Here is a 144,179-nt window from a genome sequence, read left to right as displayed (position 1 = left end):
GGAGTTCTAGCAGTTTCACAATTCTGGCATTCATTGTTTTGTCAACGAATGAACAGGGTAGCTAGACTGTACAGCGAGTTTCAATTTATAGTGAAAGCGCGGACGTGAAGGAAAACATCCCCCTAAAAACATAAAATTGATCTTACCTAGATCATGACCAAAAAAAAACAACACGCGGACCTAAAAGAAACACTCACTCACTTTTTTATGCTACCCATTCCTATTCTAAAAAATTTTTTCATTAATCACTTCAATAGACTATTCACATACGCAAAGCAATCCAATCCAACCCTCAAATCTACTCTCCCCACACCTCAAACAGCTAAAAAACACATCATTTTAATCTACTATCCACACCAACGTACGTGAGCACTTACAAACACACAATCTTATACACAAATACATACCTTCACATTTTTAAAAAAACATTTAGTGTTTATATTCACACTACTCTACCTACACACACATTGGCAAATGGATGGTTATTTCTTTTCTAGAGTATTGGGGTAGCCCTGAAAAGGGCTTTTTTTTTTTTTTTTTTGTTTGCTATGGCAATCGTTTTTAGTTTCTAAGAATGCGATGTCCTCTGAGGATAGACTTTCTGGCGATAGGTCTGCTTCTTCGGAAAGAGAAGAAGAACTCTTTGGTGTCGGTACGGCAATTGACAAAGCCTCTGTCAGGTTCAGGTTGCTGCTGCTGCTGCTGTTGTTGTTGTTGTTGTTGTTGTTGCTGCTGTTGTTGCTGTTGCTGCTGTCTCTGAAGTCTGTACTTCTCTGTCCATTCTTCTTTCTCCCTGTTCACTTCTTCTCTGAAGAGCTCTTCTATCAGGTCTTCAGTAACTTTTAACATTCTCACATTCTCTATCTCTTCTGGCTTCGGTATCAGACTGTGTCTCACCCTATGCAAATTCACGTAGGCTTCGTTTAGCTTAGCTAGTTTGGAGCACATCTTCGTAGGAGGATGAGTCAACAATGGATGGTTAGACTGGAAACAACCCCGGTTCTTAAAGTAAAAGCGCGGACGTGAAGGAAAACATCCCTCCACGGTTCTCCAGTCGCAACGTTCAATGAGTGTCATGAGAGGGATAGTAAGAAATTAAAGAGCATCAATCAAACATTCTTATAGCCAAACAAAAGACAAAGGCATTTTGTTTTCAAAACACAACATTTTTTATTCAAAAAATCACTTAACACTAACCAACAACAACTCTAACACTTTTTTAACAATAATCCAACATTATAACATAAAACATTTTTTCTTCAAAAAATGACAAACATTTTTTCTCAATTTACAGTCTGCTATAAACAGGGCTGACAACGTTGTGAATGAAATTGTGATTTCCACTGTTGGAAGTCATTAGGCCATTGATGGACTCTACGTTTCCTAGCTTGAGACAAAAGATAAGCATAATGGTCACAAAACCATCGATCTACTTTCACATCGTTTCTAGAAGAAGAACGAGGATCAAAATGAGTCACTAAATGTTCTAAGGAATAGCCCAGGCTGCGATGATGCAGAAAATACACACAATATTGTCCACACACCAAGGAATCTGTGCCTTGTAATTTCACATTATTGAATCGGGTGGTCTGAGCATTTCTTCTCATAAAGTCGATGATATCGTCTTCCAAAGGGGGCAATCCGTACGAATCGAAATATTCCACACATCCTTCTTGAGGAAAGTAAACGGCTACCCAGTGGGTTCCTGGGAGATGACTGTCGTCCGTGTTGATGACATAAGCTTGATGGTCTTGAGGTTTGCGATGAGGGAGTTCATCTTTAGCACAGACGACAGGATTCCAAGAAGCCGTATATGAACTGTGGTTCAAAAGGTAATAAAGTTCCCAGGTATCCATTGTTTTGTGTGTGTTTTTTTCTTCTTCTTCACAGGTAATAATAAGTCATCAATTCGATCCTGACATTTTGCTTGAAAATGTCTGACAAATAACCGTTTCTTCGTTTCGTCTCCTCACTCTGATTCAGGAGAGCTTCGATACGATGGATCTCTTGAGTGGTTAATGGTGGACAAGAATGTTCACGCAAGTCTTTATACCCCTGGTGCCACACGTCTTCGTCCGAGATGAGACTCCAAGCTTCGTCCAGATACTCGTCCAATTTTTCTTCTTGACTCAACATCGGGCATTTATCGTGTTGAATTTGACTGGGATGATCTTTTTGACATCCATAACACTCTTTCTTGATCAATTCCGTCATTTTTTCGACCAAGTGTTTGGCAAAACAGGAGAATAAATGGGCTTCTTGTTCTGGCCATCTCGACTTCATCATGATATCTTCTTCGTCTTTGTCTTGGGATTCTCCTTCCACAGTTTCCTCACATTCCATCTTCAAAGCTTCTCCACTAGGCAAAGAGGGATAACAGTCTTCCATGGTTTCTAGTAATCTAGAATGACTTCTCTCAAACTGTTGATTTCTATGGTATTATCAAATTCTGCATACAGGATAACGTTCACCGTTACATCAGGGACTCGGTCTTTAAACTGAATTTCCACTCGAATCTGGCCGGATTTTATAGGATGGAAATGTCCCTCGTCGCTGCCTTGGTCTGGAGTGAAATCGAAAGCCCACAAAGCGTAGCCTCCTGCGTAATCTTCGTACGTAATGCCGTGACTGGTGTTGGTTCCTAACTGTCCCGTGGCTTCGTACAGGGACAAGTACGATCTCAAGTAATTCATCTTCTCGTCACTAAAGTCAGGTTCAAAAGGTCGGGTACACAAGGTCTTGCCATCACGACTGACTTCGATCTTGGACACGCCAAAGTGTCGAAAGTAGAAAGGATTTTTAGTGAAGTGTCCGTTGAAGGCTTCATTCTCGACCATACCAAGGATCAAACGTTTGGGTAGTTGTCCTTGAAACATATGATCTTCGATCATGGATCGTTGTCCCCTAGGAATGGTGAAGGTTTTCACTTCTACGCGTCGGATCGGATACTTGGCGGTCGTTCTGCTCAATGTTTGACTGATGTCGTTTCCCACTTTAGGTAACACTTTCACACGGCGTACGTAGAGTCTGGCTTCTTGGATTTTGGTTTTGTAATTATCGTCACTATCAGCTATTAAATGGAAAGCGGTACTGCTCCGATTCAGTCTCAGGCGGACATCCACCCCGTTCAGCAAATACTTTTCTTGCAACCAGATGTCCAAATGCAAACTATCCATCAGTTCTAAACTCTTTCCATTTTTGATTCTGTCTCTTCGTTCTACAAATCCCGCATTGTGTTCTTTGGTTGGATCAGTTTTGAATGTTTCAAATTCGCCTGCATCGTCAGCTTCCCATACCACACAGGCATTGAGGTGAGTGTTCTTGGCGTCTATTCCGTACGTCAAGAGATTTTCCAGGTACGCTCGGTAAGGGTAAGTATCCATGCTGCTACTGACCAGTTTGTTATTCAAATACAAATCCACTCCGCTAAACAAGGAATGCATGAAATTGTTGACGGGAGCTACTGGCTCAGTGTCTATAGCATTTCCATCCTTATCTTGAACTTTGACTTTCAAGCACAAGTAACTGCTATTCAGATCGATGTAATCTTCGGGCTGTCCTTTGATTTCAAACTCGATGGGAGCGGAATCGGTCAGTGAGGAGACGGGATGAAATTCCACCCATTGGGATTCTTGCATCGTCATCATCGTGGGGGGCATGGCAAACAGATCCAGTTCCGACTTGGAACAAGCGCAAGACTCTCTTTGCATCATTTTTTTGTCTCTTTCTCAATAATCGAAAACGTCTAAGTCTCGGACGGTTCTTCTTTTCTTGATCTTTCTCGCTTGAAGTCTGGTGAAAGGGTGTTTTCTTCGTCGTCTCTTTCTGCCTTGTCCTTGCTGAATGCCTGACTCGGTAGCGTGCAGGGCATTTATATTTGTTTCGCGTCGGCCCAAAAGGTCTTTGCCCGTTTGTAACAAGACATTTTTGCCTGCCCTCATGAAGGCTTCTTTAGGGTTTTGTTTGTCGACGATGACATTTTGGAGAAATTCTTTGCCTTGCGTCAGTGCCGCATCTTTCAAGGCGTGCAATCCGCGTGTCACCATCGGTTTCAACACCGGAGCCACCGAACGAAAGGCCGATTTCAGCATATCTCCTAAACCGTGTCCTCGCTGTCGAGCAACCCCTCGGTACACTGGATACATGACTTACGAATCGTGAGAGAACCGTTTTCGAAAATGGAGTTTCACCGTGACTTTTCCTTTGGTGAATGGAATATTTTGTCCCAAATCTCCTTTTATAGTAATGTTGACCGTGTCCAAATACGACTTGCTGACAGGCAAATAGTGAGGATGGACAAATTCGCGGTGAACGTGGTAAGTGTTTCCACCTTCCTCGTCAGCGTTCGTGGCAGAATCCACTTTGAAAGGAATGACACGCAGTAACGGTACGGAGGTGTGTCCCACCACGTTGTACTCCACCACATCGGAATACACGAACATCAAATTCAGTCCTTGATTCAGTTCTACTGGGGTACGAAATAACTTGCCAAAAGACTCGTTGTCATAAACGATGGGTATTTCGTTTTTGCTGATTATGGTCATTCTCATGTTCATGTCTCCGCCCAACATGTCAAACAATTCTGGACAAAATAAGAAAGACATGATTTTACCCCAATCAGGAAATTTTATCAGGAAGCGACGAGCTGTTTTGTGGTATTCCAGGGTGACGACACCTTTTTTGGCATCCTCCAAAGCTTTCAGAAACACGCCATTAAACCTGGTGGCTATGGTGTTGACCAAATGTTGACCACTAAAATAATAGCCTGGGGGAATGAACAAGTGATAGGTAGTGTACTTTTGATTTTGTAAACGGGTTTTCTTATTTGCCATGGGTATCCAAGTACTGTTGCACTCGCTCGTCATAAACTTCCACATCAAATTTATTTTGATTGGGAAGGACATTGAGGACTTGGGTCAGGTAAATCATTTCTACTAAAGCCACTTCCCAATGGGCTTCGTGATCTAATGGGATGGCCTGAGGTAATTTGGCCGTGTAACAGCACAACGTGTTGTTGGGAAACACCTCCATGGAACTGTCACTGGGTAAGGTTAAGTAAAATTGGTTTTGGTGACTCATAATTCCAGAGTTCTGTGGCTCTCCGAGGGGTTACTAGACGTCAGAGGCGTGTCTCCGCCCAAAATGGGGTTGAGGTTGTTGTTGGAGTGGTGACTGACACTGGCACTGGACACAAGGTTCCCGTTCGAGGAGAATTTCAGGGAGGGATTGGGAAGCAGGTAACCGATGCAACTGCTCAATAAAATGGTCCACAATTGTTTGTCTCCTTGTTGCAAACTCAAATTGGCAATGGCTGCCCCGATGACACAATACACCACGAAGATTTGGCAGAAAAAGACGATTTGCGTTTTAGGCACACGTTCTCCACACCACATCAACAAGGGTTGTTTTTGTAAATCTTGCACAGAAGAACTGGGTGAAGGAGGAGTGGTCGACGTAGCTGCGTCTGTGTGAAAGGGCATGATGGTCACTTCTTTTTATTGTCGATGACTTGCGAAGCGTCGATCCAAGAATCAAAACTGGGTGGATATCCTTTCCAACGTACTTTGACTTCTTTGACACGTCGTTTGACCACTTTACGGGTTCTGCGTTCGAGAATGCTTTCGATGTCGTACACGTCGTCTTCTTTTTTCGTGACACGTTGTAACTCGGGCAAATAAAACGTTCCTTTGAGCACTTCTTCGTTCATGTCTTCCAATTTATAGACGGCAGGATGACGGCCATGCACTCGTCCAGTGACGCGAAACAATTCGGTCGTCCAGTTAGGTAAGTAACCTTTGTCGAAAGTGCGTTTGGTTTTGCCAATGCGCACCCAATCTCCTACGGCCAACTCTCCACTTTTCGTGAGGACAGTCCTCGTTGGGGACGTACCAAACAGGCGCTCAAACACCAGCACTTCGTTGTTGGGAGTCACTTCTTGCGGGGCACGTCCGATGCTTCGATGGTAAGATTGGTTGTACGCTTGCACCAGGTGCGGTAAGATGTCGATGTACTTCAGAGTGTGGTGATGCGTAAAATATTTCCACATGCGTTCTTTCAATGTGCGTTGAAAACGTTCCACAATGCTGGCTTTGGTTTCAGGATTCTCGGTGTTAAAAAAATGAATGTCACGTTTCTTTAATTCTTTTTGGAAAGCTTGGTTCAGAAATTCGGTGCCTTTCTCCGTTTGCCATCGAAGAGGGTGACGACCGCTTTGTTTCAACACCCGTTGCAGGGCTCGCACTAACTCGCTGCTCGATTTGGAAGTCAAGGGCACGACCCAAGCAAATTTGGAAAAGACGTCGATGACACAAAACAAATATTTGTAGCCACGATTGTAGCTGGCCAAATGAGAGACATCGGCTAAATCGGCTTGCCATTTATGATCGATGCCTTCCACTCTGGTGCGACTTCTGGCAAACTTGCGTCGAATGGGGTTGTGTAAAGTGTAGGTAGCTTGTTCTTGTTACCATCGTTGTACTTGAGGTAAACGGAGACTTTTCAGTCGCGTTTTGGCAGCACGATACAAATTTTGAACTCCTGCGTAACCTGCAGGATGGGAGGGATCGTAGTAAATGCTGGCTAAGACTTTTTCCATTTTTTGTGTGTGTTAATAAGTCACCCACTCTTCGGTGATGCTACTTTGGGTGGGTCGAAAGGGTGGTTTGGAAACGGATTTACGTGTCCGCTGGGCTACGGGAGTAGAAGTCGAAGGTAGTGGTGGAGGTGGCAATGGAATGGCTTTGGTCTTCTTTTCTTTTTTCACTTCTGGTTTCCCTTCTTTCTTTTTCACTTCTGTCGAAGGAGGAGTGGACATCATCTTTTTAACCCAAGCTTTCATTTCTTCTCGTTGGGGTGTGGGGGACGGGGTGAACAAGGATGCTGCAATCTTACTCGAAATGGGAGCTGCTGACGCTGTTTGAAACACTTCTCGCATCTCTTCTTCCTCAGGTCTTCGTGGGGTAGCATCTCTGGTGACCCCTGGGGATGGTAGTAGTGGTGGTGGTGGTGGTGGTAGTGATGATGGTGCTGGACTTTTCATCAAGGTCTTAAAATCTTTCAAAGTGGGTAGAGCTGTTTCGTCTAAAGCTTTCTGGTGAAAGAGTTGCAGTCGTTGCAAGAGTTGACCGTACTTTTGCGATTTTTCTGTTTCGGACAAATCTTGGCGATCCATCAAGGACTGCAATTCGTGTTGTAACTGGGACATCTCGCTCAAATTGGGATTGGGAGGTAAATGCGGGGTGCGTTGTTCTTGCCACCGATGGTATTCCATCCATCGTTTGTAAGGCACTAAAGCTAGTTTTCGTCCTTCCATGCGGTTGACAGCGGTCGATTCTGAGATCTTGGGACTTCCGAGGGCGTTTTAATCTTGCTCCCACCAGTCCTCCCAACATGGTTTCCAAGACTCTTTTCAGTATGGGGCCTAACAAGAGGGGTAAAATGCCTCCACGTTGGACCAACATCTTCTTTTTTTGACGAATGGGAATTTTCTTTTGAACCATTTGGCGACGAACGTGACGATGTTTGCTTAAGCATTGTTTCTGGTGTTTGGACAAAGGGATCGTGCCTTTCAAGACGTTCAAACAACATTCGCACACGGTATCGATGACCTCTTTGGAGGCCGAATGAATGAGTTTTTTTCGTAGAGGTGGAGAAGCTTTGGACAGGACAGATAACATGTCCCCATGTTTGACTAAACGTGGTGGTAGTCCTTTCCTTTTCTTTCCTTGGGGTTTTCTGGAGGGTGACATCTTTGAGTCTTCAGGAGCACCAAAAAACACTGATGCCCTACTTGGTCACACGCCTTTTTTATACTGGAACGCGTCGCCACTGATTGTCTTTACGTCGTATTAGTTTGAGGATAGGCATGACACGTCGTGCAGGGGTACGTAACGGACTTAATCGAGCCAGTTCTTGCTTGGACAAATCCAGTAAACTTTGTAACATGCCCAATCTTTCTTGGACTTTTTGGGAGAAGGTACTTTGTGAGCAGCAGCCACTGCCGCTAAATGGGAGGGTCCTGCCACTGGGGAAGTTCTTTTTGGGGTCATCAACGGAGAAGTTCTTGGTGTGATCAACGTCTCCAAGTACTCTTCAGTTCTTGGTGTCATCAACGGAGAAGTGGATGAACGTGAGGATGCCGGAGACGTAGTCACCGCCGTGGCAGGTTGTGGTTTGCGAGTGTAAAGTTGCGTCCTGGCCGAAGTGCCTCTCTTGCGACTAGTTTTCTTCTGTGGACTTTTCTTTTTCTGGGGACTTTTTCTCTGTTTCTTTTTCTGGGGGCTTCTTTTCTTTTTCCGGGGTGGTGTCTGATAAGAGGAGGGTCCCGCCACTGGAGAAGTTCTTCTTCTTGGGGACCTGGTGTTTTTCTTTTTCTTCTTGGGGCTTCGTTGGACTTTTTTCTTGGGGAGAAGTTTGGGGGCATTAGGATCGCATCTTAAGAGAGAGCGAATGATGACCCCTCCTAGAGTACCGCTCCCTCCAGGTTTCAAAATGATTTGTTTTTTGGTTTGAGTGTCGATGCGGGGATCGGCCAGTTGGACCAAAGCGACTTTGTTTCGATCGAAAAAGCGTTTGGTTTGATGAGGAATCTGAATGATTCCTTGGAGTATTTGACGTGCCGTCACCGTGAACCATCGTAAGACTTCTTCGAGACTAACTTCTAAGACACGAGCTCGTATTTGTGGATTTTTTTCTCGACTGATGCCATACAAGGCACGAATCAATTTGACTGGAAGATGCGACTGAAGGGACGTCATGTTGACGTTGTGTGAGACAGACGAAAAAGGGTCTGAGGTTTTTATAGATTTTATTATGTGGAGTGAAATTAAGTCGAGGACGGAGACGTGTACAGGACAGGCCCTCCGTCTTGGCACCAGTGGTGAAACAAGTGGGTACGAAATCGCAAATCCTCGGGGGTCGTAGGTTTCAAATCGACGAGTAAATAGGCGTGTGGTGTTTGAGTGGCATCGTCGTACGCCTGAGTCAGCCAAGGCGTTCCTAACTGTTTGGCTAAGACTTGCACTTGCGATTTATCTCGAGGGCTTTTAAACAAGACCACGTAATGCGCATTGAGACTGATGGCGCGATGGGCTCTACTTTGTTGAAACAAATTTTGGGTGATGCAAACGACACTGGCATTACGGTGATGCCCTTTGCGCGTGAACCACAGTTTAATTTCTTCTTCGTCTTCTCCTAACATGTCGTCGAAAATGACCAAATGGGTTTGACGGGAGTCAGAGACGATGCCGTTGTCTTCTTTAGGAATGCCTTCCACAAACACGATGGAATCGCCTTGACTTTCTCGCAAGAGGCTAAACGCCGATTGCCACTCTTTGTAACACCACACGATTCGTTGAGGGGGTCGATCGATCAAATGATGTTTATGTTCGATCAAACGTTTGACGAATTCGGTTTTGCCTGAACCGCTAGGTCCAGCAATGAGCATGTTAAAAGGATGGCGAGGATACAAAGCCTCCCAACTGGCACGATCTAAGTGTTCGTCGATGACTTTGACAGTAGAGGAAGAGGGAGCAGAGACAGCAGAGGTAGCCATAGTGTGAGAAATGTCACTTGTGACACGAAAACAAACAAGACAAGAGTTTATATACTTTTTTAAGAACACGTTTATTGAATGTTTCAAACATGAATACGAAAGACAAAAATACATAAAAGCCAAAGGCTTAAGTACAAGGATAAAAGGCACATGATAACCATTAACGTGGAATAAACACAAGTGTCTGTATAACATGTTTTTGGTAATGTTCTAACCAGTTCTATAGTAGGGGGTAAGGTCACACAAGTGTCCTCCTGAAAGGGTCTTTCAGGCCTGTCCACGACAGTCCCGTCCTGGGTGACGGGTTCTTCTGGCACCGTCACTAACACGGGTTGAAAAGTAACTTTTTTCCTTGAACAACTCTCGTGCATACTGGGCCACTTCTTGGGTCCAAGCCTCAAAATCCCATTCTTTCCATGCACGGACATCTGTCCAATGGGGATGTAAGTCACAAGCTACACACACATCGTCATACACGTCTTGGGTAGCTAAAAGTTGACGAATCTTTTTTTCCCGTAGACGTCGAGAAGTATCCAGATGAAAACGCAAGGCTTTGAGCAAAAGGAGTTTTTCGTGACCATTTAAGGCCATTGAGGTGGTAAGTACTGATCGTAAAGAGTCCACAAAGAATCGGCTGGTAAACGAAATCCCAGAAAACAAGTCACTAAGACACACACCACTTGTCGACCCAAATTGAATGGATACAGTTCTTGTAATAATCGATGGTAATGATCCACGGTTTGAATATAGTCATTGAGTTCCTTCCACGGAATCTGTTCAATAATATATGACATAATCCGTGGCATGGCAACTTGATTTTATAGTCTCTTTGTTTCGGAAGCAATAAAGGTAATTTCTAACTAGACATGTTCGTTCTCCAGTAGGGAATTTAAGTGTTACATACTGTAACTGAAACGTCAGAGTTTGTCTAGTTGTTTCGTCTTTCTCTAAGCAGATTCCATGTAACAAATGTTGGTAATCCTTTAACTCGTCTTCCTCAATACGTTGCAGTAAGTGAATCTCGAAGTAACCAAAATTACAAACGTCTAGTTCATCATCATTCACAAACTGAAAGTGTTAAACAAGGTCCGACCACTGAAAAAATTTCTGACGAATCAGTCCTCTTATACCATTCAGGTACCAGTGGCTAAAGCTCTGGTGACGTAACGGATGCAATTGTTCTTTACGTTTGACTTGTATTTTGACCAGCTCTCGGTAAATCCTTTCTCTCAACTCCACAGGCAAGCCCAAAATGTTCTCTTGTAAAGTATCCATAAGTATATACACTGTTTTTGGAATCCTTGGGTGGTGGCCAATAGCCTCGTTTACCTTTGTGCCTGATGTAATATCCACTCATAATCAGTCTTCTTATACTTTGAAACAGAGCATAATTTAAAAACGGTTGAATAATTTTGCGTTTGCGTTTCACTTGTATTTTGATCAGTTCTCGGTAAATGCGTTCTCTCAACTCCACAGGTAAGGCACGAATGTTCTCTAGCAAAGTATCCATGAATAGGTCATACTAAATCCTCTTTGGTCTGACACAAGAAATGTACTGTTTGCACAGACATAGTTTTAATTCATTGTCGAATCTAAATCGTTTAGTTACTAATTTACACGTTACAATTCGTTCAGAAGTTTCCTCTTTCACCAAGTTGACATTGCGTACAAGATGTTGGTAATTCGTTAACTCTTCCTCTGGAATTCGATGCAGTACGTTTACAATGTAGTAGATAGAATCGTCAATACCAAACCATTCCTTTTTAAAACCAGGGGGTCGTTGATCAATGTCTGTCCAATGGAACACTTTCAGCTTAATCAGTCCTTGTATAGCATTCAGGTACCAGTGGTTCAAACACCGGTGACGTAACGGATGCAATTGTTCTTTACGTTTCACTTGTATTTTGACCAGCTCTCGGTAAATGCGTTCTCTCAACTCCACAGGCAAAGCACGAATGTTCTCTAGCAAAGTATCCATGAACAGATTATGGTAAGTTACTTCAATGTCTCGGTCCCACTAAGGGTAAGTAATGACAATTCGGTGACCATCGAGCATGTTCTACGTAGGCCGAATCTTGCGGTTCCCAGTGGTGAAGTAACACACCGCAACTGAAGCACTTGACTTTATCTCCCTCGCCCAAGTAGAAAAATCCGGCTCTGGCTAATTCTTCGGGGGTCGGTCCTCCCAGGTACTTAGGCCATTTTCCTTTGAATTATTGAAGACGATTTTCAAAGTCGCAGTATTCTGACAAACGCACAGGAAACGAATATTCGTCTTTCACAGGTTCGTTTCGATGAGGGTTGAGTGACATGGGCAGGAGTTTGCTCAGGGCTGGATGACATCCGTAGGGGGGGTAGACGTGAAGGTGAACATCCCCCTTTAAAACGAAACCCAGTAAAATGTCCAAGAGGACGAGCGGCATCACTTTCGCATCCCTCATGTTTGACACGCACAGCATCACTTTCCATGATAGGGGTCGTGAGAACAAAGTTCCCATGATGCTTTACGGCATCGCTAAGGTCACAGCGTACAGCATCGTACCCATCGCAAGGCTCACAATCGCATTCCACTTCCGAAGCCTCACACTTGAATTGTGCCTTTCTAAACAACTTGTTTTGTGTTTCTATGAAAGTATTCATCTTGTTCGCTCGGTCTTGGTAGTCACAATGAACTATCGATCTTGACCATAGCCTCTTTTTATACTAGTCGCAATGCAGTCTCCAGCTTGTACATCTTTCCTTTTTTATGTTTTTTATGTCTTGCTCTGGAAGGTACCGTCTCTAAGGTACCGTCAACATTGTACCGTAGTGTGATGGGTGGAAAGGCCATAGAAAGGTAAGGGCAGTGCGGAGACCATCGAGTATGTTCCAGAATAGCTGAATCTTTATAGATACATAGATCCATTCGTAACTTCAGTCCGCAAGCGAAACACTGTACCTCGTATCCCAATCCTGACTCAGGTCCCAAGTAGACAAATCCTGTTCTAGCAAAAACATGCGAAGAAGGTAATCCTTCCCTATCCGTAGGCCATTTCTGAAACGTGTCCAATCGACGGGCACAATCACAATAGTCAGGTAAGAAGACTGGAAAATGGTAGGGTTTGAACTTAGAGTTCTCATCGGGTTTCTCACTCGATTCTTGCTGTGGCGAAGTCATCCTTCTAGCGGGTGACTATCCTCTTACAGCCAATGTTTTATACCAACGTGTCCATACGGTAAGGTGAAATGATTGGGAAGTCGCACTCGCTTCTGGTACACGATTTGATAGACTTTTTCCAAGGGCCGACTGACGATGTGGTGAGTGGGTAAACGTACAATCTTGTTCGGTTGATAGGTGGTCACTTTAAAGTTTCCATCCTCTCCCGATTGCAAGGCTTCTTTCAATACCCCAAAGTTGACCACTCGACTGGTACGATAATTCAGAGTCAGTCCTTTCACTTTGCACGTCGTGTGCACTTCTCCTTGTTTGTCCCGGTATTCGTAGCCGTAATTTTTGGGACCGCCACTGACGAAACTTAGAATCTTGTCGTCGGGACGCTCGTCTGTCCAGGCTCCTAAACGGTATCCTTCGATGTCAGGGTGCTGTTGACTCGGGTGATGGATGTAAATGCAACTGTCCGTGTCAAAGTACAGGACGCGTTCGCCTAACAGTTCTAAAGCTTCGTACAATTTTAAGCGAGCATGGGCTGTCACGTAAGCCGCAATGATGACATTTCCAAAAGGGTCGTCTTGTACAAAGTCCAGATCTTCTTCGTAATTGACCAAGATCAAATCCTCTCGAACGACGTCCACGTGTTTCATGTATTTGGTTTTGTCGTGAATCATCTGGAAGTAGAGGGAAGGTTCTGTCAAATATTCCGTCTTGGGTAAACAGGGTCGTTGTGCCATTTTACCCCACAAGCAATTTAACATCACTTTGGCAACGATCGCCTGCCTTCGTTTTTCTCGATGTGGTCTAAAGAGATGCCTTCTTGTTCATAGTATTTCTCTTTGAATTGTATTTGGCCTTCGGGAGTGTGACACCAGGACGGATAGCCGCTGGCTTCTTGCTTCAGTTTCAAAAAGGCATCCACGTAGTCGGCGAAAATGCCTTTCTGACTGGGGTCACCCTTGTGGTATTGTTGTGTCTTGGGAAAGTGACAAATTTCGTACACTTCTAACAGTTGGTATCCCATGTCCAGAGCTATGAACAATTCTACGCTGACCCATGTTCCCGTCAAGGCCCGTTCTTCCTGGGTGTGATGGCAAGGCTGATCTTGGTTGCACGTTTCGGCACAAGTACGGCACAAGGGAAACATCAGTTTGCCTTGACAATGGTGAGGTAAGACGGGATGGTATAGGTTCGTGGGAGGCAAAACTTTACACTTGATCAAGCCTTCGTATTGTCGAATGTTTTTCAGGTCGATGTGTTCCGTTAACAATTGTGGGTGCCCTACAGGAAAGCGACAATATTTGCACACGTAGGGATACAGCGAACACACGTCCAAGTATTTGATTTCTTCACCTTTCTCTTCGTCGGATTGGTACAGAAAACAGGTGGCATTGGTCCTTCCTCCGTACAAACTATCCCTCGGGTTCAGCGGGTCCATGAACTGGTAACTTTCCACGATGCGTTTAAACTCGGGATCGGTTTTCATACGGTGATCGTATTCGTGTTCCCACATTTCCACCACTTGGTATCCTTGCTGTTCTAATTTTAGGCGTCGCTGACAAGTGTCCTGGTACAAGTCTTCCATGGTTCGTTGGAAAAACTGATTTTCAGTGCTACGATCAGGGTAACAGACGGGACATCCGTGAAATAAGCAACCATTAAACTCGTACACGATCTTGGGGTTTTCTAAGTCCCAGCCATCGACCGAATACGTTCCGATGGTCTTTTCACCCCCTCCGTTGCGGGCATGCTGAATCCACTTGTCTTCCTTGTCGCACAAGTAATGTAACCAACGTAGGGCTTTGACCGAGTATTGACGTTTGAAAAAGTGGGTCGTTTGAGGGCTGATGACAGCCACGGTGTTTTCAGGCATGAATCGTTGCCGGTACACTAAGGAACACGCTTTGGCAATGGTGCAAGCTTCTTTCAAAGGATCGACCCCTCCGTGTTCCATGAACAGCTCTCGAAATTTTCCACAGCAACGTCGTAAAATGTCCACGTCGGAACGACAATACTTTAGCATTTCTTCCTGAAAGTCGAAAGGGTCCGAGGCGTGAGCCTGGTACCAAGCGTAGAAAGCTTCTCGTTGTTCGGTACGCATGTTGTCGGGGTCGTAATAGTGAGCCTCAGGTAAATGGAGTAGAACGGCATGTTGATTGGCTTCCGTATTGAAAAAGTGTGGAAAGTACCCTTTAGCCATTTCTGTCATTCCAAACGTTTTAGGCATTCGACTCAAAGGCATGGCCAAATAGCTCATCGAATCTTTAAACTGTACTTGTCCCACTTGCATGAAAATGATTTTGGCTCCGTTCAAAGTCACTTTAGGACGCTCGGTGCCGTGTTCCGTATAGTATCTGAGAAGAAACTGTCCATCGTATCCGGAGAAATTGTGAGCCATCACCGTGGCATGACGATGACAATCTCCGTAACGTTCGATGTCCTCTTGGCTCCACGTCTTGTCGATGGGGTCTAAGACCCATTGGGCAAAATCGGCTAACGTGTTCGGTCCCCGAAAGATTTTTTGACGCCCTCCGGGAATCTTGCTGCAGTGAGGGCAATGACTGAAAATAGGTTCTTGAATGCACTTTTCGCACGCTCGATGAGCCACGCAGAAATTAGGAATGTGAATGCCGGTCTCTTGCATGCATTCGAAATCAAAAAAGATGAAATTGCCTTTCTTCTTGTGACCGTCCTCTGCTCTGGTGGGGGTTGGTATTTTTGCACGTAGCATTGGTGTTCCAAGTCCACGATGTGGTGACAAATGTGACATTTTTTCTTTCCTCGACATACGTGTGCCTTGGCAGCATTGGTACATATGCCTTGTCCACACGTAGGGCATAATCTCAGGAGTTGACAAGCACATTTCTTCTGTGAACCTTGCGTCTTCAGATGTTGTTGGTAGCAGGTAGGGCTGACAAACGTGCGCAGACAAGTTGAACAAGGCACTGGTCCTTCACTCAGACAGGGTGAAGAGGCCAAACATCCTGAGCATTTCCATCCACAATGCTTGTGTTGCTCTCGATTTTTATAACCATAGTCACATTTCTCACAGTAATAACCGTATCTCAGGAATGCAGTGATACTGGTATTGGTATCGAAATGGTCATCATGATAATAGACATGAATGTATTTTCCGTCCTTAAAATCTTGGCCTCGAAACAACAGAGGTCCGCGCATTTCTTGAGGGTGCACTTTCAAGGTGTATCGTGGAGCTAGGGCATCTTGCAATTTTTGCATCTCAGGAATGCCACAGGGTGTGTCTTTGGACAGTCCGGCTTGTTGTAACAGGAGTTCTGCTTCATTTCGTTGTTTGGCTCGATCGGATCGTTGAATAATTTTCCAGGTTCTTTTCCATTCTACCGTGTCGTTCTTGTTGGCATAGGTTCGTCCCACCACGATGGCACGGGCTAAACACATCTGGTCTTGAGGGTTGTTAATTCGGACGAGACTTGTTTTGGTGTTGCGAAGGTCGTCCACCAATAACATCTTTTTGCTTCCAGTCCCTTGAGGAGGAGAAACGTGGGTCATGTCCAATGTGGCTTTTCCATCGGTGATGTCAAACTGGTCATTAGATTGTTGCACGTGTTGAATCTTGTCCATGACTTTGGAAGGGGTCAATTCTGCAGGGGTGCTAAACTCGATCCAAACAGGGGATTTCAAACCGTCGTGTTGTATGGAAAGTCTCAAGCGATCGTCTTCTTTGGGTTGACATTGTCGCTTGAGTGCGGTGAGCAAAGAATCCCACACCCCAGTGATGAACACTTCTTCTTTCTCTAACGGTAATTCAGCCATGAAATCTTTAAACTTCACTGTGTATTTGTAAGCCGTGGTTCTAAATTTTCTAGAGGAGCGCTTTTCCGTCTCTCGAATGGAATAGTATTTTTCAGGGTTGAATAAGGGTGGTGAACTTGGTTTAGAGGGTTCGGATTCTGGTTCACTCATGTCCTCTTCAAAATCACTGGCATGAATTTGTGCCAAGATTTCAGCCCTGGTACGAGGCGATAGATCACGTTTCTGCCTCTTACTTTCTTCTTCTTTCTTCTCAAATGAATAGGATCGTTTCATCTTGAGTGCAAAACGTCAAATGACTCAAGTTTAATCACCATAGACTAATTTATAGTCATGGCAGACCAGCGTATATAAAAGGGTATGTGTCTTGTCCTTTCACTATTCATTTCACTCTCAAGCTGAGCACAACGATGGAAGAGACTAGCCAAATCGAACGTTTCGTCAGAGCTTTGCGAGGAGTCATTAGAAAATTCTCTTCAGACCAGCCCACGGACTACTCTCCTTCCTTTCGAGATAAAAGTCAAGATACTTGCTATATCTGTCAGAAGAAAGGGCATTGGTCTTCAGAGTGTCCAGACCGTCAAAAAAGAAAAAAAACAGGGACTAAAAAAGACAAAAGTAAAGATACCTGTTATTATTGTCAAGAAAAAGGACATTGGTCTCCAGATTGCCCAAAAAAGAAACAAGAGGAGTCAGAAGAAAAGAGGAATTCTTCAGAAGAAGAGAGGGATTCTTCAGAGGAAGAGAGGGATTCTTTAGAGGAAGAAAGCAGACAGGTGAAGAAAAAGAAACAGGAGAAGAAAAGAAGAAGGGAACAAAGCGAGGAGGAAGAAGAAGAAAAGAGTGTGACGGTGAAGAAATTCAAAAACAGAGAGACTAAACAAGGAGAAAGAAGAAGTCAATGAACTTTTTATTAAAGTGTTGTGTTGTGAATTGTGAATTGGATTGTAACAATGGATAAAAGAATAAATTAATTATATAAGGTAAGTGTCTTTGAGTTTTGATTTTAAAATAAGAACGTACACTCACGCACTCATACAAAGACACGTACTAAAGGGGGTAAAATGGGTTGTTTTTTTTTTTGTTTTTTTTGAGTTATTGGCAAATTGAAAGGCTATCTCTTTTCGAGAGACGTGGGTGGCCCTGAAAAGGGCCTTTTTATTTTGGTGCAGGGGTGAGTTCAAGCAATCAACTTTAACTGCCTTAAGCCTTTGCCACGGCCAAGGCTTACTTCTGGACTGCGTAATGTTGATGATGATTGGGTTGAAATCACTAAGGGTGGTACGGTAGGCTTAGTCACAGGGTTAACGTGTTTAGCTCGGGAAGGTCGTATTCTCTTCGGTCGTAATAAAGAAGTCTGATACATTTGTTTCAGACTTCTTAACTCCGCTAAAATGTCCAACAGTACCGTGACCGTTTGATTTTCACCCTCTTGTTTCTTTGCTGCTACTTCTTCTTGCTGTTGTTGCTGTTGTTTTTTTCTTACCTCTTCTTCTTGCTGCTGCTGTAGGAGAAAAGCTTGTTCCGCTTCCTTTTGTCGTTGTATAAATTTCTCCAATTCTTCTTTCTGTCTCTGTCTAAAATTCTCCACTTGCGGTAATGAAGAAAGTAACGAAGGTTCCGGAACAAATTCTTGCGAGGTAAGAAAATCCACAAAATCCCAATTCACCTCTTCTGAAAGTAAGTCCGGGTTCCCTTGGGCAGTCTCCCCTGCTGGTGCACCCCAATGGATCGTTTTCTGAGTTTCCGTCATGTTGAATCACTGTCGCATAGATTGACTGCACACAAGCGCTAGCGAATCTATATAGACACGTGACGTCACAGACTGCTCTCTTCGGATTGGATGCGGGCTGACTGAATTTTGTAACGCGTGTTCGGATTGGTGAATGAACTCAATCCGTTTCAATCCTTCCTCTACCTATAAATAAGCGCAGTTCACTGCATTGATTCACCTGTTCTCGTCGCTTCAAGATGTGGACCACAGTCGAATCATCCACTCTTGTGTCTTCCATGAATTTAGGACGTACATGCTCATGTATGTCCGGTCCAAGTGGACCGTTGTCGACAAGTCAGACACCAGTCTGTGGATACGAAGAGTGTACGTAGAAAGACAAGGTTGCCTCAAGAGGACACTAATTTATGGCCCTCGAGTAAGACGCAGCTTGAGGACAAGAAGATGCCACAAATGCCCTTTATGTTAATGGATACATTAACATAAACCCAAAGGCCCTTTTCAGGGCCACCCATATTTCTCGAAAGGAGAATGACTTTCCATTGCCTACCCCCTTTTTTTTTAAAAAAATTTTAAAAAAAAATAAAAAATCCCATATTCTATTTCCCTTGACGCTAGACAGTCCCACGATTTATTCCCATGTTAATTTCCCCTTGTCGCTCAACAGTCCCACAATTTTTTCTCCATGTTAATTTCCCTTGTCGTCAGAGTGTCCCACGATTTTTCTCCATGTTAATTTTCCATTGTCGCCAGAGTGTCCCAGGGGTCTCTGTAATGCTAATTCCCATTGTCTCTAGGGTATCCCTATTCACTACTTGCGCACACAAAGGGCGGTAATGTATGACCTGTTTCAACTCTATTTCTCTGGCCGTTGATGCGACAACAAATGTTATACTTAAATACTGAATGTACCCGTTAATTTCTTAGTTTATTTCAAGATGAATTTAAAAGGAGATGTTAATGTTGGAATGTTCAACAATTTTCTTAGAATGCTTGTATAATATGTTATCACATCACATCAAGTTAAATGAAAACATTGTTATGGAATACAACGCTTTTGTTACAGACTGAATCGATCGGAGCTATAAATGCAACACTGACAAAATTAGAAACAGGAGCTCCTACAATACAATTAAAGCTGTATAATTCACAGTAAACTCGTATTAAATCTGTATAATTTACAGTAAACTCGTATTAAATCTTTATAATTTACAGTAAACTCGTATTAAATCTGTATAATTTACAGTAAACTCGTAAACTCGTATTAAATCTTTATAATTTACAGTAAACTCGTATTAAATCTGTATAATTTCCAGTATACTCTTATTAAATATGTATAATTTACAGTATACTCGAATTAACTCTGTAAAGTTTCCAGTAAACTTGTATTAACTCTGTATAATTTACAGTATACTGGTATTAAATCTGTATAGTTTTCCATATACTCGTATTAAATCTGTATAATTTACAGAAAACTCGTATTAAATCTGTATAATTTAGAGTATACTCGTATTAAATCTGTATAATTGACAGTAAACTCGTACTAAATCTGTATAATTTACAGTATACTCGAATTAAATTTGTATAATTTACAGTAAACACGTATTAAATCTGTATAATTTACAGAAAACTCGTATTAAATATGTATAATTTACAGTATACTCGTATTAAATCTGTATAATTTAAAGTAAACTCATATTAAATTTGTATAATTTACAGTATACTCGTATTAAATCTGTATAGTTTTCCACATACTCGTATTAAATCTGTATAATTTACAGAAAACTCGTATTAAATCTGTATTATTTACAGTATACTCGTATTAAATCTGTATAATTTACAGTCAACTCTAGGTAAATTTGTAAAATTTACAGTAAACTCGTATTAAATATGTATAATTTACAGAAAACTCGTATTAAATATGTATAATTTACAGTATACTCGTATTAAATATGTATAATTTACAATAAACTCGTATTAAATCTGTATAATTTACAGTATACTCGTATTAAATCTGCATAATTTACATTATATGGAAATAAGGATATGATATACCTTCAGATACGAACAGTTTTCTGCGTCTGTATAAATGCGTTTTCCTGAGTGTTTCAGATTTAGCAGCACATCGGCATAAGCAGCTGAAGTGTTCGATAGAAACCTAGACGGCGGATCCTCCGCACAACAGATTAGTGGACTAGAAACCATTTGCATATAATACAATACAACACAACACAACACAACACAATGCAGTTAAATACAGTTGCTATTTGGGAGCCCAAATCTTCTGCGATGTTGGTCTTTCGAGCCCAATCATTGTTGTATCGAAGGGTTTCTTGGCTTGTTAGACAGGACTGCGTATATTTTCCCGTTCCTGCTTGATTGATACTGCTCGGACACGTATCTTGTTCAAGAGTATTTCCTTTATTATTCTAGAATGAGCATGGCCTATCGATTTCTAGCAAGGGATTCCAGGTTATTAGAGGGTAGACAACGCCGAAGATCGACGACCTATGTTTTTGTCCTCCTCCTTTAAATATTTTAAGAGTAACTCTACAATATCTTCTAGACCTTTTCTTGACTCAGACTGTGTATGCCACAATGTGGACGTCTTTGAGATCTTTCGGTCTTTCGACACATCTTCCAACGGCCACACCGGCTGCTCTACCCCATTATTAGGGCTCTTTCGCCCAGCCAAATCCAAGCAATATGAACAGATGTTTTAGCTGTTGGTTCTTTTGTAATTGATCGTGGTCATTCCAGCAATATACCATTGTAGTCATGTGGAAGTATATCTGCTCATAGATAGGGCACCACCGGGATCCAAAAACTCCGACATCGACCATACCATGGTTCGCTCCCACTTGATATTGCCTTCCACACTCGCTTTCATTATTCGTATGGGTATCCTAGACACACCGCCTTGTATTTGTATCTGCGTACCAGGTTTTGTATATTGTACCATATGGGCAGTCGGTTAACACCATGCAACAGTCCAACGCGTTGGCAAGGTTTTTTCCACTGTCGCCATGGTGGCTGTACAACCGAGATTTTTCTCGGTGGGCGAGACTAATACATTTTCGCAATTGTTTGTGTGGTACGCAAATCGAATTCGACACCATGCCTTTTTGCATAAAAGTCAACTGTACGCGTGAAACCTCTGGCCTGTACGTCCTGGAGCAGGAAAGTTTCTCGTAGGTACAAGTTTGGACAGTCTACAAGTCCTGCGAAGTGGCATCCACAAATACTCGAATCTACCCGGCCTCGAAGATGGTCACGCTTTCTTTGTCGACATTGCACCGTACGTTGTAGCTTTCTTCAGTCTGCTGTAGATACGAAAGGGGGTGACCGCAAATGCTGTTTGTATTGCCTACAATTGAATCTTTAGCGTCGTATACGGGGGATTCTTCCACTTCTATCCGGAACCCTTGGGACAGATGTTTTGTACGATTACCAGAAGTATATAGGGGCGCTTTACGGACAATGGGAATTAGCATTAAAAACACCCCTGGGTCACTTTACGGACAATGGAAATTTAACATGGCAAAAAATCGTGGGTCACTTTACGGACAAGGGGAATTTAACATGGGAATAAATCGTGGGTCACTCTACGGACAAGGGAAATTTAACATGGCAATAAATCGTGGGTCACTCTACTGACAAGGGAAATTTAACATGGCAATAAATCGTGGGTCACTCTACGGACAAGGGGAATTTAACATGGGATTTTTTTTTTAAATTTAAAAATTTTTTTTTAAAAAGGGGTAGGCAATGGAAAGGCTATCTCTTTTCGAGAAATATGGCTGGCCCTGAAAAGGGCCTTTGGGTTTTCTTCTTCTTCTAATTTCTTCTTTTTCTCCACCAAGTTCTTATTTTATCTCCTACACTCTTCTTCCCTTTCTTTTTTTCTTCTCCTCCTCTTCTTTCTTCCTCTTCTCATTTTCTTCTTCTTTTTCAATTTTTTCGTTCCATTTTGTGACGATCGTGGATAAATACCTATGTATCTATAATCAGCTGAAATTCCTATGAAATCCCACTATCTATTTATAGCTCCAACTTGTGGGTTTTTCCTTTGGAAAATCCCACTATCTTTTTATAGCCTCAGCTTGAGTGACGTTCCTGTTTATGAATTCTAGTATATATGTATAGCTACAAAATGTGGAAATCCCCAAGTCGATATTTATAGTCTCGAAATTTCCAGCGTCAGTGACGTCACTGTACTGAACACTAGGGATAAATATCAACAGTGTTGCAAGTGGCTGACCTGAATACGCGCTACTGTAGGTAGGTAGGTAGAGTGTATCTGATAGGGATAAAGTGAGTTTTATACGGACAAACAGAGACCAATACACACACCCACACAACGTACGCGCGCAGACACACACACACACACACACACACACACACACGCACACACACACATACACACATACACATACAGAGGGAAGAGGAAAAAACAAACCCCAAATATACTATCAACACAGAAGGGAGATGATACAAACCCCAAATAAACTATCCACACAAACGTACGCGAACGCATACAAACCCCAAATATACTATCAACACAGAAGGGATATAATACAAACCCCAAATAAACTATCCACACAAACGTACGCGAACGCATACAAACTCCAAATATACTATCAACACAGAGTGAAGAAGTAAAAGTTTTTTGAAAGCACCTAAGCCCTCACCTGCAATGACCAACTCTGCCAAACGCCTACACCCCACTCACCCCCACTCCCAACACTACAAAACCCATTTAACCCGTTATTTTATGGCATCAGTGTGTGATTTAGGAAACATCAAGACACAAAATAATGGAGGAATAGACTGACTATTGTTTACCGACTTGCATGCCTAAAGAGCGTGCGTGAAGGAAAACATCCTTCCATTTCAATTCTAACTAAAACATGATCCAGAGGGATAGAGATAGGTGAAAGGGCACAATTTCATAAAGTGTGAGTAGAAAACAAAACACGCCATCCTTATTATACAATGTCAAGACCAAGAGACACTTACGTGTTCTTTCTGGTCTATTCTCTTTTAGAAGGTAGTATGAAATTTCACATCAGGGCCAACGCATCGGCTCACATTGTCAATTTTTCCATTTCCATGTCTTTACTGGCACAAGTTCTTCATCATCTTCAATTTCTTCTTCTTCTGAATCCCTCTTCTCTGTTTCGTCTTGTTTTTGTTTATTCTCTTTTCTCGTAGGGCACTCTGAATTCCAGTGTCCTTTCTCCTGACAACGATATTAGGTATCTTGACTTTTGTCTCTCTTTCTTAGACGAAGCAGGTATTCTGGAGACAAATACCCATTTACCTTTGCAGATATAGCAAACTTCATTAGCACTTACACACTTTCGTATGACTCTTATCAAATCAACGACCAAAAGAGTAAGTTTTGTTGCCACTTTCGCATGTGAATTATGTTTTCGTATGACTTTTAGCAAATATTTGACCAGCAGGTCGATCTGTGCTGACTCTTCCATCTTTGATCGTTTGAGAGCGAAATGAATACTCTGACGCTAAGACACTCTCCTTATATACAGAGACCTGCTGCGTATGAAACCTAGTCAAATGTAATTTTGCAATAAGATGAAACGATTTCATTGAGGAAGTAAAAGGCAATGATGTACCGTATCGCCTCACACAAAACCTGAAGTGTTAGTTCAAATCCGTGTCAGCGATTTCGAAGACGATATAACTGGGCTTTAATCAATGCTCTCCATATTCTGCCACAAAACCACGAGTCCTGATTCACGCCAAAAGAAATTTCGTTCGGTCCATAAAAAATAGTATCACATCCGAGAAACGCAAAAACGAACTTCCAGAAAACTGAGAACGACGGCTTACACCTACAACGTGAAATGTATGAGTTCAAGTAGTGCGTAAAACTTAGTCAAATTAAATTTTTATAGTCAAGACGAAACGATCTCTTTTCGAAGAAGAAAGCAGACAATAGCGATCCGTGTCACACAACACTTTTCAAAATGTATATGATCAGAGGTTTGTTCTAGCGATCTGCACGGTTAAATTAAATGTTGATGTATTTTGCAATAAGACGGACAATGGTCGCCCATGGAACCATTGTTCGTGCATTAGTTTAAATTTTTAAAATATTTTTTTTTATATAAATCGCCTATAGGATAGACCCAGTAAAGCATGGCCATTCTCGTCACTGTGTGAATAGCTGCTCAAGTCAATTCGAAGTGAACGCGGTAAGAAAATAAGTATAGCCAATGAAATGGCTTACAACGGGTGATGCATTGTTTTGTTCTAGGACTGTGTGGCATAATAATCCCTATGTTCTTGCGTTGTTACCATTACAGTGCAGACAGACTGAAATGTGAACTTACAAGCCCTCTTTGTGTGTGTGTGTGTGTTGTACCATTTCTTCTTACCACATCAAAAGACTGAGCGTCACTGTATTGGTTCGCGTTTTCAAGCTGACCATTTTTTTAAAATCTCACTTAAACATTTTAACATAAACACTCACACTCACATCGGTAGAGTCAGAACAGACGTGTTACAGTACTGAGGGGCATGTTATCTTTTTTTTTCAAACTAATAAATTTGGGGTTTGTATGAAGTAAAGAACCGAAAGTACAGTGAAACTCAAGGATGATGACCCAATCTGTCTGTCTATTGATGCGTGTATTTACTTAAGAAGAAATATGACCTCTAAAACACAAAGAGATACGGCAAGCATGATTAGAATGAACATAACGATGTTTTCCTTCACGTCCGTGTAATTTAGAGTTTCAATCCTCTTTGAAAACAAACTTGGTCTCCTTTTGTAGGGCTTGAAATAATAAAAAACCTGAAAAAATCTTAAGCACTTTGCTATAGATAATTTCATCAACAGACTAAACAACATAAATGCCGTTACAACACTAGAAAGCCTTAAATCTTCTATCAAAAAGAAATGTATCAAAAAATTAAAGATTAACGATAACTAACCAATGAAACCGAATTTAACAAAGGCAGTGACATGTGAAGAAATGTCTCTCACTTTGGAAAGGTAGGCGAATGTACTCTGTCATGCACCATCAACTTGAAAAAAAATTATAAACAGAGAGAAACCTGAATTCAAAATTCAGTTGTTTTTTTTCTTCAAAATTGTTTCGTTTCTTTTTTCTTTTTTTGGAACAAATCTAAGCACTAATGTAGAGTGGAAAAGGGAAAATGCACATACAAGCTTTGATATTTCTGAAAAAATGAGGGGATATTCCTAACGTTCATAACCACCTATGGACTTGGACTTGTCTGTGACTTATCCACAAAACAAGATGTACATATTTCTGGTCAAGCTGCAAGTGTGTGCGTGTTTTTGAAAATGGTAAAAATGGGATATACAATTTTCTCGTGATACTTATAAAGTGAAGAGTCTGTGCAAGTGTCAAAAGCCAAAGTCATATAAGTTTTGTATTTTGTACGGCTTGTAAAGATTTCCACTTTAGAAAATGTGAAGTATCACAAGTTATTATCACAAACAGAAGTGGAACATAGGGGCTTGCAAGAAAGAAAATAACCCAGACAGTTGGTGTCATCAAGAGTGCTAGAGACGGTACCCGAACTTGCTTGCTTGCTTACTTGAATTAAAGTGATTTTCGCCCTAATGGAGCATATATCACTGGTTTAATAACGCACCGCGTGATTTTTAATTACTCCTAGGGAAGGAAAGAGAGCCTCATCTCCCAGGCTTTTATGTACTCACAGACTACTTTTAAATTTAGCCACTCAGGTGTAGGACTAACTAGTCCTTAACAACCTGACTGAAAGGCTTTAAACATGAGTGGGAATAGTCTCACCACACACTCATATTTCTGTCCGAGCGTGGTAAAGGAGGAAAAAGGTGCTCAAAAAGACAGCCATGGGTGTTAAGTACTCAACAAAACGCTAGCCCGTACTTATTTCAAATCAAGTCCCGTTTTTGCTAATGGACAGTAAAAAGTACCAATAATGTGTTAACCACTTGTGCAATTAGTTCAAATCTAACGAGTCTGTTAAATTTCCTACTTCCTAACATATCTATCTAATATTAGTACTTAGTGTACATAAAAATAGCCATACTGATCTTATTTAAATTATTATGTCTAAGAGACATATACCAGTTTGGTCACTGTTAGGTTTAAAAAGTTAAATTTGTTGCGGTGTTCCAATGGGTCAAGTTTGTTTCGAGAATAGTTTAGTCAAGGAGGGATACCAAGCCAAATATGGTTCCCTATTTAATAAAAAGCAATCTTTTGGAGCCCTAAAAAAGTTTGTTTTTTCTATTAGAAGGTAACACGTCTCTCTTTTGCTTTCACGTTCTTTCCTGCACTCCTAGTCTCATGATTCTTGATATCAGGAAATGCGTAGCCATGATGGGCGGCAATGTAAGCAGCGGCTTCTACCAGTTGACTGAGGGGGTATCCAGTGTAGGTTTGTCTGTAGAATTGGGGAAGAACTCTGACCCTAATCCCCATTGAGAAGGTCTTGGTTTAAAGGTGTCTAGAGATTTGTAGGCAACGTATTGTATGGCTCTAATAAACTGCCCTGATTTGTTGACGTCATACAATGCTTGATCTAGTCCCATTTCGGTGTACTTCTCAACGAGGGTCAGCGTCCCCCTCTTCCTCCTCAACCGCCTCAATTTCCTCTTCTGGTTCTGATACTAATTCTTTAGTTGAGGTAGATAGTTTTAAATCCGCTGCTATGGCGTCTGTCGCTGTTATTGTTGTTGTGGTTGTTCTTTCAGCTGAGATTGCCTGTAGTATCGGAGTGAGAAAAGAACGTTGTTGTTGTTGTAGGGTTTAACGCCATTTTTCAGCACGCGATAGGCTATACATGGCGGCCAGCATTAATGGTGGAGGAAGAACCCGGGAAAAACCCGGAAAGAACCACCGACCCACGAGAAGCTACTGGCAAGTTTTCTCACATACCCACATTAGCCGAATCCGAGACTCGAACCCACGCAGACAAAGGTGAGATGACAGTGATCCGTAACGGAGAGCGCTTTAGACCACTCGGCCACTCTGGGCCCCAGAAAAGAACGTAGTGCCTCCGATAATTACATTTTCGTTTGCCATACCGTTTGTCTAACATAATTGGCCCTTTGTTTTGCCACCACTCTTTCCGGGTCAGGTTGTTTGTTAGGTATAGTCGGCTGTTGACTAGATGTTATTTGTGTTCTCGAGGTGGGTGGAGTGCTAACTGGCTAGGTCTGCATTTCTTGCTCCCGCTACTGTTGCGTATATTTCTTCCCTCCACACCGAGTTCTGGGCCTAATTCTTTTAATTTCGTTGTACCCGAACTTACATTATCCATATTATCACCAACAAAAAAAACAAAAACGCACAAACCTAAAAGAAACACTCACTCACTTTTTTACAGAACATTACTATTTTTAAAATTTTGATAAGCGACGGAAACGAAGGACTTAGGGTCGTACTTTCTAACCAAGATAAAGAAATCATGTGCTGATAGACTCACTTCTGTATTTTTTCTTCTAACTGACTAACATATCATAGGCAATGGAATGTTATTTCTTTTCGAGAGTATGGGGTAGCCCTGAAATTTTTTTTTTGGAACTTGAAGCTATGGCGATCGCTTAGGTTATAAGATGGCGGCCTCCTCTGATGAGAGGCTTTCTCATAGGATAAGGTCTGCTTCTTCGGAAAAGAGAAGAAGAACTCTTTGGTGTCGATACAAATGTTGACAAAGCCTCTGTTAGGTTCATGCTGCTGCTGTTGCTGCTCTCTCTGCTGTTTATGAAGTCTGTACTTCTCCATCCATTCTTCTTTCTCCTTCTTGAATTCCTCCTTGAAGAGCTCTTCTTTCAGGTCTTCAGTGACTTTTAGCATTCTCACATTTTCTATCTCTTCTGGCTTCGGTATCAGACTGTGTCTGACCCTATGTAAATTCACGTAGGCTTCGTTTAGCTTAGCTAGTTTGGAGCACATCTTCGTAGGAGGATGAGTTAACAATGGATGGGCAGACTGGAAACTTCCCCGGTTCTTAAAGTCAAAGCGCGGACGTGAAGGAAAACATTACTACACGGTTTTCTAGACGGAACGTTCAAATAGTGTTATGGGAGGGATAGAGAGAAGTCAAAGAGCATGAATCAAGATTCCTATAGCCAAATAAACCACAAAGGCATTTTTTCTTCAAAACACAACATTTTTTATTCATACTAACAAACAACTCTAACATTTTTTTAACAATAATCCAACACTATAACATCAAACATTTTTTTCAAATACCAAACATTTTTTTTCAATTCACACTCTACTTTAAACAGGGCTGACAACGTTGTGAATGAAATTGTGATTTCCACTGTCGGAAGTCATTAGGCCATTGATGGACACTACGTTTTCTAGTTAGAGACAAAAGATAAGCATACTGGTCACAAAACCATCGATGTACTTTCACATCGTTTCTAGAAGAATGACGAGCATCAAAATGAGTCACTAAATGTTCTAAAGAATAGCCCAGGCTGCAATCATGCAGAAAAAACACACACAGTACTGTTCACACACCAAGGAATATGTGCCTTGTTATTTCACATTATTGAATCGTGTGGTCTATGCATTTCTTCTCATAAAGTCAATGATATCGTCTTCCAAAGGGGGCAGTCCATAGGAATCAAAGTATTCCACACATCCTTCTTGAGGAAAGTAGACGGCTACCCAGTGGGTTCCTGGGAGATGACTGTCGTCCGTGTTGATCACATAAGCTTGATGGTTTTGAGGTGTGCAATGAGGGAGTTCATCTTTAGCACAGACGACAGGATTCCAAGAAGCAGTGTACAAACTGTGGTTCAAAAGGTAATAAAGTTCTCAGGTATCCATTTTTTGTTTTTTTTCTCTTCTTCTCAGGTAATGATAAGTGGTCAATTCGATCCTGACTTTTTGTTTGAAAATGTCTGACGAATAAACGGTTATTCGTTCTGTTTCCTCACTCTGATTCAGGAGAGCTTCGATGCGATGGATCTCTTGTGTGGTTAATGGTGGACAAGAATGTTCACGCAAGTCTTTATACCACTGGTGCAACACGTCTTTGTTCGAGATGAGACTCCAAGCTTCGTCCAGATACTCGTCCAATTTTTCTTCTTGACTTAACATCAGGCATTTATCGTGTTGAATTTGACTGGGATGATCGTTTTGACATCCATAACAATTTTTCTTGATCAATTCCTTAATTTTTTTCTGTCAAGACTATAGCATAACAGGAAACTAAATGTGGTTCTTGTTCTGGCCATCTAGACTTCATCATGATGACTTCTTCGTCTTTGTCTTGGGATTCTCCTTCCTCAGGGATCTTCACATTCCATGTCCAAAGAATCCCTACTATACAAACATTGATAAAAATCCTCCATGACTTCTAATAGTCTAGAATGACTTCTCTCAAACTGTTGGTTTATATCGTATTGTCCAATTCAGCATACAGGATGACGTTCACCGTATTATCTGCGCGTAGATTTTCTGCAAACTGAAATTCCACACGCATCTGGCCGGATTTTATAGGGTGGAAATGTCCCTCCTCGCTGTCTTGACTTACAATTCGTTAGAGAACCGTTTTCGAAAATGGAGTTTCACTGTAACTTTCCCTTTGGAGAATGGAATATTTTGTCCCAGATCTCCTTTTATAGCAATGTTGACAGTGTCTAAATACGACTTACTGACGGGCAAATAGTGAGGATGTACAAATTCACGGTGTACGTGATAGGTGTTTGCACCTTCCTGGTCATTGTTTGTGGTACTATCCACTTTGAAAGGAATGACACGCAGTAATGGAACAGAGGTGTGTCCCACCACGTTGTACTCCACCACATCGGAATACACAAAGATCAAATTAAGTCCTTGGTTCAGTTCTACCGGGTTTCCAAAAGCTCTGTAAAAATCCATATTACTTTTGATCTTGGGGCTCATATTGTTTGCGACCATTTCTGCATGTCCGCCCAAAATTTCAAACAAACTACCATTGAACCTGAGGGACAATGTGTCCGTATCTTGAAATTTGATCACGAGACGATGAGCCACTTTATTGTACTCAATCTTCACACTTTTTTTGGCTCTGTTCAGTGCTTTGCCAAAGGCTAAGTTGAACCTGTCCGCAATAGTGTCCACCAAATGTTCACCACTAAAATAATAACCTGAAGGAATTTTCAAGGTGTAGATAATGAAGGCTGGATTGCTGGCTGGTCTTGTGTCCCCTAAAAACCCTATTTTGTTGATTTCTTCCTCCAATTGGGCATTCAGGATTTCCACCTCGAAAGTGTCTTGCTTTTCGGTGATGTTTTTGATTTGTGTTGGGTGAATGATTTCCACTAAAGCCACTTCCCAATGGGCTTCGTGATCTAACTGGATGGTCTGAGGTAATTTGGCCGTGTAACAGCACAACGTGTTGTTGGGAAACACCTCCATGGAACTGTCACTGGGTAAGGTTAAGTAAAATTGGTTCTTATTGCTCATAATTCTAGAGTTCTGTGGCTGTCCGAGGGGATATTACTGGATGTCAGAGGCGTGTCTCCGCCCAAAATGGGGTTCTGGTTGTGGTTGTTGGAGTGGTGACTGGCACTGGCACTGGACACAAGGTTCCCGTGGTTCCCGTTCGAGGAGAATTTCAGGGAGGGATTGGGAAGCAGGTAACCGATGCAACTGCTCAATAAAATGGTCCACAATTGTTTGTCTCCTTGTTGCAAACTCAAATTGGCAATGGCTGCACCGATGACACAATACACCACGAAGGTTTGGCAGAAAAAGACGATTTGCGTTTTAAGCACACGTTTTCCATACCACACCCACAAGGGTTGTGTTTGTAAATCTTGCAGAGAAGAATTGGGTGAAGGAGTGATCGCAGTAGCTGAATCTGTGTGAAAGGGCATGATGGTCACTTCTTTTTATAGTGCGAAGCGTCGATGCAAGAATGAAAACTGGGTGGATATCCTTTCCAACGTACTTTGACTTCTTTGACACGTCGTTTGCCCACTTTACGGTTTCTGCGTTTGACAATGCCTTTGATGTCGTACACGTCGTCTTTTTTGGTGACACGACTTGATTTGAAATAAGTACGGGCTAGCGTTTTGCTGAGTACTTAACACCCATGGCTGTCTTTTTGAGCACCTTTTTCCTCCTTTACCACGCTCGGACAGAAATATGAGTGTGTGGTGAGACTATTCCCACTCATGTTTAAAGCCTTTCAGTCAGGTTGTTAAGGACTAGTTAGTCCTACACCTGAGTGGCTAAATTTAAAAGTAGTCTGTGAGTACATAAAAGCCTGGGAGATGAGGCTCTCTTTCCTTCCCTAGGAGTAATTAAAAATCACGCGGTGCGTTATTAAACCAGTGATATATGCTCCATTAGGGCGAAAATCACTTTAATTCAAGTAAGCAAGCAAGCAAGTTCGGGTACCGTCTCTAGCACTCTTGATGACACCAACTGTCTGGGTTATTTTCTTTCTTGCAAGCCCCTATGTTCCACTTCTGTTTGTGATAATAACTTGTGATACTTCACATTTTCTAAAGTGGAAATCTTTACAAGCCGTACAAAATACAAAACTTATATGACTTTGGCTTTTGACACTTGCACAGACTCTTCACTTTATAAGTATCACGAGAAAATTGTATATCCCATTTTTACCATTTTCAAAAACACGCACACACTTGCAGCTTGACCAGAAATATGTACATCTTGTTTTGTGGATAAGTCACAGACAAGTCCAAGTCCATAGGTGGTTATGAACGTTAGGAATATCCCCTCATTTTTTCAGAAATATCAAAGCTTGTATGTGCATTTTCCCTTTTCCACTCTACATTAGTGCTTAGATTTGTTCCAAAAAAAGAAAAAAGAAACGAAACAATTTTGAAGAAAAAAAACAACTGAATTTTGAATTCAGGTTTCTCTCTGTTTATAATTTTTTTTCAAGTTGATGGTGCATGACAGAGTACATTCGCCTACCTTTCCAAAGTGAGAGACATTTCTTCACATGTCACTGCCTTTGTTAAATTCGGTTTCATTGGTTAGTTATCGTTAATCTTTAATTTTTTGATACATTTCTTTTTGATAGAAGATTTAAGGCTTTCTAGTGTTGTAACGGCATTTATGTTGTTTAGTCTGTTGATGAAATTATCTATAGCAAAGTGCTTAAGATTTTTTCAGGTTTTTTATTATTTCAAGCCCTACAAAAGGAGACCAAGTTTGTTTTCAAAGAGGATTGAAACTCTAAATTACACGGACGTGAAGGAAAACATCGTTATGTTCATTCTAATCATGCTTGCCGTATCTCTTTGTGTTTTAGAGGTCATATTTCTTCTTAAGTATATACACGCATCAATAGACAGACAGATTGGGTCATCATCCTTGAGTTTCACTGTACTTTCGGTTCTTTACTTCATACAAACCCCAAATTTATTAGTTTGAAAAAAAAAGATAACATGCCCCTCAGTACTGTAACACGTCTGTTCTGACTCTACCGATGTGAGTGTGAGTGTTTATGTTAAAATGTTTAAGTGAGATTTTAAAAAAATGGTCAGCTTGAAAACGCGAACCAATACAGTGACGCTCAGTCTTTTGATGTGGTAAGAAGAAATGGTACAACACACACACACACACAAAGAGGGCTTGTAAGTTCACATTTCAGTCTGTCTGCACTGTAATGGTAACAACGCAAGAACATAGGGATTATTATGCCACACAGTCCTAGAACAAAACAATGCATCACCCGTTGTAAGCCATTTCATTGGCTATACTTATTTTCTTACCGCGTTCACTTCGAATTGACTTGAGCAGCTATTCACACAGTGACGAGAATGGCCATGCTTTACTGGGTCTATCCTATAGGCGATTTATATAAAAAAAAATATTTTAAAAATTTAAACTAATGCACGAACAATGGTTCCATGGGCGACCATTGTCCGTCTTATTGCAAAATACATCAACATTTAATTTAACCGTGCAGATCGCTAGAACAAACCTCTGATCATATACATTTTGAAAAGTGTTGTGTGACACGGATCGCTATTGTCTGCTTTCTTCTTCGAAAAGAGATCGTTTCGTCTTGACTATAAAAATTTAATTTGACTAAGTTTTACGCACTACTTGAACTCATACATTTCACGTTGTAGGTGTAAGCCGTCGTTCTCAGTTTTCTGGAAGTTCGTTTTTGCGTTTCTCGGATGTGATACTATTTTTTATGGACCGAACGAAATTTCTTTTGGCGTGAATCAGGACTCGTGGTTTTGTGGCAGAAATGGAGAGCATTGATTAAAGCCCAGTTATGTCGTCTTCGAAATCGCTGACACGGATTTGAACTAACACTTCAGGTTTTGTGTGAGGCGATACGGTACATCATTGCCTTTTACTTCCTCAATGAAATCGTTTCATCTTATTGCAAAATTACATTTGACTAGGTTTCATACGCAGCAGGTCTCTGTATATAAGGAGAGTGTCTTAGCGTCAGAGTATTCATTTCGCTCTCAAACGATCAAAGATGGAAGAGTCAGCACAGATCGACCTGCTGGTCAAATATTTGCTAAAAGTCATACGAAAACATAATTCACATGCGAAAGTGGCAACAAAACTTACTCTTTTGGTCGTTGATTTGATAAGAGTCATACGAAAGTGTGTAAGTGCTAATGAAGTTTGCTATATCTGCAAAGGTAAATGGGTATTTGTCTCCAGAATACCTGCTTCGTCTAAGAAAGAGAGACAAAAGTCAAGATACCTAATATCGTTGTCAGGAGAAAGGACACTGGAATTCAGAGTGCCCTACGAGAAAAGAGAATAAACAAAAACAAGACGAAACAGAGAAGAGGGATTCAGAAGAAGAAGAAATTGAAGATGATGAAGAACTTGTGCCAGTAAAGACATGGAAATGGAAAAATTGACAATGTGAGCCGATGCGTTGGCCCTGATGTGAAATTTCATACTACCTTCTAAAAGAGAATAGACCAGAAAGAACACGTAAGTGTCTCTTGGTCTTGACATTGTATAATAAGGATGGCGTGTTTTGTTTTCTACTCACACTTTATGAAATTGTGCCCTTTCACCTATCTCTATCCCTCTGGATCATGTTTTAGTTAGAATTGAAATGGAAGGATGTTTTCCTTCACGCACGCTCTTTAGGCATGCAAGTCGGTAAACAATAGTCAGTCTATTCCTCCATTATTTTGTGTCTTGATGTTTCCTAAATCACACACTGATGCCATAAAATAACGGGTTAAATGGGTTTTGTAGTGTTGGGAGTGGGGGTGAGTGGGGTGTAGGCGTTTGGCAGAGTTGGTCATTGCAGGTGAGGGCTTAGGTGCTTTCAAAAAACTTTTACTTCTTCACTCTGTGTTGATAGTATATTTGGAGTTTGTATGCGTTCGCGTACGTTTGTGTGGATAGTTTATTTGGGGTTTGTATTATATCCCTTCTGTGTTGATAGTATATTTGGGGTTTGTATGCGTTCGCGTACGTTTGTGTGGATAGTTTATTTGGGGTTTGTATCATCTCCCTTCTGTGTTGATAGTATATTTGGGGTTTGTTTTTTCCTCTTCCCTCTGTATGTGTATGTGTGTATGTGTGTGTGTGCGTGTGTGTGTGTGTGTGTGTGTGTGTGTGTCTGCGCGCGTACGTTGTGTGGGTGTGTGTATTGGTCTCTGTTTGTCCGTATAAAACTCACTTTATCCCTATCAGATACACTCTACCTACCTACCTACAGTAGCGCGTATTCAGGTCAGCCACTTGCAACACTGTTGATATTTATCCCTAGTGTTCAGTACAGTGACGTCACTGACGCTGGAAATTTCGAGACTATAAATATCGACTTGGGGATTTCCACATTTTGTAGCTATACATATATACTAGAATTCATAAACAGGAACGTCACTCAAGCTGAGGCTATAAAAAGATAGTGGGATTTTCCAAAGGAAAAACCCACAAGTTGGAGCTATAAATAGATAGTGGGATTTCATAGGAATTTCAGCTGATTATAGATACATAGGTATTTATCCACGATCGTCACAAAATGGAACGAAAAAATTGAAAAAGAAGAAGAAAATGAGAAGAGGAAGAAAGAAGAGGAGGAGAAGAAAAAAAGAAAGGGAAGAAGAGTGTAGGAGATAAAATAAGAACTTGGTGGAGAAAAAGAAGAAATTAGAAGAAGAAGAAAACCCAAAGGCCCTTTTCAGGGCCAGCCATATTTTTCGAAAAGAGATAGCCTTTCCATTGCCTACCCCTTTTTAAAAAAAATTTTTTAAATTTAAAAAAAAAATCCCATGTTAAATTCCCCTTGTCCGTAGAGTGACCCACGATTTATTGCCATGTTAAATTTCCCTTGTCCGTAGAGTGACCCACGATTTATTGCCATGTTAAATTTCCCTTGTCCGTAGAGTGACCCACGATTTATTCCCATGTTAAATTCCCCTTGTCCGTAAAGTGACCCACGATTTTTTGCCATGTTAAATTTCCATTGTCCGTAAAGTGACCCAGGGGTGTTTTTAATGCTAATTCCCATTGTCCGTAAAGCGCCCCTATATACTACTATTACCCGTTTCAGCTTCGATCTGTATTTTTATCGATCTTACTATCTCTGAGGTGCTACCGAAATCAGCTGTGTGCAAATTGCTGATGTTTGCTTGGGCGTAGAAATTTACGGCGATTGTTTTCTGCACGACTCCCAGTGTCAATAATTGCTTTTGCAGATCCGATATCCCCATTCATACAGAGCATACTACCCTTGGTGCACCCGATGTCCAAGTATGTATACTTTGCCCACAAATGTTGGAAGCTTGGAGAACAAATGAATGTTCGTCGGGGTCTCGTGCCCTTACACATAGTCGGCGGTATCAGTGTCTGGTAATAGAATGCTCTCGCACACGTGTTCTTTGAGTTTGTGTATTGCTACTGCATTTCTTGTACGGAGACCTGGAATATGGAAAGTGGCATACACCACCTGTTGTGTTTGAATCTGTGTTGTGTTTTGTACGGTTGACTTGTATATTAGAGCTACTTTGTTGTCCATTTTCTATATAGTGACTACATAATTACTTCAGTTGTTTGCCATATAGTATAGCGAAGTTGGTGCTGATGTATTTTGTCTTGGGTTTTCAATGCTTCGAAACATATTTGTTGCGATGCAAACATCCTGCTTACTTGTTACACGGGGCATTGTTGGATAGTGTATGAACACTAGTTTGTCGAAAAAACGCTTCAGTTGGTGCGAGAAAAGTGTGGCATCTCCAAGTTAGGGTAACTTCAGCATTTTTTAGCTCTTATAATCTAGACCAGTAAAAAAAAAAAAAAGATATAAAACTGTTATTATAATATTACTTCCTCTTTAAACACAAATTCTCATATAAAATGTTTGACAAAACTATAAACGTATGAGAGTTGCGTACTGGACCGGCCATATGCCACGTTTACTGATGCAGGTTTTATCAGAAATTGTCCCGAAAGGCTGGTGTGGAGGCGAATCCCGCAATCTTTTGTGGTATATGTGCCACCGGTACTAAAGCATCTTCGTTTTGAATTAGGCATTTCCATTTCCGGTTTAGAAAAACGAGGCAGTATGAAGCTACTTCGATAGCTAGCGGGAAATATTCAAATATTTTCCCTTCATTCTCCATGCATGTGGCATTTTCACAGTGCTTGATCCATGAAAAAGTATGCACTTACATTTATGATTTATTTGCAGTTAGTCGTTGCGCAGAATTTTTAAATTTGCATGAATTGCGTGCCTTAGTGCGGTCAATACTCAGTCACATATGTGCATAGTCAATCGATGGGCAAGCTTTTAGAAGCAAGCTAGATTTTATATAATGTCTGCCCATTCAACTGAAATTAAGCTTTAATGAAATTCATTTGGAAAGAATGTTTTATGCATAAATGTATTGACAGTTTCAGTTGAATCGAAGACTTGTTTCCTCAGTGCTTAAGCCAAGGGGGATAACTACGAGCATCTCAAACTGGCATGTTTACCAATTATCATGATGCACCAACTGTCGTGATATTCCGCGCATATGCAATGGTTGTACTGTTGTGGTAAGGGATAAATGTTTACAGCTGTTACACAAAAAGATCTCCTAAACTCGTTGTGTACATTTTAATTAACACTGATTAGCTCCTGGGACCTGCTACACATTGCACCCCTAGCTACGATGTCCTAGCCTCAACCACAACAAATCAGCTGATCCCATATCATGTAATGGAGCACAAAAAAATCGACACTAAAGTCAGAAAAACAAATAGTGTAGAAATCTACTACATAAGTATAACCATGCTGTGAAAGAAGTTTGGCTAATTTTGAATTTATTAAGCCCTAACACGATAGAATAAATTAACATGGTTACACTGACTTCACTGTGTCCACCATGACAGAGAACATGAAACTCTTGACGTGACCCCTTTTCTATGTAAGGCTTGCCAAACCATATTTGGATATTCTACGCTATGTTAACAATCAAGTGGCAAATAATGGCTTCTTGGTGGAATTTCAAAGTTGCCGATATACTGGATTTACTTTTAATTCGACTCAAACCATGCCATGTTTTTACTACAATTTGTTTATGTTTCCAATTAAGACCTCAATGTCCTTATATGGCATACAAATGAGGCTGACAACAAAAGTAAACATTTTTGAACGAAAATGTAGGATATATAAGGTAAACAAGATATTACAACTATTTCTACAATGATTTGCGATACTTCCTGTATTAAATAAGAGGGCTACTCAATTTATTGCATTATATGCAAGGAATATGTTCAAAATTGTTGATATTAGGCTAAAAGAGCACCTGGTGTGAATCACACATGGCTTGCTCCATTGACAAGTATATGCTCATGTTAGTATCCTGTCCATGAGGTAGGAGATGGGGTACTAATATTACTACTAATTTAACTAGACGTACAATTAGATTTTTCCCTTTTTATTTTCTTTCCTGACATTACTGGTAGCAGAGACCAGATGTGCTGGGCCAGATTTCATAATGAAGCTTTTACCCTTCAATCAGTTCAGACTATCAGATGCAAGTAAAAAAATTAATTTTGACTGACTATTGTATGCAGATGGTATGTAAAATATCTTGTTTTGACCTATGGCATTAAATGCTTCAGAACACTATCTTTTTTAGTATTAATCCATGTCAGAACAGAACACCTTTTTATCCATAATTTACTGACCTGAAATTATAAATTGCTGATGCATGTATGGAAAGCAACATCCAAGGCAAGAGGAACACCTGGAAACTTTCTAGTAAGGAATGTATCACGAGGAACTCAGACCTGTTTACCCGTCCATATTTGTACAGAATAAAGCCCATCGGTATGGTCATATGCTCATTGATCTGAAAATATGATTTGAGGTTGCATTTATTTATTAATTTTTTTAAATTATTTTTAAGCGGTTTTTATTTCGTTTTGTTTCATTGTATCGTCTTATCAGTCCACGTCCGCAGTCTTTGCCACATCACTGATTTTAACAGTCTCAACATCTGGTTGTTTAAACGAAGCAAATGCTGCTGACAAGAAAGTTTCAGCATGAAACTGATGATGAAAATGGAAAGTCTAAACATAGCAGCATTTTCTACCAGTTTAAGGCCAAGCCCTAAACCGTCGTGTAAAGGAGAATATCTTGTACTCTGCACTGTTTGCAACTTACCCTTTTACGGCATGTGGAATTGGAAAATCATGCAAAATTTGAATCATTAGTGAAGGGAAATGTTTTGTCAATGATGATGGGAAAGGAAGTCAGTGATCAGCACATATTTCAAAAGCAAATAACACGTGCTGAGGCGATTCTATGTGAGTTGATTGTAAATATGAATTTGTCATTGAGCACAACTGACAAGTTAACAGAAGCAATGAAAAATATTTTCCCAGATTCCAAAATTGTACAAGGTATTTAGAAACAATCCAGTCTAGTAAAGTTGACAAAGCTGATACTAGATTTTATAAAATAAATAAGATTGCCTTCACCTATCTAGATGAAGTTATTATTTTCTGTGAGGATGGGTGGTAACAATGTCTATCATAATGTTTTGTATCAAGTCTTCCTTAACCATGTAAAATGTGAGATTTGGCTTTATTTTAAATGTTATGGATATGTGTGAAGCTGTGAAGCAGATTTTCTAGAGGAAGTAACAGGTAAATAACGGAAAGAATTTGGGTGCGTGGAGGTATTTTATGGTTTTTTATCACTATAATATAAACATGATGTTTAAGTCAGTGGTCAGTTTCTGCAGAGTTTGCCTAGAAACACAGAATTGCCTAAATATCAGCGTCTTTACAAACTAGGAGTTATTTACAGAATATTGTATCGTCAGTATGTCGTGCAATTCTACATATTGGTAATTATAGTGCATTGATAGTGTCTTCTATTTGTGTCCTGTTTCACAGGTGATGTGTGCTGTGTTAAGATGTTTGAAACACTGAATGAAAATACTGACTGCCTTCTAAAAATACTGGCAGACATTACTTAAAATACTGACAAGAAAATTTATGGGTAAACCGGTCTGGGAACTGACTGATGTTTGCAAAGGAACTGCAGCTAAATCATGTTACTTCTGTTGCTTTGGTGTGACGCTGCCTTCCATGTATGTGTCAGTAATTTAAAAAATATGTTTATTACTTACTTGTGAGTATCTGATAGTCAGAACTGATTGGAAGGCGAGAGCTTCATTATAAAATATGGCCGGGCACATTTGGGCTCTGCTGCCTGTAATGTCAGTAAAAACAAGCAGAGATCTACTTGTTGGTCTACTTGCACCCCTATATACAGCCTATTAAATACAAGAATATTGCTACAGTTTGCATGAACATTACTCATTTCTTTCAAAAATTTAACCTAGCCTCCAACATCTCCTTTGACAGAAGTGATCTTATACCTTGCAATGGAGCACATAACACTTTTGTACAAGTCAGTACAAAAAAACTAACTGAAACTCAGATACCTAAGATACAGAATTATTTTGACAACATAGGTACAAGTGTTAATTTAATAAATCCTGTTCCAAGTGAAAAGTTTGGCTAACGTTAATCTTATACTATGAATTTGGAACCCAAAATGCATCTTAGTCTTTACTAATTTCAACCATTTACCTGTTTAATCAGTCAGTTTTTGAGAATGGGTCATAGTCATTGCATTGCCCTGTTCTGCTAAGCTGTCACTTAGGGAAGTATTTGAAGTTGACTGAACAAGGTGCAATATCTGACTCCTTCAAGCACAAACTATTTCATTTGCCAAAAAACAAGTAGTGCATGAGGATGGACAAGTAGGTGGACTATCTGTTAGCAGGCTTTATAAAGGAAGCAAAATAAGGCAGTCTTGAAAATAGAAAGTTTAATCCAAGTTCATTTCCTGGTCATATAGAGAACTCTTTACATAATATATATTGTATGGTTCATAATTTATCATTTAAAACAAGTAACTAATATTTGGCTTACATCATTATTACATCTGCTGTGGGAATAAACAGTAATTAATGAGGCTGCTTATGATGCTAGCCAGTTTTACACTTGATTTTTATTCATGGCCTTTTATTGTACATTCATTTTCCAGTAACTTTATGGAAGCTTATGGTCTGTATTTTGAGCAGAGATCCTGGAAACATGTATTTGGTCGCACATATTTGATCAGGGATGCAGAAAATCACCCATGCAGGGGTCCCCCATACACACTTTTTTATTGCAAACAGGAAACTTTAGTGGCACAATAAATTATGTTCTGATCATTATGAAAAATGAAAGACTACTTTTATTTAAGTTTGTTGCTGACTTCCTTGCTTTGATGTGTTATTGAAGGGGCCACTAGGGGTTGATTGTTGGATTGTACCTTCTTACAAGGTGTCCACTTTATTTTGGTTATCATTATCTAGAGGGTGATTGCCCTCTTTGTTGTTGCGCAAAGTGAGTAAATATTGATAGGAATAAATAGAGATCACTTCAACTTCACTGTGGCTGTTCTTCTTGGTCCTTTCGCTGTTTTCTTCTCTAACCTATCTATTGTCTTGCCTCTTTCGGCCTTCAAACTTTGTGTGGGTAGGTGGATACATAAGTACGTAGATACTTGGATAAGTAGGTTCGTGGATATGCCAGTGGAGCTATTTCCTCTTGTGCTTTTCAAGCCATGCTTGCTTCTACCGCCAGAATTGTGTCCGTAGACTTTCCAGAATCTGGTCCCTCGGATAAATGTTTTACGAAAGAATTTCTTCTAAATTCAAGCTTGGAGTCTCCTAAAATTTTTCATCTTGCTGGAAAATGTAGATTGACTAAATTTTGCGATGCAACATATTAAAACCAAGACATTTTATGTGGGAAATATGCCCATTATTTAGCTTAACCAATCAGGATTAAATATATATACCGCCTTTTATAACTAGGCGCCAAAATTACTGTCAGCCTTACATCTAGATTTCCAAATAACTGATTCTGGACAATCTCAACTCTGACATTTTTTCAAAGTTAACCTTTTCCTTCCAGTCTGTCTGACTGTTAAATAAAGAAGGCTTAATTAAGAATCACTTCCTCTCACGACACAGACATTAAAAATCATTACAGTATAGCGATTTAACATGCATCTGTCCCCATAAATCTAATTAATTGTTCTCTTGCCCAAATTAATGTGCTCTTTATAGATTGACAGAAATTTGCACCCTTAGCCTTACAGAGGCAGATTTTATTTATTTGCTTAGTATATATTTGTGCTTCTAATATAATCAGTTTCCTTTAAAGTTGCAGGAAAACTACTTAACTGGTGCATTTTTTTTTTTAAATTGCCGTCTTGTTGACTGTAGTCATTTTTATTCGTTAAACTGAGACATCAATATATAGCTGTTGCAGGTTCAGGCATTCTTTTCTTTAAGTATATATTAAAAGCTATTGTGAAATCTGCTCCCACCTTGCCAGTTTACTGCTGATAAGACATGAAGATGTTCTGGACTTGTTCCCCGTGTGCATTTCGAGTATTTTATTATTTAATAGCTACTTTGACGCAAATTTTCCCTGTTGTTTTGTATCTTCTCTACTGGGATCAGATTTGGAGGCCAACCTTCAGTGTCATAAAGTGAAATGTTCTACATTTGATTATGATTGGTGGTTATTGTTTTAGACCAGGGTAAACAGTAACTGCCAGTCATAACCAATTGTAGCTTATTCACTGCACGAGACACTGGAAGTGAAAGTATCTAAACTTGAACAAATTAGACATGAAGCAGCAGTGAAATGTGTCACAAAAATGTTTACTAAATGATATATAAAGTAATGAAATCATGAATAGGAACAAATTCGGAGTGCCTTCTTTTGCATTGATATTAGTTATCAGTGACTGAACATGCCAGAGGGAGAAAAAAATTATAACAGAATTGGTAATGGCGCAGATCTATAACCACAAGAGTTACCTGGCATTAATTTGTAGAAGGGGAATTGGCATTGTCAATAGTTTTCCTATTTTCACTGATAGGAATGAGTCCCTGTCATCATGGCAAATGTTTTGCATTGGAAGATGTTTATTGGGATGGATTAGGTTATTATTCATCTTGCACAGAACCTTCGTCTTCAAGAAAAAACGTAATTCCATCCAAATTTAAGGGAAGACCTAAAATTGGTAAAAGGCATTTTTAAAGCATTCATGCAATGCAGAACAAGGACGTGGTGACGAAGATGAGGCGTACAAATGGAACACCCTATAAAGGTTGAATTAGACTTACTGATGAATACTTTGTTTTGAATGTATTTTTTTGTCTCGTCAAGGATAAGTCTGTGTTTGTCTAATCTGGAAATGTGACCAGTATTTTGACATCAGTGAAAAAGTGCCACCCTACCAATGACAATCCTTTGAAAGCACCACCCTGCCAGTGACAAACCTTTGAAAGGTGACATGGCCTTCAAGTTGGTATGTGTATCAGTAATAATCTATCGTAGGTTAAATATCATGATTTGTATCAACATACAGGAGTATTGTTTCACCGCAAGTAATTATATTATTCTGCCATCTAGGTATAGTTTGCTCATAACCTACCTGGATGGATTCCACAAGATTGCAGACTTTTGAAACCAAGGGTCCAGAGCTATTATTTAAGGGGCCTATAGTGATCTCTGTATAAATATTTCATTCTTTGTACCCAAAGTAAGCCAAAATCGATACAAAGTGGTCTTCTGAAGTATGCATGCAAATTTTCATGTAAATCTTAAGATGTTTCTGTTTGTACCATAGTGATTTTTATATAATTATTTTTTTTCAGATGACGGGAAACACAGGCTGAAACAGAACTGTTAGAATCAGTTTGTAACCACAACAGTATACATTTTTAAATAAAGATTAAAGAGAGATAAAGGGAACATGTCAAAAACTGACAAGCAACCACAGAATGATAAAGCAGAAGATAGGTTTGTATTTACAAGTCATGGTCACTTCTAAAGGAAATCTCTTCACCATTTTCTTTAATTGAATCTGTCATAAAAGCATTATTTTAATGGCTGTGTATTGTAGATTTTTAAAAAATGTATAATAACTTTTCTGATAGTCTGAAGTGTGAGTCATTGTCTTTATTGTAATTCATTGATTATCAGTGTCTTTTCCACATGTACAAACTCTCATTTACAATCTTTTTTTAATTGCTCTGGCCATTCATTACATTTCTCTAAATTAGAATGTTGGCTGCATTTTCCACCTTTGTTCCACCCAGACCAAATAATATGTACCGATTGTCAAGTTCCTAGGGCAAGATATTACACAGGAGCCACTGTTATTGTACATTTAAAAAAAATTCTTTTGAAAAGCATTAGGTGCCTATATTGTTATAGAGCACATAGTATTTCATTGATTGATGCTGCCCAACCATGCGAATGTGCATAACATTCAAAATTTATAGTTTGCAATTATCTGTGCATGTCAGCTAGAACAGTGAAACTTGAACACCTGCCAAAAAAAAATGTGATGCACAAACAATTTCAAGAGTGTGAGTGTGAAAGCCATGCATATGATAAACTCAAGGTGATAATTACTTCATACATTCCTGTACAAGAATATGTATGTGTAAAATTTCTGCTGTTTTCATGGATAATAACATAAAAATTATATCTATTAATGTTAGAGGCCTGCAAGGTTCAGTCTTAAAACGAAGGGATATTTTCCACTGGGTAAAACAAAAGAATGTATCTATAATATGCTTGCAAGAAACTCATAGTACAAAGAAAGATGAAATATATTGGGCAGCTGAATGGGGATACAAATGTATATTTAGCCACTGCTCTAGTAAGAGTGCTGGGGTTGCAATATTTTTTAGAAATACTTTTGAATTTATAATTCATAGAGAAAGATGTGACAGTCAAGGGAGATTTATTATTTTAGATATTACAATTAATGGCAACAGAATAACCCTCGTGAATTTGTATGGTTATAATGATGATAATCCTAGCTTTTTTAGAAAGTTAAAGGAGGAGACTTTATTTTTTGAGAACTCATCAATTATAATGTGCAGAGACTGGAATACTGTTCAAGACTTAGATTTGGATACTTATAATATTTTACATGACAAACACCAACAGTCTAGGGCAGCGATTCAAGACCTGAAAAATGAATTGGAATTAATTGATCCCTGGCGAAACTCCAACCAAGACTTAAAGATGTATACCTGGAGGCAAAAATCTCCCTTGAAACAAAGTAGACCAGATTACTTTCTTGTATCGGATGACATTCATATGAATACAGCTGATGCATGTATCTTACCAGGGTACAAGACTGATCATTCAGCTATTGTTTTGAGTGTGGCGTTTTCAACGTTTCCAAGGGGAAAAGGATATTGGAAATTTAATACCCAACTGTTGAGGAACATTGAGTATACTGATTTGGTCAAAAAGTGTATAACTGACACTGTAAATGAATATTATGTAGGGGGAAATAAAGATGACTCTCTCCATGTTTCTCTTTCCTGTAACGACCAAATGTTCTTTGAAATTTTGAAAATGAAAATAAGATCTGAAACTATATGTTATTCTATTAGGAAATCAAAAGAGAAACGGGAAAAATTAAAGAAAATTGAGCAGGAAATAATAGAAATTCAGGGGGGACTGTCGAATAACATAAATGAGGAAATTCTGGAAAATTTAGAGAGAAAAAAAGCAGAATTAGAGGAATCTAGGAAAAAATACATAGAAGGTGTTATATTAAGATCTAAAGCTAGATGGTATGAATTTGGGGAAAAAAGCACAAAGTACTTTTTAAATCTTGAAAAAAGAAACTATGTTAATAAGACAATAAAGGAAATTATTTTAGATGATGGGACAAATATATCTGACCAAATAGATATTTTAGAAGCACAAAAACAGTTTTATATGGAATTGTTCAAAAGTAGAATTGCTCAGCTTGATGACGAGGCTACTCAAGAAACTCGAAATAGATTTTTTAATCACAATATTAAACTTAGTCGAGAGGAAAGAGAATCATGCGAGGGTCTGCTTACAATTAATGAATTCGGTATGTCTCTAAAACGGATGGAAAATGGAAAAAGTCCTGGCTCGGATGGATTCACTGTAGAGTTCTATAAATTCTTTTGGAAGTCTCTGGGGGGATTTATATGTAGATCAATAAATTACGGATATACTGTAGGAAAACTTTCAGATTTTCAGACTCAAGGAGTCATCACATGTCTACCAAAGGAGGAAAAAGACAGAAGATATTTTAAAAACTGGAGACCTATATCACTTTTAAATACTGATTATAAGATTGCTTCGGGAGCAATTGCAGCTAGGATTAAAAAGGTTCTTCCATCAATAATCAGCGATACTCAGAAAGGATATATGAAGGGTAGATTCATTGGAGAAAACACCAGACTATTATATGATATCATGGACCAACTTGAGAATGAAAACAGATATGGTTTATTATTGTTAATAGATTTCGAAAAAGCCTTTGACTCAATTAACTGGATCTTTGTGGAAGAAGCTCTACAATCTTTTAATTTTGGTGATTCCGTTTGTAAGTGGTTTAAACTGTTTTGTAATGACTCTAATAGTTGTGTTATAAATAATGGACATATGTCATCTTTTTTTAGACTTGAAAGAGGATGTCGTCAAGGAGATCCCCTTGCACCTTATTTGTTTATCATTGGGGTTGAGATTTTAGCTATAACTTTAAAGCAAAACGTGGATGTACGGGGAGTAATCTTTGATGCCAGTGAATATAAATTGGGTCAGTATGCCGATGACGCTTTTATTCTTCTTGATGGATCTAGTTTTTCTCTTGAAGCAACTATGAATATCTTGCAAGGTTTCTCTCTATTATCGGGACTTAAATGTAACATAACAAAAACAAAAGCTATTTGGATTGGAAACAGGAAATTTTCTAATGAAAGAATATGTCCTGAAATGGGCCTAATTTGGTCCTCTTCGAACTTTACACTCCTTGCCATAGAATTTTCTCCAGATTTACAACAGATGGTGGAAATTAATTATATGAAGAAACTAACAAAGGCAAAACGAATACTGGCAAGCTGGAGTCAAAGACATCTGTCAATAGTTGGTAAAGTAATTGTTGTAAAGACTCTTGTTCTGCCCATATTCATACATCTTTTTTCAGCACTTCCTAACCCATCAGCAAAAGTTGAAGCAGAACTAAATCGCACGTTATTTAAATTTGTATGGGGTGGAAAAGTAGAGAGAATAAAACGTGATATACTAGTTTCCCCAGAAAACGAGGGAGGACTAAATATGATACACATATTTTCATTCATTAGGTATATTAAGATAAGATGGGTTAAAAGATTGCTGGAAAAGGAAGATGGAACGTGGCAGAACTTAGTCAATACAACTATACTCAGAAATAAAAAGGATATTTGGAATTTAGGGAGAAGGAAATTAGAAGAATTTAGTAAGTTCATTAAAAACAGTTTTTGGAGAGATGTAATTTTGGCAGTATCTAAATGGAAAGAAGAACCGCAAAGTCCTAACGAGTATCTATCCATGAGTATTTTAAATTTTGTCCCCCCAAAAATGATTTATCAATACAAATCCTGGACAGAAGCTGGTTTTGAAATTCTGAACGATCTAGTAGATGATCACGGTAATTTAATACCTTTTGAGATAATAAAACAAAAAACTGGAAGCAATGATTTCTTGAAATACTTCTCCTTAATATCCAGAATTCCTAAAGCATGGAAAGATGCCATAAAAAACCACCTAGTACATAATAATTTTGATAAGCAGGAGGATAAAATAACGAACTTGCAAAAACAAGATTCACTCAAGTTTGTTTACAAAGATCTTTTACAGGAAACTAAAAGGCAACACACTGCGAAGCAAGAAGCTTGGATGCAAGTATTTAATAAAAATATAAGTAGTGAGGAGTGGTCTGATATATATAGCCGGGCAAAATGATGTACCAAGGATACCAAGTTGATCTCTTTTAACTTTAAATTAATCCATAGAATAATCGCTACTAATGATTTTCTTAAAAGAATTAACATATTTGATGACAACAAATGTACTTTCTGTAAGAGTGAAGCTGAAAGTATTGAGCATCTCTTTTATGACTGCAGTATTACTTCACAGTTTTGGTACCGTTTTATTGAAGATTTTGCACCTTTTTGCCCAAATATTGTACATCTGTCCAAAAAAGAAACATTTTTAGGAAGTGAACAACTGGACAGTTTGGGTAATTTTCTGCTTATTTTAGCAAAATATTATATTTATACTTGCAGATTCAATATGAAAAATCCTTCTATTTTTGCCTTTAAGCAAACAGTTGCAATGCATAAGAACATTGAAAAATACAATGCTAAGGTAAATAAAAAAGAGGACCAATTTCTTCAAAAATGGACCTCAACAATGAACATTTAACTTGTCTCTGACTTGATGGTAAACAGGAACAACATATTGTAATATCACAAAGGCCATGTCACCTAGATTGTGTGCCATATGCATGTGTATATGTGTGTGTGTGTGTGTGTGTGTGTTTTCTTTTTTACTTTCTCCGTAGATTATATTTATTATCCCTAGATTATCTGATAACCAGAAATGTTTGATTGTAAGGTGACCCTGGGATGGTTCCCCGACCCATTGGTCAACCTATTACAGGGTTAAAAAAAAAAAAAAAAAAAAAATAAGTTATGTAAATTTTGTACATAAAAAAAAAAAAAACAATTTCAAGAAAATCTGGAAGTGTTTGGGTCTCTGTAAGGTTATCTAAAGCCACTTCAGTCTTGAGCACAGTGTGTTAATTTGTCTTGTCTTTTCCATGCATATTTCAAACTGCCCAACTGCACATCAATGTAAAATCCATTCATGTGTGCTCAAGACAATGGCAGCATATAAGTTATAGGAACAATTTAAAGTTCCCTCTATCAGGAGTTGTGACTTAGATCAGGATGCTGTCATTGATAACTTGAGACTCTTAGTACTTTGGACACCTCTCAGGATATTAAATATAATTGGAGTCATGTAGGAATTAGACACCATGTGATGAACCACCAGACAACAAAAACAAAAACTGGCTCAAAATTTCATTGATCATAGTCGTGAGAAAGCTTGTAACATAGCTATGCCTCACAGATTGTTAGAACAGTTTCACTGCACAAAAATCAATATTCACACTGCAATCAGAAACAGATTAACTTAAGAAAATTTCATTATAGCATTGGATACCTGGGAAGGAAGAAGGGAAAATGTGCTTTCTCTTTACAGACTAACATTTACAATGTGATGAGAAACAGGTTGGCTTTGAAAAAATGTCAGCAGATTAATGCTAACGATGCTGAAAGGTTTCAATTTCAACATAGTAGTTGATACATGGAAGAGAAAAGGGTTTCTCTCAAGCTTTAGCTGATAAAATTAGAGATATGCATGGACACTAGAGGGATTTGGGGGGAAATATTCTGTAAGAGTTACTTTCCTAGGTACGATATGGTGGTGCTCTACAGTTTCGTATTTTGCATAGGGTTAGAATTTTAAAGAAAAAGAATTTCCATGGGTTTCCTCACTGGTTATACTGTCTATTTTTAAAAAAGACCTTGTATATTTTAGGTATAATTCAAATAACCTTTAATTCCCCTTATTTTGGTGTATGATTGATGGGTGTAATATAGATTATAGAGTATACAGCTTGGCCTTACTCCAGATGTATGCCTTTCAAAAAAGTGCTAGCTCCACTTGGTCATTTTCACTTACTGAACTTCATAGGTAAATTGTAAAATAAGAAGTTAAATGCAAACAACTTCACCTTACATACACTCTCTCAAAAGTACATAAAAACTGGTGGGCGCCCCATATATAGACAGAAAGACATTTATAGTCTTTCAGACAGAGATGGATTCTGATGTAGCAGAGTAATTTCATAATGTTAATGAGATAAAGGTAAATATTTTTAGAGAAATGTAATTTACTGAAAACTTTTATATTATTAAAGAGCTATTTAGATTGTCTGGTCAGTTGTTAAAATTTATATATCCAGATTAGAAATTGGCAATGAAAGTAATGTCTGACATTAAGTCTCTGTTAATGTTTAGGCCTTGCGTCACTAACTGTACTTACTACATAATGACAGAAACACGTGACACTATTTTTTTCCACAGATATGGTTTCAAAACCGATTTAATCCCTTACATAACCATATAGACATACACAGTTTTAAATATTTGGGTGCATGTACTTCCAGCAACAAAAATGATGGGAAATGCTGTCAGCCCTAACCCAAGTCTGTGTCAGAATTTCTGAAAATCATGAATATCAACAGACTATCCTTAATTAATTTATTAACCCCAATGTTTAAAGTCACAATCTTGAATTGTATAGGAGTTGTGTTCCACTGGTTACATGCGGACTACATAATCACTACCTTGTCTCTCAAAACATGATAATTAGTGATTCCTGATAATAAATTTATTCTTTTCATCATTGTAAATTGAAAATGTTTACTACAGTAAATGAAAACATTTTGGAGACACTTTAATTTTAGAATAGTTGAATAGTGATAATAGAGGTTGCTCATGGGAAATGATAAAAGTGGCAGTTGTAGACATTTGACCACTGTACACATTTTTACCTAAGAAATGATTTTTGAACAAATACTAGACATTTATTATTACTATTACATTTTCGGGATTATTTTCATCTGCTTCTTTAGCATCATAAAGTCAACAGCAGTTTTGTAATTATTGTTTTACAATGCTCTTATATCTCAATGGCATGCAGAATGCCAGTAAAATGTGCTGAAAAATTTAGCCAGTCTAATGACATTGATACAAAAACAAAATCCAGTAGCTTTCCTAAGTCTTCTACCAATCGGATTTGTTTACTTTTAGAACTGGGCGTACAGTTAAGAGGAAGGGTTTGGCAGAGTCAGATGTAGACGAAATGAAAAATGGCTCACCTGAACCTACCAAACAGCTCCGAAAATGTGAGAAAACTGGCTGTCCTGCTAAAATTCCCATCTGTTTTGCCAGGTCTTCAGCAAGGTACCTTTACCAATTGTATTAGATTTCTAGATTTAATTATTTTAATAACAATGAAAGAAGTAGCACTTTTATATAATGCACTCATTTTCATTTATATATTTATTTAATGACTTATATGTCTCGTCAGATCATACACAATCACTGGAAGTGGTAAGCTGAAATCAAAGAAATAAATACAAGTTAGTCCCTGATTAAACATGTGGGTAGTTTTAGATCAGCTGTTCCCAGCCTCAAGTTGTAAACCACATCAGGTTCATGGGGGTCCTCAGAAGAGTTATGGTGGGTCATTTTGAAACCTGAATTTCCATCATATTTCTTAGTCCTTTAACAATGGAAATGTGATAGAGATCTGGGAAATTAAATGATGGTGCTGCCTTTACAAGCTAAAAGATACCAAGGTTAAACATATACTGAAAGAGGCAGAATTGTATTTGGCACTGAACTTGTTCATGTATTAAATTTGCTGTGTGATCAAAAGGAGTATCAGGTTGAAAACAAGTGGGTATTACCTTTGCAATGGTTTATCGGGTCGCATGCGCTGGCAGAAAATGTGAGAATTAAAAATCTAACTTTGGGAAAAGAAAAATACAGCTTAGATTAAACCTGTTATTGCATCAGGCACAGTGTTTATACAGCAAATCAAATATTAAAGTACTGGTTGTTGGGACATGCAGGAAAATGTAAGCAATATAAATGCTAGGAAATACTCATGGTAAACAACATTGACGGGCACGTCACTTTGTGGCAGATGATATTTAATTTACCTGTAATATTTTAACATCCAAAAAACTATATATGAATAACTACATACACAAACTGTCAGGAAACATATAAATGCAGTATATATCATATATGCATTTGTGAATGGGAATAGCAGCATTGAAACCTAAAAATAGTAGTAAAATGTTGTGTACAGCAGATCCATAGAGATTCCACCATTACATTTTATCAACTTTTTTAAGATTACCACTGTTCTGCATGAATCAAATGGTCGATTTGTGAGTGTATTATATATTATATATATGTGTGTATGTATGTGTCACAAGCCTGATTGTTGGGCGGTCCTGTTGATTGCCAATTTAGATCGCTGCCTAAAAAAATGTTGGGAATCACTGTTTTAGATAATCATTCTGTTGAAGACATGAACATTTAATTGTACATGGTTGATCAGGTGTTTGCTATTTAGTCCAAATGACATTATTTCTTCTTTCAGAACACAATACATTTTTGTTTTGTGTATTTGGCAGATATAGAAGTCTTCCATTGTTGGTTTGACTTTTTACTGTTCAGCATTACTCACAATTATCAGATTTCAAGTTTGTTGTATCTATAATATGTCAGATTTCAAGTCAGTTATAGCTATAACAGATAATATATATAGAAGTCTGTCACTATTGATTTGACTTTTTACTGTTCAGCATTACTCACAATAATCTGATTTCAATTCAGTTATATCTGTAACATGCCAGATTTCAAGTCAGTTATATCTGTAATATGTCAGGTTTCAAGTCAGTTATATCTATAACATGTCAGATTTCAAGTCAGTTATATCTGTGTGATGTCAGATTTCAAGTCAGTTATATCTATGTCAGGTTTCAAGTCAGTTATATCTATAATATGTCAGATTTTAAGTCAGTTCATATCTATAATGTCAGATTTCAAGTCAGTTATATCTGTAGCATGTCAGATTTCAAGTCAGTTATATCTATAATATGTCAGGTTTCAAGTCAGTTATATCTATAGTATGTCAGATTTCAAGTCAGTTATATCTGTAATATGTCAGATTTCAAGTCAGATATATCTGTAACATGTCAGATTTCAAGTCAGTTATATCTATAATATGTCAGGTTTGAAGTCAGTTATATCTATAATATGTCAGGTTTCAAGTCAGTTATATCTATAGTATGTCAGATTTCAAGTCAGTTATATCTGTAATATGTCAGATTTCAAGTCAGATATATCTGTAACATGTCAGATTTCAAGTCAGTTATATCTATAATATGTCAGGTTTGAAGTCAGTTATATCTATAATATGTCAGATTTCAAGTCAGTTATATCTATAACATGTCAGATTTCAAGTCAGATATATCTGTAACATGTCAGATTTCAAGTCAGTTATATCTATAATATGTCAGGTTTGAAGTCAGTTATATCTATAATATGTCAGATTTCAAGTCAGTTATATCTATAACATGTCAGATTTCAAGTCAGTTATATCTATGTGATGTCAGATTTCAAGTCAGTTATATCTATGTCAGGTTTCAAGTCAGTTATATCTATAATATGTCAGATTTCAAGTCAGTTATATCTGTAACATGTCAGATTTCAAGTCAGTTATATCTATAATATGTCAGATTTTAAGTCAGTTCATATCTATAATGTCAGATTTCAAGTCAGTTATATCTGTAGCATGTCAGATTTCAAGTCAGTTATATCTATAATATGTCAGGTTTCAAGTCAGTTATATCTATAGTATGTCAGATTTCAAGTCATATCTGTAATATGTCAGATTTCAAGTCAGATATATCTGTAACATGTCAGATTTCAAGTCAGTTATATCTATAATATGTCAGGTTTGAAGTCAGTTATATCTATAATATGTCAGTTTCAAGTCAGTTATATCTGTAACATGTCAGATTTCAAGTCAGTTATATCTATGTGATGTCAGATTTCAAGTCAGTTATATCTATAATGTCAGGTTTAAAGTCAGTTATATCTATAATGTCAGATTTCAAGTCAGTTACATCTATAATATGTCAGGTTTAAAGTCAGTTATATCTATAATGTCAGGTTTAAAGTCAGTTATATCTATAATGTCAGGTTTTAAGTCAGTTATATCTATAATGTCAGATTTCAAGTCAGCTATATCTTTAACATGCCAGGTTTCAAATCAAGACTCTTTGCTGTTCAGCATTACTCACAATAATCAGATTTCAAGTCTGTTGTATCTATAATATGTCTAGTCAACTAAAGCATCAGTAACTACCCATCTTATATCTTTTAAAATTTTCTTCACATGTTTCTTATAGCAATGAAATCAGATTTTGTACATAAATTAAACAATCTGAAGAACTCGTTGCACTGAGTTTCTAATTTTAGGTGCACAGGCAGTGGTTACACCTCTCGCTGGTACCATGTGACTTCGGGAGAACATTTCTGCAATGAGTGCTTTGATCATTTCTACAGAAGGTATAGTGTGTGTTACTGTGTGTTTTAAGGTTCTTCATTGTAAAAGTAGTCCTTTTTCAGTGTGTGCACATATAAAAAAAAACATAAAGGAAGTCCAGAAGACAATACAGTTTCCTTCATTACACTTAATGTCCATTGTTTGACCAAAAAAATCACCTGTTTACATTCTCCAAGAGTGGCCACTTTAATTTCATCCAAGAAGATGTAATAATTTTTGAAGGCTGTTCCAGTAAAATATATCTGGGACCCAGAGATGCAATTAGAACTTTGTATTTTCTGTGTATAAACTTCATATGGCCAAATAAGAAAATGTGCATGTTTCTGGTCCACTGACCATCCTAGCACTTTTTTCTCCCATGTAAAACAAAAATCGCATTAAATATATATAATGTTTTAAAAAACTGCCTACCCTAATTTTAAAACCATTGCAATAGGAAACACATTGTTTTCCATGGCCAAACCAGGAATTTATTTTAAAAAACCACTGTGTTTCCAGGGTACCATGTATGTTTAGATGGAAACAGCCCTAAGAGGATTTCATTACTTTAACTGCGCACCATTATAAAAGCTGTACAATCAAACATGTCCAAACAGTCACCTTTACCTGGTGGTCACCTGTTCACAATGGCCTATCCAATTCTACTGCACACCACCTCACCCTGAAAAGTTTCCTACTTTTTTTGTCCTGTATGTAATGGTCACCTGCCTTCCATGCTCAGCACTTACATGTTTCCTAACCAAACAATAGTTTCTCCCTGCCTTAAGCAATAACTGAGGTGTATCTACAGTGATGGCTCTTTTGCTTCACATGGAAGGCATTGTTTAAATTAGAGAATATCATGTGAATCGATGTGTAAACATTTCTTATTTCACTTCTACTCACTGTATTCCAGTCATGTTGGTAGTGTGACTCGAAGGTCTCAATGTGTCAAATTCAAAAGCAAGGCAGTTTTTATTATTAGGGTCAAGAGTCAAAGCAGTTTGTTTCCAGGATGGTAGGAAAAGTAGTTGCGTTATCACAACAGAAATGGAAGGTGCCTGTATGACTGGTATAGTTTGATATCTTAATCAGTTTGCCTGTGAGTTAAAGCTATCTTCCAAGAAAAAAGTTTGTCTTTGAGAAGAGATAAAAATTACATCTCATTTCATTAGGGTCCAGGGCCATTTAAAGTAAAGATAGGTGAAGTTTCGATTGTATATAGCTGTCATGTCATGTGAAAATTTGCAGACGCCTCATGTGTGTGTGTGTGTGTGTGTGTGTATATATATATATATATATATATATATATATATATATATATATATATATATAGTGGTCCCCCTTTTATAGGGCCACCACTTCTGCACAGTTAAAGTGGCCATATAAGAGACAGATGGCTTTTCATGGGGGGGGTTCTGTATTTTTTTAGATGTGTATGTATATTTATATAGCAAGAAAGCTGCTTATAACTTAAAGCAGTTAATATTTTTTCTAAAAGTAGCATTAATTATTAAAATATTCTTCTTGTCTTAAGAACAGAGTTATTTCAAGGTAACAAATTAATAGTTCTTATTCTTAGCCGTGAAATGTGAGTGGAGTATTGTTGGAATGTAAATTACAAAACCACGTGAAAATGTTATTTAAATCTTTTTTTTGTACTTAAAATATTTCTCTTTCCATCTACTCCATTTTCCCAGTGCTACAATTTCTCTGTTTATGTGACATGTTACTCTTTTGTAATGATTTATTCCTATGTTGCTAATTGTACAGTACTGCAACTTAATTATACAGACAAAACTTTTGTAGAGTAAACAAAATGCCTTGTTTATAAAGGAAGTGTTACACGTACTGTCACATGATTTTTCAGTCTTTTTCTGATACCCTGTTTTGTTCATGGTTAATTTCTGTGTGCTGATCCATGAAATCTATATTTAGTCTATGCTGACCATGTTGTGATCTTGACAATTACGTCCAACCATTATCATCATTTTAAAAAAATCTGATGTGTGAGGCCCAAAGCTCTGTTAAAACATTGCTGACCCCATTTCCTGTAATTTTGTGTTTTAATGATATAATAGTAGCCTTGGTGGTAAATGTACTTTAGCCAGCACTAAATTTCGGTAACGAAAACATGTCAGCCAGAAACAGACATCGGGAAAGATAATCAGATTACTTAGTTTACTTTAATTAAATATTGGTTCTGGGCACATATTAATAATAAAATATTAAATTTTACATTTTTGCACTAACATGTTGGCTGCTGGTTGCCTTAGAGAGGTGGCCATTGTTTAGGGGTACTTTTGAACACACTCCTTGGTGCCAAGGGATTCTGGTTGTAAAGACTGGGTGGCCGCTTGTCATTGGGGGATTTGTATATCTTCATATAGGTAATTTGACTAATTGTTAGACCTTAGTTAAGAACATTATGCATACAAAACACAAATACAGGATGGGCCTGATCGAAAACTAGAGGGACCCCGTGTGTCAGACTATCTGATGTTTTGAGCACTAAACTAAATTCATGTATCTTGGTAGCATACTTCTACTGATAATAATAATAATAATAATAGATGTGAAATAATATTGATTTTGATACTACTACTAATAATGCTAATGCTATTCTGTTCATGTTACATAAATTTGTCATGAACCTAACTGGATAATTTAACCTGCCTTCACTGGTCAACCATCTACAAAGGCCACTGTTGTCTTTTCTCATGGGTGGCTGGTGTAGACAGGTTTGACTATATATAGCAAGCAATTTAACAGAAAACAATTAAAATCTTTGCTGGACAACAAGAAACAGAAGCAGTCTCTTACATTAGTTCCTTTTTTCAATTAAACCTTTGGTACATTACAGATATATTCCCAGGTTTTATCCTTGTATGCTGGTATTTCTGTTATGTGTATAATGCATCACCTTATAAAAAAATGATAACTGCTTGTAAGATGATTTCAGCTTCAAACATAGACCCTGATCTGCAGTCACATTGTGCAGATTTCAGTTGGACTTGACTTATAAGTGAGCAAATAAGATAGTATATACAATGATTTAATGCTTTGTATCAGCTTATGTCCTTTTGGTAACAAAGAGGGCTATCATGAATACATAGATTAAATTAATACTTTATATCAATTTGTAGCCAGAAGGAGGGCTATCAGGAATACATAGATTGAAATAATACTTTATATTAATTTGTAGCCAGAAGGAGGGCTGTCTGGAATACATAGATTGAATTAATACTTTGTATCCATTTGTAGCCACAAAGAGGGCTATCAAGAATACATAGAGTGGAAGAGAATTTGGAGTCTCTATGGCAAGACTGATGCGAGCATCAAGAACTACATGTCTGACCAACTCCTTGGCTACTGGTTGCAGTGTAAAAAGTGCAAGAAATGGAGGCAGCTTGGACGAGACACAAAGATGACAAAAACTTTTGTGGAAAGCTTTGTCTGTGGGAGCACCATGAAAAGCAAAGTTGGTCTACACATATTTTGAGCACTCAGTTTTACGCCTTTGAAGTTTGTTCATTTACTCACATGATTTTTTGGTCTTTTTAATATAATGTGAACAAAAAATTTTGGAACTAAATTCTAGAAGGTGAACTTGAAATATTAAATTTGGGATTTTATTTTATTTTGTCAGAGTCTAAAACATTGAAACTTATATTGTATTTTAGTTAGCATTCACAACATTTGCTGTTTATATGCTTCACAATGAAGTGCTACCGTTTATCAGACTGCTTTCCTTCCATTTCTTCATATTCATGTTATTTTTTATTAGGTCAGAAAATTTAGATATGATATAGTTTGTTTGTTTATTATTTTAAGTAGTTGAGAAATCTGGCGTCTTAATTGTCTCACCTTGAAAGTGGCTACCTTTGTCTATCCACCCATCCATTCATCCTTTGTTCATGCCTTTTATTATTATGGATGGATCTCTTTCTGCCTTGGAGTACAATGACACTTTGGTCAAAGAAACATTTTACATTTATAATTGGTAAAATATTTTACTGGCAATTTAATTAACACCTTAAGAGATTTCTTGGTTTTTCAAATGTGACAAATATTAAAGTTTAAAAGAGGAGGAATGGGTTTCAGTAGTCACTTCCCTTCCAATCGCTGACATGCACACCTTTCACATAAACATTTGCCATATATATCCCATTCAAAAGGAAGAAGGACATACAGTGTCAATTTTATCTAAGCATTTGCAGTGACTTTGAATGGTGTTTTGAGAAACAAAAATGTTTGAATATTTTATATTGACTTGGAACCTACCTAACACTGCAACATTGCTGCCCTTACAATTTGCATTGAAATTCATTCTGCATATGGTATCAGTAATGCTACTAATTATTGTGAAAGTAACATTTAGTTTTGTGTTGCAGGTAATTTGTTATTTTTGCTCTATGGAACGAGCCTGTTTTTGGTGATGTATTAAATGCCATATTTAAAATAATGAAGATCATTTGTTTGCTGAAAATAATTACTGAATACAATGGAAAATTACTAACTGAATTTTTCTGAAGTATCATGCATGTGGGTAAATTTTACATGTTGTTTGATGGTGTAATGACATTTCTCGGTGCAAGATGGGCTATACATGGCAGTCAGTATAACTGGTGGAAAAGGAACCCAGGAAAACCCTGGTAATAACCACCAGCCCATGGGGAGCTGATGGTAGGCTTTCTCGCATACCGACATTGACCAAGCCTGAGACTTGAACCCATGCGGACATAGGTGAGTGATTGGTCAAGATGAGTGCTTTAAATCACTTTGCCACCTGGGGCACCAAAGATATTAGTAGACCTGAACCTAAAAATCTTATCTCTGTCACTGCATATGTACTACTGGATGCAGATGTGGAGATCTCAGCGAGATTTTTATAGTGGTCACTTACAAAGATTTGTTGTTTCAAAAAGTGTGTCATATCATTTTTATCCTTTAAAGTTTTTGTTGGATATCAATTTACAAGATGTAAGCCTGCTTTGCCAGTTTTGCCACAAAAATGTAGTAATTCGGTCAATTATTAACAATAAGGACTATAAGAATCGAATTAGGTGTTTGTGTCCGACATGCTCTTAAGATGTATTTAATGAAAATTAAAATTCCTTGGGTTTTTGTACAAAATTACCAAATTTCATGGCTGTGAGAAATACGTTTTATAATATTGTAAATTAAGAGTGTTATACGAGGCATTGTTCAGTCAAACTTTTATGACAAAATATGTTTGTACCTCAACAAAAAAAACAACAACAGTCATTTTGTTACTAAACAATGAAGGATATTGACAGTTATATCATTCCGGTTAATTCTTGCAGTTCTTATCCAAAGATGAAGCATGTGAAAATCCAGAGGACTGTGTAAGTTATTAAGTACTCTATCAAATTTGTTTCTTCGTTTTATAAAATATCTCTCTACGAACATGTTTAATGTATAACCAGTTATAAAATGTAAAGTTTTCTGTTATTTATAATTTATAACTGAATCATAACTGAATAAAGTCTTTTTTCAGAATAATTTAATTTCATAATTTAGGTCAAGTGCTTGCTTCCTCTGGGTGACATAAATTCCAGAATTGAGGAATAATTTTGAAGAGCTAAATCATGAGCTTAAAAACGAGTATTTTTTATTACCATTTAAAAAGAGAAAAAATACAATGGCTATGTTTATTGGACATAATTTATTATGCATTGATGATAGAGAAAATTATCTTTTTCTGATTTTGTTTTTCTTATATAAGTTAATGCTTATTAAATATTGTGTCCATATGATATGTAATCAGAAAATACGAACAATAAATGACAACAATTACTGTTCCCAGATAACATGTACTATTGATAACTTGGAGATTCTTAAACCTACTTCCAGGTAATATGTACTTAAGAGTTATTTCTATGAAAATATTTTTTTTTCATTGGTTTCATCATCATCATGTTTTTACAGAGGGTAGAGTGGACAAGGGATTCCTTGTTTCCCAGTCTCATTGTTGTACCACCCCTCTTCAGGAATTCCATATCAGGGCCCTACCTAACAGGATACTACCCTGATGGTGTTGGCCTGACCCCATCAGACATAGATCTTCAGATGCACCCCAAAGGGGTCATTGGTAAGTACATAGAAAATGATTTTAAAATGGTATTATTTATCTTGGTCAGAAAAAACAAGCAATCTGCTTCGAGTATTTAATCTCGATCCTAGTTTCACTAAAGATTTCGAATTTATTCCTCAGATTGAGATTCTTAAATACCATTCTCATGGTATGGTTAGCATCATTTAATTTTTGCAGGAATTTGAAAAAGTCATGTGCACCCTTCTAAAAAGTGTCAAACATTAGAATTTTGACAAATTTGAGGATTCCACTCATACTTGGGATAAATATATTCAGTTTTCTGAAGAAGAAAGAATACTTATCAAATCAAAAAAAACAATAATGACTAAACTAGAGTGGGTTACATTCATTAAAATTGGTAGAAAAACTTTCAAGTCCAGTTATTTACCGATTACCTTATTAATAGTCAAAGATAATTTGAAATATTGATTAGTTGAAAATAAAATTTGAAATATTGATTTCTTGAAAATAAAATTTGAAATATTGACTTGCTGAAAATAAAATTTGAGAAATTTAGTGAAACTGCAACTGGATCTTTTGAACTCTATGAGTCTGTTGAAGCAAAACAATACTGGTATTAATACAGATTATAATTTCTTAAAGATTACTTCAGAGGCAGGAGAGCACAACCTGACATGGGTTCAGATACCACTTCCCATCATTAATCTCAAAATATCTAAAATGGGGTGGGAAAGATCAGAGGAAACTTGGACTAGAGATTGCATTACTTAGCCATGAATTTTCTCCATTTTAAAGCAGAATTCCAATTTTCTCCTGACTTGAATCTGATTTTTCTTGCTATAGTCCGTTTTTTTAAAATCATCTCGAACTGTTTTTTAAAAAAATGGTCTGTTTGGTCCCATTTTGCAGTGACCCTTGTAATGTATTCGTTCCATATATAAGTAAGCACATGACTCTCATAAAGAGTATTCTGATTGGTCAAAGGTTTAAATTCATCCAATAAATCTTCGTGTAATGGAAACTGATGGCAATGGAAAGAAGAAGCATCCTTGCAAAAAACATAAAATGATTTATAATTCTTGTTTCAAAAGGTTAAAATAAAAAATAAAACAAACACATGTAAAGGCTAATATTTAATTATCAGATTACAGTCATGACTTTGATTAATCAAATACTAGTAGCTGTGTTAATCTGTAGGAATGAAACACTATAAGAAAATGGGGGGGGGGGCATCATCCTACGTAGCTCATTTTTTGTAGGGGATTTAAATTTGTTTTTTGGTCCTCCACGAAAATCGTTGAATACTGCAGTATATCTTGTCATGTTGATCAGGTTTATGTGCATCAAATGGACCAAAACTGATTATTACCTTTTTATTTGCTTGGCTCATTAACATCACAGTTCTATTATTGCTTGACATATTTTTAATTATTGATTACTAGGTGGCCTGCCTTTGCAAGATTTAAAAATGTCCATTTAGTTGATATAAAAAAACATGCTATAAAGGAAGTATGATGAATTATATTGTATACTGCAGTTACATAAATCACATGAACAAGATAAAATTCACTTGTATCTCTTGTTTTCATTTTTTTGTATCTACTTAAGTTTTAAATTTGTACAAGTACTACTTTCTGTCATGCCTTTTCTGCATTTCCATAATTGTATCAGACAGTGATCTTGTTTCAGTTTTTAGCTTCTTGAAAGGTAAATTTAATATATATTCATCTTGTATTTAAAACCCAGTGCAATTGAGCGGTTTCATTGAGCGATTTCATCTGTTCTGACATCATCTTATGAGTCAAGAGGCCATACATTGCTCATTCACCAGGAAACTTGCTATAAATACTGATGTATAGGTCCAATCCATCTGCAAATGGCACAAGCCCAGGTCTGCTGTTGTATAATGTACCAGCAGATCTGGATCTGTGCAACTTATTAGGAGTAATCAGTAATAAGATAGACTTTGATCCGCCAGCGTATCGTGTGATGATCGATAAGGGTCTATGATATTTGCAGTTGGAACTGACTTATAAACAATTATATTTGGGAGCTACTGTATCAAGCAGGACAATGAGTTTTAATGTCTTTTCTCTTTGTACTTTTCCAGAGGTCGCCCAATACCTTCAGCCATTTGATTTCCCTGACGAGCCAAGACGGGCAATGGCTCACCCACCAGATGTCATGACAGAAGACGAAGATGACGAATTCCCTGACTTTGCTAAATTACCACAAATCTACCTTGCAATACGTAATATCATAGCCACCCTGTGGAATCTCAATATCAAGGTATTCCATCAGTTTTTGGTTTCCATAAATAGGTCAACTGAATGCTATATGAGGAAGTAATTGTATCTTTCTAGTTCCCCTGTACACATTACATGAAATATGGTACTATGACCCTGTTGACTTTGGCAGATGTAGACAGGTTAAAGTTTGTGTTTACAGTTTTGATTATGGTATATATGAAGTAGCTATGCATATCAGGGATTGCTTGAAGTTTTGTGGTTAAAGTTTGCATCGAACGTTTGTGCTTTCTAGATCACAGGCTTAAGATTGTTTTTTTTTTAAGGTCGTATTTATTGCTTGTAGGAAGGAGCAGTGCGTTTAAATATCAGATCTGTTTGTTAAATAGCATATGCTGACTTTATTCAGTGCGTTGTTACCCAGTTTTACTGATTATTTGTAATTAATGGAGTAAAGTTGGAGCTGAAAGTCTGTGTTTAATTTTGACTGTCTGCACATTAGATTACAGTTTGTGCCTAAGGTTTTGTTTATTGCTTGTATGAAGGAAGAATGCATTTGATTTAACTGATAAAGGGGCTGGGGGGAGGTGAGACTTGTCTTAAGCACTGGCCTTTATCAATCACTGCCATCTCACCTCTGTCCATCTGGGTTTGAGTCTTAGACTCAGCCATGTTAGTATGTGAGAAAGCTTGCCAATATATCTTCTTGGATTCTTCCTCCACCACTTAAACTGGCTGCCATATAAGGCTTGTAGTGTGTTGAGAAATGCCCCAAACCCACAACAGTATTTAACCTGTGTGTGCAGAATAGCATGCATGTGACATTATTCAGAACTCTTTCACCCAGTTTAAATGTGTTTTTTTAAATTGGTCAGAAAATTTAAGATTTATAACAACTTTCAGGATGTTAAAATTTGTATTATATTTGTGAGATCTGTCCACTTCACTTTCACATATCTGTTCTGAGAAGCATTGACAAGGCATTTTAAAGTTTAAAAAAATACAGCCATTCTTATTTTTAATACAATTTATTGTGAAAACAGAAGTTCAAATTAAAGCTTTTGTTTAATGTTTTCAGTACCAGATCAGTGTTTTGAAATGCTCATTCGTGTTGCTTTAAAACCAAGTTTTTGATAGCTGTTTCTAGGACAAAACCTAATTTTATATGATCTGTTTAAATGGGGATCTAGTGTTAATCTCACCTGCCCACTTATTTGCCCAACTACATCCCTTTCTCTTCATGCATCCTTGGCTTAAGGTTATTTTTTTTTCAGGCACTATACTTTGTAGGGTCTTGTAGTTCACTGTATGAATCCAACTTCCGAGGTAAATTTACACTTCAGAGACTTATGTTACCTTGGAGCATATGAAGCATCCATTATTCAGTGTACAGTCCTGAAACTTTGTCTGTGGACCCATTATGCTGAGTACTAAATCATCACACCAAAAATAGATCACTATAACCTACATTTTTTGTGTCATAACTTTGTCTGTGGACCCATTATGCTGAGTACTAAATCATCACACCAAAAATAGATCTCTATAACCTACATTTTATGTGTCGTAACTTTGTCTGTGGACCCATTATGCTGAGTACTAAATCATCACACCAAAAATAGATCTCTATAACCTACATTTTATGTGTCGTAACTTTGTCTGTGGACCCATTATGCTGAGTACTAAATCATCACACCAAAAATAGATCTCTATAACCTACATTTTATGTGTCATAACTTTGTCTGTGGACCCATTATGCTGAGTACTAAATCATCACACCAAAAATAGATCTCTATAACCTACATTTTTTGTGTCATAACTTTGTCTGTGGACCCATTATGCTGAGTACTAAATCATCACACCAAAAATAGATCTCTATAACCTACATTTTATGTGTCATAACTTTGTCTGTGGACCCATTATGCTGAGTTCTAAATCATCACACCAAAAATAGATCACTATAACCTACATTTTTTGTGTCATAACTTTGAGCTGTGCTGTTAGGTCAATTTTTCAGGGAGTGTTACTGGTTGGTTTATGCAGCTTTGACCTAAAGTGCATGCTTTATTGGCTTTTTCAAAATTGTATGTTTGGGATCAGTGTCTTCTAACAGACTCAGCTTCTATATATGTTTGGTTATTGATCACAATCAGTAGTAGTCAGGTACATCCCTGATTAGAGCTTTGTTTTTATTACACCTTCACCTGCTTTTTGCTGAAATTAAAAAATCTCTCAACAGATTTTTACTTGTATCGACTGAAAATATTGTGGCGTGAAATAATTTCAAGATTTGTACAAATCTTGGTGATCCATCCTTAATAGGCTACCATTACCACATGTTTTTAAGAAGGCTTTAAACAACTTTATCTAAAACACCGGCATAATTTGACCAGATTTGACAGCATGCCAACATGAAAGGCTTTCAGATTTGTATCCTCCATCAGTAACTAAGGATAAAAGCTCGAAAAGATTTCAGCTTGAAAACTATTCAACAGAATTCAAACAAATTTGACGGCATCTTTTCCAGTTTTACACAGATGATGTAGACTCTTTCGAGACAAACATTTATTAGCATTATTTATCACAAAGCACACGATTTGTGCAAAATAAATTGGGTAGGATTGTGTTGGTAGGTAGATGAGCTGATTAAATTTTCAAGCTATTACAGCATTTGCCAAAACTGGTTTTCATATTTTAAAATATTTTGATGAAAATCTTGTAAGCATGACTCAACATTGTTGGGGGTTGTGTTTTAATGGTACTTTTAGCACCTTGTTAGCTATATCAAGGCTGAGGAATTTGGAGGTAAGTGTCTTTCCCAAGGATGCACTGAGACATTTGAACTGGACTAGTCTGGGATGCTTGAGGTTGTTTATATGCATGACTTGATTTATTTTCAAATGTTTGCTACATCATGCTTGTGTGTGTTGTACATAACGTCACAAGAGCGGTAGTATATGTGATTCTACAAACTAGTTATACTATTCCAGGAATGGGTAACAAAGGAGCTGTGTGTGCCATACCTGATCTGTCGTGGAATCACACGTATTTGGTGCTTAGAAAACCTAGACAGAATCCTGTGGTTCTTGACACGAAAAGGTTTCATCAACTGCGGACTAATCTCAGTTCCAAGCAAGCCAGCCTTTATTCCCACAATCCCTGACATTCAGGTACATGTTAAGGGTACAACTGGAACAAAAATAATGAGTTGTGTAATTGTATTTTTATGTTTTGTAAGACATGGGAAATAATTTAAATAAAGAGAATATGATTTGAGTTTGTTATAGTTCAGATAAAGAATAGACAGTACATGAGTCCTGCACAGTAAGACCCTTCATCATAACAATTTCTGTTAAATGGAGGGTATGATCATGAATCCCATTTCTTGATCAAATTATATGTGTATAATGAACTTCATCTTATGGTGGTCTTACTATGAGGTGTTATATGCAGTGGCTGCTATAGAGTGTTATATTAAGGGAGTACTCATTAACTGATTTTTATTACAAGATTGCAAAATAATTTTTCAACATCAACCTAACTTGAAGAAAACAGTGAGTTTGTGTGTGTGCATATATATCTATAAGCTTCTCCTGGGTCGGTGGTTCTTTCTGGGGTTTTCCCTGGTTCTTCCTCCACCATTAATACTGGCGGCCATGTATAGCCTGTCGGGTGCTGAAAAATGGCATTAAACCCTACAACAACAACAAAACCTCACAACAACAACATATATATGCATGCATGCATGCCACACTGCAATAGTGACAGCCAGTATAATACATAGTCTTTCAGTAATTTGAATACGGGTTTTCAAAACAAAACTGGATGAATAGCTTATATTCTTACATTACATCTAGTTCTTTTCTTGTGGTGTAAAAAAAAAAACTCTTCCTGTCAATTGGATTATAACAGGTTTGGAAATATTTTTTGCATGTGTTCATTGATATGTACAAACCTCTTTATGTCTTGCACCTTCCTATGTTTCACCTTCAAATACATTCCCTAATCACATTATGATAGGAATATTAGCCTGCTACCTTGAGACTCTAGCCCTACTAAAAAGATGATGAAAAAAAATGTTTTTCCAGTTAAGTAGACAAAGGGCAATAACTCTTGCCCATTACTTCCCCTTGACACCATCAGGTGTTGTTGGTTTTTAGCTTCGCTACTGTACTGGATAACATCGTACAGTTTAACCTCCAACAATCCAAGCTATTATTTTTGTTCTGATTGACACATCAAACATTACTTTTGGATTTATTGTGTGGATTAATTATTCCTCTGCAGGCTGTATACATTATTTTCAATGATTTCTGCCAGATTTGAGTGATTTTGTCACCTTTAGAGACTTTGTCCAGCTAAGACCATGTCTCATCATGTTCAAGGTCATTATGAGTTAAAACAACTTTGACTTCTTTGCTTGCTCCATTTGTAACAGAGTTGGTTTTAGAGAGTTTTTAACATGCTGCTTTGCTAATTGATGCTTTGTATTATCCCTTGTTTAGTTTCATTAGAATGGTCAACTAAATATTTGAATGCATAACTTAAAAGCATAGTCTATAAGATTCTAATACAACACTTACTTTTTTGATTCCTTTGTTAGTAATGGTGATTATATTTATATTAGTGAGTTAGTAACTTGATGAATCACTAATTTATGCTTTGCTTTCATTTCTTGTGTCATCTCAGCCAAATGTCATTTAAATACTGTATATAAAACTTAAGAGCATGGAAGTCTACCATGATTTATTCTAGGTATAGACCATCAGTGATATGCAGCATCTCTAATACATTCAGTATTTCATATCAGTGTCAGTAATGTCATATATTCAGTATTCCATGTCAGTGTCAGTAATGTCATATATTCAGTATTCCATGTCAGTATCAGTAATGTCATACATTCAGTATTTCATGTCAGTGTCAGTAATGTCATACATTCAGTATTTCATGTCCGTGTCAGTAATGTCATAAATTCAGTTATCCATGTCAGTATCAGTAATGTCATACATTCAGTATTCCATGTCAGTGTCAGTAATGTCATATATTCAGTATTCCATGTCAGTGTCAGTAATGTCATATATGCAGTATTCCATGTCAGTATCAGTAATGTCATACATTCAGTATTCCATGTCAGTGTCAGTAATGTCATACATTCAGTATCAGTCTGTGTCATACATTCTGTACTCCATGTCAGTATAAGTCACGTCATACATTTACTATTCCATGTCAGTGTCAGACATGTCATACACATGTTTGTTACTGCATGCGAGAGTCATTTTGTGATATACACTTTCTGTAATACCTGTCAGTGATTGTCATGTAATTCACAAATGTGTAATAAATTAAATATAAACCATTTATGCTTTTTAAAAAAAATGTCTTATTTATACTTTGTAGCATCCAGTAATTGTGATAGGTGCAGGTGCCTCTGGACTGGCAGCAGCACGGCAATTAGCTAATTTTGGTATCAAGGTAAGGAACAGCCAAAAGTGGTTGGTCTGAGAATATCATGTCAAAATTTGATTAACATTGGATATTATTTAAAATGGAAATTGATCTTTAAATCTTGTGTAGATATAACATCACAATTGGCATTAAAAAAGCCATTTTGTGCTACTGCTTGAGCTGTTTTTAGAAATTCAGATGGTCCTAATGTAGCAACCAGTTTAATATTTTTACACACTATAAAGGTATATATTGATAGAATATATATATGGTTCTTAAATGTGAAATGTGAAAAAAAAAGAGAACATTTAAGACCAGCAGTGTTCATGGATACCTCGCATATCTGTAACAATATAAGGTATGAATTACATTTAAACTGACATTTCTGCCACAGTGAACGCATAAAATGATTTTCATATAAAACAGTGATATTCCTTTGAAATTATTAGCTTACAAATAAAGAATTTGTTACAGACATGACTTTTCCCTGATATATTTAAAGATAAAAAATTTGTTACAGACATGATTTTTCCCGGACATATTTAAGGATTGCATCGAAGCAACATTGTTATATTATTTATCATTATGTCATCGAAATATAAAGGACAGAGTTGGATTAAGGCCAGCAAAAAGAAAAACGAAGACAGATGTTTCAGTATTCTTTCCTTATGTTTGTTGTGATAAGCCTAAAAGGTCAACTACAAGGTATACAGTAAGCCATTTCTGTAAAAATATAACTGACATTCAGTGTTCACTGTCATTTGTTTTGGTATTTTGGTGTTTTTTTTTAAATCTAGTCACAGTTTGGGGACATCTTAAGGGCTAATTTGGATATTGCAATGAAGTTAGCTAAATATAGAGTAGGCACACTTGGGTTTTTACATTGATATTAATTCTTCTTATGCATGGACTCAGTATTAATGCACATGTAAAATAATTTTCACACCTGAAATGCTACTGATTTTCTTGTTTAGTTGTTTGATCTAACATTAATAAAAATGGTTGTACATCTTTAAAGGTTTAGTTCTTTGTTTACAAACTTACAAGAAGACAAATTTTACCATGTTTCATCTTGAAATTCAATGCCATATGACCTTGTTTATATGAAATACAAGCATTGAGGAATACAAACTACATGCTGTAATCATAAATTGTTAATTTGTATGTCTGGATATTAATGAGATGATGTTGGGTTCTAATTGTTTTGGATGATAAAGTCATGGGGAGGGGGAGCAATGCAAACTGGAACAAGTATATTTGTACTAATCTGTCTTACTGTTATTATCTTTGTTTCCGTTCTGTCCATTCCGGGGACCCATTTGATATAAAATAAGAAATAAGTGGCTGTTCACTCATCATATTGATACAAAAATGCATAAAAATTGGTACTGATATCTTCGGTCTGCAAATTAATTGTGAAATATGTGTCGAACAAGTGTCTCACATACTGCATAGTTTACAGTTATTATGCTCTCTCTCTCATATAAAATTCAACGCAGTTTATAAGATCATTATCATCATTAGGAACACTATTTTCAAAGTTATTAAAAACATAATGTAAACTTTCTCACAGAATGATACATAAACAAAATAGCTTGTATTGCTGACCATTTTGAACATTTGTAATATTTCTGTATAAACAGCTATTATTAATGTCCAAAGTGTATGCCCTGCATTTTTGTGAAGAAAATTATCAAGAAATAAATCAGTTGCCTTTTCGGGGGTGTTTTGTCAGATTTTTGACAGAAAATCGGTGCTGAACATAAACATTGGCGAAATCAAGTGAACCTAAAGAAATTTACACATCATTTGCTTATCACTTGATCAGAAGAGATTAAGGATGCAAAAGTCAGTGTAGTTAATTGACAAGTTTTGTGTTGCCATAAGAGCAATGTTACGTACAAATTGTGTACTACCACAAGAGCAGTATTACTGACAAGTTGTATACTACCACAAGAGCAATGTTACTGACAAGTTGTATACTACTACAAGAACAGTGTTACTGACAAGTTGTATATTGCCACAAGAGCAGCGTTATTGTCAGGTTGTGTATTACCACAAGAACAGTGTTACTGACAAGTTGTATGTTGCCAGAAGAGCAGTGTTATGAACAAGTCATATACTACCACAAGTGCAGTTTGACTGACAAGTTGTATACTATCATAAGAGCATTGAATTTCTGACTGAATCATGATACAAAACTACCAGCAGGTCAGTAAGGTGCTTGATGGGCCTAGATAATTGTTAATTCTCGCAAATCTGTGCACTTGTGGTGGCAAAACTCGTGATTGCCTGATTCTAGGAAATACTGTGTGCACTTGTGGAGTCAATACTCATGATTGCCTGATTCTAGCAAATACTGTGTGCACTTGTGGTGGCAAAACTCGTGATTGCCTGATTCTAGGAAATACTGTGTGCACTTGTGGTGGCAATACTCGTGATTGCCTGATTCTAGGAAATACTGTGTGCACTTGTGGAGTCAATACTCGTGATTGCCTGATTCTAGCAAATACTATGTGCACTTGTGGTGGCAAAACTCATGATTGCCTGATTCTAGGAAATACTGTGTGCACTTGTGGAGTCAATACTCGTGATTGCCTGATCAGTTACCATGCTACTTATCCTGTTATTACAAAGTGAACATTACCTTTCACTGTCCACACAAAAAGGATGGGAGGAGATGGGTAAGGTGTATGATGCAGAATCAGTACTTGTGCAAAAGCTATATGATTCTGTGCAGTATTTATCTCACTGTTACTTTTGTTTCCCTTGCAGTCCACAGTCCTTGAGGCTCGCCTGCGGGTGGGAGGCAGGGTTTGGGATGATGAAAGCCTGGGTACATGTGTTGGTAGGGGAGCACAGATTGTGACAGGCTGTATCAATAATCCTATTATTCTGATGTGTAAACAGGTAACTGTAACAAATGTACAATTACATTAAACTGATTTTGTATAGTCCTGATATTAAGTTATTCAAAACAGTGAGATTCATCGACTTTTGTTCTTATTTGAATTCTAATGTATTTCATTTCATGCCTACCTTTTTTGGTGGAACTACCTTTTTGGTGGAACATATTACTCTTTCAGTATGCTAGTCTGTTTATCAGTACATGTACACATTAACTTTTACTTCTTTTGCGCCACCATGACTTAAAGTGGAAAAGATTTTTTTTTTTCTGAACATAAATTAAGTTCTTAACTGTGTATCATTACAAACATTTTTGGATGGCTTGCAGGTTAGGGGTAACAAAGAAGCCACTTTGTTTTGGGGTCTCAGGGTCTCTGCAAATACTAGAGCATGTACATGGACCAAAGCATATGTAGGGTTTGCACCAAAAGTTTGGAATAGGCCTGTTGATTTGGGTTAAAATTGTCAGAACTTGTGGTCATTGTGGTTCAGAGAAAAATGGTTCTTGCTTAATAACATTTGCTCTAGAATGGGTTATCAGTAGATGGGCCTGTTATTTTTCTTGCGTCTGAGGAAATGATCTTGCTGTTGAATTCAGGGTAGTATAGAGAAGAGAATTTTTGTTGAATTCTTTCTAACATAAGAGTAGAGAATTTTTGTTGAGTTCAGGGTAATATAGAGTAGAGAATGTTTGTTGAATTCAGGGTAATATAGAGTAGAGATTTTTTGTTGAATTCTGGGTAATATAGAGTAGAGAATATTTGTTGAATTCAGGGTAATATAGAGTAGAGAATTTGTGTTGAATTCTGGGTAATATAGAGAAGAGAATTTTTGTTGAATTCTGGATAATATAGAGGAGAGAATGTTTGTTGAATTCAGTGTAATATAGAGAAGATAATTTTTGTTGAATTCTGGATAATATAAAGTAGAGAATTTTGTTTGAATTCTGGGTAATATAGAGCAGAGAATTTTTGTTGAATTCTATGTAACATAAGAGTAGAGAATGTTTGTTGAATTCAGGGTAATATAGAGTAGAGAATTTTTGTTGAATTCTGGGTAATATAGAGTAGAGAAGTTTTGTTGAATTCTGGGTAATACAGAGTAGAGATTTTTGTTGAATTCTGGGTGATATAAGAGTAGAGAATTTTTGTTGAATTCTGGGTAATATGGAGTAGAGAATTTTTGTTGAATTCTGGGTAATATAAAGTAGAGAATTTTTGTTGAATTCTGGGTAATATAGAGTTTAGAATTTTTGTCGAGTCAGCCTAGGTGGAAGCTTGACAGTGAACACTTAGTGTGTCTGTATGCCCATCCATATATCCGCCCACATCATTGAGTAACCTCATTGTTGAAGTTCCATTTATCTTCCTCTTATTTCGGTACCATTTTAGCCCAGCTTCATATAGTTAACAAAATGTTTTGTAAAGATTTCTACTTTTGAAATGTTGAAGAATAATTATAATATAAATGAAACTTTTATTTTCATTTCTTCTCTTGAAATGCAATACTTCAGTTTCTTTAGTTTTATCTTGATGGTAATGTGGATTGGTCTTATATACAATTTGAAAGAGTTTTCCTGGATTTAAAGTTGCCTGTTGACCACAGAAGGAATTTAAACTCTTGCTTGTAAATCATTGATATTTTCCCTAATAAATGTCCATTTCTTCCCTCAAAATAGTACTTCTTCATGAATTGTAACAGATTGGTAACTTTCTTTTTTGTGATGAATTTTGTATTGCTGTGAAAGTGCAGCAAATATCGCAATTTGAGTTATACCATGTTGCAACCCAGTAATGGTTGATTGTATTTTATTGCAAAATGCTATAGGTCAGTCACAAAGCTTGCAACTTCAGGCAACCAAGCATGTATTTACATCCTTAACCATGGCAACACTTATCATTGACTGCAACAAGAACAAAACATTGCAACTCTGTAATTACATGTTTGATATATCTAATAAACCAAACTTAAATATGGTTCAGTCCACTGCCTCTCATCAGACCATTATGAAAGTATAAGTATTATGGGTTTATACTTATTTGATATCATAGGGGTTGCTCGTGATAGGGTAGCCATCCACATGTTCTAAACCGTCCTTTGAAGAACACGGGAATTAAAGTTGTTAGATAAAAGCACAGTGACTATATTTTACACAAATGAAAATGAAAGATAAATACATAATTTTGACAGTTCTTATTCTACCTTTAAATCCCTCTTGAACATGAAAAAAATGTCACTGAAAAGTCACAGAACTAAAAATGAATCAGGCATTTGATCAAATGCAGTTTGAAATCAGTACTTTTTTAAGATGACACATGGCTTTAATTGTCTGTATTAAAGCATGTCCTTAGATCTTTTATCTTATAATGCTGCATGTTTGCATTTAATTATTAGGGTTTCCTTGCTTACTAGACAGGACCTGGCTTGACACAATGGGTTCAGTTGAACGCTTGTGGTATTATATACTTTTTCATATGTCTACTTTCAGACTGGTATTGAATTCCGTGAATTAGGTGACAATTGTACTATAATAGACAATAATGGGGAGGTTGTTGACCCTGCGATGGAAAGGAGAATGGACTTTCATTTTAATGCTATGTTGGATATCATAGCAGAGTGGAGGAAAAACAAGGAGCTACCTCAGGATACTAATTTATTAGGTAAGAAATATAGATATTTGCTATTTTATTTTTTAAGTTGACAACAACCAACAAAAAGATACTGTTGACTTCACTAGCAAAACGTTCAGTGCCTAGCATGTGTTAGCATTGTAAAACTTAGATATTGCTTTTCTGGTGTTGGCAGCAACAACATTAAAGTTTTGTTTTTTTGTTTAAGCTTTGTGTTAAATGTTTTAGGTTTGTGACAAAGTTTTGTGTTAATGTGTTGTGGCAGATTTTTGTGGCCATGAGCTTGTGTTAAAGGCTTGTGGCAGATTTTTGTGTTAAAGCTTTTTAAAATTTTTCTGTTAAAGGTGTGTGACAAAGTTTTGTGTTAAAGGTTTGTGGCAAATGTTTGTGTTAAAGGTTTGTGGCAAATGTTTGTGTTAAAGGTTTGTGGCAAATGTTTGTGTTAAAGGTTTGTGGCAAATGTTTGTGTTAAAGGTTTGTGGCAAATGTTTGTGTTAAAGGTTTGTTTTAAAACTTATTACAATTAGAATACAAAGGGGTTACAGCAACACAATGGGAGATGCCTGGCTTCTCCATTATAAATTTTTACTTGATTCAAAACCTCAAAAAAAAGTCAAAAGGCTGCATTGGTGGATTTTAAGTTATATTTTCAAAGTCTGAAGAAATAGATATTGCTTGAAATGTTGATTAGTATTATAGCAGAGTGGCTAAGTTCCACTGAAACCTTTTTTAAAAAAAACTTTTTATGAAAATACTGAACATTTAGCAAACATTAGTGATGTCTGAGACTTCATGCACTATAATGTCAATTTTTTTTGCAGAAAAATACAGAGAAATGCATCAGCAGTTTCTGGATGAATCTCAACTAAAGTTTACAAAGGTATAAGTATTAATAATTGCATCCTTCTGAAACTGTTCAAAAGAAGACAGTAATGAAATGTATGGCAGATTTTAGATAATAGAATGACTTTATCTACAGTTCACAGTGGATTGACAGTGCTGTACATATGCTGGCAAACAGTGATGTTGGGTGTAATTTAGGCATATCCAGTACTTTACTCCTTGTGTGGTCGGGGCCCCGAGTGGCCGAGTGGTCTAAAGCGCTGTCCGTTACGGATCACTGCCATCTCACCTCTGTCTGCGTGGGTTCGAGTCTCGGATTCAGCCAATGTGGTTATGTGAGAAAGCTTGCCAGTAGCTTCTCGTGGGTCGGTGGTTCTTTCTGGGGTTTTCCCGGGTTCTTCCTCCACCATTAATACTGGCCGCCATGTATAGCCTATCGTGTGCTGAAAAATGGCGTTAAACCCTACAACAACAACAACAACAACATTGTGTGGTCATGAAAACAGACATAGGAGATTTTGCTGCCTTCTACTAAAGTAGGCAAAAGAAAAGGAAGAGTGGTCTAAGGCACTTGCCTTTACCGATCATTGATATCTCACCTTTGTCTGCGCTGGTTTGAGTCTCAGGCTTGGCCATTGTGGATATATGAGGAAGCTTGCTAGTATGTTACTGTGGGTCAGTAGATCTTCATGGGGCTTTGTCCCTGGTTCTTTCTCCACCAGTTTCACAGGCCATCATGTCTAGCCCATCCTGTCTTGATAAATGGCATTATTATTAAACCCACAGCAGTAAGAAACAAGTGCTACAACAATGAACAAATATATTTAACTAAAGCATGCATACCTTTGGCCCAGATATATACTTCACAATGCAGTTCCCGGTATCATATTTTGTATGTTAAATTGACTGCTCCTGTGGCCTAGTGGTTAGAGTATTCGGTTTGGATGCAGGAAGTCGTGGGTTTGAACCCTGGCCGAGTCATACCAAAGACTTATAAAAATGGTACTTACAGCTGCCTCTCTAGGTGCTCAGCATTAGGAGGTTAGTGTTAGGACTGGTTGGCCTGGTGTCAGGATAATGTGACTGGGTGAGACATCATGCTAAATGTCTTTGGCATGATGACCCAGTACTAGACATCACTATAAACTCTGAGGACATCATAGCGATATGACTTAATTTTTTTAAAGGTTATGTAATAAATCCAAAACACACACACACACACACACTTATGTTAAATTGTTTAAAGTTGAGTTAAATAATCAAATGATTTAAAAAAATGTATATATGCACCATAACAATGCCATATTTATCAGATGACATTACATTTTTGGTTGTGTTGATGTCCTTGGATCATGTCCTTTTAAGAGTGAAGAGTGAAGAAGGGTTGGTTTTGTTCTGTTGATGTCTTTATTTCAAAATCTGTATTATAATCCTTTACTTAGATCAAAAGCAGAAAAGTTTTATCATGTGATACAAATTTACAAATCTTTCAGAAGGAAGAACAGCTGATAGAATTCCATATAGCTAATCTAGAGTATGCATGTGGCACAAGCCTGAACCAAATGTCAGCCATCAGCTGGGATCAGAATGAGGAGTACCCACAGTTTGCTGGGCCACACATCCTCATGAAAGATGGATATACACAGCTTTTGGACAAAATGGCTGAGGGTGTTCACTTTGTCACCAATATGGAGGTAATATATTTACAACTTTCTGACATGTTTGTTTCTCTCACTTGCTTTATGCCTGGCATCAACTGTAGAATCTCTTTAGGTTTAGAAGAGTTAACATCAACACCAGAGAACATCTGAGTGTTTTGTTACGTTTAACAGCATGTACAACACACTTTTTTGGCGGAATCATTCTGTGTTAAAATTTGTCCTGTTCAGTTTAAGAGATATAATCGCACAGGTCAGGTGAGACACCAGTATCAACAGAACACACACAATATTTACAGTCATTAAACTTGATAGGTGACCTACTTTTTGTCAGGTGGTAAGTGAGTCATGATAATTACTTTTACGGCCCTTGTGGCTCCACTATCAATAATAAGTCACATTGTCCTATATTTCATGTTCAGCTTTCAACATTACATTTTCGAGTCATACACCAGTTGAGGATATGTTCAGAACCTGTTTAAATACATTGAAAAATGTCACAAGTAGTTCTTCATGTAGAAAATGTTTGTATAGGACGGGTGCAAACTTCCTACCCTATATATGCAGTATACTGTTTTTTTCCAGGTTATTCTATCTTGCGGCTTGCCTCTGTGGTGCAGTCATTTGTATCAATAGTGACATATTGCTGGTTCATTGATAGTCATGTGGAGACACTGGGTAGTAAATTCATCTTTTCTGTATATAGACAAAGAAATGAAACTCTTACCCATTACCTCCCCTTGACTTATTACCTCCCCATGACCCATTACCTCCCCTTGGCAACCATCAACATAGTTATGATGGCCTACCAAAATCCATTGAATATTTTGGTAATTTTAAGCTGTATATGTCAAGAAAGATTGCATACTAGAGTTAAGTTTGGCTTTTGCTCCATATGGTACATTTTATCTTTGACTATTAATCAATATTTATATGAATATTTTATGCTGTGTTGACTTTGCTTAATTTGAACGTGCCCTGACACAGTATCATTATGCTTTTATTGGTTGTTATTAGTGTGCAGTGAGTGTAAACTTTCCCTGCTACCTTTGAATCCATCCCTCCAGGAAAGACAACATATTCTGTCTAAAAGTTATATAGACAGAGGGAAGCAAATCTTAATGTTAGTTCCTCTTTCTATCCACTAGGTGGTTGCTGTTAAACCTGTATATACCAGTTTTCACTTTCACTGTCATACTGTGAAGATATCTATAGAATCCATTTAATCTTATTTTTAAATATCATCTATCTTTTATTTTGGCAACATCAATGGCCTAGTGGTTAAAGCATCCACATCAGATGCAGGAGATCGCGGGTTCAGACCCTGGCGAGTCATACCAAAGATTTATAAAAATGGTACTTGCAGCTGCCTCGTTTGGCACTCAGCATTAAGAGGTTAGTGTTAGGACTGGTTGGCCTGGTGTCAGGATAATGTGACAGGGTGGGACATCGCAACAGTATCACTGAAAAACTTAAAGCTGCATTATAAATCCCAAACACACACACACACACACTCTCTGTCTTTTATTTTTCTTGGTACAGTAAGTCAAAACATTTTATACCATGCATATAACATGTTCGTGAATTCTGATAATTTATCTATACTTTTGCAATTATCATACCATTATTATTATCACATGTGATTTCAATTAGCATTATTCAGTTTTATTGGAGAAATTTTAGGGCACTGTACTAATCAGCTACTAAGTTTCAGTGTTGCAGTTGACAATTTTTTCAAGATTTACATATATGTTGTATGTACTTGTTTGTTCCTCTTCTTCATTACTGAGATAAATCAGGTACAAGAAGTATAAATGTCTTAAGGCTATTGACACAAGACACGTCTACGAATGCAATTTCTTGTTGGCACACAACATGAATGCATTTTGGTTGGAAATACTTGATCCAGTGTTTTGAAAAAGCCGCTAAAAGAAACAGCATGATCCACTTACAATGAAGCAAGACATTAAAAATGCACCAAATGTCTGAATCATTTTTTAATTGCATGGGGGATGTAAATATGTCCTCTCCACCTTCCATGCAGATGCTAAAAGTGCACCAGAACATACTATATCCTTGAGTACGGTAGAATTGTTGATTAGTCCCATGGAGGATGATGAGATGCCTCTCTACCATCCATGACGATACTAAACAGCACCAGAAATACTTTATCCATGAATACAGTAGAAATCACAGGTGATTCCAGTCAAGCATTGGAATGGCATATGATAACTATGACTCAGAAATCTTTGTTGGTGATACATTGACAAGCTGAAATTGCATTTATATATTGTAATTCATCTGGGAATAATCCTAAAAACCCACTAGTGAGGTGTGAGGGCTAACAAACAAAATAGTACTACACCATGAGGCATGAGGGCTTGCAATCAACATCACACTGTGAGGCACGAGGCTTGCAATCAATATCACACTATGAGGCATGAGGTTAGCAATCAGTATCACACTATGAAGGGCGAGGCTTGCAATTAGTATCACAATGAGGCACGAGGCTTGCAATCAATATCACACTATGATTCATGCGGCTTTCAATCAATATCACACTGAGGCATCAGGATTTACAGTCAGACTTGAAAGCCATTAACATGTCATGTACACTACATTTATCTTTAGTGAGACTGATAAATCTTATTGGCTTGCAGAGACTTCTGTATACTATATTTCTTGTTAGTGAGACTGATACAGCCTATTGGCTTGCAGAGACTTCTGTACACTATATTTCTTGTTAGTGAGACTGATACAGCTTATTGGCTTGCAAAGACTACTGTACACTACATTTCTTGTTAGTGAGACTGATACAGCTTATTGGCTTGCAGAGACTTCTGTACAGCAGAGACTACTGTACACTTCATTTCTTGTTAGTGAGACTGATACAGCTTATTGGCTTGGGAAGATCACTGTACACTACATTTCTTGTTAGTGAGACTGATACAGCTTATTGGCTTGGGGAGATCACTTTACACTACATTTCTCATTAGTGAGACTGATATGGCTTATTAGCTTGCAAAGATCAGTCTACACTACATTCCTCTCCAGTGAGACTGATACAGCTTATTGGATTGGGGAGATCACTACACACATCATTTCTGTTTAGTGAGACTTATAATGCTTATTGGCTTGGGGAGATCACTGTACACTACATTTGTCTTTAGTGAGACTGATATGTCTTATTGGCTTGGGGAGATCACTGTACACTACATTTGTCTTTAGTGAGACAGATATGTCTTGGCATGGAGAGATAACTGTACAATACATTTGTCTTTCGTGAGACAGATATGTCTTATTGGCTTGGAGAGATAACTGTACAATACATTTGTCTTTAGTGAGACAGATATGGCTTATTGACTTGGGGAGATCACTGTACACTATATTTCTCTTTAGTGATACTTATATGGCTTATTGGCTTCAGGAGATCACTGTACACTGCATTTTTCTTGATAATAAATGATAGTGCTTTAATAATACACAGCATTCCTTGGAAAGCCAGAAGTAACAGTTCAACATAAAGGATTTAAACTTTCTGTTTAGATAGACAGTATGGGCATTTTTCTACTGAAGTTTCTATAGGATACATACAGTATGCAGAATGCTAGTTTTCAATTCAGATGACTATAGGATACATATAGTTTTTTTACAGATGACTATTGGAAACATACAGTATGCAAAATGATAGTTTTCAATTCAGATGACTATATGATACATACAGTTTCATACTGATGAATATAGAATACATAAAGTATACAAAATGCTAGTTTTACATACAGATGCCTATAGGATACATATTATATGCAAGGTGCTAGTTTTCCATACAGACGACTCTTGGATACATATAGTATGCAAAATGCTAGTTTTCCATACAGATGAGTATAGGATATATATAGTATGCAAAGTGCTAGTTTTCCATACAGATGACTATAGGATACATATAGTATGCATATTGCTAGTTTTCCATACAGATGACTATAGGATATATATCGTACATATAGCATGCACAGTTCTAGTTTTCCATACAGATATCTATAGGATAAATATAGTATGCATATTTCTAGATTTCCATACAGTCAACTCTTGGATACATATAGTATGCAAAGTGCTTGTTTTCCATACATACAACTCTTGGATACATTTAGTATGCACAATGCTAGATTTCTGTATAGATGACTATAGGATAGTATGCACAGTGCTAGATTTCCATATGGATATCTATAAGATACATATAGTATACACAGTGCTAGATATAGTATGCAAAATACCTTTTCAAACAGATGACTATAGGATACATGTAGTATGCAAAATGCTAGTTTTACTTACTGATGAAACATTGAATGCCCAGTTTGATATTGCAGGTGACCAGTATAGACTACAGTACAGATGATCACATACTGGTTCGGTGTTTATCTGGGTCAGAGATGAAAGCATCTAGGGTTAGTATGACTTAATAACATATATGACATTTTGTAAAATGCATTTGTTAAGTACAGACATGATTTTTTGCTGTTTTAAAGCGGAATTCCACTTTTCTTCTGACTTGAATCAGATTTTTCTTGATATAGTCCATTTTTTATATCATCTCTAATCTGGTTTTTTAAAAAACGGTCTGTCTGGTCACATTCCACAACGACCGTTGTAAAATATTTGTTCCATATATTATTTAGCACAAGAGTCTTGTAACGACTGTTCAGATTGGTCCAATGAATCTTCGTGTAATGGAAACTGATGGCAATGGAAAGAAGAATCATGCTTGCAAAACATGGCGTCATGAGTTGTTGAGAGAGACCATGACACAAAAAGTTTTGATAAAAGTTTAAAAAATGTACGGAAATGGGAATGGCTGGAGCGAAAAGTTGACGGAAATTTAGTTGATCAGTTTATAAGAAAACTGAACGCTAGAGGACTGGCATTTTGTGACCTTTGCAAGAAAGATCTGAATTACTGTAATTGCGGTTGCAAGAGTTTGGAACAGCACCTACAAATGAAGCTGCATACAGAAAAAATTAAGCTCAGAAGGCATCTGGAAAAAGTGCAGTTAATTACACTAAGAAGAAAGATTTCTTGCATGAGAGAACAGATATAGCCCACTATCAGAATATGCGTACTGCGTTTCACCAATACAAGCACCAGCTTGAAAGAAAAAAGGCTCTTGTTGAGAAGGAAATTGCACATTGAGCCAAAAAAGTCAGTGGTGACAAAAAGGAAGGTTAAAGAAATCTTTGCCAAAGCCACAAAAAGAGCTTGACTGGTGTATCAACAGGTTGTGTCCAGTGGAGAAAAAGACAAGTGAATGTATGGGATTATTTGTATATAGTTGATGTGCTTGGGTGTTTATTTTACAGATTTGTTATGAAATGAAAGAAGTATAATATGCTTGCTGCAAAAATTGACAAATTATTGTGGCTTAATTATGATGTGAACACTGACATGCACATGAAAGAACAAATTCATGTGACAATAAATATTGTGAAAATTATTGAAGGCAAGTTGAACATTTTTGGTAAGTTTATTATTTTTTTAAATGATTATTTTGTTTTATATTATGATCATAAGTTGCACCAGGAGCAGTTTTTTATGATTGTAAAATGTGTTTTTGTACCTCCAGAATAGGGGCACTGCCCCTCATGACCCCCAAACCATGCTTACAAATTTTTCAGCTTTTTTTATGGAAGACAAAAATCATGTCTGCAAGTAAAAGAGGTTGGTTTTAAAAAGTATGAGGTTGAATTAAGAGATTTCTAAAAGGCATAGCATCAGGTTGTGCCATTTGTGGGGTTTTTTCTTTCCCTTCTGTCACTGCATGGAGTCTTTGTGAAAATATAATGATGATATGAATGATGCAGCATAAGCTATCAGGAAAAGTTTACAGTTTTACTGGCTATGTGAAATTTCTTATGCTATCTGAAAATTTCATAAAGATTGTAAAAGGAAAAATTAGATTGTAGTGTGACTTCTTATCGATGTTGCTAATGGAATTAGTCCAACATTATTTCATGAAAATTTGTTGTAAGGATATATGAAAATGCTAGTTTTGTAAAATAATCACATGGCTTCTTACTTAGATTGCTATTACAACCAAGCTTGATCTTTTTCCCCACTGTAGAGGTGCAAATGGTCAGACATTATTTTGCATAATATGACCTTGAACCGATTTCAGCAAATACATGCAGAGAAAGTGGTATTTTAGACTATATTTGAAAAATTTTGTTTAATGTCAAATGATACTGAAATCTCAAATGTTTTGTGTAATTTTACTTTCATTTTTGGATGCACATGAATAAATAACCTGTATGATGAGATTAACTTTTTACCCTGAATGACATCTGATTTATTGCATAGGTACCTGGCATCTTTGTTTCCAGATAATGTGTACATTATTATGTTATGATTGATGGTATTCACATAAGGCATTGTTAGTTTCGTGTTGGAAAGAAAAAATTTTTAATGTCGTTTCAGGTTTTAGTGACAGTACCACTGGCATTGTTAAAGAAAAAATGTATTTCATTCACCCCCAAGCTTCCACCGTGGAAAGAAGAGACGATATCCAAGCTAGGAACTGGTCATGTTGAAAAGGTAACGATGGTCTTCTTGTTAGAAAAGGTAACATTGGTCATCTTGTACATACATGCCAACCATTACACTTTTGACATAATCAGTACATTTATTTTCACCAAATTATGAATTATGCCATTTTGGTACATTAAAAAATAAAATAAGAAAAAAGCAATAAAAAGTTGTTTTTTGTCATTTTTGTTTCATCTCTTCAATTCCACTGATATAAATTTGTTGTTGTTGTTGTTGTAGGGTTTAACGCCATTTTTCAGCACACGATAAGCTATACATGGTGGCCATTATTAATGGTGGAGGAAGAACCCAGGAAATTCCTGGAAAGAACCACCGACCCTCAAGAAGCTACTGGCAAGCTTTCTCACATACCCAAATTGGCCGAATCTGAGACTCGAACCCATGCAGACAGAGGTGAGATAGCAGTGATCCGTAACGGAGAGATCTTTAGACCACTCGGCCACTCGGGGCCATGATATAAATTTGAGAATATTCTTAAAAAGGTGACTGTTGTGTGAGAATAGCATAAAAGTACTTTCCTTATTTGCTATTTATGGCAATGTATATGATCTATTTCCAAGAAAACAGAGGTTTCTTCAAATGTGAACTTTTCCTTTACAGATTCAGTTTATTGATAAGCTGGAAAAGTTGTGAACTAGTCTGTAATTTTTAAAGAAAATAGCTTTAGATGTTAACTGAAACACTTTATGGTATGATTTATGGGTGCTGCATGATGGAAAATGTCAGAAGCAGATGGATCTTTTGAAACTTCAAAACATGTCAGATCAGAAAAAATGTCAAATGAACACTGGTGTACAAACTTTAAAAGATGTATACGAGAATAATGTAATACAGCAGTTGAGCACCTGACCTTATTGCAGTTTTCCATTTCACAATCATTCAGCCACATTTACACATGTAGAATAATAAATGAGTGCTGAATATAAATAATTTTTCAGTATATTTTGTGATTTCTGGTTCTAGTCTATATGGATATTTCCTTCTGTGACAAAAATTTTGACCAGCTGCAGAACCAAGTTAGTAGTAAAAATGTGTCTTATATTTATATGTGCTGTAATTCTGGCATATACTATAGAGATTACACTTTTTACACCCAAATTAGGCTTTTTTGCCACTTAAAATAGCAATAATTACACTTATACTTCTCGGAGGGTTGCTAGCAAAGGTAATGATGGGTCATCTTGTTGGAATAGTTAATTATGGGCCATCTTGTTGGAAAAGGTAATGATGGTCAACTTGTTGGAATAGTTAATTATGGGCCATCTTGTTGGAAAAGGTAATGATGGTCAACTTGTTGGAATAGTTAATTATGGGCCATCTTGTTGGAAAAGGTAATGATGGTCAACTTGTTGGAAAAGGTAATGATGGTCAACTTGTTGGAAAAGGTAATGATGGGTCAACTTGTTGGAAAAGGTAATAATGGATCATCTTGTTAAAAAGGTAATGATAGGTCATCTTGTTGGAAAAGGTAATGAATGGGTCATCTTGTTGGAAAAGTTATTGATGGGTCATCTTGTTGGAAAAGGTAATGATGGGTCATCTTGTTGGAAAAGTAATGATGGGTCATCTTGTTGGAAAACTAATGATGGGTCATCTTGTTGGAAAAGGTAATGATGGGTCACCTTGTCGGAAAAGTTAATGATGGGTCATCTTGTTGGAATAGTTAATGATTGGTTATCTTGTTAAAAAAGTAATGATGGGTCATCTTGTTGGAAAAGGTAATGATGGGTCATCTTGTTGGAAAAGGTAATGATGGGTCATATTGTTAGAAAAGGTAATGATGGGTCATCTTGTTGGAAAAGTTAATGATGGGTCATTTTGTTAGAAAAGGTAATGATGGGTCATCTTGTTGGAAAAGTTAATGACTGGTCATTTTGTTAGAAAAGTTAATGTTGGGTCATCTTGTTAGAAAAGGTAATGATGGGTCATCTTGTTGAAAAAGGTAATGATGGGTCATCTTGTTGGAATAGTTAATGATTGGTCATCTTGTTGGAAAAGGTAATGATTGTCATCTTGTTGGAAAAGGTAATGATGGGTCATCTTGTTGAAAAAGGTAATGATGGGTTATCTTGTTGAAAAAGGTAATGATGGTTCATCTTGTTGGAAAAGGTAATGATGGTCATCTTGTTGGAAAAGTTAATGATGGTCATCTTGTTGGAAAAGGTAATGATGGTCATCTTGTTGGAAAAGGTAATGATGGTCATCTTGTTGGAAAAGGTAATGATTGTCATCTTGTTGGAAAAGGTAATGATGGGTCATTTTGTTAGAAAAGGTAATGAGTGGGTCATCTTGTTGGAAAAGTTAATGATAGGTCATCTTGTTGGAAAAGGTAATGATGGGTCATCTTGTTGGAAAAGGTAATGATGGTCATCTTGTTGGAAAAGGTAATGATGGGTCATCTTGTTGAAAAAGGTAATGATGGGTTATCTTGTTGAAAAAGGTAATGATGGGTCATCTTGTTGGAAAAGGTAATGATGGGTCATCTTGTTGGAAAAGTTAATGATGGTCATCTTGTTGGAAAAGGTAATGATGGTCATCTTGTTGGAAAAGATAATGATTGTCATCTTGTTGGAAAAGGTAATGATGGGTCATCTTGTTGGAAAAGGTAATGATGGTCATCTTGTTGGAAAAGGTAATGATGGTCATCTTGTTGGAAAAGGTAATGATGGTCATCTTGTTGGAAAAGGTAATGATGGTCATCTTGTTGGAAAAGGTAATGATTGTCATCTTGTTGGAAAAGGTAATGATGGGTCATTTTGTTAGAAAAGGTAATGAATGGGTCATCTTGTTGGAAAAGTTAATGATAGGTCATCTTGTTGGAAAAGGTAATGAATGGGTCATCTTGTTGGAAAAGGTAATGATGGTCATCTTGTTGGAAAAGGTAATGATGGGTCATCTTGTTGAAAAAGGTAATGATGGGTTATCTTGTTGAAAAAGGTAATGATGGGTCATCTTGTTGGAAAATGTAATGATGGGTCATCTTGTTGGAAAAGGTAATGATGGTCATCTTGTTGGAAAAGGTAATGATGGTCATCTTGTTGGAAAAGGTAATGATGGTCATCTTGTTGGAAAAGGTAATGATGGGTCATCTTGTTGGAAAAGGTAATGATGGGTCATTTTGTTAGAAAAGGTAATGAATGGGTCATCTTGTTGGAAAAGTTAATGATAGGTCATCTTGTTGGAAAAGGTAATGATGGGTCATCTTGTTGGAAAAGGTAATGATGGTCATCTTGTTGGAAAAGGTAATGATGGGTCATCTTGTTGAAAAAGGTAATGATGGGTTATCTTGTTGGAAAAGGTAATGATGGTCATCTTGTTGGAAAAGGTAATAATGGGTCATTTTGTTAGAAAAGGTAATGAATGGGTCATCTTGTTGGAAAAGTTAATGATAGGTCATCTTGTTGGAAAAGGTAATGATGGGTCATCTTGTTGGAAAAGGTAATGATGGTCATCTTGTTGGAAAAGGTAATGATGGGTCATCTTGTTGAAAAAGGTAATGATGGGTTATCTTGTTGAAAAAGGTAATGATGGGTCATCTTGTTGGAAAAGGTAATGATGGGTCATCTTGTTGGAAAAGGTAATGATGGTCATCTTGTTGGAAAAGGTAATGATGGTCATCTTGTTGGAAAAGGTAATGATGGGTCATCTTGTTGGAAAAGGTAATGATGGGTCATTTTGTTAGAAAAGGTAATGAATGGGTCATCTTGTTGGAAAAGTTAATGATAGGTCATCTTGTTGGAAAAGGTAATGATAGGTCATCTTGTTGGAAAAGGTAATGATGGTCATCTTGTTGGAAAAGGTAATGATGGGTCATCTTGTTGAAAAAGGTAATGATGGGTTATCTTGTTGGAAAAGGTAATGATGGTCATCTTGTTGGAAAAGGTAATAATGGGTCATTTTGTTAGAAAAGGTAATGAATGGGTCATCTTGTTGGAAAAGTTAATGATAGGTCATCTTGTTGGAAAAGGTAATGATAGGTCATCTTGTTGGAAAAGGTAATGATGGTCATCTTGTTGGAAAAGGTAATGATGGGTCATCTTGTTGAAAAAGGTAATGATGGGTTATCTTGTTGGAAAAGGTAATGATGGTCATCTTGTTGGAAAAGGTAATAATGGGTCATTTTGTTAGAAAAGGTAATGAATGGGTCATCTTGTTGGAAAAGTTAATGATAGGTCATCTTGTTGGAAAAGGTAATGATGGGTTATCTTGTTGGAAAAGGTAATGATGGTCATCTTGTTGGAAAAGGTAATGATGGGTCATCTTGTTGAAAAAGGTAATGATGGGTTATCTTGTTGAAAAAGGTAATGATGGTCATCTTGTTGGAAAAGGTAATGATGGGTCATCTTGTTGGAAAAGGTAATGATGGGTCATTTTGTTAGAAAAGGTAATGAATGGGTCATCTTGTTGGAAAAATTAATGATAGGTCATCTTGTTGGAAAAGGTAATGATGGGTCATCTTGTTGGAAAAGGTAATGATGGTCATCTTGTTGGAAAAGGTAATGATGGGTCATCTTGTTGAAAAAGGTAATGATGGGTTATCTTGTTGAAAAAGGTAATGATGGTCATCTTGTTGGAAAAGGTAATGATGGTCATCTTGTTGGAAAAGGTAATGATGGTCATCTTGTTGGAAAAGGTAATGATGGTCATCTTGTGGGAAAAGGTAATGATGGTCATCTTGTTGGAAAAGGTAATGATGGTCATCTTGTTGGAAAAGGTAATGATGGGTCATCTTGTTGGAAAAGGTAATGATGGTCATCTTTTTAGAAAAGGTAACACTGGTCAACAGTGAAATCATTACTGACTTGAAAAGGCCCTAATCTGTAGTATTTTGGTGTGCCGAACACGAATATAACCGTGAAAAATTTGTATTGGCTCTCGTTTTGAAGATATTCATATACCTCATTTTCTATGTTTCACTGTGTAAATTTCTCCAGTAGGACTGCAGCAACATCCGGAATAATGATGTAACATTGCATAATACCATCATGCTCACATCATCCACAGTTGATTGCATCATTTTCTGATGCAATGCAATACTAATGCCATGCGGCTGCTGAAGTAAGTTGACGTCAGCAGTGTACTATACATGTGTAGGCCTATTATACTAATGCCAGGCGGCTGCTGAAGCTGACGTAAGCAGTGTACTATATAAAGCCCAATCAGATAGGTTCAGCATTTAAAATATTTTAGACGTTGTGCGAGACAGTTCAAGCTACTGTTACATAAAACTTATTATTTTATCCATTTACGTACAATAAAGAACAGTAATGCCTCGAAAGTGTGTTAATACCGCGGACAATTTTTGCTATATTTGTGGGGAAGTGACATTTGCCAACCAGAAGAAAAGTATCAATTCTCAAGTGAAGAAGGCATATCATCTTTACTTCGGATGCAAGGTTGGTGACCAAGACAAGCCTTGGGCTCCGCATATATGCTGTGCTACATGTACAACACAGCTTTCACAGTGGTTGAATTGCAAAAGGTCATCAATGCCGTTTGCAGTCCCAATGGTGTGGAGAGAGCCAAGCAACCACCTAAATGACTGTTACTTCTGCTTGGTTCCTCCTCTTTCCGGCGGAATAACGAAGCGAAAGAAGTCGAGAATAGTCTACCCAAACATTCCGTCTGCATTGAGACCAGTTCCACATGGTGAGGGACTTCCTATTCCAGAACCTCCAGCAGAATATTCTCTTGATTCATCTGACGAAGACAAAGGTGAGTCGACCTGTTCTTCTCCTGGTCCATCAGCATGCAGTGATCCAGATTTTCACTGTGGTGCATCATCAACCCCACACAGAATAACACAGGAAGAACTAAATGACCTGATTCGTGATTTGGACTTATCAAAGAACAAGGCAGAATTGCTAGGATCAAGACTCCAACAATGGAATCTTCTAGAAGAAGATGTCACAATTACTGCATATCGAAAGCGCCACCAGCAATTGGAGCCTTTCTTCAGAAAGGAAAGTAATCTGATATTCTGTTCCGATATTGAGGGCCTCATGAATGCTTTAAAAATCACTCATGACCCACAAGAATGGAGACTATTTGTGGACTCTTCGAAACTGAGTCTCAAGGCTGTGCTTTTGCACAATGGAAACATTCTTCCATCTATTCCAGTAGCGTATGCTGTCCACGTGAAAGAGACATACGATAACTTAAGGCAGCTACTGAATTCCATTGAGTATAACAAGTACAGCTGGCACCTCTGTGGTGATTTGAAGGTAGTTGCCCTTTTAATGGGACTGCAGCAAGGATATACAAAATACATGTGTTTCTTATGCGAGTGGGATAGCCAAGCAAGGGAAATGCACTACATGAGGAAGGAATGGACTCACAGGCAGAATGTAGCCATTGGAGAGAAGAATATCCAACACCCAGCTCTGGTTGAGGCTCAGAAAATCTTGCTACCACCCCTTCACATCAAACTAGGTTTGATGAAGAACTTCGTGAAAGCCATTGACCGGACTTTGCCAGCATTCCGATACCTGCATGAAAAATTCCCTCGACTCAGCGAAGCAAAGATTAAAGAGGGAGTTTTTGTGGGTCCTCAGATTCGAGAGCTTTTCAAAGATGACCGGTTCAACAACTTGCTGGAAGGTGACGCGAAACAAGCATGGAATGCTTTTCGCCTAGTTTCTACAAACTTCCTCGGAAATGTTAGGGCAGAAAACTATAAGGAACTAGTAGAAGACATGTTGATGAAGTATAAGAAACTTGGCTGCAATATGTCTCTAAAGATTCACTTCCTTCATTCCCATTTGGATTTCTTTCCTAGCAACTGTGGTATTGTTAGTGATGAACACGGCGAACGTTTTCATCAAGATATCACAACAATGGAACAAAGATACCAGGGAAAATGGTCCACTACAATGCTGGCTGACTACTGCTGGACACTCCTCAGAGATGCTCCCAAACAGCTGTACAAGAGACAGGCGAAGAAATCTAAGATGTAGTCAGTGACTTGATTTTTTATAGGTAGGCTATTACAGTTGACCTTTTACTATTGGAATGCATTTCGTTATGTAAACATTAATTTCTTGCAGATTACAAAAAAACTAGAGCCAATTTTGCAATTTGACTGTCATATTCGTGTTCAGCACATAAAAATTGATAAGAATTGACTAATTTTATTTCAGTAACATGACTTTTGTAAAAATTTGTTGTCCAGTGTAATGATTAGTCATCTTGTTATACTCTTCCTCAATATCTTGTCATATTGTCATGAAATTGTTTTGAACTGAAGAAATTGTTTACCATTGAAATTGACCAAATGAAAATGGTAAAATCTTGACATCATTGTTGCCATCTTGAAAATTCTTATTGCTACTCCTTCTATCGGAATATTTGTCCTGATATGAGATATTTCACTAAAATGCCTTGGATGAAATGTTGATGCTACTACTTGTTGATAAACACCTTATCTTTGATATTTTGGACTAGATTTAATCAGTCTCATTGTATATTGAGGCACTGTTTTGGATGAATTTATACATAAGTATGTCTGTATTTTATACTTCCGTCACAAATCTCTTTTTGTACAGTAATCTTGTCATAGCCATAAACAGATGACCTGATGCACCTTTGTGCTTATCTGTTAGTATCTTTGGTGGCTTCCATTCTAGGTTTTTTTCTGACTTTTCAGCAGGCAAGAAAGAGATCGAACTGTTCTTCTTCCCCTGAATAGTTAGTAGATGCATGTTATCATTATTAATATTGAGCATTTAATTCTGTTGTTAATATTTCTAGATTGCTTTGCGGTTTAAGAAGAAGTTCTGGCGGGATAGTGGTATAACATCTGATATGTTTGGACATGTCCCTGAAGAGGGTGACACAAGAGGACTTTTCAGTGTGTTTTATGATCTGTCCAGTTCTCAGGCAAGTAATACTGCAACCATTTACCACATTCCGCTCTTCAGTACAGGCATCATTTTTTGGGGGTAGGAAATCAGTAAAAGTAAATCGGGATCGAAAGATCGGGTTCCTAGATTTCAATTACTAAAGGAATTTTTTGAAGAGTCACCTCCCATTTTGCTTTACCATTCTTTTGCAGCAACATAATTTTTTTTTGCTCAGAATAATATTCTGTTGCACAAAGATGAAAATGAAGCATATTTTTTCTCTTTCTATGAATATGATATTAATTTTTATTTTAGAGAAATTTCTGGATTAGGCTTATTTTTTTATTTAATCAGTAAAGTGAATTTTTATTCTGTTGAGTTCTGGATTTGTTTTTTTGTTATTCCTCTTTCAATCAACCTCATGTGAATGTTTATTTCAAATAAGATGTGGAATGGGTATTCATTAGTTTATTTATTCTTTGATGCATGGGTACTATAGTAAAGCACATATGAATCATTATAGGGAGCTATGAAACACTGGACATTTCATAGACTTTGTGACTTGTATATAAATAAATAATTAGCAAGGAATGTTACTTAAATTATGATTGAAAGGTACACTGTAAATCTTAACATTTACATGCATTTAGTAATTTTGACATTATTGGCATAAATTTAGTAAATTTAATCTACTATTAGAATAAATTAGTAAATTTGACATACTATTAGCATAAAATTAATAAATTTGACATACAATGGGCATAAATTTAATAAATTTGATATACTGTTAGCATACATTTAGTAAACTTGACACACTATTAGCACAAAATTCGTAACTTTTACATGCTATTAGCATCAGTTAAATAAATTTGACATACTGTTGCCATAAATTTAAAAAATGTAACATACTTTTAGCGTAAAATTAGTAAATGTTTTATATTATTAGCATAGATTTAGTGATTTTGACATACAGTAGCATAAATTTAGTACATTTGACATAGTGTTAGCATAAATTTAGTAAATTTGATATACTGTTAGCATAAAATTAGTAAATTTGGCATTATTGGCATAAAATTGGCAAATTTAACATACTACAGTATTGGCATACAATTAGTATATTTGACATACTATTAACATAAAATTAATATATTTGACAAATTATTGGCATAAATTTAGTACACTTGACATCCTTTTAGCATAAAATTAATATATTTGACAAATTATTGGCATAAATTTAGTACATTTGTCATACTATTAGCATAAAATTAATATATCTGACAAATTATTGGCATAAATTTTGTACATTTGACATACTATTAGCATGAAATTAATATATTTGACAAATTATTGGCATAAATTTAGTACATTTGTCATACTGTTAGCATAAAATTAATATATTTGACAAATTATTGGCATAAATTTTGTACATTTGACATACTTTTAGCATAAAATTAATATATTTGACACATTATTAGGATACATTTAGTACATTTGTCATACTATTTGCATAAAATTAATATATTTGACAAATTATTGGCATAAATTTTGTACATTTGACATACTATTAGCATAAAATTAATATATTTGACAAATTATTGGCATGAATTTAGTACACTTAACATACTTTTAGCATAAAATATATTTGACAAATTATTGGCATAAATTTAGTACACTTTACATTTAGCATAAAATTAATATATTTGACACATTATTGGGATACATTGAGTACATTTGTCATACTATTAGCATAAAATTAATATATTTGACAAATTATTGGCATCAGTTTAGTACACTTGACATACTTGTAGGATAAAATTAATATATTGGACACATTATTGGGACACATTTAGTACATTTGTCATACTGTTAGCATAAAATTAATATATTTGACAAATTATTGGCATCAATTTAGTACATTTGTCATACTATTAAGCATAACGTTTTTATCAGCTAATACTGATTTGTATATTGCCTTAGATCAAAATCTGGAACATGAAAAATATTTTTTCTTAATTTATTTCCTTGCTCAAGAAGCGACCCCTCTGGTGGCCTAATGGTTAAAGAGTCCACCTCAGATGCGGGAGGTCATGATTCAAAACCTTGCGAGTCATACCAAAGACTTACAAAAATGGTATTAACAGCTGCCTCGCTTGGTGCTCAGTAGTACAAGGTTACTGTTAGGACTGGTCGGCCTAGTGTCAGGATAATGTCTTGGTGGGACATCATGCTACATGTATATGGCATGATGCCCAGTGCTAGACATCACGGTAAACTGCCACACTGCAGACATCATAGCGATACGACTGAAGAATTGTTAAAGCTACATTAAAAATCCAAATCACACACACATACACACTCAGTGCTGGAGAGATGCTCTCAGGTCATGGGATCACATGTTTCTCACAAAAATGTTCTGTAGACACGTAAATTTTAAAATCTATGGGGGAAAAGATTATGCAAGTTACACGTGGTTCTATTTTCTTGTACCCTATGGGTAATTTTAAAAAAAACAATAATGATTAGGTTGATCAGGTCGTCTGTTTTGCCTTTCTTCCATGATATCAATTATTCCTCTACCTTTTGAGAATATTGTTTGAATATAAGCACCTTTATGATGGAGATTTATTGGAGTATTTCAGGAACTGTGAGGTGTTCTGACTGAATTGTTTCCTTGAGGGGTATAGTAAATTGATCTGTCAGTCAGTCATTGGAGAAATGTCTATAGTAGAACAGCATTATGTCAAGTTGAAACATAAGATGATTGATTTCTTTAGGGAAATCAGCAAGATGGAAAGATAATCTGTTCAGGACAAAACTAGGGTGGATGAATTATCTAATGTTTTGCTGCTAACTGAACTTGTTGCAGAAAGCACTTATATAGCAATAACCAGCATGATGTTATTTACTATGGCTTAGTCCTAGCAGAAAATCTGATACATTGACACAAATATCAAAGGACCATAATGCAAAAAATTTTAAAACTGTGTTTTGGATATAGATTCTGAAAACTGGTTCCCATATGTGTTCAGACTGGCCATAATTGCAGCAGTTTTCTGCCTTTATGAAAAGCTAAAGCTAGTTGTAAAAGGGAATTCAGTTTTCGAAGCAAATTCACACACTACTGAGGAATAGTCTAACCACAGACCTTTAAAACTCGATCTTTTTAGTAAAAAAAATGTCAGAATATTCAAGAAAAGAATGAAACAAAATACTATAAAGATATATTATTTGGATAACCTCTGTATACGGTTCCTCTCCTATAACCTCAGTATACTGCTTCCTCAGCTATAATCTCAATATGCTGCTGCCTCTCAGTGTAACACCAGCATAGAGTTGTCCCTGATATAACCTCATTATACTGTTATTCATTATACAGTGTGACCCCACTATAACACAGTAGTTGGGAGCCATAGAACCCGACCGTGTTATAGACCGAACCGTGTTATAAGCAACCAGGTCAGTGAGATGAAGAAAATATACCCCCACAAAATTGTGTGTGGAGGGGATGTAGTAAATAAATGAGGGCGGTAAAATATGTGTTTCATTGGCACAGTTACCATCTTAAATTGATGCATATTAAATGAGAAATACACCGGTAGTGAAAACAGATGACATATATAATAGTTTATTTAGAGAACCACAAATTGATACTATATGTGAATTCTGTTCATATATAAGTGTCTAATGTATAGTATGAATAGAGTATCAACACCATGTACTCACCCGCGAACCTCATCATAAACATTGAATCTGGCAATACAAGTGATTCCATCGAAAATATGTACGCACACAGCTGTAAAATATTGAGTAATTTTGTAACAGGTCATATTGGTCTGAATTCAATGGATAAACATAGCACAATCACGTAAAGAATGACGAAGCACATTTACTTTTTAGTACATTCCAAGTCGCAGAAAGTTAGTTTCCGTTTTAAGCTGCTGTTGGTAGCGTTTGTAAGCGTAAACTTTTTCCCTACAAAAAGGAAACTTTCACAGCACTGTTAACATGTTTCAGTCACATTGGAAAATGTGAAAATCCATCAGATTCCATCACTTTTATTTTAGTTTGGTATTGACTTCCTTTGAAGAAAAGTTCTTTGTTGTTATAGAAAGATTGTATTCGGCTTTCTTTGATGAAGGGTGCATGCGCTCTTGAAGTCACCGTGAAAGGACAGCTTTGGAGAACCAAACAAATGCCCATTTCTAATTGTGGCAGTAACATCAAATAATTGTATTGCATGATTGAGACTGGTATTTTTTCCATTTGCTGAGTACATTTTCATAACAATCGGTGCTTCAAAGGTAATCTGTTTCCTTTGAAATTTCAGCAAACCATTTTATCTGGGTACATTTTTAAAAAGGAATTGGCCATCGTTTGGGCTATTCTAGTTGCTGTCCCTCCATGCCTTTTGAATAAACCAATAAGTAAGATGTATTTTTGAGATTTTTTTTGTATACATTTGTAGCAGCGTGATGCTGCCTTCCACGCATGCATCTGAAAATTAACAAAGGGTCAATGGATGATAGAGACACAGGTGTTCTGATGACAGGGATTATTACAGAAAATGTTAATGTTGTGAAGAATTTAATTCTGAGTGAAAAGAAGAGGAATTTTACTTGCCATCTACATAGAAATGTCAGTCTTTGTAAATATATTAATTACTAGCGAGCAGCTGAAAATCCGATGAAAGATAGATTACGAGACAATGCCTCGTCTGGTTGATCTCTGTTACCCGAAATGTCAACAACAAAAAAGCGGATATTCCACAACATACAGAACTCATTCTAGATGTCAAGATAAATGGATTATGATATAACAATGCACCATTTAGATGGTTTGTTAATATGGACAAAGAATTTGTTTATGTAACAGTATATAAATTTCAGTGCATTTTATATCAAGTTTGCAGCTTCCTTTCATGGGGCCTCAGAATTTCTGCACTCCAAGCCAATGGTATATAAAGTTTCAACAGCCAGCAATGTAAGCAATACAAAAATATTGCTACATCATACGTTTTGCAGCCAATAAGGAAAAACAATCCAAGTTTGCGACATTGGCGAAGACCTATGCGATCCCAGAATAAACTTTTTATGCATTATTTTTCGTAATTTTAAGAAGAAAAAAGTACTTTTTCATGTACAAGAAAAATACATATTAAATTTCAGGAGCCAAGCCATGATCATCTTGTATTATTCCTACGTGATCTCTTCCCCAAAATGATATTAAAAAAATTACGTTTTTTTTTTGTACTCTTTAAGAAAGAATATTTTTGCACAAGAAAAATGTGTATGAAATTTTGGGAGCCACACCATGACCGTGTTATATTCGAATTCGTGTTATAACGGAGCATGCTATAGCGGGGTCGCACTGTATATAATCTCAGCATACTGCCTCTCAGATAACTTCATTATACTGTCTTCGTCTAACCTCAGTACACTGCCATGCTTTATAACCTCCATATACTCGCACACCCATATAACTTTGTATAAGCAACATATATTCACACACCTACATAACTTTGTATAATCAACATATATTCACACACCTACATAACTTTGTATAATCAACATATATTCACACATCTACATAACTTTGTATGATCAACATATATTCACACACCTACTTAACCTTGTATAATCAACATATATTCACACACCTTTATAATTTTGTATAATCAACATATATTCACACACCTACATAACTTTGTATGATCAGATGTCATTCAGTGACCTCCTTAGAAATTATGTCACTTTTTTGGATTCCATATAAAGATGAGACTTAGTTTAGTCATCATTTTATTATGCAGGAGGACAAGGAGATGGAGTGTGTGCTTGTGTCACATGTAACTGGAGAGGCTGTGAACATCATACAGAACAAGTCTGATGAGGAGATTGTGGAGATGTGTATAAAAGTTCTGAAGTCCCTTTTTCCAAATCAGGTGAGTTGGAAATCTTGCCTGTTTTAAAGTTTTCCCAAAACAGGTGGGTTGGAAGTCTTTTATCAAAAAACAGGTGTGTTGGGATTCTTTTATCACAAAACAGGTGTGTTGGGAGTCTTTTATCACAGAACAGGTGGGTTGGGAGTCTTTTGTCACAAAGCAGGTGTGTTGGGAGTCTATCACAAAACAGGTGTGTTGGGAGTTTTGTCCAGATCGCTTATGGCTAGATTTACAAAGAAGAAAAAGAATTTACAAATATAATAAACCAAGCCATTCAATTGTTTATATAGTTTTCATTCATTATAATTTCGTTATTATTCAGGAGGAATCAAATTTTCATGGTGTTATAATACAATTGCTCCATGAGTTTGAAGTCATGGGGGAAAAAAATGAACCATACCAGCATTCATTCAACTATTTTGTCAGGATCGATATTGACAAGCCACTTTAATGGGAATCAAAACTTTGTAGTCAGGTTTCTGATGACAGTGGCAGTACAGGTGGGATGAATAGTTTTATAAGGTTTTAGTTGTATTTTGTTGCATATTTCCTTTCACAGAGTCTCATCATACTTGGCATGAACCATTATGAAGCTAAGAGGAATCACTCCATGATATGCACACTTGCCTCTTTTACCTTGGGGTCAAGGTTACAGTCTTTTTTTCTATGTGCTAATATTTCCAGAACATCTTGATTGATGTCTGTCACACTTGGGATGAATCTTTATGAAACTGGGAAAATTATGCTATGGTACACTCACTAAGCCCAATGAATTTAAGTCATAGTAAATTTATCCTAAGGCACGCTCACTCAACCCAATGAATCTGTTGTCTTAGTAAATTTATGTTAAGGCACACTCACTTTTGAATTTGGATTTGTAGTAAATTCATGCTAAGGCACACTCAAGCAACCCAATGAATTTGGAGTCAGTAAATTTATGCTAGGGCATGCTCACTCAACCCAATGAATTTGGAGTTATAGTAAATTCATGTTAAGGCACACTCACTCAACGCAATGAATTTGGAGTCATAGTAAATTCATGCTGAGGCACACTCACTGAACCCAATGAATTTGTAGTCATAGTAAATTTTTGCTAAGGCACACTCAACACAATGAATTTGGAGTCATAGTAAATTCATGCTAAGGCACACGCACTCATCCCAATGAATTTGGAGTCATAGTAAATTCATGCTGAGGCACACGCACTCATCCCAATGAATTTGGAGTTATAGTAAATTCATGTTAAGGCACACTCACTCAACGCAATGAATTTGGAGTCATAGTAAATTCATGCTAAGGCACACGCACTCATCCCAATGAATTTGGAGTCATAGTAAATTCATGCTAAAGCACACTCACTCAACCCAGTGAATTTGGAGTCATAGTAAATTCATGCTGAGGCACACTCACTGAACCCAATGAATTTGTAGTCATAGTAAATTTTTGCTAAGGCACACTCAACACAATGAATTTGGAGTCAAAGTAAATGTATGCTTAGGTTAAGGTTACATTTCATCAATTTGATTACATTTCTTAAAACCCTGGAATGATTTTGTTTTTTTACTTCCCATCAGTTATTTATTATGATGTTGAGGCAATTCATTTTGGTGACATTGTGGTTAATCTCTTTTTTTGTCGGAGGGGGGTGTCAGTGTCGCAGTCAGAAAATGTGTGCATGGTTTCAGCTAATATTTTTGGGTAAATGATTATACTTCCTAAATCCCTTCATGGCATTTTCTTTATACAGGGCTAAAGATAAGATACGCTGAAATAATTTATTCAGTGATCTGCTTGCCAGCACTTTTGACCTTCGGTTAAAGTCGCAGTCTTGGAAGATGTATGTTGTGGTTTTGGTTGAAGGTGTTTGATTTGCTTACATTTCCTAAACTCCTTGATGTATTTTCTTCATACTTTGGATAAACCACCATGACATTAAGACAATTCATTTTGCAACTGACAAACTAGCCCCATCAGCTTTGGGGTCAAGGTTGCAATAATAATAAAAATTGTGCTGTATAGTTTTGGCAGGAGATTTTTGTTGCTTATATACTCCTAAACCACTTAATAGATTTTCTTCATATTTTGGATGAATCATTATGAAGCTGAGACAAATCATTCTGTGATGTATGCTTGCACGATTGACCTTGGAGTCAGGGTCAAAGTTGTAGAAACTTTTTGTGTGGGTTTTAAACAGAGTTTTCCCATTTACTTATGTTTCCTAAAAATTTTTGATGAATTTTCTTCCCACTTGGGATGAATCATTATCAACCTGAGATTAACTGTGCAACATGTTTGTTTGCATCTTTTATCGTCATGGTAACATAGAAAACTTGCATTAAGATTTTATTGAAATATTTGCATTTCCTCAAATTTCCTGAAACTTAGGACAGACAGATCATGCTTGTCCACCATCAGACAAGGCCAGTGTTACTGAAAGACAACAAAAAATTACCCCATTAAAAAAAACTTCTTAATAATAACAACTTAACAGAATCAAGCCAGATATAACAACAAACATTCTTGCATGAAGGGCTTGAAAATTTATTTAAATGATTCTATCCACCTTCAGATATGGTTGATATTACTAAAAATATAAAAACTTAGAATGACATTTTTTTAAAAACCACTGAACATAATTTTCAAATTTTTTATTGAAAGCATCATGGCTTAATTTTTTTTTGGGATTTAAACAATTGACGAGATGTAAATAGTGGTATATATCTACATCTGGTGTATATCATCCATTACCAGTTGTGCATTTACCATTTACCATGTTAACATTCATAGTTATTTTTCATAACAACTGTTGGTAGGAATTATTGGACACATATATGTGATGTATGTTCATTTCTGCCTTGTAAGATAGAACTGTTTTGACTTAAAATGCCAGAAGAATCTCTTTTTACTTGTTTCACCTGTATCTGTTACTTCATATAAATTTTACAAAATTTGAACTTCTTTTTTGTTGTTGTTTGTTTTATATGACATTCACATTTATGTGGAAGGGTTTATTTTCCTAAATTTGCGTGCAGTTCATTTTTTAAACTTTTAAAGATTTTTAATGATGGGGCAAGAAAGGTTTTTGAAACATCAGCAAAATACATTAGAGACAAGTTGCCCGTTAAAGATGATTTATTAAAGCATGCTAAAATTTTGGATCCAGCAGTGCAACTATAAGCTAAAATGGCATCTTTGGATTATTTCTTTGAAAGATTTTCAGTATTATTACCTGAGGAAGCGACTACAGCATATGTGAAATTGGAACTGGCACAATATCAGCCCACATATATTCAGCCAGTTGAAGAAAGATGGGACGGCGGTCTTCAAAATATTGCCAAAAATAATGCTTTCATTAATGACAATACCTCATTCATCTGCACACTGTGAGCGAGTTTTCTCCCTAGCGAGAAAAAGCAAACAGGTTTGAGGAGTAAACTGAGTGCAGAGACTGTAGAGGCACTTTTAATTTCAAAATGTAGACCAGGGTCAGCTACAGACAGGATCTACACTGAAAATGAGCTGCAGGACCTGAAAAGTGCTTACTACAGGTCCCTTAGGATGAATTGAGTAGTGCTGGACTTGAATTTTGTATATTTGTATATATTGTAGATAGATGGGTACTGGGTTTTATACATAATTAGTTATTATAAATACGCATTACTGGTATTTAATGATATTTTGAGTGAATTTGTTATGCTTATTCAGGCTAACATACTTATGTTCCTCATTTTCATGCTCTGTCCCGCATTTTTGGTGGTGGTATCCTTCAAAAACATTTTCTGGGGTAGGCATTTCTGAATTTGGCTTCCAGCACAACTGAGTGGAAAACCTTAAAGCGATCCTCATCATCTATTATGTATAACCTTTGCTACTAATATCTAAATAAAACTCATAGCATGAACTTCTTTCTAAAAGTGCCTTACGTTTCTAGAGCAGATGTAATTGGTAGAGTCATGATTACCCTTTTTAATTTACATACAGAAGATGCTGAAGCACTGTCTAGTCAAGCTGGAGTTAAACATGCCATTTACAACTAATTTCTACCAGATAGCTGAACTTATCCTGATACTGGCATTTTTCAGACAAAGGCACCTGCCTTCTTAACCGCTGTATGGTTCTATTTAGACCCAATTTATGTCAAGTCAATGACACCACATGGTTCATACAAATCAAGAAAACTCCTCTTTTTTGAGGGGGTTGCCTTGAACAGTCTTTTAATTTAATGAAGGAATATAAAATATTAAAACACAATAAATATATCACATTTTATATTAAGAGCTTTTACCTTTTATGTATTTTCCAAAAATAATAAGTAAAATAGGATATAATTTGGTGGATCTAATAGCACATAACAAAGGTAGTTGACAAAGTGAAAGGGAAATGGTTCAGTTTTCTTAAGACGAAATATCTGTTAAAACATTTTTGGAAGTTCATGAAAACTCCTCGAAAAGTTCTTAAAAATAACATTTCTTGAGTTGTGTGAACTATGTATCTGGCCGTTTTCACCAGCCAAGGTTCCGTTTGATAATTCTATCTACACCTTGTTATATTGAGCAGATATTTTTGTGCTTCAGGTCTTTGAATTTCACTGGGTGCAGTGGCAAGCCACCACATCCAATCAAAATTAAATTGTTTAAATTTGAATACTGTTCATACATGATCGAGACAAGGGGAGCATACAACTTTAATGGAATGATAAATAAGCAATTTTCCACTCCGGTCTATGTTTGTACAAATACAAATCGAGACAAGGGGAGCATACAACTTTAATGGAATGATAAATAAGCAATTTTCCACTCCGGTCTATGTTTGTACAAATACAAATCGAGACAAGGGGAGCATACAACTTTAATGGAATGATAAATAAGCAATTTTCCACTCCGGTCTATGTTTGTACAAATACCTATCTCTCAAATACACCTGTAATGGCTTCCCTATGTTACGTGGTCATTCTTTCAATGTTAAACATAGAAAGCATCCTTTTTATATCAGTTGACACTTCCATTTTCGGCTGATGTACAATGCACTACTGTTACATGCTGTTGGTTAGTTGGCATTACATACTGAGGTAAGCAACTTATGAAATCCAGTAGAAGTTGCTAGGAGAAAGCACTAAAATATCTGTTCAATCTGCCAAGGTGTAGATAGAGTTATCATATTGGAACCTTGGCTAGCAAAGATTGTATCAGACCCACTCTGGCCTTTATTTACATTGATATCTTTGGATATACCATCTCCAGCCCTGGGAAGTACATTGTTTACATTCTGAATTATTTTGATTTACGATCCTCAGCCCTGAGAAGTATATTTTTTACATTCTGATATTTTTTGATTTACCGTCCCCATCCCTGAGAAATACTTTGTTTACATTCTGGCATCTTTTGGTAGACCATACCCAGCCCTGAGAAATATTTTGTGACAAGATGGTCGACAGACAAGTACACACAGATGTCTTACTCCTATCTGCCACCAGGTACAGATGGAAACAATTATGACATAATGGCTGAGGATATTGACAGAAAAGTTTTCTTTGCTGGGGAGGTAAGACTGTAGTTTTTTCCTTTGAAATGCTGGCTTTTGCAATTATGCATGCGATAATGAGTCATAATGGCTGAGGATATTTATTGAATAGTTTTCTTTGCTAAAGAAGCTATGCTTTATTTACTCCTTTATCCTTTTAATGAACGAATCAGATATGCTCTGCCTGTGTCTTAATTCTAGCAATGAACCTATCAGCAATGCCTTTTCTACTGCATAATCTTAGAAAGTCACCAATCAGCAATGCCCTTCCTACTGCATAATCTTTGAAATTCACCTATCAGCAATGCCTTTTCTACTGCATAACCTTAGAAATTCACCAATCAGCAATGCCCTTCCTACTGTGTAATCTTAGAAATTCACCAATCAGCAATGCCTTTCCTACTGCATAATCTTAAAAATTCACCAATCAGCAATGCCTTTTCTACTGCATAATCTTAGAAATTCATCAATCAGCAATGCTCTTCCTACTGCATAATTTTAGAAATTCACCAATCAGCAATGCCCTTCCTACTTAATAATCTTAGAAATTCACCAATCAGCAATGCTCTTCCTACTGCATAATCTTAGAAATTCACCAATCAGCAATGCCCTTCCTACTGCATAGTCTTAGAAATTCACCAGTTAGCAATACCCTTCCTACTGCATAATCTTAGAAAATCATCAATAAGCAGTGCCCTTCCTACTGCAGTAGTCTTCGAAATTCACCAATCAGCAATGACCTTCCTACTGCATAATCTTAGAAAATCACCAATCAGCAATGCCCTTCCTACTGCATAGTCTTAGAAATTCACCAGTTAGCAATGCCCTTCCTACTGCATAATCTTAGAAAATCACCAATCAGCAATGCCCTTGCTACTGCAGTAGTCTTAGAAATTCACCAATCAGCAGTGCCCTTCCTACTGCATAATCTTAGAAAATCACCAATCACCAAAGCCCTTCCTACTGCATAGTCTCAGAAATTCACCAATCAGCAATGCCCTTCCTACTGCATAATCTTAGAAAATCACCAATCAGCTATGATCTGCCTACTGTGTAATCTTAGAAATTCGCCAATCAGCAATGCCCTTCCTACTGCATAATCTTAGAAATTCACCAATCAGTAATGCCCTTCCTACTGCATAATCTTAGAAATTCACCAATCACCAATGCCCTTCCTACTGCATAGTCTCAGAAATTCACGAATCAGCAATGCCCTTCCTACTGCATAATCTTAGAAAATCACCAATCAGCTATGATCTGCCTACTGTGTAATCTTAGAAATTCACCAATCACCAATGCCCTTCCTACTGCATAATCTTAGAAATTCACCAATCAGTAATGCCCTTCCTACTGCATAATCTTAGAAATTCACCAATCAGCAATGCCTTTTCTACTGCATAATCTTAGAAATTCATCAATCAGCAATGCTCTTCCTACTGCATAATCTTAGAAATTCACCAATCAGCAATGTCCTTCCGACTGCATAATCTTAGAAATTCACCAATCAGCAATGCCCTTCCTACTGCATGATCTTAGAAATTCACCAATCAGCAATGCCCTTCCTACTGTGTAATCTTAGAAATTCACCAATCAGCAATGCCCTTCCTACTGCATAATCTTAGAAATTCACCAATCAGCAATGCCTTTTCTACTGCATAATCTTAGAAATTCACCAATCAGCAATGCCCTTCCTACTGCATGATCTTAGAAATTCACCTATCAGCAATGCTTTTTCTACTGCATAATCTTAGAAATTCACCAATCAGCAATGCCCTTCCTACTGTGTAATCTTAGAAATTCACCAATCAGCAATGCCTTTCCGACTGCATAATCTTAGAAATTCACCAATCAGCAATGCCTTTTCTACTGCATAATCTTAGAAATTCATCAATCAGCAATGCTCTTCCTACTGCATAATCTTAGAAATTCACCAATCAGCAATGCCCTTCCTACTGCATAATCTTAGAAAATCACCAATCAGCAATGCCCTTCCTACTGCATAATCTTAGAAAATCACCAATCAGCAATGCCCTTGTTACTGCAGTAGTCTTAGAAATTCACCTATCAGCAGTGCCCTGGCTACTGCATAATCTTAGAAAATCACCAATCAGCAATGTCCTTCCTACTGCATAATCTTAGAAAATCACCAATCAGCAATGCCCTTCCTACTGCATAGTCTCAGAAATTCACCAATCAGCAATGCCTTTCCTACTGCATAATCTTAGAAAATCACCAATCAGCTATGATCTGCCTACTGTGTAATCTTAGAAATTCACCAATCAGCAATGCCCTTCCTACTGCATAATCTTAGAAATTCACCAGTCAGTAATGCCCTTCCTATTGCATAATCTTAGAAATTCACCAATCACCAATGCCCTTCCAACTGCATAGTCTCAGAAATTCACCAATCAGCAATGCCCTTCCTACTGCATAATCTTAGAAAATCACCAATCAGCTATGATCTGCCTACTGTGTAATCTTAGAAAATCACCAATCAGCAATGCCCTTCCTACTGCATACTCTTAGAAATTCACCAATCAGTAATGCCCTTCCTACTGCATAATCTTAGAAATTCACCAATCACCAATGCCCTTCCTACTGCATAGTCTCAGAAATTCACCAATCAGCAATGCCCTTCCTACTGCATAATCTTGGAAAATCACCAATCAGCTATGATCTGCCTACTGTGTAATCTTAGAAATTCACCAATCACCAATGCCCTTCCTACTGCATAATCTTAGAAATTCACCAATCAGTAATGCCCTTCCTACTGCATAATCTTAGAAATTCACGAATCAGCAATGCCTTTTCTACTGCATAATCTTAGAAATTCATCAATGAGCAATGCTCTTCCTACTGCATAATCTTAGAAATTCACCAATCAGCAATGCCCTTCCGACTGCATAATCTTAGAAAATCACCAATCAGCAATGCCCTTCCTACTGCATAATCTTAGAAAATTCACCAATCAGCAATGCCTTTTCTACTGCATAATCTTAGAAATTCACCAATCAGCAATGCCCTTCCTACTGCATGATCTTAGAAATTCACCAATCAGCAATGCCTTTTCTACTGCATAATCTTAGAAATTCACCAATCAGCAATGCCCTTCCTACTGTGTAATCTTAGAAATTCACCAATCAGCAATGCCTTTCCGACTGCATAATCTTAGAAATTCACCAATCAGCAATGCCTTTTCTACTGCATAATCTTAGAAATTCATCAATCAGCAATGCTCTTCCTACTGCATAATCTTAGAAATTCACCAATCAGCAATGCCCTTCCTACTGCATAATCTTAGAAAATCACCAATCAGCAATGCCCTTCCTACTGCATAATCTTAGAAAATCACCAATCAGCAATGCCCTTGTTACTGCAGTAGTCTTAGAAATTCACCTATCAGCAGTGCCCTGGCTACTGCATAATCTTAGAAAATCACCAATCAGCAATGTCCTTCCTACTGCATAATCTTAGAAAATCACCAATCAGCAATGCCCTTCCTACTGCATAGTCTCAGAAATTCACCAATCAGCAATGCCTTTCCTACTGCATAATCTTAGAAAATCACCAATCAGCTATGATCTGCCTACTGTGTAATCTTAGAAATTCACCAATCAGCAATGCCCTTCCTACTGCATAATCTTAGAAATTCACCAGTCAGTAATGCCCTTCCTATTGCATAATCTTAGAAATTCACCAATCACCAATGCCCTTCCAACTGCATAGTCTCAGAAATTCACCAATCAGCAATGCCCTTCCTACTGCATAATCTTAGAAAATCACCAATCAGCTATGATCTGCCTACTGTGTAATCTTAGAAAATCACCAATCAGCAATGCCCTTCCTACTGCATACTCTTAGAAATTCACCAATCAGTAATGCCCTTCCTACTGCATAATCTTAGAAATTCACCAATCACCAATGCCCTTCCTACTGCATAGTCTCAGAAATTCACCAATCAGCAATGCCCTTCCTACTGCATAATCTTGGAAAATCACCAATCAGCTATGATCTGCCTACTGTGTAATCTTAGAAATTCACCAATCACCAATGCCCTTCCTACTGCATAATCTTAGAAATTCACCAATCAGTAATGCCCTTCCTACTGCATAATCTTAGAAATTCACGAATCAGCAATGCCTTTTCTACTGCATAATCTTAGAAATTCATCAATGAGCAATGCTCTTCCTACTGCATAATCTTAGAAATTCACCAATCAGCAATGCCCTTCCGACTGCATAATCTTAGAAAATCACCAATCAGCAATGCCCTTCCTACTGCATAATCTTAGAAAATTCACCAATCAGCAATGCCTTTTCTACTGCATAATCTTAGAAATTCACCAATCAGCAATGCCCTTCCTACTGCATGATCTTAGAAATTCACCAATCAGCAATGCCTTTTCTACTGCATAATCTTAGAAATTCACCAATCAGCAATGCCCTTCCTACTGTGTAATCTTAGAAATTCACCAATCAGCAATGCCTTTCCGACTGCATAATCTTAGAAATTCACCAATCAGCAATGCCTTTTCTACTGCATAATCTTAGAAATTCATCAATCAGCAATGCTCTTCCTACTGCATAATCTTAGAAATTCACCAATCAGCAATGCCCTTCCTACTGCATAATCTTAGAAAATCACCAATCAGCAATGCCCTTCCTACTGCATATTCTTAGAAAATCACCAATCAGCAATGCCCTTGTTACTGCAGTAGTCTTAGAAATTCACCTATCAGCAGTGCCCTGGCTACTGCATAATCTTAGAAAATCACCAATCAGCAATGTCCTTCCTACTGCATAATCTTAGAAAATCACCAATCAGCAATGCCCTTCCTACTGCATAGTCTCAGAAATTCACCAATCAGCAATGCCTTTCCTACTGCATAATCTTAGAAAATCACCAATCAGCTATGATCTGCCTACTGTGTAATCTTAGAAATTCACCAATCAGCAATGCCCTTCCTACTGCATAATCTTAGAAATTCACCAGTCAGTAATGCCCTTCCTATTGCATAATCTTAGAAATTCACCAATCACCAATGCCCTTCCAACTGCATAGTCTCAGAAATTCACCAATCAGCAATGCCCTTCCTACTGCATAATCTTAGAAAATCACCAATCAGCTATGATCTGCCTACTGTGTAATCTTAGAAAATCACCAATCAGCAATGCCCTTCCTACTGCATACTCTTAGAAATTCACCAATCAGTAATGCCCTTCCTACTGCATAATCTTAGAAATTCACCAATCACCAATGCCCTTCCTACTGCATAGTCTCAGAAATTCACGAATCAGCAATGCCCTTCCTACTGCATAATCTTAGAAAATCACCAATCAGCTATGATCTGCCTACTGTGTAATCTTAGAAATTCACCAATGACCAATGCCCTTCCTACTGCATAATCTTAGAAATTCACCAATCAGTAATGCCCTTCCTACTGCATAATCTTAGAAATTCACGAATCAGCAATGCCTTTTCTACTGCATAATCTTAGAAATTCATCAATGAGCAATGCTCTTCCTACTGCATAATCTTAGAAATTCACCAATCAGCAATGCCCTTCCGACTGCATAATCTTAGAAATTCACCAATCAGCAATGCCCTTCCTACTGTGTAACCTTAGAAATTCACCAATCAGCAATGCCCTTCCTACTGCATAATCTTAGAAAATTCACCAATCAGCAATGCCTTTTCTACTGCATAATCTTAGAAATTCACCAATCAGCAATGCCCTTCCTACTGCATGATCTTAGAAATTCACCAATCAGCAATGCCTTTTCTACTGCATAATCTTAGAAATTCACCAATCAGCAATGCCCTTCCTACTGTGTAATCTTAGAAATTCACCAATCAGCAATGCCTTTCCGACTGCATAATCTTAGAAATTCACCAATCAGCAATGCCTTTTCTACTGCATAATCTTAGAAATTCATCAATCAGCAATGCTCTTCCTACTGCATAATCTTAGAAATTCACCAATCAGCAATGCCCTTCCTACTGCATAATCTTAGAAAATCACCAATCAGCAATGCCCTTCCTACTGCATAATCTTAGATATTGACCAATCAGCAATGCCCTTCCTACTGAATAGTCTTAGAAATTCACCAGTTAGCAATGCCCTTCCTGCTGCATAATCTTAGAAAATCATCAATCAGCAATGCCCTTCCTACTGCAATAGTCTTGGAAATTCACCAATCAGCAATGACCTTCCTACTGTATAATCTTAGAAAATCACCAATCAGCAATGCCCTTGCTACTGCAGTAGTCTTAGAAATTCACCAGTTAGCGATGCCCTTCCTACTGTATAATCTTAGAAAATCACCAATCAGCAATGCCCTTGCTACTGCAGTAGTCTTAGAAATTCACCAATCAGCAATGCCCTTCCTACTGCATAATCTTAGAAAATAACCAATCAGCAATGCCCTTCCTACTGCATAATCTTAGAAAATCACCAATCAGCTATGATCTGCCTACTGTGTAATCTTAGAAATTCGCCAATCAGCAATGCCCTTCCTACTGCATAATCTTAGAAATTCACCAATCAGTAATGCCCTTCCTACTGCATAATCTTAGAAATTCACCATTCAGCAATGCCCTTCTTACTGCATAATCTTATAAAATCACCAATCAGCAATGCCCTTCCTACTGCATAGTCTTGGAACTTCACCAATCAGCAATGCCCTTCCTACTGCAGAGTCTTAGAAATTCACCAATCAGCAATGCCCTTTCTACTGCATAATCTTAGAAAATCACCAATCAGCTATGATCTGCCTACTGTGTAATCTTAGAAATTCACCAATCAGCAATGCCCTTCCCACTGCATAATCTTAGAAATTCACCTATCAGCTATGATCTGCCTACTGTGTAATCTTAGAAATTCACTAATCAGCTATGATCTGCCTACTGTGTAATCTTAGAAATTCACCTATCAACTATGATCTGCCTTCTGCACAATTCTAGAAATTAACAAGTCAGCTATGCTCTACCTAGTTTACTTACATATTAACATGATTAAAATAGAAAATTTGTTGAATGAAAGCACATTTGAATTAATTCAACAGTACAGATGAGTTACTGCTAAAAATTTTGACAAACCAAGCCAGAAGGTTAGAACAAAATGAACTTTGGCATTGGCAGAAACATCCAGCAAGGACTGGGACAAATGTGTAACAGGTTATTGTAAAATAGCTGTCCTTCGACTCGCAGCCTTAATCGTCAGCGATCCATTAGGATCAGTGATAATCAGTAACTGGTTGACAATTTTTGTCTCAACTGTATTAGCACATTTCTAAGATAAAGCTGTCACTTTTGTGGTGACTAATGCAGCTTCATTAGCATTTTGATAATGTTTAATTGGTTGCTGTCACAGTTTTGGTAAAATTTTAATTTTACTAACAAAACACAATGATACATGAAAGTATATGCTGCCTAACGTTATTTCTGACCAGAGATTTGTGTATGAACTTCTTGCATAGTTTGAAAAAGGCTTATTTCTTATGTTTCTTTTTTCTATTTAACTTCATGTGTCATGTTTGGCCATCACATATGCATTTGTTAAACAAATAGTGGGAATGTTAAGCCAGATGATTCCCTGTTACAACTCAGAATCATGCAAACTGAGCACTATCCAATGGGAAAACTTGGAGAAGCATCCTCGAACTTTAAATCCTCAGGACCAAGCTAATGTATAGTCCATTGAAAGAAGATTTTTTCATGAAGGAATGAAAGGGACTTCAGAGATCTTCAGAGCAAAAGGTAGGTTGTGCTTGCCATTAGGTTGTATCAAAAGTATGGACTAACTGGTGTGGTAACTTGTACAAGAAATAAGATTGGGTAAAAGAACTAAGTAGTTCTAAAAAAGGCAGAAAATACATTTTATGTCAATGCATTATTTCAGGTTAAAGTGTTTGCATGGAGGAACTGATCATCTGTAGATGTAATTATTGTTGTTGTTCATCTTCTGAGAGATAAATTATACTACTAATTATAAATAGTCAAGCACCGTTCCAGTGGCCTATTGCTTAGAGCATCCACCCCAGATGTGGGAGGTAATGGGTTCGAACCCCCGGCTGAGTCATACCAAAGACTCCTAAAAACATAATACTAACAGCTGCCTCGCTAGGCGCTCAGCATTAAGAGGTTATTGTTAGGATTGGTCGGCCTGGTGTCAGGATAATGTGACTGGGTGGGGCATCATGCGGCATGATGCCCCATTGCTAGACATCACTTTAAACACCACACTGCAGACATCATAGCGATATGACTGGAAAATTGTTAAAGCTATGTTAAAAATCTAAAACACACACACAGACACACAAATGGAAAAATGTATGATTGAGTGATATTTGTAACATGCATAACTATGGTTGGGATGTATTTAAATATTTTAAAAGATGAGGACAAAGAGCTTTAGGAAAGATCAAAATTATTGAACACAGTAAAACCTAAAACTGAAAGCCCCATGTCTCAGCGGTACAGGACATTTATGTACGATATCATTTATTATATTCATTCTTTAGCTTAGACAAAAAGTTCTTATCAAGTGCACAGCATATGCAAATATTTTTGGAAACTGAATAAATGCCAGAAGCTTTAGCAGTCATTAGTTTACAGCATATGACAAAAATACTCAGTTATGTTAAAAGTTCTGAATATATTCAGTTATGTTAAAGTCCTGAATATATTGAGTTATGTTGAAGTCCTGAATATATTCAGTTATGTTAAAATTCTGAATATATTCAGTTATGTTAAAGTCCTGAATATATTCAGTTATGTTAAAGTCCTGAATATATTCAGTTATGTTAAAGTCCTGAATATCATGTACAAACTTCAAGCAGAAATATTGCATGTAACTTTAGACAAAATCCAACTGCTACAAATCAGTTGTGTTTCATTCAGAAAGTAACTTGAACAAAAGAAAGTAACTCTCACAAAGCTGTTATAAATTTGTTAATATTTATTGAAGAACAAACTTAGGAAAAAAATAGACCAGATAGCACTTCTTAGCTGGAGGACCAAGTCTGCTTCTTCACTTGTATTTCCAATATTCCATGATCTAATGTTATGTAAAGAAAATACAATGGTTAATTTCATTGGCCTCATTGAATATGACGAGATTAATTGGATAATAAATCACCAGTAGTAACGCAGGCAGGTGCTGTATGAATTGGTGCTTTATAAGCATAATTTAGGCTAGCTTTTGTTTGGTAGTGTTTGCTTATGATGGATACATGCCCTGTGATTCTTAGTGTTTGATGGATACATGCCCTATGATTTTTAGTGTTTGATGGATACATGCCCTATGATTCTTAGTGTTTGATGGATACATGCCCTGTGATTCTTAGTGTTTGATGGATACATGCCCTGTGATTTTTAGTGTTTGATGGATACATGCCCTATGATTTTTGGTGTTTGATGGATACATGCCCTATGATTTTTAGTGTTTGATGGATACATGCCCTATGATTTTTAGTGTTTGATGGATACATTTCCTATGATTTTTAGTGTTTGATGGATACATGCCCTGTGATTCTTAGTGTTTGATGGATACATGCCCTATGATTCTTAGTGTTTGATGGATACATGCTCTATGATTTGTAGTGTTTGATGGATACAAGCCCTGTGATTTTTAATGTTTGATGGATACATTTCCTATGATTCTTACTGTTTGATGGATACATGCCCTATGATTCTTAGTGTTTGATGGATACATTTCCTATGATTTTTAGTGTTTGATGGATACATGCCCTATGATTTTTAGTGTTTGATGGATACATGCCCTATGATTTTTAATGTTTGATGGATACATTTCCTATGATTCTTACTGTTTGATGGATACATGCCCTATGATTCTTAGTGTTTGATGGATACATGCCCTATGATTTTTAATGTTTGATGGATACATTTCCTATGATTCTTACTGTTTGATGGATACATGCCCTATGATTCTTAGTGTTTGATGGATACATGCCCTGTGATTTTTAGTGTTTGATGGATACATGCCCTATGATTTTTGGTGTTTGATGGATACATGCCCTATGATTTTTAGTGTTTGATGGATACATGCCCTATGATTTTTAGTGTTTGATGGATACATTTCCTATGATTTTTAGTGTTTGATGGATACATGCCCTGTGATTCTTAGTGTTTGATGGATACATGCCCTATGATTCTTAGTGTTTGATGGATACATGCTCTATGATTTGTAGTGTTTGATGGATACAAGCCCTGTGATTTTTAATGTTTGATGGATACATTTCCTATGATTCTTACTGTTTGATGGATACATGCCCTATGATTCTTAGTGTTTGATGGATACATTTCCTATGATTTTTAGTGTTTGATGGATACATGCCCTATGATTTTTAGTGTTTGATGGATACATGCCCTATGATTTTTAATGTTTGATGGATACATTTCCTATGATTCTTACTGTTTGATGGATACATGCCCTATGATTCTTAGTGTTTGATGGATACATGCCCTATGATTTTTAATGTTTGATGGATACATTTCCTATGATTCTTACTGTTTGATGGATACATGCCCTATGATTCTTAGTGTTTGATGGATACATGCCCTGTGATTTTTAGTGTTTGATGGATACATGCCCTATGATTTTTGGTGTTTGATGGATACATGCCCTATGATTTTTAGTGTTTGATGGATACATGCCCTATGATTTTTAGTGTTTGATGGATACATTTCCTATGATTTTTAGTGTTTGATGGATACATGCCCTGTGATTCTTAGTGTTTGATGGATACATGCCCTATGATTCTTAGTGTTTGATGGATACATGCTCTATGATTTGTAGTGTTTGATGGATACAAGCCCTGTGATTTTTAATGTTTGATGGATACATTTCCTATGATTCTTACTGTTTGATGGATACATGCCCTATGATTCTTAGTGTTTGATGGATACATTTCCTATGATTTTTAGTGTTTGATGGATACATGCCCTATGATTTTTAGTGTTTGATGGATACATGCCCTATGATTTTTAATGTTTGATGGATACATTTCCTATGATTCTTACTGTTTGATGGATACATGCCCTATGATTCTTAGTGTTTGATGGATACATGCCCTATGATTTTTAATGTTTGATGGATACATTTCCTATGATTCTTACTGTTTGATGGATACATGCCCTATGATTCTTAGTGTTTGATGGATACATGCCCTATGATTTTTAGTGTTTGATGGATACATTTCCTATGATTTTTAGTGTTTGATGGATACATGCCCTATGATTATTAGTGTTTGATGGATACATGCCCTATGATTTTTAGTGTTTGATGGATACATGCCCTATGATTTTTAGTGTTTGGTGGATACATGACCTATGATTATTAGTGTTTGATGGATACATGCCCTATGATTCTTACTGTTTGATGGATACATGCCGTATGATCATATTGGGAAGGAGCTCCAACTTTACTATAAAATTGTGAGTACTGCATGTCAGTCATTTTACCCTAAAAGTGTCATTAATGGAATGACTTAAACTGATTTCTGAAGACCTTATATTCATAAATATTTAAAGCAAACACATAAATAATTGCTATCACCCCGTAACCCCTTCCCTAACCAGACTGGAAGTATCCATGCTGTCTTGCATTCTTGCTTATGCTGTGGTGAATATTTATGAACCCCCGTACCTTACAAGTTGTTGTGAGGTTCATGTACTTTACATGACTTGTCTGTCTAAAAAATTTTAAAAACTCTATTCAGACAATTAAACAGTACAGTTCAAGATTCAAATGAAAAGACAAGTATCACATTATGTGTCAGTAATGTAAATTGCTATATATTTAATAATGGTTCCAGATATCTAAGTCCTTTGCATTGGTAGTGCCATGTACATATCCAAGATGATATATATCATATACTTCTGTCATGATTTCATGTGCCATATACTTCTGTCATGATTTCTTGTGCCATATACTGCTGTCATGATTTCATGTGCCATATACTTCTGTCATGATTTCATGTGCCATATACTTCTGTCATGATTTCATGTGCCATGTACTGCTGTCATGATTTCATGTGCCATATACTGCTGTCACAAGTTTAAATGTCGTATATTGTTGTAATGATTTCACATGTGACATAAATTTTTCATGATTTCACAAGTGTCATATTGTGTGTGGTACTCTACTATCTTGATTTCTCATGTGTGGTATACTTTAATCATGATTTCACATGTCATGAACTACTACGATGATGTCACATGTTTGATATACTACTTTATCACATAGTCTGCAACTTTTCCTATAGTATGCTCAGTTTGATATTGTTGCAGATCACCTTATGTGATTGGTCCAAATAAGCCCATGAAATTATTGTGCAGTATTCTCTTTTCTGACTGGCTGTGATTGTGGGAAACCTATTTATCCCTAGCTAGTGGAATTTGTTGTTTTTTAGTAGACATTTTGGTGGCCATTTTTCAACACATGTCACGAAAGGGAATTGTGGGGAAAATGGTCTCATCTGTCTGAATATGGCCAATTGACCCCCCACAGGGGTTTGTTATGTCATGTAAAACAATATCATCATATTAAAAATGGAGTAAAACCCCAAGACAAGGACAACAACAAGAAGTAAAACTATTGCTCAGTGGATTGCATGTGCATGGGGTGAGGGTCAAGTGGAGGCGGTATACCTGTAACATAGACTTCGCACTATATACAAGCATGTGTATGGGGTGAGAGTCGAGTGGAGGCAGTAAACCTGTAACATAGACTCCACACTATATACAAGCATGGTTTAAATATTAACTTACAGAAGTAGAAAGAAACTACCTCTGTTCACAGAAGAATGTGGACATAAAACAGTCTCCCAACTGACAGAACTTTATGTAACCACAACATTTTTAGGCAGTAAATATGTGATGCAAATCCAACTCAGGAAGAAATTTCCTCACATCTTCTGTACATTCTTCCAAATCAAATACTGCAAATATCAAGTCACAGTAAATATGGGAATTTCTGCATCCACAAATTCTCATTTCACATGAATATTGCAACAACCTAATGTTTAATTGTGAAAGTGATATTTTGGGCAAGCATGGATTATGTATTGTAGGCCTACTCTGACTGGTACTGTGTACCATGTCAAATAATGTGACATGACACGTATTGGACATTAAATGTTGGAAAATGATCTTGTTTTTGTAAGATGTTCTGTTTATTTGGATGGACACTTGTTCATAGATTTATTGTTTGTGAAAAAAAGTATAATCTACTTTTACTAGTCAGCATTGTTTGGGGCTATTTTTATGCACAACAGGAAGTGCAGCATCTATCAGAATGAACAAAATTACTGATTCTTCTTTTTATCTAAATAATTTTCACATATAAAAACAGTGGTAAAAAGAATCTCAAATGGGTAATAATTCAATATTAAATTTATGAAACTCATTGAATAGTGTGCAGCTTTTGCTCACTTAGGGTTGCAAAAGTCAAACATATTTCAACTTGTTTCATAAGTTTATTATTAAATCATTTGAGATCCACTATATCATTTCACATGTGTGATATGCTACTATCTTGATTTCACACATGTGTGATATACTGTCATGATTTCACATGTGTAATATTTATCTTGATTTCACACATGTGTGATATACTGTCATGATTTCACATGTGTGACATATATCGTGATTTCACATTTGCGATATACTATTTTTATTTCACACAGGTTATATACTACTAAGATGATTTCACATGTGTGATATATATCAAGATTTCTCATGTGTGATATATAATATGATTTCACTTATATACTATCATGAGCTAACACGTTATATACTACTAAGATGATTTCACATGTGATATACTGTCATGATTTCACATGTGTGATATATAATATGATTTCACTTATATACTATCATGAGCTCACACGTTATATACTACTAAGATGATTTCACATGTGTGATTACTGTCATGATTTCACATGTGTGATATAAAATATGATTTCACGTTATATGAGTTCACACATGTTATATACTACTAAGATGATTTCACATGTGTGATATACTGTCATGATTTCACATGTGTGATATATAATATGATTTCACTTATATACCATCATGAGCTCACACGTTATATACTACTAAGATGATTTCACATGTGATATACTGTCATGATTTCACATGTGTGATATATAATATGATTTCACTTATATACTATCATGAGCTCACACGTTATATACTACTAAGATGATTTCACATGTGTGATATACTGTCATGATTTCACATGTGTGATATAAAATATGATTTCATGTTATATGAGTTCACACATGTTATATACTACTAAGATGATTTCACATGTGTGATATATATCAAGATTTCACATGTGTGATATATAATATGATTTCACATTATATACTATCATGAGTTCACATGTGTGATATACTACTAAGATGATTTCACATGTGTGATATACTGTCATGATTTCACATGTGTGATATATAATATGATTTCACTTATATACTATCATGAGCTCACACATGTTATATACTACTAAGATGATTTCACACGTGTGATATCCTGTCATGATTTCACGTGTGTGATATAAAATATGATTTCATGTTATATGAGTTCACACATGTTATATACTACTAAGATGATTTCACATGTGTGATTACTGTCATGATTTCACATGTGTGATATATAATATGATTTCACTTATATACTATCATGAGCTCACACGTTATATACTACTAAGATGATTTCACATGTGTGATTACTGTCATGATTTCACATGTGTGATATAAAATATGATTTCATGTTATATGAGTTCACACATGTTATATACTACTAAGATGATTTCACATGTGTGATATACTGTCATGATTTCACATGTGTGATTTATAATATGATTTCACGTTATATACTATCGTAAGTTCACATGTGTGATATACTGTCATGATTTTGCATTATATACTACTATCATGACATCGCATGTGATATACTATCATGATTTCATGTGTCGTACTGCTATTATGATGATAAAAATACATTTTTAATTATGACCATGCTTAATTGATGTGAAAATTATCATCATGGTGTCATTCATTTTAAGTTCAAATGTTAAAATCAGTTAAATAGAAATGTTTTTCATTTTTATAACATTATATGATAGTGTATAATCAATTCCCAGTCAACATAAAGCATATGTTAAAAGTTTCTTTCATTCTTGTGAACTTTAAATGCAATATATTTTATATCAAATTTAGGTACTGTTTGCTATTTCAGTGATGAGGATGCTGCAGTGATCAACAGCTGATTATGAGATGTGTCGATCATGATGCTGAGAACCCTTAGTCAAAGAAAATAATAATACATTGAGATGGACCTAAGCTTGTATTATTAATGAAGACATTTACCTAAAATAGCTACGAGTCCTTTTGTCCATATTTTCGTATATCATGAATAAATAAAAGTATTTAAGAAACAAGTTTTCATGTCACTTGTTTTTTTACAAGAACTAAAATGTTCATAGCAAATTTGAATTTTCATCTCTGTTACACTCATGTCTAATCGTTTTGATATGGGGTCATAAAATGTCTGCCATGCATAATATAAACTTGTCACTGTCTCTGTGTTTCACACAGTTATGCACAAAGACACTGAAATTGCCACTGGTTTATTCACTTTCCTCAGACATTTTTCATTCTACTCAATCAATCTTTAAAAGTTTTTAAAATAATATTTCATTATAATCAATTTTTAACAAACATAATTTTGCAGTTAAATTCTTGAATATCATATCAATGTCACTAAAATCAATTATGCATGTTATTGACACAAAGACTTCATAGACAAAACAATAGTCACTTCATACTTGATGGTATCTCACTTTGCCTTATTTTATCTGGAGGAAGAAGTTACTTCTGCAAGTTTTGAGGCTGTAGAATGGTCTCTGATTAAGTCTTGTTTTGTCTGGAGAGAGAAATGACTTCTCCATTTTAAGGGTCTGGGACAGGGGTCTCAAACACGTGGCCTGCAAAATGATTGGAATCACAAAGTGTCAACGGTGATGCAGCCCTTGGGCCATCAAAAATGCACTCATGCGGCCCTCGGGGTGGTTTCAGTTTGAGACCTCTGCTCTAGAATGTCCTCTCACTCTGCCATTATTTGTCTGGAGGGAGAAATGGCCTTTTGTTTTAATGTTTTTGCATGGACTCTTACTTCACCCTGTTTAGTCTGGAGAGAAGTGACTTCTTCCAGTTTGGAGGCACTTGGATGGTCTTCACCTTATTTTTTCTAAAGAGATTTGTGACTTGTTTCTGTTTTGAAGCACTAGGATGTTCTCTTTCTTCACCTTATTTTGTCTGGGGAGAGAAGTGGTTTCTCCCTGTTTTGAGGCTCAGAAGAGATTACATGTTTAAGCATGTACAAAATAATAGAACAAATTTATATTTTAGAGGCAGACTGAAGAGTATTTGTTGCATTAATTCTAACCATCCTTTCTGCAGTTAAAATAAAACATTTAAAGAAAAGCTTGAAAAAGGTAACATTGAGAAAGTTACGCACAAAAACTAAATTCCTTTTGTAAACAGAAATAAAATACCTCTGCAAGAGAATGAAAGATGCAAAAGTGTGCCTTACACTGCTCATCTGGCATACATTTGTGTAAAAGATACATGAAATTTGCTCAAAATTGGCTTGACAATCGTGGACAAGTAATTTAAAAACATGCTTGGTGTGGATGTGACACCATTATTATGGGAGCTATTGGTTGGGCATGTCATATGAAATAATCCTACCATGTTTGATCAGGCGTGGATTTTCAGGAAATGCTGCTTTTGCAATTTTTTTTGTTGAGGAAAGCTGCATCATTGCTCGGAAGCCATTCTGGACACTGTTATAGAGTACCTCCTAAAATCATTCATACAAAGCTTTACGAACAGAGATAATTTAAGCAAAAGTTGGCACTGTGGAAAGGGAGGACATGAGAAAATTTAAAATTAGATGAAATTGCCTTATTTTGACATAACATGATTGGTTTATTTTGTCTGTTTTGCTGTGTGAAATGTTGAAATGATAAAATCGAGGCTAATAAATACTGCTGATATCGTAAAACTACCAAAGGGAGAAACACACACACACACACATGCATAATGCTAACAAAACATATCTTTTTTGAGTAGACACAGGCCCATTAAAGTTTGTGTTGATATTTATGTGGGTAGGATACTGTTGGGTATACATCATAACCTTATGCATAGAGGAGATAGCGTTCAGAGGAATCCTTATTTTTCTAATTTGGGAAAGATTTCTTTTGACTTTTGCTTATGGCATATTGTCCATTCTTTTTTTCCAGATATAGTGTTACTAATAATGCTCCAAAATTATATGGTTTTACTAAAAGTACTAACAAAGCATAATTCTAATGGTCTTTATGTCAATTTGTAGCCCTAATATTAGTTATCTCCCCTTGATGTTTTACATTGATATCAGTACCTGAAATAATAATAAAAATGGTTTTAAAAGGAAATGGCTACAGTCAGTAATTAATTCTGTCAATGATGTTTTTAAATTTTAATATAAATTCTTTTATAACATGTAAAGAAAAGAAAATTTAGAAAATACTGTCAAGATTATTTTTTGGCAGTATATTCATGACAGCACTGTCGACCATGAATAGAAATACTGCTGGAGTTAAGTTCTTCCATTATACCTTATGTAAATTAGTATCGACTCAACTCTCAAAGCCATCAGTATTCCCAATACTGTATTTTTTTCTTTTTTTTTTCTTTCTTTTAAAGACCTGGTGGATTGTAGGTGTTTTGAATGTAAGTCTGGTAATTTTGTTTAAAGGTGGATTTTGGTCAGTTATATTTTGGTGATTTCAGAGCCACAGAAGTGACCGTGTTTAAAGTGGTAACTTTTGAGACTGGGGCCCTGAGTGGCTGAGTGGTCTAAAGTGCTGTAATGGATGATTGCCATCTCACCTGTCTACATGGTTTGAGTCTCAGGTTTGGCCAATGCCCATTTGAGAGAAAGCTTGCCAGTAGGTCCTCATGGATTGGTGTTTTTTTCTGGGGTTTTCCTGGGTTCTTCCTCCACCATTGATACTGAAAAATGGCCTTAAACCCAACACTAACAACAACTTGATATAACCTTAATACGGCTAAATCTTTAAAAAAAAATAATCCTTCAAAATGTCTTTAAAATCTCTTGCAATATGGTGTTGACATTCATGGAACATTTCTTCTAGATTTACATATAATTTTAAGTAACATGATTTTTAGTTGTATTTATGTCTCACAATATCTTCTTTTCTTCAGGCAACTCATCGCCAGTTTCCACAGTCTGTGACAGGGGCATTTCTAAGTGGTATCAGAGAAGCGGAAAAGATTTTTCTATCTTTGCTTGAAGCCTAGGACATGGATGCTTGATCAGAAATCATTTCATCACTGTGCTGTAATTGAAGAATATTTGCTATGTAGCATCGTGTTGTGGAAAAGAAAAACTGAATACTTGAAAGAAATGCATTTAGAGCAGGTCAATAGTTATTTTGTATGCGAATTTTGGATAAACAGGAAAGTATTCAATAATGTTTGCAAACAAGAGACATATATGAACAAGAAAGAAAAAAAACAAAGAATACCACATATTTTGATGGAATTACAGATTTATTTAAAGACAGTTTATTTTGGAGGTAATCGTCATATTTAGCTAAAAAGAACAAAGACATACAATTGACTGTGGAGAGAGAGAGTGAGAGAGTTTACATTTTTTCCATTTTAAAACATCAGGGATTTTACATTTTTCTTTTATATAAACATGTGTATGTACATATATGATAAAATGTTTATAGACAATGAAATTCTTTATTGTAAATTTATGTGTATTTTCATATTACTATTTGTGGAAATGTCTATGATTTCAACATACAAGTCACTTAACATAAAACATGAGGTTGAGGGATAGAGAGAGGGATCAAAATGAAATACATGCATATGTTTGTAACAGATAATAATGGGCAAGTATTATAACAAATCATTTGCATGGATAGGAAGATATATCAAGAAAATCAACAAGTTGAAATATAAAAGATGACCATAAGTGTAATAACAACAAGTTGAGAAATAAAAGATGACCATAAGTGTAATAACAAGTTGAGAAATAAAAGATGACCATAAGTGCAATAATTTAATAAGCTTGATGTATTAAAATAACATTTGCATATGTACTGTGAAAACAAAAAGCATTTACATTCATTTGATGATGACCATTGTCTGATGTCTTTAAGAAAATCTTGAACAGCTCAAAATTTCAATTTTCTGCAGTTCTTTATAATGCAGATGATATTATTTATGTCAGTAGACCAAGGTCTTTATTGTTTATTCTGCTGGTTACTCTTGCCAAAATGTACAGACCCAGATCTGCCAGCAAACTATGCTCCAGCAAAACGTGGTCTCTACAGTTTGCAGTTGAACTTGCCTTGTGAGTAGATACTGTATGTGAAGTACCTTTGTTTGTAGGGAAAGTGTGGTACCTAACTTGTTCCCAATCCCAAATGATTCCTTAATATGATGATGTTAAACAATGTTTTCTTTAACTTTCTATGTTTAAGCTGATGTTAATTGTTACAACGCTAAACATTCTTATGCATGTATTTATCTTTGGCCCTTGATATGGAATTTTTTTTTATTTATGAACATTTACAGTTACTTCTTGGAATTTATTTATACATACTTTAACCAGGTAACTGGATTACATTTTTATTTTTGTAATGATTGTGCCAGTTTAGGTGTATCTTAGTGCAAAGAAAAATGCAATGAATTTAATAGACTCCTGATATTACAAGAAAATATTTGATGATCAGAGCCTTTATTGTTTTCCACACATATATATAGGAGTTCTCAGTCAAATTCCATTCCATTACCATTGTTTTGTACTGTACATGAAAAGTAAGAGCTCACATAATTATTCAGTAAAGTTAACATTCTTCCTTAAAAACCAATGGAGTGACTTCTTAGATCATAAATTGTTCAATTATGCAAGAATTCATTAATTGTATAGTTGAGCACATAGTGTTTCTGTTGATGTATAACACAACCAAATATGACTAGGGTAGACTTAGATCTGATAAAGTATAATCTACTGACAGATCAGGGCTGTGTTCAGTGTGTGCATTATGCTAGCTCTTGGATTACAATCCTACTTTATAGGCTACCCGATGCTAGATGACAGATGTTTCAAGAGAGTTAACTGACCATGAGCATGTAAGGTTTGTTTCGCTCACAGTAGAGCTTCCTAGCTCGGACATATAGACAGGCATTGAGAACCTGGATATATGAATAATTTACCTTGAATGTCATACATCTAACATGTATTAAATGCATTTTTACTTTAAATGTGGATTAAATATACATTTTCTAAGACTAAAATTTTCTTTTTGTTAATCTTTGAGGAGCAATTTTAAACATTTGAAAATTGTCAGTGCAATGCCAACTCATTGCAAACTTTTGTCTACCTTGCTACTATTTCATAACTGTGACATGGTTGAGGCTACGAACTGATCCCATATCATGCAATGGAGCAAATATGAGTATCGTTAAAGTTTAAAAGAATAATTGGGTAACAGTATACTCTCTTAGTCATATTTTGAAGGTGAAATCCAGTATAAGAATAAATTGGTATAACCACACATTGTCCACCTTGACAGATAATGTGAGATTCTCATAGTAACATGGTTTCCAGATAATGCCTGCTATTTGATTCAGTGCATACCATTTACTACAGTCTGTTAACATTTCCAAATAAGAATGCATTGTTCTTATATGCAGTGTCCTTATATGACACATGTAAAAACAAGGCTGAAAACATAAGTAGCTATTAGATGAATTAATATGGCACTTAAATGAAATGAAAATATTATATGAAGAACATAAATGCTAATTTACATGTATTTCTACAATGAAATTTGGCAATTCTTTTATTAAATTAAAGGACAATTTAAAGTCCATGTCAACAAGGTTTTATAGTTAGGGTTGTTCCATCAAAACATAAATGGGACCCAGGGAATGCACTTTTAAAGTGGGGTACTCACCCATAGATGTAGTTTAGAATTTACTTCTCATTTTAATATGAATTCTGTGAAATCAAAGTACCCTGGCATATATTTTTATAAAGATTGCCTTCCCTGGGCATTATGTATGTTTTAATGGAACAGTCCTTAGACCCTTCCAGGTATTTGAAAAAAGTACTTAACCATTATTAAAAATGATAACTACAGACCTTGATAACATGGGAGTTCAATCATTTTGAGCATGTAAATGAATGTCAATTTCAGTCAGAAGTATCATTTAGCGCAGACATCTGTTGAGGTGGAAATTTCAGTCAGAATTATCAGTTTTTGCAGACATCTGTAGATAGAGGTGGAAATTCCAGTCAGAAGTATCATTTATTGCAGGCATCTGTAGATAGAGGTGGAAATTCCAGTCAGAAGTATCATTTATTGCAGACATCTGTAGATAGAGGTGGAAATTCCAGCTCAGATCAACCATGTTTGCAAGCAACTGGGATAATTTGTGGTAAAAATGGTCAGTTTTTGCATTGGCTGCCATTCCTGCTAAAAATAATTGATATTTTATGTTTCCCTTGTTTGTTATCATTTTTAATTTGGGGAAGTATTTGTTTTATTTCGAAATGGGCCATTGCCTTCTATGCTAACAGTGTGTATCATCAAGTGGCTGAGTGGTCTAAAGCGCTTTCCATTATGGATCACTGCCATCTCACCTGTGTCTGCGGTGGTTAGAGTCTCGGATTCAGCCAATGTGGGTATGTGAGAAAGCTTGCCAGTAGCTTCTCGTGGGTCGGTGGTTCTTTCCGGGGTTTTCCCAGGTTCTTCATCCACCATTAATACTGGCCGCCATATATAGCCTATCGTGTGCTGAAAAATGGCGTTAAGCCCCACAACAATAACAAGAAGATTCTTTTCAATTGCTGCAATAATTCAGTGTAATATTTATTGTTTTGGAATTAAATTATTGTTAAATTATTTTGTATGTTATGATCTTATTCAGTATGCATGTAGAATATTAACAGATAATTGTATAAATAACATAGTTCATTCAGATAGCGCCATTATGGGTGGTTTCTTCTTTGACATTAATGAAATATTGTTTCATTTTTATGACTACTGGTCATAGACAGCTTGGTGTCCATTGTCCATCTTTCTGTTACCACAAGGTTATTATTACTATTCTCCAAAACTACTTGGAGGATTGCTAGGAAAGCTTCCATCCACATTCATCCCATGTCTTGTTTGTCTTAACTGAAAATAATGCTGATCAGACATCCATTATAGCTGACACAGCACAATCTTGAAAACCTTGTTATCACTACTTCTTATGACTGAATTGTTATGTCAGCATGGGGTTTTCATTTATTATGATATGTAGTCAGCCCTGAAGGAGAGTGATGCTGATCTGACATCCAGCCATCTTGAAAACCTTGTTATAGCTACCTCTCCTGAATTGATGGTTATATCCACATTTCACTAAAAATGTGTGGTTGATGCAGAATAAAAATGGTAACCACAGAATTTCAGTATGGGATGTTGGAAATCTTGTTAGAGCTTTTCATTTAAACATATATGGTACCCAGGGAAGGCAGTTTTTAAAACAATAATGTCGGGGTACTTTGATTTTACAGAGTTTTATATTAAAATGATGAGAAAGTTCTAAATTACATCTTTGGGCAAGTACCCCATTTTAAACGTTCCTTCCCTGGATTCCATGTGTTTTAATGGAACAGCCCTTATTGCTTCTTCTCCTTGAAGATAATTATATCAGTATGGGATTTTCTCTGAAATACTTGTGGAATTATAAGAACAAGGACAAAACTAACTCATCTACCACGTGCAATTCTGATATTTGATTACAGCTGATGTGTCATGTTACATCTTATGCCAGGTTGAAATGGTTGTACAAGAATTCGAGCCTATACTACATTCTGCCAGTACATCATTTAATCTACTCAGTTTGTACTTGGATGTGTACTATAGACTGTAATGATCATTACTTATAAAGAGGCAATAGCATTACTGGGTGTGAACTGTCTAAGGAACAGGGTCATATCCACCCAGTAAATCTAGAGACTATTCCAAGGGCATTACATACCCATTTACATGGCCCGCTTCATAAGTAACTGTCACCTTGTTTTGCATTGAAATTCTTTTCTTTCATTAACTGTCTTCAAATGAAACATGATGAAAAGGACAGTCCATGTCAGATATGGACCAATTACTATCCTAAAATTTGACTAATACTGTGTGTACTAATACAAACTGATAGCTTTCAAAAAATAAGTTTCGCATTTGTGATGTGCAGTAAAATTAAATACAGTATCTGCCTTTCAGCTACATGCTGTAATCGGTCATAATTGCTGTAAATGTAATTACAGTATCTGTATTTCAGCTACATGCTGTAATCGATCATAATTGCTTTAAATGTAATTACAGTATCTGTTTACTGTAATAGAGTATATGCCATTCAGCTGCTTGTTGTAAACTATCATAAATTATATACATTTAACCTTTCCACATGTATTGATTAATTGCTCATATCACTGCTTCTTTGGACACCTCTATTTATACTTTTGTAAAAGTATAAAAATACATTACTAACTATTACACCAACTGAAGGCAGGGGAGAAACAAAAATGTTGTGGGTAAAAACATCTTAAAATTATTTAGGAAGCATTATAGATCGAGTCCCCAGCATCCCCCCAAATTATTTAGGAAGCAAAATAGATTGAGACCCCAGCCTTCTCCAAAACTCAAAACTGCTCATCTAGCTGACATCTTTGTCATTAGGATGCCTTCTGTTGCAATTTATTCCAGTGTTGTTGATCTTGTATGCTATAATAAAAACTTGTTTCAAGGATTCTCGAGTGTTACTATTTTCAGCCATACTTGATGGCACACCAGAAAATTGGTCCAGTATTGGAAAACTCTAATACCAGGATGCTTTAATTGTGAGTTGGGCAAAATCTGCTCAGCTGTGGATTATGTTTGATAAAAAAATTTAAATGATTATTTTTTTTCTCCTCACTTTTGGGTTTGTATGAACTTGACCACTCACGCTGATCATGATGACAATATGCTGTCTGCCAGATTTGATCACATTCACTTTATCTGTTTTGGAAAGAAGTCATATAAATGTTTTTCTATTAGCATTGGTGGTGATATTTGATAGTGGATTGCCATCATTTGTACTGTCGTGGAAGGTCTTCACGCCAGGATGTTTTCCATCTAGTTGGTCAGATTCTATTCAGTGCTATTGAAAAAGGAGTCATTTCAAGTATTTTTTGTGGAGGTCATATTTGATTGAATTTTAAAGCTCTTGTTTTCTGTCAATTGTGATCAAATTCTGTTCAGCAGTTTTGGAGAAGAGTCTTTTAAAGTTCTTTATTCTTTAGCATTGGTGGCCATATTTAATGGTGAATTAGCATTACATTGTGCAAACATGAAGTTCTCTGTCATAACACTTTCACTCAAATTTGGTTCAAGTCAGCAGTCTTAGAAAAATTGATATAAAAGTTTTTTTCAAATTTATTTAGCAATGGCAGCCAAATTTGACATCAGATGATTTAAACAAAGTACGAATTGTACTAAACATGGAAGGTCATGATAATTTCTGAAATGCTCAAGTTCTGTTCATAAGTTTTGAGAAGTAATTTAAAGTTTTTCATGTTTTTTTTTTTCATTATGGTGACATACTGGCATAACGTTACAAATTTAAAAGCTCTGTACTGCAGGACACATTCTTTCAAATTTGTTCAGATTCTTTTAAGGGATTTTGAATGAAAAAAAATCATTTAATGGTTTATATACATTTTGTAACGGCAGCAATATTCAGTGGCAAAGCATCATCATTTTTAGTTTGATAGGTCTTCATGCCTCGATGCTTTCTCTTAAGTTGGTGAAATTCTAGTAAGTAGTTTTGAGGACGAAGTCAATTGTAGTGTTTATTATTTTTGGTAATGATGGCTATATTTGGTAGAAAATCATCATCACTTGTACAGATTTTGAAGTTCTTTTTGTCTGCATACGACGTGACAGATTTTGTTTAAAAAAAATTGTTTATTGTTTTCTGAAAAGATTATAAAAATAGCAGTTGTTGATGAATGCAAGACATGCAGTGCCTGATGTGTGCCATCAGCAACCATGTGAGATAAGAAAAGTGTCCCCTGTACCACTAGGTAGTTTTAAATGTTATGGCTCTGATTGAAGTGTAATAGTGCACCAAGCAACCAAAATATCATGCACACCTTGTATAATTGCTTATAAGTTGAGTCCAGCTGCAAACTTTACAGACCCAGATCTGCCATTGCATAATGTGCTGGCAGATCAAGGGATGTGAAGTTTGTTAGGAGTAATCAGTAGAACAAACAAAAATAGATGATGATCTGTAGGTGCATTATGCTATGGCAGATCAGGATCTTTGTTTGCAGTTTGACAAATTATTAGTAAGCATGTAACCTGCTTCTTTTTTCCATATGTTCTTTGATATTAGGTGCATTCCCATTAAGGCATTGGTCTTAAAACTGCAGAACAATAATCACAGTCTAGCCATGAAGATATGTTATACTGGATTTATGTGACTTATTTTTTTATCATTTCAATAAATAAAGAGGTCTGTTTGAATTTCTCAAGAACCAAAAGGGCTTCATTGCCAATTTAAATAGACTCCACTTCCATTATAATGTATTGTACATCCTACAGAATTTGTTGCCATTTAAATGGACCCCTCTTCTTTCAAAATGTATTTAAACACCAAACATGATTTGTTGCTAATTTAAATGGACACCAGTTCTTTCATAATGTGTTTAAACACCAAACGTGATTTGTTGCCAACTTATATGGACACCACTTCCTTCATAATGTATTTAAACACCAAACATGATTTGTTGCCAGTTTAAATGGACACAACTTCTTTCATAATGTATTAAACACCAAACATGATTAGTTGCCAATTTAAATGGACACCACTTCTTTCATAATGTATTTAAACATCATACAGAATTCATTGCCAGTCTGAATAGACTCCACTTCCATCATAAAGTATTTAAACATTATACAAAATTCACTGCAAAAACTTATCTCTTAAATAGTTTTTTTTCTATTTCAAATTTTTCTTCTCAAAATGATGGCTAAAAAGAAAAAGCCGTTTTAAGAACCTTTCATTCAGGCTGCAATTCTGGCAGTTGCACCTGTTTACACTGATTTTTCACCCATTGACACTGATTTTGCACTTGCATTAATTGGATGTATGCCAACTGCTTTCTACTACCAAGGTGAGCATGACCGTCTTTATCAGACATGCACTTAATACTGGAATTGTACATGTCTGAAACTCCATGCATCTTGTTAAAAAGAAATCCAAACCAAAATAACATGATTGTATTTATAACACAAATGTCCCTCTCCATAACTAGCCATTCTTTCAATTATTTGCATGTTCATAGTGCCTGGAAGTTGGTGTATTGTTATACTTAATAATCTTTTGTGGGAGAAAGAACTCCTTTTTTGATGTTCATTAGCCCTATGTCTTGAATTACATGAATTTTTTTTTACTGCCATAGCACTTTTTATGTATAAACATATTTATTCATATGTGTAAATATCAGTTATTGTTACTTACAACATGTCTAAATAATACTTGCCAATTTCCTATATGTAAACCTCTGAAGGCACTATATATATATATATATATATATATATATATATATATACACACACACACACACACACACACACACACACACACAGTTTGTATATATAGTGGATTGTATAAGCAATACAAGGATTATATATTTCTCAGATCATACATGCTATATGAGGATTGTGTATTTGATGAATCATACATGCAATGTAATGATTGTATATTTAGTAAATCATATATAATACATGTATTTGATGATTCTGTATTTAGCAGATCATACATGCTATATGAGGATTGTATATTTAGTTGATCATACATGCTATTTGAGGATTGTATATTTATTAGGTCATACATTTGTTTGAGGATTGTATATTTAATGGATCATACATGCTAGTTGAGGATTGTATATTTATTGGAACATAGATGCGAACATGTATTTCTCAGTGTATTATATACTTCAGTAATTCATATCTGTTTCAGTCAGCAAAAGTGAAATAGGCATACAAGGAGGCTTCATGTTGAAATAATGAATACATTGCACTAGTTGTAATATCACAAAAGATATGAATGAAGTTCATAAAGTTTGAAGCTTTAGAAATGAACAAGTTAAGATGTTAAACCATAAAATTGTGTAATTGAAAGAGATAATGTGCATGAAGAAGGCCATCCCATATTTCAATTAGTACCTTATAGAGCATGCGTAGTAAATAAGCCCCTCCCACATTTCAAGTAGTTCATAGTAAATAAGCCCTCCCACATTTCAAGTAGTTCCTTACAGAATATGCATAGTAAATAAGCCCCTCCCACATTTCAAGTAGTTCATAGTAAATAAGCCCCTCCCACATTTCAAGTAGTTCCTTACAGAACATGCATAGTACATAAGCCCCTCCCACATTTCAAGTAGTTCCTTTCAGAACATGCATAGTAAAGAAGCCCCTCCCACATTTAACTAGTCCCATAAAGAGCAGCAAAATTGCTATGGAAAATTGATGGTCTTGTGAAAATATGAGAAATAATTTTGCCAAAATTTATCATAAAATTTAAATCATTAAGCTTATAAAAGATGTATTTCCACTGAAAAGATATGATGGTTACATTCTAAATAGTTTCCATCTGCCATATTTGGTAGTCTAATATCTGAAATCTAATTGTCCACTTAAACACATTTTTATTTTTATTTTCGTTAACAAGAACTCCATCCACTGTAAATTATGACTATTTTCAAGATGTCGTCCAAAGTCAATTTTGGTTTTTCACAGTTTGGGAATTATTGTAATGTACATTATATTAATAGCAGATTCCTTAATATACTGTAAATTTATTAGTTTTCATTGGTATGAATTTTTATTTTGTATGAACTAAGCTGGTCAACAGTACATTCTAAATTGGGACTGTAAATTTATTGGTTTAATGAAAATGAATATTTTGTTTTGCAATATGTAAATTCATGCATTTAAGATGGAATTATGTTGTCACAAATTTTTCTTTGTTTCATTGCTTATTTTGAATTCATAATATGTAGCTACAAGGATCCTTGTCTCCCTTACAAAGGACGGTGCCCATTATAACATGGTCCCTGATAAAACAGTGTCCTTGATATAAGATGCTTCCTAATAACATGGCCCTGATAAAACATGGTCTCTGATATATAACATTATAATTGATTGAACATGGTTCCTGAAATATCACAGACTCTAACACAACATTATTTCTTATGTACATAGTCCATAATATAACATGGACAATGTTATGGATCACATTATACTAGCTTTAATATATTTTTCACATATCATGCCCCATTAAAACAATGCCTATATCAGTCTCATTTACAGCTCCCTGGAACAGCATTGTAGAGAGGGACCACTTTTTCACAAAATCCATGAAAATTGGTACCCAGTGATAAATTAATGAATTTACAGAATAACTAAACTATTTACGTTAATATATTTTGGTGCAACATAATTTCTTTGGGTATGGCCTGATCATATTTAAAGACATGTACACTAAAAATTCCACGTTTTATTTTCTCTTTATCATTTAGACCATTCATGGCCTAGTTTAGGTTATTCTGAGTAAAACTTACGTCGTCAGGCCATTGCATACGAGATCTTTTGACTTGCATTTTTTATTTCAGGTGCACAGATGTTTTGCATTTTTTACACAAAAATTAATAGAGTGATAGATTCTGTACTTTTGAAAGGAATGTCATTAAAATGTGTTGTTTTGATTGACACCCAGATTTTTCAATGACAGATCTGGTTCTACAGTTTTCTCATTGTGCAGGCATTATAAAGAGCAAATAAGATATTTTTGTTTCTGCATGAATACTCTTAATCACCGTATTTTAATGTGTTTCTTCCAGAACATTTTTTCTTCATCTTAGCAACATGCATTTTTGTCATGTTACCACTGTGCAGAAAGATTTTTCTGACATTATCAAAAACAAAAGCAGTGTGTCATTGCAGTCATGTATACTGTGACGGTGAACATGTTGAAATGAAATATGATTACTTTATGTAGTGTTAATGCAACCATGTATGTTGTGTTGGTCAATACAATTGAAATTAAATGTGATTTTATTATACAGTGTGTTATTACAGAAATGCTGTGTCAGTAAACATAATTGAAATGAAGTTGATAACTTTATACAATGTATTATTGCAGCCAAGTATGCTGTATCATTGCACATAATTGAAATGATATGTGATAACCTTATGCAGTGTGTTATTGCAGCCAGGTATGCTGTATCAGTAAACATAATTGAAATGATATGTGATTATTTTATGCAGTGTGTTATTGCAGATACGTATGGTGTGTCAGCAAACACAATTGAAGCACATGGATTACAATGTGGCGTTAACATTTATCCCTGCTTACAGTGTGAGTTCAGGTAAAATTAAAGAAAAAACCCATTGATTACATTACCATATTTACTTCCTTATAAGAAGAGCCCAGCTGCAAACTGCACAGAGCCAGATCTGCTGTGACATAATATACAGACAGATACGGGTCTATGCATTTTTTTTAAGGACTGATTAGCGAAACTAACAGCATAGACCCAGATCTGGCAGTGCATTATGTGACAGCCTTATCAGGGACTGTGTTGTTTGTAGCTGGACTGGACTTGTACATGAGTAAATACTGTATTTTTTTTCTAATAGTATGTTGTTAGCATAAGATGGTGCAAAACAAATACAGGCTACTAACATGTAAGTCTGTTTCCCAAACGATTGATCTGAATACTCACTGCTTTTATAGTCAGTGTGTGTGTGTATATATATATATATATATATATATATATATATATAATCATTTTGTCATAAAACTATACATGAATACAATTTTAAATTTTTAAAAAAATTCTAATGCTGTATTTAATGTAATTGTCTGCTGGAAAACTTGGATGGAGGTAAATTGATCTTGGCCATTCAAACCCGTAAGAGGGATGATTGAGTGCGTTTTAAAAATTGAGATTTCAGATAATAGAATTGGGTTTTGTGTTTATTGGAAATGTTTGGGGGTGGGTGACATGTCTGGTTTGGAATAAGTAAAGTTTTTGTAAAGGAGAGTATTTTGTAAATTTTCACAAGACTGAATTTAGAAACATTTGTTTTTTGCTTGTAACTAGAGCCAAATACTTTACAGTACCATTTTTAGTCTAAAATATTTGAGCAATTATATTAACTTTAAATATGCAAATTTGCCAATGACAGCCACCCAAGGGAAAATGCCAAACTGTACTTTGTACACAGGTGACTTCTGTACACAGGTTCACCTTTAAATTTGGTTTATAATCTAATGCAGTACACTGGATATTGTTAATATTATTTTTATTCTTTTTACTATTATTGTTATTATTATTATTATAATTATTATTATAATTACATTATCTTGATTATTTTATGTGCTCTATTCGACAAAATCGTAAAATATGCTCACATGTTCTCTCCCAGAGTTATGTTCCATACTTGACTGCTGCATCCAGCTCACTTTAGTAAATTTTAAAAATTACCCACGCTGACTTAAAGCAATCATCAAGTTCAGTTTGTTTTGTGCACCCTGACAAAACAATAATATCACTATTGATATCTGGATAAACCAGCTGCTCAAGTTTCCAAGATCACAGTACATTTGGCTTATGTGAGATGCCTGTGATGAATAGGAAATCAAAAGAAGTTGTGTATGGCTACTCTTTGTGACCCATGACTCTGATTTTGCAGGCAAGTTTTAAATATTAATGACCCCTGACGCTATAAAAAAATGGATGTAATTCATACTCTTCTCCGTAGTGAAATTCTTTCTTCCAAGATACCTTTTTTCGGAGGCAAATAGATGAAGATATGGAACTAAACCTGTCACACTGGCACAGAAGACGACTTCCATTTCTGCTGCAATAACAAAAATGCTGTTCCCACAATCCAGTAAATGAAATTACTTCAACCCTCTACCGTAATTTTTTGCAAAATTATGAAAATTGATATGTATACGAATACCTGGTTCTGAGTATGTAGCATTTGAAAGACATTTTCATACCATAGTTTCATGCCCATAACAAATATTCCCAATTGTTGCCTTTTGGCGGGTGTCATGTACATTACAGCCTGTTCAAGACTGAAAATACTAATGCCTAATTTAGGAAATTGGGTCAACCTGAAGAGGGTCAGCATTTCTGCCTAATTGAAAATAAAGCTACTGTGTACCAGTTTTAAGTGCAGATTGTCCCCAAATTTAATATATGAAGTTGTTGATAAATTCTGCTAGCTATATATAGTTTGGTGAATAATTAGTCAGTTTTATCGAGACAGGAAATTTGTAAAATGCAACAACAGTAATGGAAGAATTTAATTTAAAAAAATAACTTGTTAGGGAATTCTTCCAATTACATTGTTTTATTGTTGTGCACATTGTTTTTAACTTGTTATATGCTGCTTTTTTGCCATCTGTGAATTAATTGATGTAATATGCATATATATGTACTTACGTAGCAGGCTTGACTATGCTTTTTTAAGCTAGTGTTACTGAAAGCCAGGTGAGGTTATCGTGTAGCCCTACATCTGTTATGCGTTGTACATTGTGTGCCCATCTACAATTGCTATTTTAAACTTGATCTCAAAAGTCACATGACCAGTTTCCACTAAATTTGGCACAGAACATCCTAGCATGAAGGCGTTTCAGATTTGCACTAATGATGCCAATCCACCATCAATTGTGGCCACCATTATTAAAATTAGAAACCCGTTAACAGTTTCTTCATGACACGATGGAACAGAATTGGATCAGATTTGACCAAGCCTCCTATTAGAAATCCTTTAATTATTTGTACCAGTGATACGAATCTGCCATCAGTTATGGCTATTGTTACTAAAATAGAAAAGTCGATAATGACTTCTTAAAACAACATTGAATATAATTTGACACACATTATTATTTAAATTAGAAAAATGTCTTCTCAGAATTGCCTGAAGATAATTTGACAAAATTTGAAAGAAAGCACCTTGACATGGAGGATTTTATGGATTGTACTATGATCCACATCAGATATGGCTGCCATTGCTAAAAATAGATATGATCCACATCAGATATGGCTGCCATTACTAAAAATAGAAAACTTTAAAACCACTGGATTTAATTTGATCATATTTAACAGAAAACATAAAAGTGTGTAGACCTTTCAGTAAAGTAGAAGCTGATCTGCCATCACATGTGGATGCCTTACTAAAATAAAATACCCTTAAAAGGACTTATTTGCAAAAGTTGTTAACAAATTTTATGGAAAGCATCCATGGATGAAGATCTTCCTTCTCTTTTTTTTGGAATGATGCCAGTCTTATGTCAGATGTGGCTGCCATTACGAAAAGTACATGAGCTTTCAGTGGCATATCTAAAATCAATTAATGGAATTTGATTATACTTGATTGAAAGCATCCTGGCATGAAGACCTTGTGAATATATTGCAGAGACGATGATCCACCTTCAGATATGGCAGTTATGGTAAATAGAAAGAAAATAAACTCTAAACAGCTTCTCAAAAACCACTTAACATCATTCAAGCAAACTTTCTAACAGAGAGCATCCCAGGAAAGCGTGCTTTCAGGTTTGTACATCTGATACTGATCCACCATAAAATATGGCTTCTGTTACTAAAAATATAAAATTTTGAACTAATTTCATCTCCAAAACCTGAAAACAGAATTTGATCACATTTGTCAGACAATATTCTGTCCTAAAGACCTTTCAAATGTGACAGCCATTGCTAAAAATAGAACAATATTTAAAGAACTTATTAAAAAAACTGCTTAACCAAGTTTGATAACATTTGATAGGATCCTGGCATAGAAACTGCTTTCTCTGATAACATTTGATAGCATCCTGGCATAGAAAGGGTTTTCTTTGATAACATTTGATAGAAACATCCTGGTGTAGAAAGGGTTTTCTTTGATAACAGTTGATATAAAGCATCCTAGCATAGAAAGGGCTTTGTTTGATAACATTTGATAGAAAGCATCCTTGCATAGAAATGGCTTTCTATGATAACATCCTGGTGTAGAAAGGATTTTCTCTGATAACAGTTGATAGAAAGCATCCTGGCATAGAAAGGGCTTTCAGATTTGTACAGATGATGCTAGTCCACTACTTAAAAAATGTACATGGATTTAGATTTAAAAAAGCTGCTGAACAGAATTTGACCAAATTTGATACAAATCTTCTGGCTTTGGGTCCTTTCAGTATTCTACACTGGATGCTGATGTGTATAAGGTAAATAACTTGATAAAGGATGCTGATGTGACATCTGATGTGGATAAGGTAAATAACCAGATAAAGGATGCTTATGTGGGTAAGGTAAATATCTAGACAAGGGAATCTGTTGTCTTGGTAACATATGCAACTAAATGACACTTGAAGAAACTTCATCAGAAAGCCTCATGCTAAACCCGACTTGGAGAACAGTTGATCTTGCATTTGTCTCTTTGGTAGATATCAACAAGAAGAGCAATGTAAGGTGTACCTGTACCTCTTGTTTATTACTAAATTTCTTGAAACATCAGTTATTCTGTTTTTGCAACAGATGAGACATTTTTGGTTCTTTAATTCACAATTTGTGAATTATGAAATGGGATTTACGGTCTCCACAAAAGGATTAGTATTAGTTTTGTCTTAAGTTCATTGTTTGTAGTGACACCATGAAATACATGAAAATTGGTTCTGCATGAAAAGAGTGACATCACAGTGTTTTTGCTCTTTTATATTCTTGTTCACAAGTAGTTGTATACTAGAATATATACTTAGTTTTAGTAATTATGTAATAGATTTTTTTTGTTGTGTTCTGGTTGTAGTGTACATGAATGATTGTCTTAAACCTCATGAAGATTTACCTCACTGAGGTTTTGGTCTGGAGTTTTTTCTTATTTGTTTCGATTATTATTTCCTCTAGTCTAGGTTGTGTGCAAGATATAAATGTACTAAATATGCATGCAACCTGGATGTACATAAAACATGTACAAAGAAATTATATGCTAAAACTGACTGTTAAAGTGAAATATAAATTATAAATACTGAGCGAATAATGGCCAGGGTAATTTATGGGCAGGTCATTTACAAATATAGAACCACATCATAACATATTTATGATTTGGACAGTTCAACCAGAACATCTCTCAATCAAGAATGCTTTTTGTAAGGCAGTGTGAGAGATATCTGTACAGTATCTCAAATGCAGAGAGGTAATAGGTCGGGTCACATAATAATGAAGTTGATGTGATAAATTTATTCACTTCAAAGTGTTTCTTATAAATTATTGTAATGGCAGTAATTGGACAAGCCAGCCCCATAAGTCGTATATGAATTTGTAACAGTCATTATACAAGCCAGCCCCATAGGTAGGATATGACTTTTTAATAGTTATTATACAAGCCAGCCCTGTAGGTAGGATATGAATTTGTAACAGTCATTATACAAGCCAGCCCCATAGGTAGGATATGAATTTGTAACAGTTATTATACAAGCCAGCCCCGTAAGTCATATATGAATTTGTAACAGTCATTATACAAGCCAGCCCCGTAAGTCATATATGAATTTGTAACAGTCATTATACAAGCCAGCCCCGTAAGTCGTATATGAATTTGTAACAGTCATTATACAAGCCAGCCCCGTAAGTCATATATGAATTTGTAACAGTCATTATACAAGCCAGCCCTGTAGGTAGGATATGAATTTGTAACAGTCATTATACAAGCCAGCCCCATAGGTAGGATATGAATTTGTAACAGTTATTATTCAAGCCAACCCCATAGGTAGGATATGAATTTGTAACAGTTATTATACAAGCCAGCCCCGTAGGTATTTGTTGCTGAATTTAATTATAGTGGCGTGTGCACAATTGTGCATGTGCCACTTTTTCCTGACTGCACCGCATCCTGCTAGTTGTTCCTGGGGAAAGGAATGGTGCCACCTCCCCCAGGTCCCTGTAGGTAGGATATGACTTTTTAATAGTTATTATTCAAGCCAACCCCATAGGTAGGATATGAATTTGTAACAGTCATTATACAAGCCAGCCCCATAAGTCGTATATGAATTTGTAACAGTCATTATATAAGCCAGCCCTGTAGGTAGGATATGAATTTGTAACAGTCATTATACAAGCCAGCCCCGGAGGTAGGATATGAATTTGTAACAGTCATTATACAAGCCAGCCCCGGAGGTAGGATATGAATTTGTAACAGTCATTATACAAGCCAGCCCTGTAGGTAGGATATGACTTTTAAATAGTTATTATAGAAGCCAGCCCATAGGTAGGATATGACTTTTTAATAGTCATTATACGAGCCAGCCCATAGGTAAGATATGACTTTTTAATAGTCATTATATGAGCCAGCCCATAGGTAGGATATGACTTTTAAATAGTCATTATACAAGCCAGCCCTGTAGGTAGGATTTGTAACAGTAATTATGCAAACTATCCCTTACAAAGAATATGATTGAGTGACAGTCATTATACAAGCTGGTCCCTAATTTGTGACAGTTATTATACGATTAAGCCCCTTAGGTAGGATAAGAAAAAAAATTATTGTTAGTTCATTCATGGTGAAGCAGAAATTTCTTACCTAATTACCACCTGTACTCATTCAAAAGAAGAATATCTTATGCTAAACTATGCTGCAAATCATTAGGTTCCTTTTTCTTCTTTTTTCCAAAGCCAACTGCAAGGCATATCTGAACAATGAATGCATTTCTGTTTGACATATGGGACAGTATATTATACTCCAAAGTTCGTCACTCTTTATAACTGGACTACACTTTTACTAAACATTCCCTATTGGACAGTATATTATACTCCAAAGTTCATCAGTCTTTATAACTGAATGCATTTCTGTTTGACATATGGGACAGTATATTATACTCCATAGTTCATCAGTCTTTATAACTGAATGTGTTTATGTTTGACATATGGGACAGTATGTTATACTCCAAAGTTCATCAGTCTTTATAACTGAATGCATTTCTGTTTGACATATGGGACAGTATATTATACTCCATAGTTCATCGGTCTTTATAACTGTGTTTATGTTTGACATATGGGACAGTATATTATACTCCAAAGTTCATCGGTCTTTATAACTGAATGCATTTCTGTTTGGCATATGGGACAGTATATTATACTCCATAGTTCATCAGTCTTTATAACTGAATGTGTTTATGTTTGACATATGGGACAGTATATTATACTCCATAGTTCATCAGTCTTTATAACTGAATGTGTTTATGTTTGACATATGGGACAGTATATTATACTCCATAGTTCATCGGTCTTTATAACTGAATGTGTTTATGTTTGACATATGGGACAGTATATTATACTCCAAAGTTCATCGGTCTTTATAACTGAATGCATTTCTGTTTGGCATATGGGACAGTATATTATACATAACTGGACTACACTTTTACTAAACATTCCCTATTGGACAGTATATTATACTCCAAAGTTCATCAGTCTTTATAACTGAATGCATTTCTGTTTGACATATGGGACAGTATATTATACTCCAAAGTTCATCAGTCTTTATAACTGAATACATTTATATTTGACATGGGACAGTATATTATACTTCAAAGTTCATTGGTCTTTATAACTGAATGTGTTTGACATGGGACAGTATATTATATTCCAAAGTTCATTGGTCTTTATAACTGAATGTGTTTATGTTTGAAATATGGGACAGTATATTATACTCCAAAGTTCATCGGTCTTTATAACTCGATGCATTTCTGTTTGACATATGGGACAGTATATTATACTCCAAAGTTCATCGGTCTTTATAACTCAGTGCATTTCTGTTTGACATATGGGACAGTATATTATACTCCAAAGTTCATTGGTCTTTATAACTGAATGCATTTATGTTTGACATATGGAACAGTATATTAAACCCTAAAGTTCATCGGTCTTTATAACTCAATGCATTTCTATTTGACATGGGACAGTATATTATACACCAAAGTTCATCAGTCTTTATAACTGGACTACACTTTCACTAAACATCCCATATTGGACAATATATCCTACTTGAATGTTTAGCAATTTTTACAACCAAACGACAGGTTCGCTAAATTATTGCACCCATTATAGTGTATAAATTCATAAGTCTATAAAGTGTGTATATATTATTTTTTTTATACATGAATGTCCCGTTAGATTACTTGGCATATTGTGTTCCATTATATTAAAATAGAAGCTGTTTACCATGCAAAATTTGTGCAGGAGTTTTTTCCTCTGTAATCTTACTGAATATCTTGCTCTCTTTGTGTGTGTGTGTGTAAGAATTCATGTGAGTGTGGCTATAATTATACACAACTATTTTAAATCCATGTCACAAAATCTTTGAAATGAATTATATAGTTTTCATGCCCATGTACATATGTAAGTGAAATGTCATTTTTAATTGAAAGAAAGGTTATAAATAAATTTATGCAAAATGAAAGTACAATATTTTATATGTTATCATTGATAATATGAGGTCTTTGTGTAGCATGTACAGTACTTTACAATACAGCAAGTCTTATGTCAGTATCACAGTATTATGCAGTACTGAACAGCAGGTCTTTGGTCAGTATCACAGTATTGTACAATGCTCTCCACCAGTCCTAATGCAGTATAAACAGTAGTTTGCATTACTCTACAGCAGGTCTTAGGGCAGTATCACCTTATGTAATACTCAACAGTAGGTCTTTGGTCTGTATCACAGTATTTTGTGGTACTCTACAACATGTCTTGGTCAGTATCACAGTATTGTACAGTGCTCTACAGCAGGTCTTATGACAGTATATACAGTAGTAGCTTGCATTACTCTACAGCAGGTCTTCGGGCCGTATATACAGTAATATGCAATACTCTACAGCAGATCTTAGGATAGTATCACCTTATTATGCAATACTCAACAGTAAGTCTTTGGTCAGTATCACAGTATTGTACAGTACTCTACAGCAGGTCTTATGACAGTATATACGGTAGTACATGTAGTTTGCATTACTCTACAGCAGGTCTTCGGGCCGTATATACAGTAGTTTACATTACTCTACAGCAGGTTCTAGGGCAGTATACACAGTAGTTTGCATTACTCTACAGCCCGTCCTAGGACAGTATATACAGTAGTTTGCAATACTCTACAGCAGGTCTTAGGACAGTATCACCTTATTATGCAATACTCAACAGTAGGTCTTTGGTCTTTATCACAGTATTATGCGGTACTCTACAACATGTCTTAGGTCAGAATCACAGTTCTGTACAGTGCTCTACAGCAGGTCTTATGACAGTATATACAGTAGTACATGTAATTTGCATTACTCTACAGCAGGTCTTCGGGCCGTATATACAGTAGTTTACATTACTCTACAGCAGGTCCTAGGGCAGTATACACAGTAGTTTTCAATACTCTACAGCACGTCTTAGGAGAGTATCACCTTATGCAATACTCTACAGCAGGTCTTAGGTCAGTATCACAGTAGTATGCAATACTCTACAGCAGGTCTTGGGTCAGTATCATAGTATTATTCAGTACTCTACAGCAGGTCTTAGGTCAGTATCACCTTATTATGCAGTACTCTACAGCAAGTCTTAGATCAGTATCACCTTAGTATGCAGTACTCTTCAGCAAGTCTTAGGACAGTATCACCTTATGCGGTACTCTACAGCAGGTCTTAGGTCAGTATCAGAGTACTGTAGTACTCAACAGCAAGTCTTAGGTCAATCACAGTATTATGCTGTACTCTACAGCAGGTCTTAGGTCAGTCTCACAGTATTATGCGGTACTCTGCAGCAGGTCTTAGGTCAATATCACAGTATTATGCAGTACTCTACAGCAGGTCTTAGGCCAATCTCACAGTATTATGCAGTACTTTACAAGTCTCACGTCAGTATCACAGTAATTAGCAGTACTCTACAGCAGGTCTTAGGTCAGTATCACCTTATTATGCAGTACTCAACAGCAAGTCCAAGTCTTAGGTCAGTATCATAGTAATATGCAGTACTCCACAGCAGGTCTCAGGTCAGTATCACCTTATTATGGAGTACTCAGCAGCAAGTCCAAGTCTTAGATCTGTATCACAGTATTATGCAGTACTCTACAGCAGGTCTTAGGTCAATCTCACAGTATTAAGCAATACTCTACGGCAGGTCTTGGGTCAATCTCACCGTATTATGCGGTAATCTACAGCAGGTCTTAGGTCAATCTCGCGTATTATGCAGTACTCTACAGCAGTTCTTAAGTCAGTATCACAGTAATATGCAGTACTCTACAGCAGGCCTTAGGTCAGTATCACAGTATTATGCAGTACTCTACAGCAGGTCTTAAGTCAGTATCACATTACTATGCAGTACTCTACAGTAGGTCTTAGGTCAGTATCACAGTATTATGCGCTACTCTACAGCGGGTGTTTGGACAATATATACAGTTGTTTTCAATACTCTCCATGAGTTCTAAGGAAAGTATTACAACATTATACAGTACTCAACAGCAGGTCCTAAGACTATATACAGTAGCTATGGGAAATAGGAATTTAAATTGTCAACATTTTGAGAAACGTTTACACTAGTTTTCTTAAATACTGTGTAACCTTCATACTCCATACCTGGAGAACTTTCACGGTGATTTTGGTTACTTGCTACGGAACTTTTCCTCTGATTTTAGTTACATTTTAGTGAACATTCCCACTGATTTCGGTTACATACTAAGAAACTTGCACACTGTCTTGGTTACATGCTAGTAAATTTACACACTGATATTGTTACAAGTAGTGAATGGGGTCACCCTAGGGACAATGGGAATTACCATTACAGACACCCCTGGGTCACTCTGGGGACTATGTAAATTTAACATGGAGAAAAATTGTGGGTCACTCTAGGGACAAGGGGAATTGAACATGGGAATAGAGTGTGGGTCTGTCTAGGGACAAGGGGAATTGAACATGGGAGAAAAAAATAGCAATTCTAGGGACAAGGGGAATTTAACGGGATTTTTTTTTTTAAATAAAAAAAGAAAAGAAAAAAAAATCGGGTAGGCAATTGAAAGTCTATCTCTTTTCGAGAGATGTGGGTGGCCCTGAAAAGGGCCTTTGGGTTTCTTCTTCTTTTAATTTCTTCTATTTCTCCACCAGCTTCTTATTTTCTGTCCTACACGCTTTCTCTTCTTTTCTTTCTTTTCTTCCTTCTTTTTCTCTTCTTTCTGCTCCTCCTCCTCTTCTTTCTTCCTCTTCTCATTTTCTTCTTCCTTTTCAATTTTTTCGTTCCATACTCTCATCCTTATCCTTTCCTCTTCATTCTCCTTCTCCTCCTTTATTTCTTTCATCAGATCACTGATCATTTCCTTTACTTTTCTTAAATTGTTGATCTCCATCTTCACTCGATGGGGACTATAAGAATAGTGATCCTCGTTTAACCTAACATTTGCTCCATCATACCCAAATTGTTCAGGACGTCTTGCAATGTTTTCATTTTATCAAGTTGGTTTGAAGCCAACTTCTTTTTTATTCTTTTTGTAGAATGGTTTGAACGACGAATACTGTGGGTTCTTATAGTGAAAGCGCGGACGTGATGGAAAACATCCCCCTAAAACATAAAATTGATATTACCTCGATTATCACATAAAACGCGCAGACGTGAAGGAAAACATCCCCCTACTTTTCTCATTTCATATGATCTACTATTCACATACGTGAAGCAGCAATAAACAAACCCCAAATCTACTATCCACACACTCAAAGCATTAAAATGAAACCCCAAACTGCTATCCACACAAACGTACGTGAGCGCTTACAAACACACACACACACACACACACACACACACACACACACACAAGGAAAAAAGAGTCAGTGTTTATATTCACACTACTCTACCTACACACATTGGCAAATCGATTACTATTTCTTTTCTAAAGGTTTGGGTAGCCCTGAAAAGGGCTGTTTGTTTTTGAACTCCATGGCACCTGGTTAATGATGGCACCTTCCAGGCCTGGCACCACACACACATCTTCTTCCCCAGTCTCTTTTCACTCTTTTTGGTGGGAGAGCAGAGGTGGGATAAGTGGCTTCAGAATCCCAATCTTCTGTCTCTGGGATTCTGAAATTTTCTTCTTGTGGGTTTGGTACAGCCATTCCTCTCTCCTTTTCCTCCTCTTCTTTTTTTCTTCTCTCCTCCTCTTCTTTGTTTCTTCTCTCCTCTTTCATCCTTCCCTCTTCTACAATGGCTTCCACGGCCAGTTCATTTAGCATGTGCCTGGCATATTCCAGGTGCACATGAAGTTCCAACAGTTTTGCTAGCCGTCTGCTCATTCTCAAGTGTTGATCAATCAACAAGGGTAGCTAGACTGCCGAGCGATTTTTAATTTATACTAAAAGCGCGGACGTGATGGAAAACATCCCCTAAAACAAAATTGATCTTACCTACATCATAACCAAACAACGCGCGGACCTAAAAGAAACACTCACTCACTTTTTTATACTGCCCATCACTATTCTAAAAAATTTAATTAAACAAATAATATACTATCCACATACGCAAAGCAATCAAATCAAACCCCAAATCTACTCTCCCCACACCTCAAAGAGCAAAAAAAAAACAACAACATGATCATGATCTACTATCCACACAAACTTACGTGAGCACTTACAAACACACAATCATATACACAAACACATACACTCACACTATAAAAAAAGAGTCAGTGTTTATATTCACACTACTCTACATACACACATTGGCAAATCAATTATTATTTCTTTTCTAAAGTATTGGGTAGCCCTGAAAAGGGCTGTTTTTTTGTTTGCTATGGCAATCTTTTAGTTTCTAAGAATGCGATGTCCTCTGAGGATAGACTTTCTGGCGATAGGTCTGCTTCTTCGGAAAGAGAAGAAGAACTCTTTGGTGTCGATACGACAATCGACAAAGCCTCTGTCAGGTTCAGGTTGCTGCTGCTGCTGCTGCTGTTGTTGTTGTTGCTGTTGCTGCTCTCGCTGCTGTTTCTGAAGTCTGTACTTCTCTGTCCATTCTTCTTTCTCCCTGTTCATTTCTTCTCTGAAGAGCTCTTCTATCAGGTCTTCAGTGACTTTTAACATTCTCACATTCTCTATTTCTTCTGGCTTCGGTATCAGACTGTGTCTGACCCTATGCAAATTCACGTAGGCTTCGTTTAGCTTAGCTAGTTTGGAGCACATCTTCGTAGGAGGATGAGTCAACAATGGATGGTTAGACTGGAGGCTACCCCGGTTTTTTTTAAAGTCAAAGCGCGGACGTGAAGGAAAACATCCCTCCACGGTTTTCGAGCCGGAACGTTTAATGAGTGTCATGAGAGGGATAGTAAGAAGTCAAAGAGCATGAATCAAGATTCCTATAGCCAAACAAACCACAAAGGCATTTTTCTTTCAAAACAACATTTTTTAAATTCAAAATCACTTAACACTAACAATTAACTATAAAATTTTTAACAATAATCT

The 144,179-nt window shown here is 36.3% G+C and overlaps 1 protein-coding gene across 1 annotated transcript; it reads left to right on the top strand.

Moving 5' to 3' along the window:
* Window positions 1-36,753: 36,753 nt before the first annotated feature.
* Window positions 36,754-123,568, top strand: LOC149783241 (lysine-specific histone demethylase 2-like). The gene is made up of 20 exons (XM_089931447.1): window positions 36,754-36,857; window positions 43,430-43,574; window positions 50,483-50,635; window positions 53,735-53,824; window positions 57,066-57,282; window positions 59,129-59,170; window positions 59,754-59,916; window positions 61,991-62,169; window positions 65,114-65,293; window positions 67,521-67,595; window positions 70,344-70,478; window positions 72,964-73,135; window positions 73,927-73,985; window positions 75,442-75,642; window positions 79,971-80,048; window positions 82,072-82,188; window positions 89,950-90,078; window positions 95,848-95,979; window positions 101,368-101,520; window positions 119,805-123,568. Exons 2-20 carry the CDS (start codon window positions 43,528-43,530, stop codon window positions 119,898-119,900), a joined length of 2,418 nt encoding a protein of 805 aa, XP_089787573.1. The 5' UTR covers window positions 36,754-36,857; window positions 43,430-43,527; the 3' UTR covers window positions 119,901-123,568.
* The last annotated feature ends 20,611 nt before the right edge of the window (window positions 123,569-144,179 follow it).

Source organism: Sinohyriopsis cumingii, chromosome 14 (genome assembly GCF_028554795.1).
Source record: "Sinohyriopsis cumingii isolate HCF-2022 chromosome 14, ASM2855479v2, whole genome shotgun sequence".
Taxonomy (NCBI): Eukaryota; Metazoa; Mollusca; class Bivalvia; order Unionida; family Unionidae; genus Sinohyriopsis; species Sinohyriopsis cumingii.
This window is presented reverse-complemented; position numbering and strand designations above follow the sequence as displayed.

What these genes read in the sequence shown, in the direction of transcription:
- LOC149783241 (XM_089931447.1), top strand. Translation starts at nt 43,528, where the DNA reads ATGTCAAAAACTGACAAGCAACCACAGAATGATAAAGCAGAAGATAG. An exon ending in TTTGATCATTTCTACAGAAG is followed by an intron (nt 53,825 to 57,065) that starts GTATAGTGTGTG and finishes ATCCATTTGTAG; the next exon opens with CCACAAAGAGGGCTATCAAG. An exon ending in AGTCCCTTTTTCCAAATCAG is followed by an intron (nt 95,980 to 101,367) that starts GTGAGTTGGAAA and finishes ATCTTTTGGTAG; the next exon opens with ACCATACCCAGCCCTGAGAA.